The sequence below is a fragment of the Euleptes europaea genome, chromosome 14, assembly GCF_029931775.1.
Source record: "Euleptes europaea isolate rEulEur1 chromosome 14, rEulEur1.hap1, whole genome shotgun sequence".
Classification (NCBI taxonomy): Eukaryota; Metazoa; Chordata; class Lepidosauria; order Squamata; family Sphaerodactylidae; genus Euleptes; species Euleptes europaea.
The window spans coordinates 16,472,610-16,616,788 of NC_079325.1; the positions used below are offsets into that span (position 1 = coordinate 16,472,610).

The 144,179-nt window shown below is 45.9% G+C and overlaps 2 protein-coding genes across 4 annotated transcripts; both read right to left on the reverse strand.

The window, feature by feature from the left end:
* Positions 1 to 7,703: 7,703 nt before the first annotated feature.
* LOC130487389 (endothelial cell-selective adhesion molecule-like) lies at positions 7,704 to 81,732 on the reverse strand. Its single transcript, XM_056860881.1, has 7 exons — positions 81,690 to 81,732; positions 18,480 to 18,640; positions 12,526 to 12,739; positions 11,747 to 11,902; positions 10,879 to 11,001; positions 9,646 to 9,784; positions 7,704 to 8,228 (listed from the first exon to the last, which is right to left on the reverse strand). The coding sequence occupies exons 1-7, from the start codon at positions 81,730 to 81,732 to the stop codon at positions 7,766 to 7,768; spliced, it is 1,299 nt and encodes a 432-aa protein (XP_056716859.1). The 3' UTR covers positions 7,704 to 7,765.
* A 12,737-nt stretch (positions 81,733 to 94,469) lies between these two features.
* On the reverse strand, positions 94,470 to 113,722 carry MSANTD2 (Myb/SANT DNA binding domain containing 2). Of its 3 annotated transcripts, none has more exons than XM_056860423.1 (4): positions 113,198 to 113,722; positions 98,522 to 98,780; positions 96,301 to 96,361; positions 94,470 to 95,423 (listed from the first exon to the last, which is right to left on the reverse strand). In XM_056860423.1, exons 1-4 carry the CDS (start codon positions 113,711 to 113,713, stop codon positions 94,571 to 94,573), a joined length of 1,689 nt encoding a protein of 562 aa, XP_056716401.1. In that variant the 5' UTR covers positions 113,714 to 113,722; the 3' UTR covers positions 94,470 to 94,570. The 3 variants fall into 3 exon arrangements, with proteins under 3 accessions (XP_056716401.1, XP_056716402.1, XP_056716403.1); XM_056860424.1 differs by having other exon boundaries at positions 113,645 to 113,714; XM_056860425.1 differs by lacking the exons at positions 94,470 to 95,423; positions 96,301 to 96,361 and adding an exon at positions 99,867 to 99,910 and having other exon boundaries at positions 98,610 to 98,780; positions 113,198 to 113,714.
* Between the last annotated feature and the right edge of the window lie 30,457 nt (positions 113,723 to 144,179).

Here is a 144,179-nt window from a genome sequence, read left to right on the forward strand (position 1 = left end):
GCCAACTTCCAGGTACTAGCTTAGGGTTGCCAACTGCCAGGTAGTAGCAGGAGATCTCCTGCTAATTCAACTGATCTCCAGCCGATAGAGATCAGATCACCTGGAGAAAAATGGCTGCTTTGGCAATTGAACTCTATGGCATTGAAGTCCCTCCCAAACCCCGCCCTCCTCAGGCTCCGCCCCAAAAATCTCCTGCTGGTGGCGAAGAGGGACCTGGCAACCCTATACTAGCTGGAGATCTCCTGCTATTACAACTGATCTCCAGCCGACAGAGATCAGTTCCCTGGAGAAAATGGCCACTTTGGCAATTGGTCTGTATGGCATTGAAGCCCCTCCCCTCCCCAAACCCCACCCTCCTCAAGCTCCACCCCAAAAATCTCCCACGGGTGGCAAAGGAGGACCTGGCGACCCTATCTCCAGGTGATCTGATCTCTATCAGCTGGACATCCGTTATAACAGCAGGAGATCTCCAGCTAGTACCTGGAAGTTACAACCCTAACTAGATGGGCCTTTGGTCTGATCCAGCATGGCTCTTCCTTCCGATCAAGGGCAACATGCATATGTACCACATGGGTACAGCCTCAGTGTGCATGGAACACAACCCCTGAAAAATCCAGGGGTCCTTTTGCACTAACTGGAGCTGTGCATGTGTATGCATAGTAGATAACATGGCAACTACATGCATTAAGAGGACCTCCATGTTGTTAGAAGGACCCTAATATGTACTGCTGTAATGGCTGAAAAGAACCTTTGTGACAAAAGCATTGAGAGCCTTGGATGTATTGCACATGCGGAACTTAAATCTTCTTTGCATTTCTTTGTTGTTTTTTATGCAAATGTTGGATCCTTGTTAACAGAGGCATTTGTAGTGTAGATTATCTACATAGGTTTTATATTCACATTGCAAAATGCATTTAAACAAAGAAGGGGGGAACCCTTAAGTGTGTGCAAAAGCACTTTTATAGTACCTATATGGAATGAAAATTATTTGCATGACCACAGCTTTTAAAAAAGCGAGTCTGCAGGTCATAAGAACATCAGAGCTCTGCGGGATCAGTCCATATTGTCCTGCACCGGTTTCCCACAGGGATTAAACACTCTGGAAAGCCCATCGCCTCCCCCATCTTTAAGCAGTATCCGGTTTAGAGATATACTGCCTCTGGAGCTGATGGTTCTATTAAGCCATCATATCTAATAGCTGTTGCTGTGTTTCTCCTCCATGAATGTGTCTAATCCTCCCTGAAAGCCATCAGAGCTCTTGGCCATCACTACAACCTACAGCTGTGAGTTCCACAAATTAATTATGCATTACATGAATACATACATTCTTTTGCTTTGCTTGTTCTGAACCTATTGCTCATTAACTACAGTGGGTAACCTGAGTTCTGAGAGAGGGAGGAAACAGGTTCTCTCCATCCACTTTTCCCACTGTGCACTTAAATGTGAGCTCTAGAGTAGCCATGCACTAATATGATTTTTTAAAGCAAAGGTCTCCCTTCCACAAAGAAAATCAAAATCACCCTGGGCAATTAATCATTAACAAAGCTGCCAAATGAACCCAGCACCAACTACCCAGTCCCCACCAGAACAAACAGCTTTTCCCAGATAAGTTGAGAACAAGGGACACCTTTGCTAAACAGTTTTTGCATATCCCACAGTGTTTTTGCGCGCAGAGCACCATGCATGATGGCTCATTGTAAACCCGGGTGCAAGAAGGTAGCTGATACATTCATGCTGAAGTAACATCAGTGACTGGCTTGGGATAGTTATCTTGATCCTCTGGACCCTAAAATACCAGGAGTGAACTTCAACACAAGGAGTTCTCTAGTACTATCCTCAGTTAGCAATGGCTAACCCCAGCCAAGCTTCTCTGGGGCCAGACTCTTAGCAATAGCACCACCACCCAGAGCCGGCTGTTAAGATCAGAGAATCTAGGCACTAGAGCTGTACGGTTTGGGGCAACTAGCCAGCTTGCTCCCTGAGTTTTATGTGTCTCACTCACTCACATCTGCCAGGTAAGGAGCCATGCGTCACATGCACCATCTGGAGTGGGGCAAGTGCTGGGAAAAACAAAGACAAACGGCCACATACATCTCCTTTGTAGTTTCTAGTATTCGCCACCTCTGCAAAACTACGCAATTTGTTGTCTAAGCCTTACCTTTTCCTGATTTTAAATCTGTCTTCCTATCCTGAACGTGAGGCTTAGTATGGTGTTGGTAGTTAAGCGTACAGAACTAAGGGACTGAGATTCAAACCTCTGCTCTGCCATTTTGCTCACCAGGTGACTTTGGACCAGTCTACCTCTCTCTCCACCCAACCTACGTGCCATGTTTTTAAGAACAAAATCGAGCAAGGAAGAACAATGTACGTTGTCCTGATAAAGGCAGAAATTCTAGACTCACACCTACAATAGCACAGCAGTGTGAATTTCCTTTATTTTTTCTGCTTTTATCATAGGTTCAGGAGTATTTTTAGAATGAATATTATCAGTCTTTGTTTTTCTGGTTTTACTTTCAAAGACTTCCTGTTCTGTGGGGAAGGAGGGTGGATAGAATAGTTCCTACTGTTTTCTGGGGGATTTTCCATAAATAGGCGGACTTGCTATTGGAAACTGACTAGATGAAGCCATTGGCCTGACTCAGCAAGGCTGTTCCATTGTGCCGGTACGTAAGACCTTACAGAAGGGAGGGATTAGATCTGACACCTAGGGCTGTCAATTCGGTTCGGTCCGAACTGAAAATCAACCGAATTTCCCCTGATTCGGTGATTTTCAGTTCGGACGGATCCGAACTCAAATCTGGCGGGCAACCGGGGGGGCCGAATTCAGCGAGTTTGGGAGTTCGCGAATAAATTCGGCCAATTCGGCCCCCCCTTCAGGGGAGCCCGCTGAAAGGCGCGGGCTGCCCTTTAAACTGATCTGCGCCTCCCAGCTGGGAGGCTCAGATCAGTTTAAAGGGCAGCCCGCCTCCCTTCAGCGGGCTCCCCTGAAGGGAGGCGGGCTGTCATTCAAACTCATCTGTGCCTCCCGGCCGGGAGGCACAGATGAGTTTAAATGACAGCCCCCCCCTTCATGGGAGCCCGCTGAAGGGAGGCAGGCTGTCATTCAAACTCATCTGTGCCTCCCAGCCGGGAGGCACAGATGAGTTTAAATGACAGCCCGCCCCCCTTCACGGGAGCCCGCTGAAGGGAGGCGGGCTGTCATTCAAACTCATCTGTGCCTCCCTGCCGGGAGGCGCAGATGAGTTTAAAGGGCAGCCCGCCCCCCTTCACGGGAGCCCGCTGAAGGGGGGCGGGCTGCCCTTTAAACTCATCTGCGCCTCCCAGCTGGGAGGCTCAGATCAGTTTAAAGGGCCCCCGCGCGCCTTCAGGGAATCCCTGAAGGCGCGCTTCAGCCGAATTTTCCCCCGAACTCCGGATCCCCCCGAATTACCGGGGATCCGAAGCGGGGGAGTTCGGACTTCGGCACGTACCGACCCCACAAGGGTCAAATTCGGCCGAATCCGAACTGTACCGAATTTTTTTTTTTTGACAGCCCTACTGACACCTAAAGGAATTGTTAGCTGGAAGAACAGTCACAGAGAAAAAAAAGATTCAAGTGACAGAGCCTGAATTTCCAGTAAAACTTGGTCATGATTCTTTGTGTGTGCATAGTGGTGTTCTGTAAGCTTTGGCTTTCTATGGAAAAAATCCTCCATTGGAAGTCAGAATGAAAAACCAGCTGAGGTTGGAACTGGCGATACGGACTGCGGTAGTGGTGACTCTCTACTGCCTCCAGTGGCTGAATAGAGAAGTACATGTCAGGTATCACTGGTGTCAAATTCTCTCAGGCCTTACCAAATTAAGCATTTTACAGTGTAATGTGTGTGGAATAGAAGTAAAAAAAACCCCAGTTCATATCCTTATCAGCCATGATGGATACATAGAACCTCCATCTTCAGAGGAAGTGTACCTCTAAACAGCAGTGGGGATGGGGAAGAAGGGAAATTTTAGCTTCCATGCTCTGCTTGGAGTCTCACGGGGGCATTTAGTTGTTCAATGTTGAACAAAATGCTGGACTAGATCGACCTCCCGCCTGATCCAGCAGTTTTTTCCTCCTGTTCCGAAATACCAACGCCCAGCTTCTTCATTCCCAACCCCAGAAACAACATACACGTTATTTCCCAGGATCTGTTTCGTATAAAAACAAATACTTTTAATGATAGTTTATGAAAAATACATTTTGAAACTGTACATAAAAATATTTCAGTGTCTTCCTACCTCTTCACGCAACAGAAGGGTCTGGTTGCCATAGTTTGAAGGAAAAAAAAGCCAACATGATAATGGTTAGAGGACTGTAGTCCAGATTCACAGATTTGTTAATATCTATAAGTATAAATTAGGAACTATGTATATACATGTATATAAAAAAGAAGAAAAGATTGAAGGTGTCCATTGAGTAGACAAATGTTATAATTGCACAATACATATTAAATTGCTGAAGGCGCCCTTAAGAACCAGCTGTTAGGATATTTTGATGAAAGGTTACTCGATAATGTTACATACAGGTTGCTTGCACAAGCTGACTGACAGCCATCTCATTATGGAAAAAAAATGTAAAGATTGTGCAAATCCCCAAAGACGGAATCCAGCCTCATCTCTGCAGGGCCCTGGATGGAGTTCCAGCAACAACCACAGGGGGGCAGAATACACACAACATAAAAACAATTTCTTTTGCACTATATCATTAATATAAACATTGAAGAGGAAAGGTGCTAGCAGGCAGCCCCGTTTCCCTCCTTTTGTTAGGGGAATCGGTTCCGTTAAACTTCCAGTTCCTTCCACATTAACTCTAGCTGTGAGATCTGTATGCAATTCCCTTATCAATCTAAAAAGCCTCTGGTCAATAGAGGTATCCGCCAACTTCTGTCAGAGCCTATTTTGGTCAATTGACTCAAAAGACAGGTCGACAAAGGCTACAAAAAGTTGGCATTTTAATTTGACCGAGTATTTCTCAATCAGAGCTTTAAGAGCTAGACAATGATCAATTGTGCTATGTTCCTTACGAAATCCGGCTTGCTCCTGATTAAGGAGGTTTACCTGGTCTGCCCAATTACCAATTTATTAAACAGGTGGCGAGTATATAGCTTAGAAGCAACATGTAAGAGGCTGATAGGTTGATAATTGGCAGGGTCTGTGTTATCCCCCTTCTTAAAGATAAGGACAATGATGCTTTGTTTCCATCTGGCTGGTATCATGCATAGATTGTTAATTGTTGCAAATAGAGCTGCTAACACTGAAGCCCACCAATGGATATTTGATTTAAATAATTCTGGAGAGATATAATCTTCTCCCGGGGCTTTCCCCCCAATTAGCCCCTCGATCAACTGGGCACATGCCTCTGATGACACCGGATCCCATGTGGGCAATGAATTTTGTTCTTTAAACATAACTTCCACGGGAGAAATATCCCTGGGGGTGCCATAAAGAGAGAAGAAATTATTATGCCACCTATCCTATCCTGTCTTACAGAACAGGGACCTAAGCATTCAACAAGAATTGTAGCATAAAGGTCACTGTGAGATTTTGGGGAGTTGGGAAAAGCACAGAGACCAAAAGGTATTTAATGTTGGGGCCAGTATTTCCAGATATTACTTACAATAAGTCAGATAATGATGGACCACCCTGACTGCATTTTTCTAGCATCTCTCTGCAGCACACAGCATTTGCAAATCATAGTAAAAACAGCTTTTAAAATAAAGTCTTGGCAACTGCAATTTTTTTAAAATATCATGACAATGGGGAGCTTAACTGCAATTGCCAGCAAGCCCAGATCAATTTCCTGGATAACGAGGCATAAACTTCTAGACTGGGCATTAGAAAAGCTTAGGTCCAAATTTCTGCACAGTGATGAATTTCTTTGACACAAAAAATTGATATTATTTGGTAATGCGTAACATTTGTCCCAGGAGGTACCCATTCAATAGGTGGAGATTGGATTGAATAGAACAAGACATGCATCATCACACAGTCCATAGGAACAGAATCATGTTGACACTGTACACTCCTTCTGCACTCCGATGCAACCACACCAAACAGGAAATGATGTCAGGTAGGAGGATTCATTCTCAAATTGGTCAGGAAGAGCTGCTGCTTGATTGGCAAGGAGACCGAGCATGAACAAAGACAGGAACATTTTACCTGTTGGCTAGGAACCCTTTGGCAGCATTACTAAATCACCTAATTACATATTTCTAAAGGTGGGCTTCCATGCATGACAGAAAGAATTAAGTACACCAAACTTTCAGCATGGGAATGAGGCCCACGTGGCCCCAACGTGAGGACTAGCCACGTGATCAGTCCATACACAATCAGCAAATGTGGCCCCCATTGAAATGATGAAAGGTTTATGATGCACTAGGGTTGCCTGCTCCGGGTTGGGAAATACCTGGAGATTTTGGGGGGTGGAGCCTGAGGAGGCCGGGGTTTGGAGATGGGAGGGACTTCAATGCCATACAGTCCAATTGCCAAAGTGGCCATTTGCTCCAGGGGAACTGATTTCCATTGCCTGGAGATCAGTTGTCATAGCGGGAGATCTCCAGCCACCGCCTGGAGGTTGGCAACCCTACCGAGCACATACAATTCAGCTTTACATAACTTAAAAGGTTCATATGTTGAATCCAGATTCGGGACTCAGAAATGAAGGGGAAAATTGGGCTATCTAAAAATATCACTTTTTTAATAGCAAAGATTAATTTTCCCCACTAGAGTCCACTCTGCAACATCCCTTAGTGAAAATTCAAGATATTCACTCATATTTGGTTTTGCAGGATTTCCCCATTCCTATCTGACCCCCTTGTCCTTACAAAGTGTTGTGCATCAAACTACACAGATACGTCACCAACAAGGCTGACAGCAGGTAAATAGCACCTAGAGACACAAAGACACACAGTTTCCTCCTCAACCCCATCCTAAATAGTTCACATTTCATAACAGAAGTTGGACCACAAAATCTCTCTTGTTCACGGCTGTGTTTATCTTGTGCCCAGGGACTCTAAACTGAAGATGAGCTACCAGCATCATGCATTAGGAAGGAAATTTATTTCCCCCATTTGCATCATTCATTCTACCGGTCATGGGGAGAGGCAGTTAGCTGACACTGAAGCCCTGTCTCTAACTGACAAATCCTTCTGATCTCCATGCTGATTTGGGAGATTAATGATAAAATTTGGAGTCATAAGAAGCTTGCTTTCTTAATTCGCAGTGTGTAGTCAAGCTCTGCCCTTTGCCCTCTCCCTTTGAACGTCTGGAATCCTTCCATTCCTTGGGCTACTTCAGGGAAAAGGCAGCAACAGGGGACACTCTTGATCCACCTGCATGTTCAGGAACTACTCAACGCCCTCCCTTCCCAACCAAGACAGTCAATTCCTGCCCAGCTTTGCACCACAATACAAAGGGAAAGGATGAAATCCTAAAGAACTTTCAGTTCAACAGAGTCTCTGCTTTGACGGATTCCAAGCGCCTGGGATTTGAATCGAGAAGGAGAGCACGTTTGGAAAAGTAACAAGGAAAAGGTTTCCGACGCTTCTTGCAAGAAGCCCATCTCAGGAACCCTTATTCAAGTCCCACGTACAGCAATTGCTTGCACACTTGCTCCTCTGCAGGAGAGGTGTGCACAAATGCACACAGGAGTTCTGGAGGCAGGTAGGCAAGCAGGCACTGGCTGAGCGTTTCCAGGAACTGGTACAGCCGCTTGCCGTGCGAGAGGGCCGCACGAGCCACGGAGTCTTTATACCAAGGATCCCGCTTGGCTCTGGGCAGGCACCATAACGGGCACCGCCCCCATGCGGGTCAGGGTGGAGGACGTGAGCCCCGGGGGGAGGGTGTGCTCCTGGCGGGGGGCCTGGGGCTGAGCCCCGTTTGTCCTGTGCTGAGCGTTCCTGTGGACTGGCACATTGGCGTGGTGGCAGTGGATGCCGTTGACGGTCGGCGGGAAGTAGAGAGGCAAGGACTGGCTGGAGAGGCTGGGGGTCGGGGTGAGCGTCCCGCCTCGAGGGTTGTTGTACGGGGGCTTGTAGGCCACCATGCTGCCGGTGGCAGTGGTGACGGAGGCTGTGTCCGAAGGAGGTTTGGACGGATACAGTTTGTGGTCCTGAGCGGTGTTCATCGAGGACAAGGTGCCATTTTTGGAGACAACGTCCGAACCGGGACTTTTGGCCCAGGAAAGCGTCTTGGGAGCAACGGCATCTTCCCTGTAGAAGGGAAGAGGGAGAACAGTAAGGAAAGAAGCAAACAGGAGGGTGAAAAACAGTGTTCAGAAATTTTCTTTCTGGTACTTTTTCTTACTGACTTTTATGTATAGATTATTCATACTATCAGACAAATTGTAACAATTATTACAAAGAAGAGCAATTGTAAAGATCAATAGCCATGCCACTTTTTCGGTACCAAAAATAGGTTGCCAACATTTGAAGGCAAATGATCCTGTCTCTCTTCCAACGTACAAGTTCTGTTAACCTCACAGTGCCGTACTTTTTTAAACCAAGATTTAATTGTTAATGCTTCACTAGGATTTTTCTAGTTTGTAGCAGTGAACAATTTCGCAGCTATTTTCCTAACCCATTTTCCACTCCACATGCATAAGAATTTCCCTAAGGCAGGGGGGGGGGAGATTCTCTCAGGAATAATCAGATCTAGTTTTATATACCAAAATAGGTATAGGAAATGACCAGAGTGATCCTCGCACCAACACACACTATCTCACTCTGTCAATAGCATTCTCTCTCAGTCTGGCTAAGATACACCAAGGCCACATCTATCTGCATGAATAATCAAGATAAGGCAAATAATTTTCAGTAGGACTGCACATAGCATATTTGGAGTCGCTCTTTAGACTAATAGTGGTCAGATTCCCTTAATCTCAGATTATAACTGGCTCATTAACTGTCAAACACAAAAACAAAACAAAAAACCCAGCCTTTTCCAAAAAAAGACAGTGTGCTACACTGGCTTGTAATTTCCTTTCCTTTTATCTCATCTCATCTGAATGAAGCTCTTTGGATGAAATATCTTGAGCAGTCATGTTCCCTCCTGATAAATATAATCTTTTAGATTTTATGCTCAAACAATAATTTAAAAAAATTGTGACAGCGTGGGGAATATTAGGACATCTATCGGATAAAGGGAATGAGATTATTTTATAGAGAGGTAAAAAGGAAATAGTACACTGAAAATCGATTCAAATAGTACATTGACAATCGATTCCTAAGAGTCGCATACGAGGGAAATTCCAATAAAATATGCACCAACGTACCAACTTGCCCTAAAGAGCAGCCACACAAACGCTCTGAAAAGAGGCCCTCATTAATCTATCATTCATTACAAGGGTCACTGGCTTGTAATTTTCAGATACTTGGCTTATAGTCTGACCACTCATAATTCTGTTATATGTTTCAGAGCCAAGCCTTGGCCCAAATTATGCCCTGGAGATGGTCCATCCTTGCCAACTTAAAAAAAAACCCACCTACACCTGGCTACAGGAATAGCGAAAGACAGGAGCAAATTGCCCCCAACCAGAAGAGCTCCAACAGGCCAAAAATTGTTTTGGGCACCCTGGCTTAAGAGTCCCCCTTATCATGCCAGACATTCACAATGAACAAGGATCCTCACTTGATCTCATTGGCCATTTCCTCTTGCACATCCTTCTTCTTCCTTCTGTAAACGAACATCTGGAGAGCAAACAAGAGGATCAGGCCCAGTCCAATGAGGGCTCCCACGACTGCACCAGCCACCACCGCCGCATTGAAAGCTGCAAGGGGCACACAGCAAAGGGAAAGCTTGGTTGGTTGGTTTTCTTAAGAGAGGAAGGTGAGTATTTCCAAGCCCAGAGCAAACAGATAATCCAATCTGGTCCCAGAAGACTGGTCCCCGTTGGAACTTAAGAGGTCCATTCACACATGCATGCCTACCACTTGATGAGTCGCAATTGAATGTGTGGACTGGTTCCAGAGCAAAGCAATGTACATAACATTGACGCTGGAGGATACAGGGGGGAGGGACTTCCCTGATAACTGATCACAGCCCCTCCCTATGGTTCACTCATATGTACAAGTCGCTGCCTGAAGGAGATTGTGTGAACCAGCCATTAGAATCATAGGGGATTTTTATGATAACTCAACATGTCTCTTTGCTTGAACCCAAGAATGTCTGGCAGATGCTGTTAATGGAACAGAAGAAAGAAGAGAAAAATGCATTTGCTCTGGGCTTCTGCAAGGCTAATAAATAGTGGAGGGCAGGGGAGATCAGGGAACTAACATGGGAGGGCAGACAGAAAGTCTCAGGTTCAGTCCCTGGAAACTGACACTGAAGCTCTCAAACAGCAAGCGCTGCAAAAAGCCCATTTCTGCCCAAGACCCTGGAGAGCGACCCGCAGTCAAAATACTGAGCTTGCTGGGCGCTCTTCCTTCAAGGAGCTCAGGTTCTCCCCTCCTCCATATTATCCTAATGACAAACCAGTTCACTCCAGCGATGACGGCGCCAGATGAGGAAGACTCAGATTCAAAACCCAGTTCATAACAAAGCTCAGTAAATGACTTCTCTCAAAGCCTAACCTTCCTCATAGGGTTGTTGTGAGGATAAAACAGGAGAATGATGTGCACCACCCTAAACTACTTAGAGGAAAGAGGAGGATAAAAATGGGCTCATGTAAAATTCCCTGGCAATTTTTCCCTGCAACTTCATGAGCGTGCATCCAGGAACCACAGTTGGGGCAAGCAGCATCTGGGGGGAAGCAGGACACCAGGGAAGGCTTAAAGATGCTTTCCCCATCTCTTTTCACAAAGGCCTTCCCCCAGTTGCTGGCTAACTGTAGTGAAGCGGTGGAGCTCCAAGTGGGGCACTCACCTGGAGTCACCTCCAAGGTTATGGTGCAGTTGGAGTAGCCGGCCGAGTTGGAGGCGTTGCAGATGTACGTTCCGGACATGTCGGTGGTGAGATTTGTCAGCGTCAGTGTCCCCTTCGAGAGGTCTGTAAAAGGTTACAGAAGGACCTTGAAAGCCTCCTCCTCCTCCTTTGCATCAGTGATGCCCCAGGGCATGCCCAGACTGCAGGCAAACAGCTTACCAGTGAAGGCTCTGGACGAGCCATCTTGTCTCCCGTGCCCTTGCCCATGATAGCTGGTTTCATCCACCTTCCCCCAAACTGACAGATCTGCATGGTGTTCCTAGGCTAACAGGCCCATTTTTTCAGCTTCCTGCTAACACCATCTCACAGTGTTTTCACAGCAGTAGTTGTGGTTGTGACGAAATTATATAGGAGTCTGGTGGTGTCTCAAAAACTCATTTTGTCAGATGTACCTGATCAAGTGAGCTCTGACGCACGAAAGCTTACGCTTGTTAAGTCTTTACGGTGCAACTGGACTCCTCTTTAATTTCACAATGCTTTGGGACCCTGGAAACCGCTATTTTTGCACCTGTCCACAAAAATCTACCTAAGCCCTACTCAGAAACTGGCTCCTCAAAAAGCAGGTGGGAGTGGTTCTTTGTACCTGCTCTAGAAGGAAAGTTTTTCAGGTGCGAGAGGGTGCTTCAAATTTTAATTAAGAATTAACGTGGCTCAGCTGTCGTGTTTAGAGTTCAGGATACTCTAGAAATCCGGTTGCCACATCCATGGATTCAAACTCCTTTGTTCATATGTTTCAGCCCTCCTAGCCTTAGATCCAAGAATCCATCAGTGGACACTTGCAGTTACGTTGGGCGGATTAATTTCCTACCTTGCACGGGAGCAAAGAAGACCTGAAAAGAAGGGCCAGTGCGTCTCCAGTGGTACATCGGGCTGGGCTTGCCCGACAATGACTTGCAGCTCATGGTAACATTCCCTCCAACATGGGGAGTTCCCTGGATTTTACATGTTGGTGAAGACGGCGGGACTGCAAGACAAAGAGGAGGTGGGTTATCGAAGAATTTTTAGTTTGAGGGTGAAATGGTGTTAAATAACAGCAGCAGTGCCATCTAGTGGACACCAACACAACTGGAGCTTGTTCCACAAACCAAGAAAATTGGTAGAAAAGGGCAAGAGTCCAGTAGCACCTTAAAAACTAACAAAAATATTTTTGTTAGTCTTTAAGGTGCTACTGGACTCTTGCTCTTTTCTACTACTGCAGACAGACTAACACGGCTACCCACTGTGAATTATCTTCAAGAAAATTGGGAGAGCCGCTGTCAGGTCTGATTCAGTATAAGGCAGCTTCATCTGTTCCTGTGAACCCAATAATCTAGCTGAGCATCCCTGTGAGATCACAGGGGAAACCTTTTTACCTTTTCCCAGGTTTCATTCTGCACCTATTTGATAGGAATAAGTAATCTCCACTTGGCGAATGTCACCATCTTGTTGTGTTAAGGCTGACCTAAATCTCAAAAGTTCTCCTCCTGGCCTTTCTCCTTTCACGTCAAGAAAAGACACAAAAGTTAAGAAGAGTCAGTAATCACTAAAGCAGTTATCAGGGAATGCCCTAGATCTCCAAACCAAGTGACAGGCAACGGCTCAATTTACCCAGAACGGTAAGGTTGACGAGTCCGATGTTTCTCCCATCTGTCGAGCTTTCATCCCCAAGGTTAACTGTGCACATATATTGCCCAGAGTCATCTTCTTGGGTATTATTAATTGCAATGGAGACGTTAGGTGAAGGCATGGGGTATAGAAAGCCCACCCGATGCTTGAAATACTTCTCATCCACTTTTGACTTTCCGTCTATGTACGTCAGTACCTGAAAGACAGACAGGTGTGAAGTGAGTTGACCTCGCCCCAACAGTGATAAATCAAGTTGGCCTATCACAACCATATGCAAAAAAACCCAACAACAACTAAATGAAACTTCCGTGATGTAAAAACGTGGGCAAGGCTAGAAGGTGTGCTACTGACACAATCCCCTTGTAACTGGAGATATTTGAGAGCATGTCTATACCATAGAGTCTGGAATATCTATGAGGAGCAGTTATGCTTAGGGCTGTTTAGCTTGGAAAGAAGGCGGTTAAGGGGAGACACAATAGAGGTCTATAAAATCATGCATGGTATGGAAAGAGTGGACAGGGACAAGCTTTTCTCCCTCTCTCATAATACTAGAATGCAGGGTGATCTGCTGAAGCTGGAGGGTGAGAGATTCAAAACAGATAAAAGGAAGCATTTCTTCACACAACACATAGTTAAATTGTGGCACTCCCTGCCCAGAATGTGGTGATGGCTGCCAACTTGGAAGGCTTTAAGAGGGGAGTGGACATGTTAATGGAGGAAAGGGGTATTCATGGCTACTAGTTAAAATGGATACTAGTCATGATGCATACCTATTCTCTCCAGGATCAGAGGAGCAGGCCTGTTATATTAGGTCCTGTGGAGCACAGGCAGGATAATGCTGCGGCAGACTTGTTTGTGGACTTCCTAGAGGCGCCTGGTTGGCCACTGTGTAAACAGACTGCTGGACTTGATGGGCCTTGGTCTGATCCAGCATGGCTTTTCTTGTGTTCTTAGCTTCCAAGATGGGACTAGCCTGGGGTATCCACGTCAGGACCAAAGTACCACCTGCTTTTCCTGGAGACCAGGAAGATGCTGCAATTTGGAGCCTGGGTCCCATTAGCTTGGATCTCAGTCTTCTCTTCCCTTTGTGGGGAGCCAGAACAGAAGTACGTGATGCTTAGCTCTTTCTACACTTCAACAGCCCAGTTTGTCACTTGATGTGGTGATAAGTCTAGCACACCATACGGATGATGCTAGGTTGCCATGGCAACAGCAATAAACACTTTGGATTTTCACACGCCGGATGCAGGCAAGCTCTTTAGAGGCAAAGGTGTGTCTCGAGAAAGCCGAGCAGGCGTGTGGCTGAGGTCATTGCTTCAGCTGTTCATCTCAAATACAGATCTGCGGTTAGATCACCCAACATGCAACTGAGTTGAAAACACAGCCATAGAGGGGTTTGGGTGGGATACAGACTGGAATCATGGAGCTGGGGAACGGAGAGGGTGGCATCTCCCATGGCATTGCTCAGATTGGAAAGGTCCAAGGCTACTTTAAGCCCTACCTAGGGGGGGGGGGCAGAGACAAGCACCCATATCTAGGGCTGTCGATTCAGTTCCATCCGACATGAAAAACCACCGAATTTTCCCCGATTTGGCAGTTTCCAGTTTGGATAGAGCCGAAGTCAAAAAAGGCGGGAAACCGACGAGCCAAATTTGGCGAGTTCGGGTGGTCTACTGTGTGTGTGTGTGGGGAGCTAAAGGGGGGGTTACCTTACCTATCCTGGGGGGGGGCTTGATCTCCTCTTTGCGAGTGTGATTGTTGCTGTTTTCACTGGTTTCACACTGTGGGTTAGTGAGTCTCTCTCTGGCTGCCCCAGAAACAATGGGAGGTTTTGCCTTGGATTTGCAGCTCTCTAGATGCACATTAAGGATTGCCGGCTCCCATTCATTCCAATGGGCAGATGGGGGGACCCCTTCCAGACCCCATAACTCGGGACCCCCTGAACCAATCTTCACCAAACTTGGGGGTTCTTGCAAGTAGGGTCCCTCCAAGCTATCCTGAAAGTTTGGGACCTCTACCTCCAAAAATCCCCCCCGGAGCTGTGGAAAGCAGCAAATGTGCTTTAAATGGCTTTATTCGGCCGAATTAATTTGGGAACATCGAATTTCATGCCGAATTCCACGGATCCGTATAGGGGGAGTTCGGACTTCATCATTTCCCGAATAAAAACAGGCCAAATTTTGCCGAATCTGAATTTTACTGATTTTTTTTTTCAACAGCCCTATCCATATCGTATCCATCTTTTCTCCCTCCTGGAAACGAGCTTGGCTTAGGGTGACATTTCTGATCTGGGAAATGCCACGGGGGAGGAGAGAGAAAGCCAATCCTCCCCCTCCTCCAGTGCCATAGCCTTGATTTATATCAGGGCCTCTTGCTGCCGTTTTCCGCAGCTCGTTTCTACATCCGGAGACGCCTGTTTGGCCCCGAGAACCTGGGCACTGAGCGGAGAGGGCAAGGGGCTTGCAGAAGACACTAGACTCCTGCTGTGAGCTTCCAAGGTCTTTTCTCCAAATCCAGTTCTCCTTAGGGGCCACAGTCACTGCCTCCTGGCTTCTACTGGTAATGGAATAATCCACTGTTACCTTCCTAGCTAGATTTACACAGCTCACAGCTGAACCACTCTCTAACAGAAGCTACTCTGTAGGTGTGGGAGACTCCTTGGCACAGGGGAATCAAGAGAAGCAGGTGGCAAAACAGCAACAGGCTTTCGATTGCTCAACAACCCCAGTGTGGGGTGCCTTGAAGTTCTGTCCTGTCTTCCTTACACAAAGACTTAAGAAGCCAATGTGATGCAGAGGTTACAGTGTTTGATGAGGATCCCCACTCATTTAATGAAACTCATTTAATGAAGCTCACCAGGTGACCTTGGGTCAGTCATTCACTTTCTCTCTCAGCCTAAACTACCTCACAGGGTTGTTGTGAAGTAAAGTGGAAGAGAGGAGAACAATGCATACTGCCCTGAGCTCCTTTGAAGAAGTGCAGAATTTTTTTTTAATAAATATAGCATTTTACAACTTAGAGGCAACATCTCATATCCACTCGATGACTTGCAATCACCTCAGATCATGGTCTAACTAACAAGATGAAGATCACTGATCTCCCTAGTGTGGAAAAAGTTGCACATACGTGCAAGGACCCATTCAGACCAGGATCCACATGCAGGGAAGGGAATGGGAGAGGGGATTTAACCCCTCAACCTCTACGCAGGGTTAAAGCCCATTCCACATGGCCTTGATATGAATTGTGGCTATGCATCCAATTTGCCTTTTATAGACTAATAGAATTTTGGTCCAAACTGCCTCTGTTGGATAATATTGTGCTTGGGGTGATACAAGACGCTAGGAAAGCTTATCCTGTGAGGTTGTACAATGGTTGTTGTACACTGAACTGGAAATGCAGTGCAGTTATCAACATGGGGAAGGATCATAGCTCTGTGGCACAGCACATGTTTCGCAAGCAGAAAGTCCCAGGTTCAGTCCCTCCACTCAAAAGGACCTCGGGCAGCTGGGTGGGGCAACAACTTTGCCTGAGATCAAGGAGAGCTGAGTAGACAGTATAGTGTCAGACTAGGTCTGGAGAGCCTTGGGTTCAAATCCCCACTCAGCCATAAAGTTCACTGGGTGCCCTCTCCCATTCAGAATAACCTACCATACAGGGTTGTTGTGAGGGTACAATGCAGAATGGAGGGAATAAAAGCAACCTCTATGCTGCCCTGACACCCTTGGAGGAAGGGAAGGAGGGAATAAAAACATGATAGATCAACACTGAACTACTTTACAGGGCCATTGTGAGGATTGCCTACAAAGCTCTTTGAACACTCTCAAGCATTACATAAACATTCAGCGTTATAATATAGGAAATCTGTTTTTCTTCTGCAGATTAACTTTGCACATGGAAACAGAGCCTCCCCCAGAAGAATCCTTCCAACCATCCCAATTATATCTGCAGGGAAATGGTTTCTGTTAAACAGCTGACAGGCTCTTAAAATTTGTCTAAAATACTCTCATATTTTAGATTTTTTCCCTAAGAGCCTGTCAGCTGAAAATTCTCTAAACATGAGCACAAGCTTCCGGAACCTGCCAGTTAATTAAGGGAAGATGGCAGACAGAAAACAAGGTCTGGTCCTTTTGCTCAGAGCTGTTTATGAACAATCACAAATAATCACACACGTTAAAAAACTTCTTAAGCAATCTAAATGTTGCACCTAGAAACTAGCATTCCATATCAGCAAGACTCCAACCCAGTCTAAAACCATGCAGATTACTAGCATGCATGAGAAAGGAAGTCAGAGATCAGCCAAAATCCTTCTGGAGTGGCAAATGAGTCTTGGGAGGAAGAGCCCAACGTGCTTCCAGAGGATTTTCCGCTAATCCCTCAAAATATCCCACCAGCCACACAGTAGCCATTCTGCCACACACGCATCCCTCAATAAACGCTGCAGAACATCAAACGTTTACACACACGTTTGGGAGCCTGCAATGTCAATGAAGAAGAACGTGCTGTTGGGTTGCCACTGACTCATGGGTGTTCCAGGCAAGAGACGAGTTTGCTATTGCCTTCGCCTACATAGCAACCCCAATCTTCCTTGGTGGTTTCCCATTGTAGTACTAACCATGGCCAACCCCTGCTTAGATTCCAAGTTCTGACGAGTTCGGGCTATGTTGGGATATTCAGGTTACTGCAATGTCCGTAATTCACAAAATGGCACGACAGGTTTCAACAACTAATTTGAGAGGGGCAAGCAAAGAAGGAGGCCTTTGCTGCTTACTGCTAGAAAGCACAACCAACACCCAGCAGGGGTTTGCATCATGTGCACAAACGTCACCCACTTTATATTTGAAAAAAACAATGGATGAACAAAAATGGCACTTTGGCTCCCCATATGCTCTGGCTTCCTACTTGCTACTTGAAAAGGACAATGGAAGAATGAAAATCCTACTTTGGTTCCCTACATGCCAACTATATGCCGCAAACAGGAAACAGATGAGGAATTAGCACATTTTCCGTTCTGTTCCTTTTAGCATTCTGGAATCTTAATCCACTCTGCGTTCCACTCCTCTGTAACTCCCGTTCAGTTTTAATTAGGAGGACTTCTAAAATCCATTCCGGGTTTGGAACATGCACAATTTGCTGAATCTTTTCCCACTCGTGTTACCAATATGCACGGGCACACTGACACCACACTTTACAAAAGCAAATTTTGATGGGCTCATATCAAGGTTCTTTTTTGTACAGTATTCTACATGATGCGTGCATGTGCATTGGGAAGCACATCACACTCACACAGGATCTCGACGTGAACCTCATTAAGGTTGCTTTCAAAGGTTGCTTTTCATGTAGAGGGGGGAAAGATCCAGACCAGCTGATGAAACTGAAAGCTGCAAGACGATGCACATGCGCGACAAGTACTCTGTATAAAAATGTAATTTTTTTAAAAAAGTGCAACAATGGAGGGGGCCTAAGGCACTCATCCCACTTCAGACACAAGACCAAGAAATTTGAAACTGAGGCTCAGTGGTAGAGCATCTGCTTGGCATGCAGAAGGTCCCAGGTTCAATCCCCGGAATCTCCAGTTAAAGGGACTAGGCAAGTAGGTGATGTGAAAGACCCCTGCCTGAGACCCTGGAGAGCAGCTGCTGGTCTGAGTAGACAATACTGACTTCGATGGACTGAGGGTCTGATTCAGTATCAGGCAGCTTCATGTGTTCAAACTCCAAAATTCATGATTCAGCGCAGCCCTAAGACAATTACAGATTGGGAGGGGAGGAAAGACCCCTATCTTCAGCCTCTTTAAGGCTTCATTTCTTGTGAAGATTCATATAGAAAAGGACAGCATCTTTTTCCATGTCATGGCATGTCCAGAGTCATTCAGGGGAAACTTGGGGGCACAGGCTTAGCTTTCCAAAATACCAGCAAGACTCTTGTTGCGTCTTTACCTGTAAATGCTTTGTAGGGTCACGTCTTTCAAGAAGGCAGGAGACAAAAGGCCTGCTGTTAGAATAGGATGTATACCAGAGCGGCAGGATGGCCTGCTGCCCTTTGATGGAAACCACAGAGGTCTGTCCCACATGGACCTCCAATACTGCAGAAGAAAGACCTGCAGAAGCAGAAGGAGAGATCAGTTATCATAACCGCTGCACAAATGCCAGGGTCCACAACCTTTCCCGAGGACATCTAACAGGCAGGGGGCAACTCACATGGCACCATACATCATCACCACCACCACCAAGAATAAGCCCGGATTAACCATTCTGTTTAGGATGCTACAGAATGTGCCCACAGGTGAAGAATGAGGGCCTTCTCCAGACAAACCCTTTTGAGCAACACACACATACACAGAGCTGTTACTTATTTACTGCAGGCGATCCAGAAATTGTCCCTTGAAGAAACATTTCGGTCTTAGTTGCATCTCAAGAAACAGAATATAGAGGTATCTATTGGCAGGGAACCATGCCATTGACTACGACAAAACTTCTTCCACTCCATACAACACATGACCAGCTCACAAAACCTCCAAGTTCGTCGGTCTGCCTGTACCTTTGTCAGTCAAATGTGGCACACTGATGGTGTGACAACTAGAAGAACCAACACTCTAAGAATTCAATATAGAAGCTACTGCAGAACCACAGGTGGCATTGTCAAAGAGCCACATGTGGCTCCAAGTAGGGTTGCCAACCTCCAGGTACTAGCTGGAGATCTCCTGCCATTTACAACTGATCTCCAGCTGACAGAGATCAGTTCCCCTGGAGAAAATGGCTGCTTTGGCAATTGGACTCTATGGCATTGAAGTCCCTCCTGTCCCCAAACTCTGCCCTCCTCAGGCTCTGCCCCCAAAACCTCCTGCCGGTGGCAAAGAGGGACCTGGCAACCCTACTCCCAAGCCACTGAGTCAGTATCACTGCCTTACAATAATCCTTCAAGGTTATATGGCATTGTACCCTGCTGAGGTCTTTCTCTTTCCTAAACCCTGCCCTCCCCAGGCTCTCTGCCTCCAAATCTCCAGGAAATTCCCAACCCAGAGTTGGCAATCCTACTCACAGGGTTGTGGTGAGGATAAAATGGAGGAGAGGAGAGGAGCTACGGTATAAATGAAATAAATGAATAAATAGATGCGGTTTCAACAGGGAACGGCCAGCACATGGCTGTTCGAAAGCACCTTGGGTGGATCCATAAACAGGGTAATGTGTCATTCAGCCCTCAGTGTCTTTGGCCCAGTTGAAGCAGAAAAACTGTGCCTGGTTGTCTGGGATGATTATTACACATTACATATTACCAACCACATGGGGGAATTGTTTGAAAATCAATGTGTTGTTTTTTTAAGTTATATGCATTAACCCTGAAGGTTAAGACAAGGGTGCAATCTGGGGAGCAGAATGGATTTATAGGAAGAGGATGAACTTGAGGATCCTGCTCAGGGTGGGGGGGGGGGAACAGTCCAAAGCAGCCTTGCAGTACAAGACCCTCATGGCGACGATGCTGGCTATCTAGTGGCTTTGTTGCCTAGGGCTCCGGCATCATACTCTTCCCCCACCCCCACTGAAATGTCCTTTTACCGCACATCGACTCTCACCGCTCCTCACAATCTAAATTACTGCAGAATTTCTCTCAAGAAAACCATTTTGGGGAAGATTACCAGCAAATTTTTTGCCAGAGAGAATTTTTTACACATTTCGGATAAGGGAAAAGAACGCAACAGCTGGAGTGGGAACATTCTGCCTGCCTCCCGAACGGGTCGTGCGCACAAAGCTTCAAAACGGCAGGTGAAGCGTTTGATCTGTGAAATTATTCCACGTGCATCATGATCAGACACTCCGCGTCTGGAGAGAGACGGGCCTCATTAAAAAAAAAAAAAAAAACCAAACTCACGAAAGCTGCTACCCTCTCTCATTAGTATTTCTATTTCGGGACTGAGAAAGCTGATTAATTTAAAAAAAAACATGCCAGAAGAGGGCAACTGTTCTCTGAACTCTGAGCGCAAAACATTCTCGATGCCAAAGTGTTTTTACATCAGTTATTTCCAAAGCAAAGCCATTCCGATATCCTGTTGTCAGACAGCGGCAAGTTATCGACCCAAAAAAACCATACTGCTCACGATTGCTGGCAGGGGCTCTGTACAAACAGTCTCAAAACACACCACATGGTGCTCTGGCTCCACTCCCAGTGCTCCTTATGAGTAAAGGACAATGTTTAAGGGGCATCGCTTCAGATGCTGTATTACAAAGCATTTTACATATTTTTTTTCCCCTGCGCCTGAAAGGTTTGCAAGGGTCAAGCTGGAATGCAAGCATGAAAAAAAGAATTGTGCTCTGAACGTGTGTACCAGATTTCATAGAATCATAGAGTCGGGAGGGGCTATACAGGCCATCTAGTCCAACCCCCTGCTCAATGCAGGATCACCCTAGTCTGGAGACCAAGTCCTGTGACTTGGTTGAAGGAGCTGGGTATGTTTAGCCTGTAGAGGAGAAGACTGAGAGGGGACATGATAATCATCTTAAAGTACCTGAAGGGCTGTCATAGAGAGGATGGTGCCGAGTTGTTTTCTGTTGGCCCAGAAGGTCGGACCAGAACCAACGGGTTGAAATTAAATCAAAAGAGTTTCCATCTAGACTTTAGGAAGAATTTTCTAACAGTTAGAGCGGTTCCTCAGTGGAACAGGCTTCCTCGGGAGGTGGTAAGTGCTCCTTCCCTGGAGGTTTTTAAGACTAGATGGCCATCGGTCAGCAATGCTGAATCTGTGACCTTAGGCAGTTCATGAGAGGGAGGGCATCTTGGCCATCTTCTGGGCATGGAGTAGGGGTCACTGTGTGTGTGTGGGGGAGATAGTTGTGAAATTCCTGCATTGTGCAGGGGGTTGGACTAGATGACCCAGGTGGTCCCTTCCAACTCTATAGTCTATGATTCTATGATAGTCTCTCATACTGCTGGATCAAAATGGGGAGAGGGAGAGAACACTCCTTTTTCTGTCAAACATTTCAACCCTACTGTAAAAACAAAGTGATGAAAGCGTTCTTATCTCTAGCACAATGTGCAACAATTCTCCACCCTTTTGCCAAGAGATGGGTAGGACTGGGCTCACCATACCACACTAAGGAAAACAATCCACAGCCACTTCACATACAAACATGGGACGGTACCGAACAGTGGGTCAGAACAATGATTTTCCTAGTGGCTTTCTGGAGTCTCAGGCTGAGGAAGATCTTTCCTGTCCCCTGCTACCTGAGATTAGGGTTGCTCAAACACTCACCAGTCATAAACAGGGAGCTGATTTTTCAGTGGTCTATTTGTTGACCTATTCCCAGGCTGCAGCAACTATTCTTTCCTAACAGTACAGAACAGTGCAAGAGGTTTTCTGCGCATGCGCATTCCAATAAGCTCCTCTCCCCGACCATTGCTTCACCCACTGCTCTGCCCAGAAAACAATTAAATGAGTCACCAATGATATAAATCCATCATAAACGAATACCATTTTTAAAAATCCTACCATTCAGGCTTCGGCTAAGCAGCCCTTAGACGCTAATGGCCACTGATCTGTTTGGATCAGCAGGGATTTCGTGCATGTACAGTTTTAAAGAGAAAAAAAACCACACGATGCAAACCTGTTCAGCAAGTATTTGAGCTGTTTGGTGACAGAAACACCAAGTGACTTGTTCGTATTTCATAAGCACAGTTGAACACCCTAGCACATTTGCTGCAAAACTTGCAGTGTCCCTACCGGGAGATCGCCAGGCAGCCCTGCTTCAAGTGGAGGGGGCCTGGGTCAGTGTGGTGACCAAATATGGCTCCCACTGTTTTAAAGCTTACAGGAATAGTCTTTCTGATATGGGGGGGGGGGGGAAGCTACAGGGCAGGCTGATGTCTGTGGGTTTAAAACTTCAATGGCGGTTTTAAATAGGTTAGGGAATGTGAGGGAAACTTGGCAGATGTGTCATTCAGAAAGCATTCTGGCCCTTCCTGGCTCACTCTCCACATTGAAACAGGCCTTCTAAGCAAACTGTATTTCCATGTTTTGCGAACTTTCACGACATACCCCTCCCCGCCTTCCGTGTTCAGCATCATACTGGAAGTGAGCGTGGTCTCAGTTTCGCCTTCTGTTGCTACGGGGCATGGAACATGTTGCCTTTGACTTGGAGGACTATCCCCCCAACCCCCAAGGCTAGGCTTTGTTTGTGGCAAGCATTTACTGATCCACTGATGAATCCATTATCTCTCTCTTCAGTGGGTACAGTCAACCGCAGCGGTCCTTCTTTCTGACATCCTCTTCAATGTTTTGATGAGGATCAACGTGTATCCCCTTCTGGGAACAGAAGTTTATTAAACCTAACGGCTTACAGTGATCATGCATGTTGCAGAGAAAATGGAAGATGGCCCCTCCCACCCCTTCTCCCTCACCCACATCACTAGGACTTGAGATCATCCCATGAAACTGAGGAGCAGGAGATTCAGTACAAAGCACAGAATTATATCTTCGCACAACATCTGCAATTCAGAGCCATAGGATGTGGTGATGGTTAATGGCTTCGATTAGCTTTAAACCTGGAATCAGTCAAATTTACTGCGGACAAGTCTATCAATGATTGATCAGTTGGGATGGCTAAAAGGGAGCCTTCGTGTTCAGAGGCAGTGTATCTGAATGCGAGTTGGTAGAAAGCAAAGGAGAAGAAGGTTACTGGCATTTATACTCTCTTTGTGGTCTCCCCAGAAATGTCTGGCTAGCCATTGACTATAAGAAACAGGATGCTGGATAAAGACAAGGTAGACCTTTGGTGTGACTGTGATCCAACTTTTCTTCAATTACACTTTGTACATTTCCCCAGAAGGGCTGACCAGTGTTCTTCTCAAAAGGGAGGGCCATGCTATGACCCTCTTCCCAGGCAGGAAACAGCCAAAGCTTCTCTGTAATGAACTCTTAATGATTTAATTGCAATGGCCCCAACCGGCATTTCAGATGGAAGCTAACTGCTCTTGAAAGTGACGGGCTCGATTCTTACTGATCCGAACGGGATGCGGAAGCTGCAGGGCAAAACATCAGCCAAGATTGGACACACTGGGAACATCCTGCATCTTCCTGACATTGTGATACCACTGAATATGGCAGAAGGAAGAGAGAATTGCCCACGAGGTTAGGAGAATTTCCATACATCCTTCAGACTTTGCCCAATACGCGCTCCTTGCCTAAATCCCATAAATAATATGACAGCAGCATTGGTTAGCATCAGAAATGTAGTCTATTAAATGTGAGGCCCTGTGTACAGGAGCTAGTGACCAGAAACCAGTTGTCTAATGAATTTTAATGCACCAGTTCCCTTGGATTCTCTGCACAAATCTCCGTTGGGGGGGGTTACTGTTGTACCACCACTAATGAAGGGAGAGACAGGTAGGCTTCTATTCTCTTCTGAGAGAAGCTTTTCCTTTGAATAGTTATGCATGCTCATGTGCGTGTCTTTAATCCACAGTCGTGACTGGCAGCTGGATAAGGCCAAATTCAGTGCTTGAGGTGACCCATGGTAGCTGGTTCCTTTTTCAAACAACATCTGTGCACAGAATGCAGCCATGGGTTCTTTGTGAATGAAAGCCAAGCCCTTCGTTAGGGGGAAGGAATTGCCCCAGGCGTCACAGATGGAGCGATCCACATCCCCACAACATAATGTGGCAGTGTGTGAAATAATCAGTGGTCAGTGGAAATGTAACCCCGGGACTGGGAATTATTTCAGAACTTCTAGGGATGCCTCATACTCCACTTATTGGGTCACTGATTTGGGGGGGGGGCATGGAATTCAGTAAAGGGTTCTGTTCCAATTGTTCTGCAAGTTTAACCCACATTTAGCTATTCCTTGCCTCCTCCTCTTTTCACTCAAACCTCCAGACGAAGGTTGTTTCCACATGGGGACGTGAAAAAACACCCCCTGCCATGGATGCAGCAGCAAGCGACAGACAGACACAGGCATAGTGTCCACACACCCAATCCTGCTCCACTCAGTGCTTCCCCACCCCCATCCCTGCTCCTTTGAGGGTTCCCAATCTCCAGGTGGGGCCTGGAGATCTCCTGGAATTACAACTTATCTCCAGACAAAAGAAATTAGTTCCCCTGGAGAAAATGGCTGCTTTGGAAGGTAGACTCTATGGCATTATACCCTGCTGAGGTCTCTCCCCTCTCCAAACTCTGCCTTCCCCAGGCTCCACCCACAAATCTCCAAGAATTTCCCAACTCAGAGTTGGCAACCTTAGCTTCTTCCCTTCCATCATGACAGCAATCATGCCACTCCTCCCCCCCCCCCATAGCCCTGAACTTCCTTCCCTTTTCCCTACTGAGCTGCAGGAAAACGGGGCAGGGGAATCCCTTTAAAAGGGTAAGAAATGTGGAGGGGAGGGGCAGGCTTCTTCCTTCCATTTTGAAAGCAAAATTTAACTCCGTCCCCCATAGAGGTAATGCCCTTAGGCAACCTGCAGGACTCCCCCCCTTTAAACCAGAGAAGAACAGGTTTATTTTTTCTCTTGGCAAAGGCAGAAGAAGAAGAGTCGGTTTTCATATGCCTACTTTCTCTCCCACTTAAGGAAGAATCAAACCGGCTTACAATCACCTTCCCTTCTCCTCTCCACAACAGACACCCTATGTGGTAGGTGGGGCAGAGAGAGCTCTAAGAGGTATGACTAGCCCAAGTTCACCCAGGTGGCTTCATGTGGAGGAGTGGGGAAACAAATCCAGTTTACCAGATTAGACTCCGCCGCTCATGTGGATGAGTGGGGAATCAAACCTAGTTCTCCAGATCAGAGTCCACCACTCCAAACCACCGCTCTTAACCACTACACCATGCTGGTGTCAGACAATGATGTATTTTATCTCCCTGTATGTTCAATCTGTATGCAAAACATATCCTAAGTAAAGCTGGATTAGATTTAGATGAAGGTGGAGTAAAAATTGGTGGAAGGAACACTGACAATTTCAGATGTGCAGATGATACCACATTACTGGCAGAAAATAACAAAGACTTGAAACAACTACTGATGAAGGTAGAAACAGAAAGTGCCAAAGCAGGATTACAGCTGAACATCAAGAAGATGAAAGTAATGACTACAGGGGAATTACACAACTTTAAGGTTGACGATGAAATTGATCAAGATTTATTCATTTATTTTTCAAATTGTTAACCCACCCTCCCCGGCCAAGGCTCTATCATTAACCAAAAGGGAGACTGCAAGCAAGAAATCAGAAGGAGATTGAGGCTGGGAAGGGCAGCCATGAAGGAACTAGAAAAGATTCTTAAGTGTAAGGACGTGTCACTGGTGACCAAGATCAAGTTAATTCATGCCATCATATTCCCTCCTACTATGTATGGGTGTGAAAGTTGGACAATGAAGAAAGCTAATAGGAAGAAAGATGATTCCTTTAAATGTGGTGTTGAAGGAGAGGTTTACGGACACCGTGGAATGCAAAAAAAGACAGATCAGTGGGTTCTAGATCAAATCAAGCCTGAACTTTCCTTAGAAGCAAAAATGACTATACTGAGGCTAACGGTCACATGAAGAGAAGACAAGACTCACTGGAAAAAACGATAATGCTAGGAAAAATGGAAGGCAGCAGGAAAAGAGACCCAACATGAGGTGAGTTGACTTTATAAAGGAAGCCATGGCCCTCAGTCTGCAAAAGCTGAGCAAGGCTATTAAGGCTGAGCAAGGACATTTCGGAGGACTAATTCATAGGGTTGCCGTAAGTTGGAAGTGACTTGACAGCACTTCACACACACACACACACACTCACCTGGGAACAGAGTGATCATGACATCATGTTTTATCCACGAGCTTCCTGCTTTCCATGCAGGGAAAAATCCCTGTTTGTAAGCAGCTGAAGAGTTCAAACTGGAGGACAGGAGGCAGTGGGGCCAGCCCCCAACCCACGAGCAGCAAGACAAGAGCTGCTCAGCTCCAGGAAAGGAAAGAAAGGGGCTCAAGTGGAGGCTCAACTCCCTTCCCTGCAACCTCTTGATGCTCAGCATGCAAGTGTTTTAATCCTCCTTAGCCCTTTTTGAGAACAGTTTTAAGGTCACTGGATCCGGATTTGAAAAACCTCTTCAAAAGCCAGTTCCACATGGGATGCATTCTGAAACTTATTTCTTCTCCATTTCCCTTTCTAAAGTAATGGAAAATTCAGATGCCTTTACGGAAACAGTGTCTTTGGAGAAGAGAATATTTACTTCCATATATAACCCATTCTGTCATAAGTCCATGTTCAATCCAAACATACTTTTCCTCTCCAGGGGACAAGCCTCAAAATGGTTCCTCAAGTCGGCTTTTAATAGCCAGCTGCTCACAGCACTGATTGGTTGTTTTTCCCATCATGCCATTTAAAAATATATATTCCTCCTGGCACTCCCAGGATCAGGTCGCAGGTGATGTGGAAAACCTCCATTTGAGACCCTGGAGAGCAACAGCCAGAACAGAAAAAAATGAATCTTGATAGATCAAGGGTCTAACTCAGTGGTTCCCAAAGATGGCAGTACCACCCCCTAGGGGGCCGTGGGATCACCTAGGGGGGCATTAAGAGGCAAGGGGGCAGCAGGGGGTGCCAGAGGTGGGCCCCTTCAATTGTGTTGTTGGATAGGATACAGGGCTCTGGGGCTGAGTTTGTGGAACCAAGGGGATGGTGGCCTGAAACGTTTGGGAACCACTGGTCTAACTCAGTAGAAGGCAATTTCATTTGTTCACTAGAACTAAATCTCCTCAAAATAGATGCTATCCTCTATGTGTTTTACTTAAGTCGCTGTACTAGGCATCTTTGGGGGAGGGAGGGCAGGGAATTCTGCTGTGCAATAAGAGTAGCAAAAAAGATCCAGTCACCCAGATGTAGAGACTTGCCCTGCTCCCCTAGTAAAGGTAAAGGTAGTCCCCTGTGCAAGCACAGGGTCATTACTGACCCATGGGGTGACGTCACATCCCGACATTTACTAGGCAGACTATGTTTACAGGGTGGTTTGCCATTGCCTCCTCCAGTCATCTACACTTTACCCCTAGCAAGCTGGGTCCTCATTTCACCGACCTCGGAAGGATGGAAGGCTGAGTCAACCTTGAACGGGCTACCTTGAAACCAACTTCTGTCGGGATCAAACTCAGGTCGTGTGCAGAGCTTTTGACTGCAGTACTGCAGCTTACCACTCTGTGTCACGGGGCTCTGCTCCCCTAGTAGAGGCTGACCAAAAGGAATAAAAACCAAAGTCGTGAGTCATGCAGCTTCCTATGCTGGCAGGTACTTTGGGTCCTCGGATGCCTTTATTATTCACAGCACACTGGTTTTGGCAACTAGAGATGTAGTGGCAGATATTACCCTTCAAAGGCTCATCCATGCAAGACCCGGATCACATCATTGAACTCCTGTATCCAAGTTCTCAACTATAGAGAAAAGTTACCCCTCAAGCAAGCAGTATGGATGAGCAACTGCAGGCCACCTCTGCAAACACAACCACAGGACTGTAGCTACGGATGTGGCTTCTGACACAGTACTGAAGAAGACGGACCCTAAGCCTGGCCCCATATAAGGCAGTTCCCCCCTTATATCCTTAAGGCAGTTCCCCCCTTATATCCTTAACTGGGAATGTTCCCCAAGTACTAGACTAGGTGAGCCACATTCTCTTGCACCCCCCTGGGCTTCTTGGAAGTGCCAGAAGGATGCGCCATCTGCCTTCAGAGGGAAGGGATTTCCTGCCCTCCCAAGGCCAAGAGTTTTAAGGGCGGAAGCGAGACAATGGCATTAAGACGGCCCCCCTCCCGCCCCACAGGAACAACTCTCCGACATCAGGTCCAGCCATTTCCACCCAATGCTTTGGTCGAACAAAACCCTGGAAATGGCTGAGACAACAACAGGAAGCAGCTCTTAAACGTCTTGCTTGATAAGGAGTCTCCGTTTGTTTGAAAAGCCTGGCCCCTTCCTATCAGCTCCCTGCAGATTCAAAAGGGGGGGGGGGATCACAACTGCAAAGCTTTGCACTAGCCTTTCCCACCCTGCAACATAAGTCCCACTGGTAGGCTTGCCAACCTCCAGGTAGGAGCTGGAGATCGCCTGCTGTTACAATTGGTCTCCAGCCGATAAGAGATCAATTCACCTGGAGAAAAATTGCCGCTTTGGCAATTGGGCTCTATGGCACTGAAGTCCCTCCCCTCCCTAAACCCCACCCTGCTCAGGCTCTGCTCCAAAAATCTCCCACCGGTGGCGAAGAGGGACCTGGCAACCCTAGGTTGCCAACCTCCAGGTGGTACCTGGAGTTTTCCCATAATATCAACTGATCTCCATACTATTACAGAGATCCATTCCCCAGATGTGTTACAATCACTATCCACTTGGTATCCACTATAAGTGGGTTTTTTAACGGCACAACGTTGCTTTTTCAGCAAAAAGTAGCAATGCATCCAGAACCAGACAGCTATACAACGCACCATACAACAATTACGGGAGGAACAGACGCACTAGCTGGCAGAAGAGTCACATTTCCTGATCTTCAAAAATGTGTGTGTGTGTGTGGGGGGGAAATTATATATTCACACAGCAGAAATGCCAGTGGTAGGAAAGTCCCCTGGATGTCTTATTTATTGCAAGTGAACACCTGGAAAGGTGCAAAGAGGGTAATAGCCTTAGAAAGGTGGATTTCTCTCAACAGAATGCCCTCGAATGAGTCTGTCGGAAGATCAGGCAAAGCCTCTATACCCTATGTTACAGATATGGAAAGGAGACACCATAAGAGACATGCACAAGGTGATGTGAGGAGTCTGTGGATTTGGAGAAGCGCAAGTAAAAATTAAGAAGAGTTGGTTTTTATATGCCGACTTTCCCTACCACTTAGGGAATAATCAAACTAGCTTACAATCACCTTCCCTTCCCCTCACCAGACACCCTGTGAGGTAGGTGGGGCTGAAAGAGCTGTGACTAGCCCAAGGTCACCCAGCTGGCTTCATGTGTAGGAGTGGGGAAACCAACCTGGTTCACCAGATTAGAGTCCGCTGCTCTTAACCACTACACTGGCCACATTCCCCTTCTTGTCCTTTTTTAAACCTCTAAACAACAGTTAGCGGGTCTTTATAGGACGATCTGCAAGAGGGCTTCTTCGTACACATCTTATCCCATTCTAAATGGTATTTTAACTCTGATGGGTAGAAAGATCTGCACGTGTTTCCTTGGAGATAGCCCAAAGCAAAAAGGCCACCTGTCACTGCGTTGTTCATGGCAACAGCAAATGCGGGCGCTGCCGCCACCACTCCCGGCAAATCTGATTACACCAACCATAAGCAAAGTGTCAGGAAATATTAACAGGTTCGAACAAGGAATGATGGAGTCACCGGCCGTGAACTTCCAACTGTGTCTTGGGGAGAACGCAGTTCTGCAGCCGGCAGGGGCAAACTGGTTTAATTGCCGAAGTTACACAGCTAAAGAGATTATTCTGGGGCAGCGCAAGAGAAGGATCAGTGGTGGAATTATCTACCGGAGAGAGGTCAATGGGGCATTGTCAGAAAGGAGAGGCAGAGAGGGCCTTGCTTGGGAAACTGCCACTTTCTCCAGGCACATGCGTGGACGAGAAAGCCTGGCTCTTTGTGGCAACTGCATACGAGAGAGAGGCAGAGAGGCTGCTCACAGATCTGATTGCCAAGAAGTGTGTGTTGGTCCAGCCAAGCAACGTGTGAGCCCATAAATTCTCTATGATGCAGGGGCTACAATGAAGGACTCAAAGTCAAATCACAAACCAGCATGGTGCAGTGATTAAGAGCGATGGTTTGGAGCAGTGGACTCTGATCTGGAGAATCGGGTTTGATTCCCCACTCCTACACACGAAGCCAGCTGGGTGACCTTGGGCTAGTCACACTCTCTCAGACCCACCTACCTCACAGGGAGGTTGTAGGGAGGGGAAGGGAAGGTGATTGTAAGCCGGTTTGATTCTTTCTTAAGTGGTAGAGAAAGTCTGCATATAAAAACCAACTCTTCCTCTTCTTCTTCTTAGGAGGATGCAAGAAAAAAAAATGCAACTCTGGGGGAAGTTTAAAAAAACATAAGTTTGACTCTGCTTTTCAAAGGTTGTTTTTTTTTTAACTTATCCTGTATAACTCTATGCCCATCTCCATCTGTAACACTCATGTCTGAATCAGTGACACTAAGGGACCTTCACATGCTGCAGAGGACATTTCTGACAGCAGCTGACTACCGTGGCAGTCCTGAAGTGACTGCCAAAACACCTATCACTGTAACGGGCGGTCGGGCTTCTACCTTCTAAAAGAGACAACAGGGTTCGGCACACAGTGGTGCAAATTCTCTGCCCTGTCCCCCACCTGATGGAATCGTCTCCCCAGTGGGATCAGGGCCCTGCGGGATCTTCAAGAATTCCGCAGGGCCTGCAAGACTGAACTACTCTGCCGAGCTTATGGTTGAGGCCAGCTACGGTTCTCCCTATAAATATTGGCCTCCCTAACACACCCACACCCCGGTGATATTCCCTTCTTGTTTTAGACCATCCTGGGGTTTGTCCACCTGCTCGCCCGGCTGCAGCCGGATATTCGCTTTTTGGGCGCCACTGGGCATCTTTGCCCTCACTTATCAGAACTGTATTGGGATACTTTAACTATAGTTTTAATGTTTTCATTCTGTTTTTTATCATAGGTGGTATTCTTGTGAGCCGCACTGAGCCCAGCCTTTGGCTGGGGGAGGGAGGGGTAGAAGTGCAATAAAGTAAAGTAAGTAAGTAAGTAAATAAGACTGTGCATCCTGCAGGATCCCTGTCTATGAGAACCAGATTACCCAGTGGCCAGAAGTGCAGCACAGAGGAAGTGGGCATAGCTCAGTGCATTCAATGCAAAAGGTGCCAAATCCAGTCCATGAGCATCTCCAACTTAAAAAGGGGGGGGGGCAAGATAGCAACCTGCAACCTGCCCAGCACCTTGGATAGCCACTATCAGCATAAACAGCATAAAATGGTACCCATCATACTGTATACGAATACCTACTTTTAATATGATTTCTATATATACTTTTTTTTTGCAAATAGCAATGGGTTGTTGATTTTAGCAGCAGTGTATAACATAGTGTAAAGTGATGTAAATACAGAGGATATTTCTACCAATCAGTCATATAGTCTTTAGTCTATTATAAATACAAACAGGAATACAGGTAATAATTCATTAGGCAAATATTTCAAAGAAGGGACAACAGTATTGAATTCTTAGGTGTTCATTTTGCTAACAAGCCGAAGCTATATTGATGTTTTCTTGTCAAATTGAAAACTACTGGGCATATAGAATTGTATTAAAAAACAGGTATTCATATACAGTATGATGGGTACCCTTTTATGTTGTTTCGTCTAGAACAGTGGTTCCCAAACATTTCGGGCCACCGCCCCCTTGGTTCCACAAACTCAACCCCAGCACTCCCTACCCTATCTTATACAAAGCATTATCCAAAATAGGGGTTTGCATGACTCGCTAAAGCAGATAATAACTATATAATTCCAAAACAGTAACAATTAATTGCACATCTATTCAAAATCAAATTAAAACTTTTTAGTCGAAATGCATTCAACAAAACTGACGAACTTGATCCAATGGTACCAGCTTTTCAAAGTCTGGGGTGGGGGTGGGGAATCTGATAGTTTCCACCAAATTTGCCAGCATGGTGCCATAGCTTGATCTATTGTAAATTAGTGAACAACACAGTTGAAGGGGCCCACCTCTAGTGCCCCCCTGCTGCCCCCTTGCCTCTTAGTGCCCCCCTAGGTAATACCACCGCCCCACAGGGTCCTGCCCACTTTGGGAACCACTGGTCTAGAGTATTGCACAGGATTCCTCAGTGTAATTTACACACAGCTGGAAAAGTCCAAATCCTAGCCTTCTAAATGCAACTATTGATTACCTGGCCCTGCTCCAAGTTAACATTCATAGGGATGGCAGTGACAGCTCCATTATTTCTTAGATCAAAGCACAAGGCATCCTTGCTGCCACTGGCTAAGTTACGCCTGCTCATTAACGAGCATCCCCACCTCCACAACCATTATCTGCGCATGCCATCTTGGTGCCCTAAGGAGTTAAGCAGCCCGGTCTTCGGCTGCCTGCATCAGCCTCCCACGAGTCTGACAGCTTAAACTTTTAAGCATAAATCAAAGCAAAATAACGCCCCCCCCTCCAGCTCCACCCTGTAGAATTCTTTTCCTTCCTACTAGAGGCCATTTGTCACAGGAGGTGGGGAAATTGACATGATGGGAACTCAGCACCTGAGCACACTGTCCAGCCAAACGGGGGCTTTTGAGGCCACCATAATACAACTTCAGTTACCACCGCAGACTGTAGCCCTAGGGCTCACAGGACCAGAGATGGCATTTCGTTTGAAAGCAGGGAACAAAGGCAGAGTCTAAGATCAAGCAATACCAGACTGGATCCTTCCACGGAGGAAGAGTTTGTAAGCAACCTTCATTGTTCGGCATGTAACCTCGGCCGCGCAGAATATCATGCTATCTGCAACCGCAGAGAATTTTGTCCTTAAGGTCAAAGGGTACGACAGTAGATGGGCTGCTTTTGTCACAGAACACAGCATACTTTATAGACTGCTATCCTTGAACATCCCTGAAGTATACTAAAATAGAGTGGACAGTAGTTGTGACTCAGTGGTAAAGTAGACGCTTAGCTTGCAGAAGGCTCCAGCTTCAAGAGCCGGCAGGGTGTAGTGGTTAAGAGCGGCAGACTCTAATCTGGAGAGCCGAATTTGATTCACACTCCTCCACATGAGCGGTGGGGACTCTAATCGTGAGAAACAGGTTTGATTCCCTGCTCCTCCACACGCAGCCTGCTGGGTGACCTTGGGCTAGTCACAGATCACTCAGAACTCTCTCAGCCCCACCCACCTCACAGGATGTCTGTTGTGGAAGGGGAAGGGAAGGTGATTGTAAGCGCCTTGAGACTCCTCAAAGATTGAGAAAAAGTAGAGTATAAAAACCAACTCTTCTTCTTCAATGCCCCGCATCTCTAGTTCAAGTCACCAGGCACTGGGAAAGACCTTTCACTACCTAAAACCCTGGAGAGCCATTGCCAGTCAGTGGACAGCGCTGACTTGATATGACTCTTTATAGGGCAATTTCATGCATGATCTGATGAAGACACTTCCTCTTAAAGTGCAGGAGTGCATCCACAGACACACCAAAGAATCCTTTCAGTCTGGAACTCACTTGTAACCGAAAAATTTACATTTGTAAAACTACCAGATCCTTCTGATGAGTTGAAGGTACAGATCTTCATGGCCTGGGGGGTTCTCAGGAAGTTATCTACTACTGGACAAACCCAGAGGGAATAGTAGATCCTTAGAAGTTACCACCAGCTACCAACAAATGCCTATCACATCAAAGGCCTCTATATTGTTTTCAAGAAGTGAGCTGTGTATCTGAAGAAGTGAGCTGTGACTCACAGAAGCTCATAACCCTGCCAGAAATTTTGTTAGTATTTAAGGCGCTACTGGACTCTAGCCATTTTTCTATCGTTTTCATCTCTAAAGCTGGTGGCTGTGAAGGATATCATCCTTTTCAGTGGTGGCCCCTCCAGTTGTGGAATTCCCCCCACCCACCCACCCTCTCCCTGCACCTGGTACCATCACTATTTTATGATACCAGGTTTCTTCATTCTAACAGGTTTTTACTTGACTGGTGTTTCAAATTTGTTGAAGGCTGTCCTCATGAACTTACATATGCAGCCTCAAATGCCACACTGCAACACTGACATTATTTATATATATATATCCAAAGTGAATATTGGTAGTGGCAGGAAAGTTGTCTTTCAGGAAAGACTGACCAGGCTTTTAAACCCTTATTCAAGGCATGTACATGGTACCATCTACATGAGTCAAAAGGAAATGCACATACCACTCCACCCCATACACAGTGTCAGCTTCACACCAACATTAAGCCAATGTGCAAACACACTAAGTACACAATTAGGAATGTAGAAGGTTCATGACAGGCTGGTGAATTGGGCTAAAAAATCAATAAAATACATTTCAATGGCGATAAATGTAAAGTTCTGCATTTAGGTAGGAAAAATCAAATGCACGTGAAGTGATGGTATCACCTTACTCTGCTCTGGTTAGACCTCACCTAGAATACGGTGTTCAGTTTTGGACACCACCATTTAAGAAAGATGTAGACAATCTGGAAGGTGTCCAGAGGAGGGCAACGAAGATGGTGAGGGGTCTGGAGACCAAGTCCTATGAGGAAAGGTTGAAGGAGCTGGGTATGTTTAGCCTGAAGAGGAGAAGACTGAGAGGGACTATGATAACCATCTTCAAGTACTTGAAGGGCTGTCATATGGTGCCGAGTTGTTTTCTGTTGCCCCAGAAGGTTGGACCAGAACCAACAGGTTGAAATTAAATTAAAAGAGTTTCCATCTAGACATTAGAAAACAATTTCTAACAGTTAGAGCCGTTCCTCAATGGAACAGGCTTCCCCGGGAGGTGGTAAGCGCTCCTTCCCTGGAGGTTTTTAAGACTAGATGGCCATCTGTCAGCAATGCTGATTCTATGACAGGAAGATGAGAGGGAGGGCATCTTGGCCATCTTCTGGACATGGAGTAGGGGTCACTGGGGGTGTGTGGGGGAGGTAGTTGTGAGTTTCCTGCATTGTGCAGGGGGCTAGACTAGATGACCCTGGTGGTCCCTTCCAACTCTATGATTCTATGAGCAAGCAGACAGACTCTACATGAATGCACATAGATGGAGGTGTGGAATCAGATGATGCAATCCTGTTTCTCATTCTATTTGTGATGCCTACACACACATGCAAATGTGTACGAGACAGTTATCTGTTTTAATATACATTGGATGGGGTGTCCCAGGGCTCCCGAATCAGAGCTTAAATTCAAAACAACACAACAAAAAACGAACTTGCGCCTCCTTTACGCACCATTGTGCAACTAGCATCCGGCAACAACCTGTGTGTTAACGACGCAAGACATTTGTTTTACACATTCGAGGAGGGCATTAACCTTTCAGAGAGACTCAGATATTTTTAAACTTCTTATGCGATAGATGGGTTTGTTCTTTCTACCCGCAGATGTTAAAGTAACATTTCCTGACAGCATCTTACAAACTTCTGGGCAGGAAGCTCTGCTCTTTGGCGATAACGGCGGTTTTCAGGAAAGCACCCGGTTCCAAGAGCCCAGCAAGGCAGCCTTGAACAATGCCGAGGAACCGCTTGAGCAGCGCACGGCATTAAAATGTTTAGCAGTTCCAGTTTCCTGAAGCTCTTGTTAATTACAGGAAGCAGAGGTAGGATTCACCCTGTTTTCTGCCTGCAAACACAAGGCATTAGATTACCCTCAGTGGACACCCACTAGGGTGACTGGTTGCCTAATAATAGCTAACTCCATCATAAGAACATAAGAACTTAAGAAATCCACGCCAGAAGGGAAAGCTACTGGGCTAACTAGTCCAGAGACTGAGAAGGCAGGGGAATCAGGGAAGGGAAGGAAAAGAACGTCCAGGGCCCACGTATCTGAGGGGAACGGACACATATTTGAAGTTTCCTAAAACCAATCATCCTGGCAGGAACCACAAGTGGTCTCCCCCCCCCCCGCCGCCCACCACCACAGCCTTTTCCTTCCTTTTGCAAAGCCTCAGAAAAGCAAAGGGGAGCCAATTCAGACTTGGCGATAAGGGAACGGAGCTCAGGGCAGAGGGTTTTATAGAGAGTTGGAGCCCTCTGGCTTTATGTTGGCCATTCTCCCAAAGGGTCTGACCAGAGCCTGATTCTCAGTAACAGTGCATTCCTAGGGTTGCCAACCTCCAGATACTAGCTGGCGATCTCCTGCTATTACAACTGATCTCCAGCCGACAGAGATCAGTTCTCCTGGAGAAAAATGGCTGCTTTGGCAATTGGATTCTACGGCATTGAAGTCCCTCCCCTCCCCAAACCCCGCCCTCCTCAGGCTCCGTCCCGAGAAAACTCCCGCCAGTGGTGAAGAGGGACCTGGCAACTCTATGCATTCCTAAGGAGAGTTACTCCAGTCTAAGCCCAATGGGCTTAGACTGGAGTAACTCTCCTTAGGAATGCACTGTAAGGGTGACAACCTGCTTCTGGGCTTTACCAATTCCAGCAGCTGGTGAGGAACCAGATGAGGAAAGGCTCCAGTATTATAACAAATAAAGACATAATTCCCAGCACACAGATTGTCCAGGAGAAGGACTCTGGCATAGCCTTCTCCCCAACATGCTAACTTTGTGGGCATGAAAAAAGGTGTGTGTGGGTGAAGGCAGGATTTTATCCTGGGGCTCCAAGCCTGCAGTCTGAAGCCCACATTCTAATAAAAGCAAATTAGCATTATTCATTGGTCAGGTGGAGAAACCATATTGGATGCAGCTTATTGACTGAAATCTCCAGTCTGAGAGTCTAACAGTTAGCTCAGTGGTACTCATTCCACAGCTCCCAGAGAGCCACATTTGCAATTATCAGGAACCAATAGAAGAAGAAGAGTTGGTTTTTATAGGCCCTCTTTCTCTGCCACTTAAGGAAGAATCAAACCGACTTACAATCACCTTCCCCTCCCCACAACAGACACCTAGTGAGGTAGGTGGGGCTGAGAGAGTTCCGAGCAAACTGTGACTAGCCCAAGGTCACCCAGTTGGCTTCGTGTGTTGGAGTGGGGAAACCAACCTGGTTCACCAGATTAGCGTCTGCCGCTCATTTGGAGTGGGGAATCAAACCCGATTCTCCAGATTACAGTCCACCGCTCCAAACCACTGCTCTTAACCACTACACCACGCTGGCTCTCCAGCCACATTTACTTTCATGAGACCCGCACCTCATGGGAGTTCCTCTGTTTCAAGGTGGGAACCACCTGCCTACCAGAAGCCCCACCAGGTAAGGGCCTTGCTCACTTTCTGGAAACACAAGGCAGTTGCCACATTGGGGAGCAGCGCTCAGAGGACCCACAGGTAGCATGTGAAAGAGCCACATGAGGCTCCCAAGCCACTCAGTATCACTGGGTTAGCTGTATTACTTATAAAAAAGCTCTCCGAGGCAGCTGTGCTGGTAAATTTAAGCTCCAGAGCTCGCCAGTGTGCCTAGCCACCTTCAGAAAGACCAAAATACCATCAAGAAGAACTATTTGAATACGGTCAATAAAGGGTTAACATGGATTAAATTTCCCGGCCATATTTATTTTAATGATCTGTATTTGCATTTTGAAAAATAAAGGCCAAGAAGCAACAACAAAAACTTAACTAAAAACAAACACTACAATAAATCTTTGGTTACCTATGGATACTTTTACACTTGTGCATACGGCAACGGCTGTTTAATGCCGACTGCAGCTTTTTATTGACGGGGTTTTATCATAAGCTGCCTTAAACACATTATGGAAAAGCAAGATATAAATGAATTTTTAATAAATAAATAAATAATAAATATGGGCCATAATGCGGGATTAAATAAAACAAAAGTTCCTGGAACATAAAGAGCCCTGAAGAATCAAAGATTCATGCAATTCAACACCCTGTTGGCCATCCCAGAAGCCCACAAGCAAGTAATGAAGGCAGCAGAATGCCCTGGGCATTCCCCCCCCCAACAACGGGTATTCAGGAGTATAACAAATGACCACTGAGCCGCCATTTACCTAGCCCTTGCCTGAAATAACTTCGGCCTCCCCCTCTGATTAAAACAGCACATCTATCATGGTGAGGCTCCTAAACGCTTTCGTGAGACCGACATGTTTCTGAACGGGCATGAAACCCAGAACGCCACATCTCCAGGCAACGTGGACAGATTGAGCGGGAGCTCTGAGCGTCCGACTTCATGGGGTCACCTTTGAGCAAGTTGCATGATGGTTTGCACAGGGAGGCTTCACTGGCACGGATATGGTCCCTCTTTGGGGCTCCTGCCCTGCAGAAGGGTGAATGTGTGAAACTCAAGCGCTCTTGCGTCATCATTGTGCTATATGTTTTTTTCTTTTTTATGGTGCCATGCATAAAAGCACCCGGATTCCTGTGAAATATTTCCATGTGCAGATATTCATTCTCAACGACACTCCATAAATGCAACACTAACCTGACATATCATGCACGCTCACAGCTGCAGTCAGAGAAAACAGAGAGAGGGAGAATGAGAACGTGAGCTCCAAAGAGGAATCTTAAGAGAAAGCTCATCAATGCAAACCGGGCTCAGCCACTCTGTAGCCTGGGAAGAGAGGCTTTTCCCGTTATCGTTCCCAGCCTCTTTTTATTTATTTGTTCCCTCAGGAACCAAAGGAAAGCAGCTTACAGTTTACTGGCTGGGTTTCAAGTTAAATACTGAAACTCTCCAGCAGCTTGAGGCTGAAGTGACAGATCACTATGTGCAGGGAGACAGCAAAACCCATCAGCTTCTGAAGCAGCTCCTTTGGGGAACAGGCACTGACTGTGTGCTACAGGGTCCACAGGGAGATCCCCGCCTACTTGAGGCAGCCTCGATCTGCAGGCTTTAGGAAAAACTCCCCTGGAAAGAAGTCACCTACATGCACAGGCAAGACAGGGCCACACATGCAAGCCTTTGATTTACTGAGAACATTCTGCATGGCCAACCTGACCTGGATGGCCCAGGCTAGCCTGATCTCATCAGATCTCAGAAGCTACGCAGGGTTGGTCCTGGGAGACCACCAGGGAATACCAGGGTTGGTATGCAGAGGACAGCAATGGGAAACCACCTCTGTTAGTCTCTTGCCTTGAGAAGAATAAGAAGAGTTGTTTTTTTATATATCTATTTTCTCTACCTTTTAAGGAGAATCAAACCGGCTTACAATCTCCTCCCTGTCCTCTCCCCACAACAGACACCTTGTGAGATAGGTGGGTCTGAGAGAGTTCAAAGAGAACTGTGACTAGCCCATGGTCACCCAGCAGGCTTCATGTGTAGGAGTGGGGAATCAAACCTGGTTCTCCAGATTAGAGTCCACCATTCTTAACCACTACTCCACACCGGCTCTTCCTACTGGGTTGCCATGTGTCGGCTGTGGATTGACAGTATTTCACACATATACAGCCTGGTTCACCACCGAGTGTATACTCAATGGGGAACAGCAGCCAACCCTGGCTCCCTGGTGAACATGCGCATTTGCCATGCTGTGGCTCAAACTGCATGCTAGGAAGAGTTAAGTGGGCTCTGTCAACCTAGATTTTCTTAATAATGAGTCACTAGAAAACACAAACACACACACAACACATGATGTCATTGCATTAGAGTTTCCCTGCCCAAATCATTGGCTGCCACTCGCAGGGGGCAGGGAATTATTAATACTGCATCACTTTCTTCTAACAGTCTGTGGCATCTGCAGTAGAGTGATACAGATAAAGAAGTGATACAAGGAGACACTATCATGAAAAGGGGAAGCAACAAATCAGAGCAGGAGATGGGGGAAATGCTAACAAATTACTTAACTCCCCTTCATCAAGTGCACGCTACTTGTGAGGCCATAGGTTGGAGATGCCCATATATCTTTGGGTAATGTGTAGGATATGCATTCAATGCATAGTTAAATTGTGGAACTCCTCTGCTCCAGGATATGGTGATGGCTGCCAACTTGGAAGGCTTTAAGAGGGGAGTGGACATGTTCATGGAGGAGAGGGCTATCCATGGCTACTAGTCAAAATGAATTCTAGTAATGATGCATCCCTATTCTCTCCAGGATCAGAGGACCATGCCTATTCTATTAGATGCTTTGGACCACAGGCAGGATAATGCTGCTGCAGTCGTCTTGTCTGTGGGTTTCCTAGAGGCACCTGGTTGGCCACTGTCTGAACAGACTGCTGGACTTGATGGGGCCTTGGTCTGATCCAGCATGGCTTTTCTTACGTTCTTATGTAATGTGTAAAGAACTATAGGGTAGAGAAGGAGTGTAAGCGGTATTGTATCCCCCCACATTCATGCATTCAACCGAACATGTCCTCGGAGCTCTGTCCATTAAACGGGGAAAAGGCAGGATCCCTGAATGCCACATATTCAGCAAAACACATGGAAATTGGTGGGGGGGGGGGACGGAAACTACCACCATAGTCCTGCTCTTCCCTCCAATGAGCATGCGATTTCCATACATCTCTCACTGAGCAATGTACATTTTGAGGGGAACAAGGAACCCAAGAGCATTGCACAACAAGCTGATATGAGTTGAACCACTGTGATTCCCAAAAACTATGAACTGCCTGTCAAAGTTGCGTATGTGTGTGTGTGTGTGTGTTAAGAGCCGTCAAGTCGCTTCCAACTCATGCGACCCTATGAATGAAAGTCCTCCAAAATGTCCTATCTTTGACAGCCTTGCTCAGATCTTACAAATTGAGGGCTGTGGCTTCCTTTATTGAGTCAATCTTGTTGGCTCTTCCTCTTTTCCTGTTTCCCTCAACATTTCCTAGCATGATGGTCTTTTCCAGTGACTGTTGTTGTCTCATAATGCGACCAAAGTACAACAGCCTCAGTTTAGTCATTTTAGCTTCTAGGGTCAGTTCAGGCTTGATTTGATCTATAACCCACTGATTTGTTTTTTTGGTAGTCCATGGTATCCGTAACACTCTCCTCCAACACCACATTTCAAAGGAATCTATTTTCTTCCTATCAGCTTTCTTCAATGTCCAGCTTTCACACCCATATGTAGTAATCAGGAATACGATGGCATGAATTAATCTAATCTTGGTGGCCAGTGACACATCCTTACACTTCAGAATCTTTTCTAGCTCCTTCATGGCTGCCCTCCCCAGTCTCAGTCAAAGTTGTGTAAGGAGCCAATTTAAGCAACGTTAGACTAATGGACCATCTATCCTGGTACTATCAACACAGACCGGCGGCAGAACTACAACCAACCTCTCCACGGCTTCAGACAACTCCTTTCCTCAACTGTCATCTTCTGAGGACTTAACTAGACCTATGAAGGGACTGGACCTGGGAATTCAGGAAAGCCAAGTAACACACTGTACCACTGCATGAGAGGGTTTAGGTCGTGGCTGATTCCTTAGCAGAAACTACAGCTCCCACAGTTCCTTGAGGGCAAGTTAACCATCCTTAAAATAGCCTCTAAGTTTGCAACAGTTGTGCGCGTTTCCATGGAAATTGTTCTATGGAAATCATTCCAGGATTGCAAACACTGCACACCTTCATTGGTCAAATCAGGCCTAGCGTTCCATCAACACGTCTGCTAATATCGTTCAGAAGACCAAAAAAAACAGATCAAAATTCTGGTACAAGCTGGAAAAGCTTCTGTTGTGTGAGTGGAAAAATGTTCCTCTTCTGCACAAAGACCTACAAAATCCGTGGTGAAGCACATACTTTGCAGACAAGTTCCCACCATCTCTTGGGTAACAGGACTGGGAAAGTCCTCTGTCCAAGAACCCAGGAAAGCAGCTTTCAGTCAGGGTCAACATCTTATTGCTATAAGTAGGCATAAGGCAGACCTTTGTAGAGATGTACTACCACTTTGTGAAGGCCAAACTAGACGATACCACATCCCCAAGACCGCTAAAGGGGTGCCAACCAGCCCTGCTGCCGCCCTGCCTGGCTGGTTGGGGTATACCACATTTTAGAACTTTTTTTAAAAAACTTTTGAAAACGTCATTGGGCCCGATTAGGCTTGCCAACCTCCAGGTACTAGCTGGAGATCTGCCACTGCAGTACAGCCCAACCCGGCACCACTGTGGCGCTTTAAACGGATGCCCGGCAAACCTTGGAAAGGGTTTTGAGGTCTCCTGCTGCTGATGGACTGCTTTCTCCCCAAACAGCAGTTACCTGAAGAGGTTAAGAGGGAGCGCCTGTACTGGCCAGGGCTGTTGCTGTTGAATACATGAAGCTGCCTCATGCTGAAACAGATCATTGGTCCAGAATCAGCATTGTCTACTCAGACCAGCAGTGGCTCTCCAGGGTCTCAGTTAGTGGTCTTTCACCTTCTAATGAAATCCTTTCAACTGGAGATGGCAGGGATTGAACCTGGGACTTCCTGCATCCCAGGCAGAAGCCCTACCATAGAGCCATGGCACCATGGGTCAGTTTCTCCAGGGCAACCAGCACCTGAGCCATGGGCGGGATTCATTCATTCATTCATTCATTCATTCATTCATTCATTCATTCATTCATTCCAGTTCCCTTTCATCCTGTGCTTTCCCGAGGGCTTGGAGAGGGTAACAAATGGTTCAATCCAAAACCAACAACTCAAATGAATTACATTACTGGTCTCCTAGTGGTTAAATGCTAGCTGAAACAATAAGTTTCACAGCTCCCATGGAAAGTATAATAAACTCAGACTTCGATGGGAGAGGGGAGGGGAGTTCCAAGACAGTCCTCGCGTTTGAGATGCACCTGCGATGTTCAAATCTGGCAGATGTGGCCAAGAAGGCGCTCTAACTTGGTCTTCGTAGTTGTGAAGGTACCTGGGCAGCGTGGTGTAGTGGTTAAGAGTAGTGGACTCTAATCTGGTGAACCGGGTTGGTTTTCCCGCTCCTCCACATGAGTGGCGGACTCTAATCTGGTGAACCAGGTTGGATTCCCCACTCCTACACACGAAGCCAGCTGGGTGACCTTGGAGTAGTCACAGCTCTCTTAGAGCTCTCTCAGTCCCACCTACCTTACAGGGTGTCTGTTGTGGGGAGAGGAAGAGAAGGAGATATAAACCAGTTTGAGTCTCCTTTAAGTGGTAGAGAAAGTCGGCATATAAAAAACCAACTCTTCTCCTTCGCCTTCCCTGTTATCAGGGCAAGCCCCCTTCTTCCCTCCCTCTCCTGCCCTCCTCCCCAAGGAATGGGGGTGAGGAGGCCATGCAGAGGTTTCCCCACCCTAGCCTAAGGTGCCCAAAATCATTGTGTTAGCCTTGTATGTATACTATCATGCCAATGAGGCCCAACTGGTCCAGCCAGCACTCCACCCATCCTCAGGCACAGAGAGACTTAATAAACAGAGCTCAAAGCAAGACTGTCAGGTCAAGGGAGCGGCTGTGACTCAGTGGCAGAGCATCTGCTTGGCACGCAGAATGTCCCTGGTTCATCCCCTGGCATCACTAGTTAAAAGATTCTGGTAGCCAGTGATGTGAAAGACTTCTACCAGAAACCCTGGAGAGTTGCTGCCCGTCAGAACAGACAAAACTGACCATGATAAACAGAGCTTCTGACTCAGTATAAGGCAGCTTCATGCATCCAGCTGATGTGATAACTTGGTCTTTGCAAATTTATTGACAGGTGTGCGTCAAAGGCTGGCTCGGTTGTCCGACCTCTTCTTCCCAAACAATGCTTCACAGGGAGATTGTTCACCTTTCATGGTTTTAAACACATCACACAATAATCATTTGTGTGTTTTTCTGTTGTAGCCTTATAAAATAGGAGCCTATTTTAAAAGAAGAATTAGAGCAGGGTTCGGGGAGGTACTTTCTCGGAAGACCTCATTGCAAGAGGCCAGCCAGTCAGTGGCATGTATATATTGCTCCCACAGAAAATGCACCGACCCATTTTTTTAACTCTTAGGTTCACATACCTAGAGAAAAAAAGTACGTTTGGATTTAACAAAGGGAGAGAGAGCTTCCTGGCTGCTCTAAAAACAGAGTTACATGTGCCCCCCCCCATTACACATCCATATTCTGTAAACCACAGGGGTTGTGCTATACTCAGGCAGGGGGTCCACAGCAGATCTGTGGAAAAACTCTAACAGAAGATGTGAGGTTGAACGGGGAGTTGCCACTGGAAAGTGCAACACTGCATATGGGCATCATCATGTAATGCATTACCCCATGTTATTGACTGCTGGTGGTAGGTGCATATGAGGTCACATCCTGCATGTCCATAAATTACACAGTACAAGAGAGAGGAGGAGAAACTCAAACACGAGGTTGCCATTTTCAGCAGCAGCTCTGTGTATATTCTCACATCTAGTCCCAGCCATAAATTTTGTAAGTATGAGCGGTATTCTACGTTTAGTATAGTACCTATTACCCTAATAGAAGACAACAGAGGTTCCCTCCACCCAAGCAACACAAATAATGTGTAGAGCTGCAAGGTGGCAGCTCTACACAGCGAAGACTCTGAGTAAGTGAAGTGTCTGAGGATGCTGAATTTGTCACTCAGCTCTGTGTTTTCTGTGGAACGCCCCGCCCCAGGATGTGGTGATGACTGCCAACTTGGAAGGCTTTAAGAGGGGAGTGGACATGTTCATGGAGGAGAGGGCTATCCATGGCTACTAGTCAAAATGAATACTAGTCTTGATGCATACCTATTCTCTCCAGGATCAGAGGAGCATGCCTATTGTATTAGGTGCTGTGGAACACAGGCAGGATAATGCTGCTGCAGCCGCCTTGCTTGTGGGCTTCCTAGAGGCACCTGGTTGGCCATTGTGTGAACAGACTGCTGGACTTGATGGGCCTTGGTGTGATCCAGCAGGGCTTTTCTTATGTTCTTACGTTGGAGATCTGTTGTAATTCCAGGAGATCTCCACCCCAACCAGGAGACTGGGAACCCTATCTCTGACGAATATGGTAACGGTACTGCTTTTTCCTGAGGTGTGAAGCATCTTAAGGAGCTGTCGGCGATCAGCTGCAGCTTGTATTTACCCCCCCCCCTTGCCTTGGAGCCCTTCAAGGGAGTGGACATGTTCATGGAGAAGAGGGCTATCCATGGCTATTAGTCAAAATGGATACTAGTCATGATGCATACCTATTATCTCCATGATCAGAGTAGCATGCCTATTATATTAGGGGCCTGGGAACACAGGCAGGATGGTGCTGCTGCAGTCGTCTTGTTTGTGGGCTTCCTAGAGGCACCTGGTTGGCCACTGTGTGAGCAGACTGCTGGACTTGATGGACCTTGGTCTGAAACAGCAGGGCTTTTCTTATATCCTTATGCTTTGCATTTGTACCATATCATGGAATATACACATTCCTAAGGATTTGAAGGAATTGCTGCGGAGTGCACCATGGAGTCAGTTCAAAAATGTAAGTAAGTTGATTGTGAGACAGCAGAGAGAATGATGGATGTTACCATTCCCCAAACACGCTGTGCATTTCTTTTCCAGGCAAATTTTGTTTTGCAAGCAGCACAAAGCCAACCTCCCTTCCTAAAGCCATAGATGGTAACAAGCATTATGGGGGCTGAGAGGATAGAACGCCAGGCAAACTCTTATCCCATTTCCTTCTGTTGGTGCAAGGAGACGAAATCTGATGTTTCTCACAACAAACGCCGGCCAAAAACAACTCTTAAATTTTTTTTAAAAAGAGTTGGCACTGAGGCTGTGGCAGGCTCCGGCAGCCCGGCCTAGAAATATTCTTCGAACACAGACGCTGATATGCACTGGCCTAGATAACGGCACTTTGCACATGATTTATTGATTTGCAACTCATCATGGGATGATAGGCCATCAGCTAGAGTTATTAAAAATGCCCTACTTGGTTGCCTTTCGATAGAAAGGAATGCAAAGGGAAGGACGGCTCCCAGGTGAGGCTCAGCAACCGGAATGTCATTCTCACTCCCCTGCCCGCCTCCCCTCGTCCAAAACATGTATCAGGCGCTCGGAAAGGTCAGAACATTTCCACAGAGTGAGAATTCTGGCTGGTGGATTTTATTCAGGTCTGTGTTGATGCCACGCTTTAAAAGGGCGCGGTGACAAAGTCAATACCCAGGCCCTCCACACAACGCATAACTAACTTAGGAAGTGGATACGGTGCCGGCCACTGGCTCAATTGCTTTAAAGGGGAAATCAGACACTGTCACGGGAGGGATGCCAGCCTCCAGGTGGGACCTGGGGATCCCCTGGAATTACTGCTCATCTCCAGACTACAGAGATCAGTTCCCCTGGAGAAAATGGATCCTTTGGAGGGGTGGGTTCCATGGCTTTACACTCTGCCGAGGTCCCACCCCTCCCCTCCCCAAACCCTGCCCTCCCCAGCCTCCACCACTAAATCTCCAAGAATTTCCCAACCCAGAGTTGGCAACCCTAGAAACCCTGCTTCTTCGGGGTTTCTGCTAGTGCAAAGAAGGCCCTGCAAACAGGGACCTTACAAATGTTATATTCTGACTTGAAAATGAATCCACAGATTCTGGGATTGGGGGCAGCTTATGCCCCCTCCATACATTTACAGATATGCCTACAGCCTAACTCAGTAAATCACATTCAGACAGTAACAGCTGTTGTTGAGGAAGGAGAAAAAGCTGAAACGCCTACAATGGTGCAGTTAAAGATCCATAACCTCCTCTAACTCAGCCACTTGGTTCAACAGCAGTCAGCATAAGGGTAATTCCTGTTTAATTACTATGTATAAACACCCAGATTTCTTTTTAATGATGGGGTGATTGGTTGTAAGGTTTGTGCGGAAGAATTAGGAACCACCGCACCCAAGTATGGCAGTAACTAGCCTTGCAACGGGAGTTCTTTTTCCACTTTTTTAAAATAAAAAGGCTCTCTTCACAATTAGCAAGGGGAAAAAAGCCTCACGAATAGAAAATTCCCATTTCTGCAACACTCTCCCTATTCTTGGCAACGTTTTACGCGCAATCAGAAATGCCAGGACTTTGTGACTGTTGTAACAGCAACGTTCTAGGGTAACATCCCCCCCCCCGATTCAGAGGAGACTTGTTCAATTACTAAGTATTTAAAACCGGCCACTTCCTTGTATCACCCACACATTCATGAAGAATGCAGAGCAAAGAAATCAACATTTTAAAATGTATACTGGGAGGAGATTTAAAATGAATGCTTTGTAACATTTCAGAGCCACGGACAGGAAATGCCCCAGCTGAGAAAAGCCACCAACAAAACCAAGTAAAACAGGTTTTAGGGCTCAGTCATCAGAAGAGCCACACTTTGAGCACACATGAATATATACGAAACTGCTTTCTACTGAGTCAGACCTGGTCCATCAAGGCCCGTTTTGTCTTCTCTGACTGGCAGCAGCTCTTCAGGGTCTCAAGCAGAAGTCTTTCGCTTCACTTAGTACCTGATCATTGTAACTGGAGATTCTGGGGGCTGTTGTACCTGGGACCTGGCAACCATAGAGGCAGCCCAGAAGGGATCTCTGTTCAGAGGTCCATGGTAGCTCTTGGACATCTACGCAGTTCCTACTTCCATTCCAAAAATGCTGAGAAGATGCATTCATACATCTCCTAGCGTCTCAGCTCATCTGACCCCATTTCTAGCCGAGGGGTGAAATCCAGCTTCCCATTGGCGTTTCTCCCCCTTAGGACTTCCAAGTCACAATGTTTCAGGTGGAACGGCTGGTGGAATTCTCTCTTCCACGCAACTCATGCAAAAGGAAGATTCGGACTGTGTGAAGCAGCTGCCAATTTCTACCTAATTCTGGGGTCTCCAACCTTTTTGAGCCTGTGGGCACATTTGGAATTCTGACATGGCACGGTGGGCGCAGCAACCAAATGGCTGCCACAGAAGGTGGAGCCAGCCGCAAAATGACTGCCACAGCTTAACTTCAGTAACAGTGTAGATTCTTGGGCTGTGGTGGCAGCTGCTGCCACAGTGACATTTTTTTTTAAAATCTGCACAGTCAATCGAATCTCTAAGTGTCAATCAGAAGCCTTGCTGGTCAAAAGCCCTACCTGGCCCCACCCACTTCCTAAAAACACTTGCAAGTGCCAGAAAAGGTTTGGCGGGCCCCATGGGGCCCACAGGCATCACATTGGCAACCCCTGACCGAAATTCATGCCATTATACAAAAAGCATGATCCAGAAAATCCTCTTGAATTTATCCTGGAACACAATGTTGGAGCATGTGCAGAGTGCTCATCTCTTATTACCGCTTGGATGCAAATATGAGTTCTAACAAAAATAAACATGAGGTTCAAAGAAAATTGAACGTAACTTATTTGAGTTAAAATTGGGATTTGTGTATGGGGGACAAGAAGGCTGGTACAGAGTATGAACATCACCTTAAAGGCCCATAGCTGGGGACACTGCTTGTCCCCCCATTAAAAAGACTGGCTATTCCCGTGTTGCCGCATAAGGGGATGGGCCAACAACAGTACAAGGCAATTGCCTGGGCTCTCTGCCCTCCCTACCTTTACAAGGATGTCTTCAGCCATCCGAACACTCTAGGCAGTTAACAGTCTAGCCAATAATGATTCGTTCCTCATCCCAATACAGAGGGGCTGGAACGATATCATCCCTGGCTAGGGTTGCCAGGTCCCTCTTCGCCACGGGAGGTGTTTGGGACGGAGCCTGAGGAGGGCAGGGTTTGGAGAGGGGAGGAACTTCAATGCCATAGAGTCCAGCGTGGTGTAGGGTTAAGAGCAGTGGAGTCTGATCTGGAGAACGGGGTTTGATTCTCCACTCCTCCGCCTGAGCGGTGGAGGCTAATCTGGTGAACTAGATTTGTTTCCCCACTCCTCCACGTGAAACCAGCTGGGTGATCTTGGGCAAGTTACAGTTCTGTTAGAGTCCTCTCAGTCCCACCTACCTCACAGGGCGTCTGTTGTGGGGAGGGGAAGGCAAGGTGATTGTAAGCCGGTTTGAGTCTCCCTGAAGTGGTAAGAGAAAGTCGGCATATAAAAACCAACTCATCTTCTTCTTCCAATTGCCAAGGTAGCCATTTTCTCCAGGTGAACTGATCTCTATCTGCTGGAGATCAGTTGTAATAGCAGGAGATCTCCAGCTACTACCTGGAAGCTGGCAACCCTATCCCTGGCCATAACAGCCATGAATGAACTTGTGCCCAGTTTAGACATGGAAAATTCCCCGGTTCTGTCTGTGGAGAATATCCCTTGCCCTCCCTCGATTTAATCAAATAGACCTAATGAACCAAAAAAAAATTGAATAATCCCAACAGGATCAGGTGCAGAAGATTAAATCAAACTCCTTAGCTCCCTGGAAGCTTGTCTGCATTCTCTTCCATCCTCTTCTGAACATGCTTTTGATGCATGGTAACCCCGCACTGGACACAGCATTGCAGGGCTCAACTATATCATCTGAACTGAATGAACTACAAATGGTAGGGTGTGGGGGACAAGGAGGCCCTATCTGGTAGGCTTTTGCATAGGAGGGCTAAAGCTTGCATAGATGCTATCAAGCTGCAACTCAATACCTACAAACGCCAAGTTTGGATTTCAACACAAGGGCCCTTGGGGCAGCACGAGGGAGGAAAGATCTGAGTAAACAGAGTCTGGCCGTGATCCACCTGGCATGTCGGGGCAGGGGGAATCAGGTCAGGGATTTGATGGGTAAAGCCTGCCAGAGCTTTTACCTGCTGACTTTTCAGGGTCACGCTAGTAAAATACTGATTGGTTGACCTCGGTCCAAACCCACTCTACATATAGTCTACCTACCTAGTATCTGTCTGTCTCACCCACCCTCGAGCAACTCAGACAAGCATAAGACTGTATGATCGTTTTGCAGTATGATATCAATGCACACAGTCATATGGGGAAGGGGGGAAGACTGTTCGCTGCCAAAGGGCTCTTAGCTTAGGGCTGGGTGGAAGAGCAGCTAGCAGAAAGATTCGTTTCACACTTGGAAACCTTTCCCCTTCCTTTCTTCCTTTCTGGGGTTTTTCTCTCTCTGCACTGTTAGCAGCTTTGGGTTTCCATGGGGGAGAAAATAGGGATATAAACACACACCAAAAGCTATGCATAAATTCACACTGATGCATACTCAATTCAGAGATTAAAATATGGAGGCTTCCTAATTCATCAATGGAAACAAGCCTCCTCCAGAGAGTCGACCCTGGACTGAACCCAAGCGGCAATGGCTGGAACGGGAGGAGGTCCCCCCGCCCATTTTTTGCAATCCTTCTGAGATCCAGAGCACGTTCCTAAGGTACTATCTTTAGAACTTGAGTATCTCGTCAGATCTCAGAAGCTAAGCAGGGTCAGCCCTGGTTAGTATTTGGATGGGAGACCACCAAGGAATACCAGGGTTGCTGCGCAGAGGAAGGCACTGGCAAACCACCTCGGCTAGTCTCTTGCCATTAAAACCCCAAAAAGGGGTCATCAGAAGTCGGCTGCGACTTGAAGGTACTTTACACACACACATATAGTCATTAACTGATAGATTGTTAATATTTAAGAAATACGCCATCGAATATGCAATTATAATATTCAAAGAAGGAATAACAGAATCGAAGTTATAAAGTTCCATTATAATGTAAGAATTTGATGTGGATGTTTATATGTTTGTGTGTGTGTATGTTTTGTTATACTTGCCCTCTTTTTTTCCACTGATGCTCAGCTGCTCTCAATATTCCTGCCCTCCCAGTCCTCCTCACGTCTCTAGCTTGGGGTTATTTTACAAATCTGTTTTTTCCCTGTATAAAAGGGGACAGCCCCACCACTCAGCATGTAGAAAGACTCCTACCATGCCTGTGGGGGGTGGGGGTGGGGGGTGCCACTGGATGGCTTCCATCATCTGCCCAGGGGCCATCCAGTTTACTATTAGATGTAACTATGATTGGAAAGTGGTGGTGGAAAGCACCATCAAGTTGTAGCCAACTTATGGTGACCCCATAGGGTTTTCACAGCAGAGATGAACAGATATAGATGATTACCATCAACAGAATGTTTACGCTTATGTGGAGATGGGAATATCGAGTCTCTTGAGCATATCTTTTTGATTGTAAGATCTATAGTCATATTAGGGAAACTATGATTACCCTATAATTTTGTGCCAGCCCAGTAAAAATAGAAGGATTCTTCCCTCAGTTATGCTAGCAGATAAGGATAAAGAGATCACTTTCAAAGTCGCCAAATTTGGATGGATAGCCCATAAGACTAGGAAAACTTGGGCAAGCCATATATAGGCTTTTTAGCTATAATTTTTAGCCTATACGACTAGGACAAGTTGAGTTAGTCATATATAGGCTTTTTAGCTATAATTTTCATAAAGATATTGTATAATTCCATGAATTTATAATTTTAAAATATTTTCTCAAAAGTTATTTGATACTGGAAGGGTGGATTATTATATGGATTTTATTTTGCTGGTCTTGGCCTGTATTAAATAAATTTATTTATTTATGAACAGAGGTGGTTTGCCATTGCCTGCCTCCGTGGAGCAACCCTGGATTTCCTTGGTGGTCTCCCATCCAAGTATTAACCAGGGCTCGACTTCCAAGATCTGATGAGATTGGGCTAGCCTGGGCCATCCAGTAGCTGGCACTGATTGGAAGGGGGAAGGCATGTACTTGCTAAAGCAGAAAGCCAGTTAGGTGGGTGTTATCCGCAGCATACAGGAGTGCCAACTGTACAACAGCTCCCATCTCAGCAAGACAAGCCAGCCCAGCCACCTGAGACAAGAGCCATATTCCATCCTGTCTCATCCTTGAAGTTACTGCCTGGTCTTGTGCATGACAGCCCGCTGCTGAGATTTAATGCTCCTCTCCAGAGGGGAGATTACGATTAACATTATCTAATAGTTTAAATGTGCAACTTGATTCAATGTGATTAACTGAAGCCCATGCTGATGTGCACTGCGAATTACTTTCCTGTGGGTACTTTCCCCAAGGCTCAGTAGTTCACTAGAGTTTCGGGCATTATTGTTTTTGGAAACACGGATCCAAGAATGGCAGGGTTAGGTAAAAGCAAGTCAAAAGCACTTGTGTGCGTCTGGTTCACATTGTAATAATCCCAGAAGGATGGCCATGGTATTCTTTAAGGTACCACAAGACTCCTCTTTATTGCTGCTGCTCCTGCAGAAGAAGACGTTATTCTAGCACAAGCTTTTATGAGCTAGAGCCCATTTCTTCAGATGCAATTAAAAAAAAAAAAACCACATACTTTCCATACAAGATGCTGGCAATAGCAAGGATCGAACCATGGTATCCCCAAAAAAGTGAGCTCTAATCTGCAAAAGTTTACGCTGGAACAAAATAACTCATCTATGTAACGTAAAGCTCCTGTTTGGTTTTTCTTGTTTCAATTTCTGACTTGTTGATCGCTTACATTCACACATTGCGCAGCCATTAAAAAAGTGTCTTTTGTGTTTGTTGATTACTGAGAAGCTCATTCTATAATTACAGCTCTCCCACAGAAAACTTTATCTGCTACTGGACTCATCCATTCGAGAAATAATGACTCAGAGAGGAGACACTAACAACTGTATTTTAATAATTATTTTGGGACACCTTTTATCATGTTTTGAATTGGGTCTACATAGCAGTGCTGATTATGTTCCTTACGCTGCTTGCTAAAGCTATAATTAAACTGAAATAATTTGGGGGTTTGGTGGCAGCACAGTGGTAGAGCGTTTGAACATAAGAAAGGCCTGCTGGATCAGACCAAGGTCCATCAAGTCAAGCAGCCTGTTTACACAGTGGCCAACCAGGTGCCTCTAGGAAGCCCACAGTGGCCAACCAGGGGCCAACCAGGTGCCTCTAGGAAGCCCAGTGGCCAACCAGGTGCCCCTAGGAAGCCCAGTGGCCAACCAGGTGCCTCTAGGAAGCCCAGTGGCCAACCAGGTGCCTCTAGGAAGCCCACAAACAAGATGACTGCAGTGACATTGTCCTGCCTGTGTTCCACAGCACCTAATCTAATAGGCATGCTCGTCTGATCCTGGAGAGAATAGGTGTGCATCATGACTAGTATCTATTTTGACTAGTAGCCATGAATGCCCCGCTCCTCCATGAACATGTCCACTCCCCTCTTAAAGCCTTCCAAGTTGGCAGCCATCACCACATCCTGGGGCAGGGAGTTCCACAATTTAACTATGCGTTGTGTGAAAAAATACTTCCTCTTATCTGTTTTGAATCTCTCGCCCTCCAGCTTCAGCAGATGACCCCGCGTTCTAGTATTATGAGAGAGGGAGAAAAGCTTCTCCTGGTCCACTCTCTCCATACAATGCATAATTTTATAGACCTCTATCATGTCTCTCCTCAACTGCCTTCTTTCCATGTTTCTCATGGAGAAGGTCCCAGGTTCAATCCCTGGCACCTCCAGTTAAAAGGATCAGGTAGTAGGAGATATGAAAGGCCCCTGCCTGAGACCCTGGAACGCTAATGCCAAACAGCTCTCACTGACCTTGATAGATCAAGGGTCTGTGCTTGGCCTATGGCAGCTTCAGGGGTCCCTTTGCATGTGCGCATTGTGTGGAAGACAAAAGAGAACACCACCACCAGGAGAAGAGTTCCTTCCTATCAGGAATCGTATATACAATTTCAAAGAATAACATCAAGAAAAAAAAACATGCCTCTGCCTCTACAGGAGAGCCAGCATGGTGTAGTGGTTAAGAGCGGCGGACTCTAATCTGGAGAACTGAGTTTGATTCCCCACTCCTCCACATGAAGCCTGCTGGGTAGGGTTGCCAGGTCCCTCTTCATCACCAGCAGGAGGTTTTGGGGGCAGAGTCTGAGGAGGGGAGGGTTTGGGGAGAGGAGGGACTTCAATGCCATAGAGGCCAATTGCCAAAGCGGCCATTTTTTCCAGGTGACCTGATCTCTATTGGCTGGAGATCAGTTGTAATAGCAGGAGATCTCCCGGTAGTACCTGGAGGTTGGCAACCCCACAGCTGGGTGACCTTGGGCCAGTCACAGTCCTTTCAGAACTCTCTCATCCCACGCAGAGGCAGGCAATGGCAAACCACCTCCCAGCGTCTCTTGCCTTGAAAACCCTGTGGGGTTACCATAATTCAGCGGTGACTTGACAGCACACCCACACACTGCCTCTACAGACTCAGTGTCCAGTTTCTGCAAATATTTAGGGGGAAGGAACATCCCTCAGTCCAGTTTTGGAGATCAGCTGAACTGGGATGAATCTTGCCCACTAGCCTAGAGTTAACCACCTAATCCCATTTACAACCTCAGGTGTGATTGGGGTTTGTTCATTTATTTTCCAAGCCCAAGAATGGGAGTGGAGGCAGGGGAGAGAAAGGTGTGTATTGCCTGGGTGTGCTGAGAGGGAAGCCCTCGGATTCTGTGTTCAGTTAAACCTAGGTAGCTTCTCGGCATGCCTTTGGGAGGCCTGGCAAAGGATGCCAGATGCATATCCCAAGCAAACGCAAGCACCTGCCGCTCTTGTCCAAATGCATCGTTGCTTAGACTCACACAGCCCTGGTTCTCCGCGGGCACAGATGACATCTTGCAACAATTGTGCCTGAAGCAATCCCCATCACTAAAATCACAGACACAGTTGGCAGGCATTTCATTCGGCTGCAGAAAGAAGGAAGGGGGATACTATAGGGTTGCCAACTCTAACTTGGGGAAATTCCTGGAGATCTGAAGGGGAGGGAACTCAGCAAGGATGTGGTGTCACTCTAAGACTTCCGTTTCTCCTCTGCCATTTCTCCTATGCCACAGAGCCCAACCTCCTGGGGAAATGATCTAGTGTTGCCAGGTCCTTCCCGGCCACCAGCGAGGGGGGGGGGCTAGGGTTGCCAGTTCCAGGTTGGGAAACTCCTGGAGATCTGTGAGGTTGAGCCTGGGGAGGACTGGGACCTCAGTGGGGTACAACGTCATGGAGTCCACCCTCCAAAGCATCCATTTTCTCCAAGGGAACTGATCTCTGTAGTCGGGATACCAGTTGTAATTCTGGGGGATCCCCAGGTACCACTTGGAGGCTCGCATCCCTGAAATGATCTCTGAAGTCTGGAAATCCGCTGCAATTCCAGAAGATCTCCAGGCTCCACATGGCAGCTGGCAACCCTAGTTCACTGTGCGGCCAGCACAATTAACACAAATCCACATGGGGCAAAGTTGCGTAAAGGCTCAATTCCTAGAATCATAGAGTTGGCAGGGACCACCAGGGTCATCTAGTCCAACCCCCTGCACAATGCAGGAAATTCCCAACTACCTCCCCCCCACACCCCCAGTGACCCATACTTCATGCCCAGAAGATGGCCAAGGTGCCCTCTGCCTAAGGTCATAGAATCAGCACTGCTGACAGATGGCCATCTAACCTCTTCTTTAAAACCTCCAAGGAAGGAGAGCTTACCACCTCCTGAGGAAGCCTGCTCCACTGAGGAACCGCTCCAACTGTTAGAAAATTCTTCCTAATTCAACACTGTATATTCCTTTCTCCCTCACACATAAATATACACACACCCTTCTCTGCCTTATTCTCACACTGAGGTCCAAAACTAGAAGAACAGGACATTCTCATGATGACACGCTTGCAGCTGCTGTTCTGCCCCATGGTGTCACAGGAAATGATGGGAACAGCCAGTTCAGCCCCCACCCCACCCTGATGATGTCCCTGGTGAGGTTATTTTCACTTCCGGGTTTTGTCAAACTGAAGTAAGGCCATTTTCACACACAATACTCAAACGGATGGTCAAAGTTGGCTCTGCTGTCCATTTATGCAAACTTTAGGCAAGTCGCCTGCAAAACTGGCATCGCTCAACATTCCCATAAAGGCTTTTTGAACTCCAGAAGCTGCCCATCCACTCCTAAAACATCAGATGGACTACATTATCTAAGACTACAGCACAAAGTAAAGGTTGCTGCTATTAGAAGAGTACCACTCTAGTAAGTAGAGAAAACAAGGGAGCCTTATTCACACAACCATCAGATACCTTTGACAACAACAAAGACTACCAGCAGGGGATGCGGGGTAGGGTTGCCAGATCCAGGTTGGCAAACTCCTGGAGATTTGGGAATGAAGCCTGGGGAGTAGGGTTGCCAGGTCCCTCTTCACCACCGGCAGGAGGTTTTTGGGCTGAACCTTGAGGAGGGTGGGGTTTGGAAAGGGGAGGAACTTCAACGCCATAGAGTCCAATTGCCAAATCAGGAATTTTCTCCAAGTGAACTGATCCCCATTGGGGATCAGCTGCAATAGAAGGAGATCTCCAGCTAGTACCCAGAGGTTAGCAACCTTACTGGGGAGGACAAGGACCTAAGTGGGTTATAATGCCATAAAGTTCACCCTCCAAAGCATCCATTTTCTCCAGGGGGACTGATCTCTGTGTTCTGGAGATGAGGGGTAATATCAGGAGATGCCTAGGTCCCAACTGGAGGTTAGCATCCCTAAGAAAGGCCCCTCTGCTAAATAATTGCTTTTAATTAAACTGAAAGGGGATGGAAAATGCCTTCTCAGCTCTGGCCACTGAAGCCACCGGCAAAAACGACCGGGACAGCTTTCCTGGAAAATACCCACCCACTGAAACATCCACAGCAGTTTTGGTCAGGGAGAGGGCTTGACTAGTTTGTTTAATTCAGTTTAGCCTCTCCTGCCCCACTGGCCACACTGCGAGCGTACTCAGCATTTAGTCAAGTAGTCCTGGTAGGACTCTGTCGAGCCCCTACAGTAACTGCAGACGTGATCAGACTGTATGCGGGAAAGGATGAGAAGGAGGCAGGACAAGGAGTAAAAATTGTAATTTTGTCCCTCTAGGGCAGGAAAAGTTGAGGGAAGCAGAAAAAGAGGAAGAGCCAACAAGAGATGGATGGACTCAATAAAGGAAGCCACAGCCCTCAATGCGCAAGATCTGAGCAAGGCTGTCAAAGATAGGACGTTTGGAAGGACTTTGGTTCATAGGGTCGCCAGGAGTCGGAAGCGACTTGACAGCACTTCACACACAACCAGGGCAGCGATTTCCAAACTTTGAGTCATGGAGCACTTTTCAAAAGAGAAATTTGTCGTGGAGCACTGATTTTCACCAAGCACCTATACACTAAACCGAATGACAGCAGTATTTTTCTTTCCAATCTCTTCATGGAGCACTAGGAGATGTTTCGCGGAGCACCAAGTGCTCCATGGAGCAGTTTGGGAACCGCTGCTCGAGGGGATAGATTCAATGACCTCAATTCAGGGATTTTCACCCCTCCCCTCCCAGGCAAATGATGGGTTTGATCTGTCCAGCGGGATTAAGTGGACTTCATTCTGGGATTCAATCGCTGCCATTTCCACAGCCTCTCACGATCACTGTTCGCTTCCGCCATCTCAAGGGCACTGCTTACGATCAGCATCTAAACACACACGTCGCTTTCTGGTAGTATTTGAGCTCCGAGAACATTTCAGTGGGATAAACTCCTCAGGGGCATTTTTCGTGACTAAACAGGTATAAAAACGTATGGCCAACGAGCAGATCTAGGCTGAGTCCAAAAAGGGAGGTTGTACAGTCATGTGAATGCTTCACAAGGAGGGAGGGAGGAGTAATTCCTTTCACCTTCCTGTCTCTCGGCGTTTCAGTCTGGATGGACAGCTCACTCGTTCTACACACTGAGTAACTATTGCTCACAGCAATTAAGTGAGCATGTGAGTTATTGTTATATATACACACACGAAAGGCACACTTTTCCCTCTCCCCCCCTTTTCATCAAAGAAGAACTTAACTGACCATCCAGTGTCAATTTTGCCATGGGTGTCATCAGATAGATAGTAGCATTATTGTGTGGGGTGTTTGACAGAGTACAAGTAAGGTTCCTGCCCCCAAAGCAGACTTTCAATCTAAAAAAGTTTTACAAGTTATTCTTTTGGCAACTGAATCTTATACGTATAAGAACATACCTCTTGGTCCCCAAAACAAATAAGGAGAAGTTCAAAAAAAGGTGCCAGAAAAACTGTTTTCTATTAATTTGCAGAAGCAATTCAAATTACATCATCATGGGATGTCAGTCACCCTCTTTCATTTGCCTGCTAGGTTGAGTTTATGTTCTGCTTAAGTGTTCTGTCAAAAAGAAATGCCTTGTCCAGGAGTAACTATGATCCCTGACAAGTATGCTGTACCAAGCTGAAACACCATGACTGTGACAGTGACCCAGCATGCTTTGGGAGGGTGGTGGTGGAAATCAGTCATTATTTCCTTGCACCTTCTAAGGTTTGCTTCTCTGCTGGTAGATCAAGATTGCTACTGTAATACACTCTGTTACATAAGTGCTGCCTTTGTAGAGCATTTAGAAACTGCCACCAGTCCAAAATTCTATGACCAGTTGCTCTTTGGGGCAACCCCCTGGGAACACGCAAACAGAGTTTTCTTTCATCTGTGCTGAACTGGAGTCCAGAAACTAACTAGAAACCAGACTGGTAATTGTGATCTTGAAAACTCTAACAGTCCAGACCCAGGGTTCTCCCAAGCATTAGCTTCTCTCCCACAGACCTGTCTGGACACTGGGGTCCTCTTCAGAGGTCCTCATCCATTTAACCCACCCCTCATCTGAAGTACGGTGTCTGGCTATAACAGATGCCTTTTCAACAGCAGCATCACAACTGTGGAATGTCCTGCAAGGGAAGTGTTACGGCTCCATCCCCACTGGGTTTTCTGTCAAATGCTGAAGACAGTCGTCTCAGAGATGGACATTGATTGGTAGGTAGTTTTTAGCAGGAGTTCCAAAAACCTGGGACCTGGTTGATGCTCCAAAGTGATTTATGATGAGCTAATTGTGGTTTGTTAGCAGCTAGTTTGCAGTGTTACATATTTATACTGGCTTTTTAGTCTGTTCTAAGAACCCACTCTTAAGGTTCCATATCAGGATACAAACAAGCTGGGACCCCACAAGGAATCACAGGAGTGATAAGCAATTTGAAAATCCTACTGCCTCTGGGAGCCTCTCAAGGGGTTGGAACAAGCTGATCTCTTCTTCTTTCATCCTCCCCCCCCCCACCCCAACTGATGCTCCATTCCATCCCTTCTGGAGCATATTTATTCCTCATCAGTCTGGTTTTTGAGGGTTTTCCTTTGATTATTTGACAGTTGTTTTTCTGTATACCAGGGAATTCCCAGGAGAAGGTCAAAATTCCTATCTCGTCTGCGGATGGCACGGTTCTGAGACATTTTTTGTCCACAGCCAGTTGATGCTTTAATAAACAGTATAAAGATGGATGCTGCCCTGCTCCTCCTGAACCTTGGACTCATTGGAACCTTGTTGTGTTGACCATTTCCAAAATCTGATAAGGTACTGCTGGCTTCTCTGTAAATCCAAGCTAGCCCCCCCACTCAAGAACAGGAGCATAGCGGGGTAGCTGGAAACCAGATGTACAAGGCAGGTAATTTTACCATATTGCAAATGTTTTTAAAAGTAATATGACCTTATCAGATGATTGTTGGGCAGAGCTGCTTTCTTTCACATACATTCCCCAGAGCAATTACTACGCCCTCCTAAAAAAAACCTGTTTACCAAAGTCAGCCCCCCTCTCCAGAATTACCTACGACAGCCCTCCTGACCATTGGCATTTGCTCACGGTTTAGCGGATTTTAAACGGTTAGGTGGCTAATGCTCTAATCGGCTCTAAAAATTAATCCATTACAGACACGCTTATGCAAAAACATGGCACGCCTTCAAGTCAGCCGACTAATAAACACAGGATGGTGCGAGAATTACAACCTGTTAATTGTAGATGGCATTAAAGACAAGGGGGGGCGTTACTGACGCAAGAAAGCACAGAAACCTTTGGTGCTCCTTTGTTTCGCTAAAAACATTCTGCCTTCCTCCCTTTGTTTGACATCTGCTTCAGGTGCTCTGGCTATTGTGACCAGTTCTGCACATTCCACCCACCCTCACCCACCCAATACCCCCGAGAGGTCATGAGGAAAGGGGGACATTCTTCTCTCTCTGTCATCACACTAGAATTAGGGGAGGGGCAGTGGCTCAGTTGTAGAGCATCTGCTTGACACCCAGAAGGCCTCAGGTTCAATCCCTGGCATCTCCAGTTAAAGGGACTAGGCGAGTGGGTGATGTGAAAGACTTCTGCCTGAGACCCTGGAGAGCCACTGCTGGTCTGGGTAGACAATGCTGATGGACCAAGGGTCTGATTCAGTATAAGGCAGCTTCATGTGTTCATTTTAGGGGAAAGGCTGTGCCTCAGTGGGAGAGCATCTGCTTGGCATGCGGAAGGTCCCAGGTTCAATCCCTGGCATCTCCAGTGAAAGGGACTAGGCAGGTAGGTGATGTGAAAGACCTCAGCCTGAGACCCTAAAGAGCTGCTGCAGGTCTGAGTAGAGAATACTGACTTTGATGGACCAAGGGTCTGATTCAGTATAAGGTAGTTTCATGTGGTTTTTTCTTTTTTAGAATTCAGGGACATCAAATGAAGGTGTACTTTGCATAATTAACTTAGATTTGTAGCCACAAGCTTTTTTTTTTTAAATTTAAAGAAAGAGAGCTAGACATATTCAGAAGAGATAGGTCTATCAAGGCTATCAAGTGGAAGTTCCATGTTCAGAGGTCGTATACCTCTTCCTACTGGATGCTGGCAGTGGAAGGTAGGCAGACCCCTTCATGTCCTGCACAAGAGTAACACGAGGCAGCTGTCTGATTGTCATTTTTTTAATGCAATGCTACAATAGATAAGCCCAGGGGTAGCCATGAGACAGCTAGGTACCCTGGAGACATAAGGAGATCGGGAGATCCTCAGTCGACCCATGCTAAAATTGGAAGACTTTGCCTTCAGCAGCTAACATCTTTGCATCTTGATGATTTAATTACTGCAAGGTGAAAACTGCTACTGCATATGATATAAAGGCACGGAATGAGATGTAAAGGCTCTCAGCCAGGCATCAGGGCAAATACAGAGGTTTTGAAAAGGGTTAATGCCAGGATTGGACCTCTGCATACGTGAAGCAGCATGTGTACGAGAGCCAGTGTGGTGCAGTGGTTAAGAGCAGTGGTTTGGAGTGTTGGAGCATGATCTGGAGAACCGGGTTTGATTCCCCACTTCTCCACATGAGCGGCAGACGCTAATCTGGTGTACTGGATTTGTTTCCCCACACCTACACATAAAGCCAGCTGGGTGACCTTGGGTCAGTCACAGCTCTCTTAGAGCTCTCTCAGCCTCACCTACCTCACAGGGTGTCTGTTGTGGGGAGGAGAAGGGAAGGTGATTGTAAGCCACTTTGATTCTTCCTTAAGTGGTAGAGGAAGTTGGCATATAAAAACCAACTCTTCTTCTTCAAAAATGACATCTTACTGCTCTGCCACAGAAATGGAAACTGGGGTAAGATAGTGCTGCTTTCCCACACTCTGGACCCAGAGCCCTGAAAGTGTGTACTGAATACATATCCAAGAACCTACAAAGCTGCCTTGTACAGAGTCAAATAATTGGTCTATCCAGCTCAGTACTGTCTGCATCTTGCAGGTCAAGTGCCTGCCCAAGATCCTAGCAGAAAGGTTATTTTCCTACTGCTCCCCAGATCCCAGGGGCATGAAAAGCATACGTTGTGTCACTGAACCCCTTCCCTTCCCCAGAGGGGCTTGTACAGTATTGATTCCCACACAATCAGCCACTGCCTGTGCAGTATAAAAGGGATGCTCCGAAGATGAAGTTCTGCCCTGCAGACATCAGCATAAGCATGCACTGTTGATGCGGAGAACGAGAGAAAAGAATAAGTAAATCAATAAAGGGACACATTTCCCATACCTTTGGCACAGCCCTTAGATGACTGAACTTGTCTCTGCACGGTCAACACCAGTATCAATATACAAAACGTATATGGTATTCATAAGCCACAAAAAAACCCCATAACACTCTTATGGTCCTCACAAGTCAATTACTAATGTGCTACCGCAGTAGCTCTCAACATGAACACATGAAGCTGCCTTATACTGAACGAGACCCTTGGTCCATCAAAGTCAGAATTGTTTACTCAGACCGGCAGCGGCTCTCCAGGGTCTCAGGCAGAGGTCTTTCACATCACCTACTTGCCTAATCCCTTTAACTGGAGATGCCGGGGATTGAACCTGGAACCTTCTGCATGCCAAGCAGATGCTCTACCACTGAGCCACAACCCCTCCCGACATGGTGCCCACTGGTATGTTTCCTGATGCCCATTTGTTCCTTCCCTAAAGCTGAGCGAGTCCTAACTTTTCTCCAGGTGCTTCACAAGAGCCCGGGAGGCATCCCCTCTGTGTCTGCAGGTAAAACCACTGTGGAATCTTCCAATCTGTGATTGAACCCCCCCCCAGGTGGCAGCCATTTTTCTGTGGCATCCAATACCTGATCTCAATATTCCAAAAATTCCAAAACGTTTAGCAAGGTTGGGGAAACCTGTTGCTAGTGGCTACGAGACTGGGCTACAAAGCAACAAGCCCCTGCTTTGAATCTCATCTCCATGAACACGCTTGGGGTCATATCAGGGAGAATGGTACTACCCTAGCTCCAGCACCCTACAGGAAGTCTAAAGGGAGGGGGCAGGAAAAAATGTGTGTCCCCAGTCTGCAGTTTTCAGGGAAATGGCCCCTTCCATCATCGCTGAATATCGCAATCACCCCAGGGCGTGTGTAGACCAAGCTGGAACACCATCAAGTGTCATGGAAATTCTCTGTGACCTGAGTAATGGTCTTTTCCGCATATGCAAGCAAACCCATCACATAACAGACACACCTGTGTGAACCAGCCCTAGTCTGAGCAATGAAACACCTTTTGCCATTAGTATACCTTGTCCCACCTGCATCAGATCTGTATCCCTGGGAGAACTGGAGCAGTGTATGGAACGCAGGAACTAGGAAAGATCAAATCACAGAAAAGTCTGTCCTATCTGAGATTTATTAATAAAGCCACACAAAGATTCTCTGGCTCTCTCACATGAAAGCTGTATAGTTTGTCCAGGGTTGCTTTAAGGCACTTTTGCGGCGACTCAGTGCAAGGTCATGCAGAAGGTTACATGTTCAACATCCTAACTGTTGGATGGAAGACATTTTTGAGATGACGCCCATCCCTATAACCCATAGTCCAACCGTATTTGTAACAGGGCTGCAAAATAAAGGGAACACATGCAGAATCCCTCTACAGTGATTAATTCAAATTAATATATTCTGGGGGAAATAGCCAGAGACAGCTATACGGGGTGAGGGCTAAGAAGCTGGTAATGCTAGAAGAGACTTCAGGGCAAGGAAGACATCAGTGCACTCAAGAGCAGACGTCTTTAAGGGATTCAGAGAAGAGCATCGAAGGGAATACGAAGTTGGCTGGATTAAATCTTGAACTGGCTTATGGGAAACAATACAAAAGAAGAAGAGTTGATTTTATACCCAGGTTTTCTCTATCTTTAAGGAGCCTCAAACAGGCTTACAATCCCCTTCCCTTCCTCTCCCCTTAACGGACATCTTGTGAGGTAGGGTGGGGCTGAGAGAGTTCTGAGAGAACTGTGACTAGCCCAAGGTCACCCAGCAGGCTTCATGTGGAGGAGTGGGGAAACAAGCCTGGTTCACCAGATTACAGTCTGCCGCTCATGTGGAGGAGTGGGGAATCAAACTACGTTCTCCAGATTAGAGTCTACCGCTCTTAACCAATACGCCATGCTGGAAAGAACCACAACTTAGAGCTACTTCTGTCCTTACTTAAATTCCTTGATAAGATATGGGGGGGGGGGGGAAAGCCAGCTGCACATCTCAGAACACATTTGGCACAAAACATTTAGCACACATTTTCAAGATGTGTATTTTCTACCTCCCCATCAAACTTTGAAGCAAGAACATTTTTAATTCTGCCCAACTACATTCCACAATGTTTCTCAACTCTAGGGTTGCCACGTCCCTCTTTTGCAACCGGCGGGAGGTTTTGGGGGCAGAGCCTGGAGAGAGTGGTGTTTGGAGAGGGGAGGGACTTCAATGCCATAGAGTCTAATTGCATGTACACTTTATTTTTTATGCCAATAAAGGCTTTGTTGTTGTTGTTGAATCTAATTGCCAAAGTGGCAATTTTCTCCAGGTGAACTGATCTCTATCAGCTGGAGATCAGTAGTAATAGCAGGAGATCTCCAGCTACTACCTGGAGGTTGGCAACCCCACCCACTACCTTTCCTCAAAATTCCAGTAGTACCCACAGGCTCAGTTAGACTGGGAACCCCTGCTCCGACCACGTACTTTATCACAATTTCAAAGGCCCTGGAGACATCGTCTCCTGCCAAACATCCTGCGCGATTCTGAACAGTTCTTTTTTGCCAGTGAAGGTCGAGATGACACACAGGTTTTATCGGATGCCTGACATATATAGGGCATCCCTCTAGCTGGCCCCAGGCACTCTCTGACCAGAGGTCGGCCCTGCCAGAGACGATTGTTGTGCCTAGAATCCGATGCTCCAGTGCAGCGATTTGCGAGACGGAAGCACAGAAGTAGCCAAAAGTGAAACAGCTTTGAGTAGCTTAGATTTTGGCCAAGGGGAACTGCATGATTGGCCCTGACCAACCTTGGAACGGCAGAGGGCAATGGGAAGAATTTAAGTGTAAGGGGCTCTCAAATCCTACTTGTGTTCTTAGAAGATTGGTGTCGAGGCTTTAAGCTCTCAAACTGAGGTCTGCAGGATCCAGTGGAAGGGTATGAAGAACAGAGACACCAAAAGGTCTGGCTTTTGGAAGGCAAGTTCTCAGCCCTGCTCCGGCAGCTCAGGAAGAGGAAAAGGAGGAGGAAGAGGAGGAGGAAGAGTTGGTTTTTATATGCCAACTTTCTCTACCACTTAAGGGAGACTCAAACCGGCTTACAATCACCTTCCCTCCCCCTCCCCACAACAGACACCCTGTGAGGTAGGTGGGGCTGAGAGAGCTCTAACAGTGCTGTGACTCGCCCAAGGTCACCCAGCTGGCTTCATATGTAGGAGTGGGGAAACCAACCCAGGCCACCAAATTAGCCTCCGCCCCTCCTGTGAAGGAGTGGGGAATCAAACCCGGTTCTCCAGATCAGAGTCCACCACTCCAAACCACCACTCTTAACCACCACACCATGCTGGCTCTCAAAAGGCCCAAATGCAGCCATGCACCTTCTGATGGGCACATGCAGCATTCAACTTCGGCTAAACCCATTGACAGTTTGCTGTACACATGGAGGCACACAAAGCTGCCTTAGACTGAATCAGACCATTGGTCCATCAAAGTCAGAACAGTCCATTCAGACTGGCAGAACCCAGTCTGAGATCTTTCATATCACCTACAACCTGGTCCTTACTGAAGATGCTGGGAAATGAACCTGAGACCTTCTGCATGCCAAGCAGATGCTCTACCACTGAGCCACAGCCCTTGCCCTCCACGGCAAGCAGATGCATCCGAACAGCCTTGACAAGCTACTGGAGAGTTAATGCAAGCCAGGTTTTCCTGCAGTCCCCGCGCACTGGAACCGTTATGAGAGCGGGCTCTCACTAAGGCACTCGTTAGCAATGCTCCCATCCAACGTAAAGAAACAAAATATATCTTGCACAAATTGATGCCATGACACGCAAACAGCATGCTACCCGGCAGTAATGATAAAAACCTACTCATTAAAAAAAATCCTACCAGCTATCCAGACATGAGTTCAAGAAACCATAAAGGTCATCCACACAAATCTATTTGCAGATCCTCGCTGGATGTGGCTGGTTTTCATAAATGAACAGTTCACAGGTGAAAGGAACCAAGACCTGGCCCCTCTCCCTCCTCATCGCACCAGTGTCTGGAGCAATTTTGCTTCAGCTGTTTCATGGCCAGGGCAAATTTGGGCAAAGTCAAGAAAGAAGAAGAAAGAAAAGTTGGTTTTTATATGCCAACTTTCTCTACCACTTAAGAGAGAATCAAACAGGCTTACAATCACCTTCCCTTCCCCTCCCCACAACAGACACCTTGTCAGGTAGGTGGGGCTGAGAGAGCTGTGACTAGCCCAGGGTCACCCAGCCAGATGCATGTGTAGGAGTGGGAAAACCAACTCAGTTCCCCAGATTAGCATCTGCCGCTCATGTGGAGGAGTGGGGAATCAAACCCAGTTCTCCAGATTAGAGTCTACCACTCCAAACCACCACTCTTAACCACTACACCACTCTGGCTCTCCACGCTGGTGACATTTAATTTTCGAAGCTATCTTGGCTTTGGTACCTTGCACTGGAGGGGGAGGAATGAAAGCAGATTAAACGTGGCCTCGCTTTCCAGCAGCAAATGGGAGCTTTTTATGACAAGCTTTTTTTAAAATGACAAGTTCCAAAGTTTTAATCAATTCATGTGACTGCGATGTCAACTTCAAACGACAAGTTCCCTCACTGTCATAAAAGGTACCCATACACAACCAAAAGCAAAACGTTTAATCACATTTTGAAATATCTTGGTTGTTTCCACCAGTCAGTGAGATCTCCTGTCTGAATATTTTTCAAAACAAAGACTCTAAATGCAGCCCCCACGAAATTCCTCCTTCCCCATTCCCCAAGAACTGGAGGCGGAGGGGTGGTGTGCTGATGTTGCAGAGAATAACACAGCCTTATCCAGATGTGTGGGTTTTAAGCACCTGGCTCAGATATGGTGGAATCTGATCAGCTGTGCCCCATCTGTCATCAAAAAGAGAGAACGTGCAGCTGGTTTTTAACTATTCCCATGTGGTTCTTTTTTATTATTTTTAAAACATTTTCTGCAGCTTTGGGATTAGACTTAATTGCCTAACCTTGACACCCAACATGGCTAGCAAATCAGAAAGGAAAGCAGGTATGCAAGATTAAGCAGCAGCTGCTGAGCAGGTCACATGCACACACACACACACCCCAAGCAGCATGTTGTGTGGTTTTGATCTCGGGGGGTTTAAAGCCCGCTTAAAGAATCTCCAAATTTAAAAAAAATTAAACACCCCCGCTCATTCACTCCAGCCTTCACAACAATAGCATGCCAGGAACAGAAGAAGAAGAGTTGGTTTTTATATGCCAACTTTCTCTACCACTTAAGGAAGAATCAAACCGGCTTATAATCACCTTCCCCTCTCCACAACAGACACCCTGTGAGGTAGGTGGGGGATGAGAGAGTGTGACTAGCCCAATGTCACCCAGCTGGTTTCACGTGGAGGAGTGGGGAAACAAATCCAGTTCACCAGATTGGCCTCCGCCGCTCATGTGGAGGAGTGGGGAATCAAACCCGGTTCTCTAGATCAGAGTCCAACCTGACAACACCCAGAACATGTCTCTCCAGTTTCTGTCTTTCCTTTCTGAAGATATTCTGGCAATGTCCGTGTTACAAACACATCACTTCCCAGGAAGAGGTTGTTGCCCTGCCCCTGCGCCTGGCCGGACCCCATAAGAACACATTAGCCTAGCATTAGCCTCAGTTAACCACCCTGATCTGACTGTGTCTTTCCTAGTGACAGGTGAAGCCCAGATGGACACTTGATCCTCGGGAAGGAAACAGGCCAGAGAGCCTTGTGAAACAGCCCTCTAAGCCCCCAGACTGATTATACTTGAATGGGGCAACCTAAGCTGATCGTGCTTGCTTCTCCCAATCCAGTGATAATTCTATAACCCGCACTGTTTCCGGGACTTTCTCAGATCTTTTCCTGCTACTTAAGTTAAGGTTTCACACCAAGGGGGAATACCAGAAGAATTGTATTTGTTTGGAAAACCTTCCACGGCCAGTCTTGACCTCAACAAAACCCTCCTTAGGGGCCTTTCACATTCAACATAACAGCAACCCCAGATTTGCCACCCAGTGGGACGCATCCAGACAAATGTTTCCAAATGTTCTAGGAATTCCACCCATGCAGTGCAATTTTCCTGCCTCTCCCCTCCTACATCAGCATGAAACGCTCCCTGAAATCCTGTTCCTAGGGGTCCCCCTTCCTCCAAGACCCAGGATTTCAGGGGGCAAACGATGCAAAGCTGAGTTTTTCAGGAGGGCTTTTTTGCACAGGTAATAGGGCAGTACTGTAATTAAATGGTTCATAACAGGTAAAGAGACAGGGGCCGGGAACTATACTACTATGATCTGTTACCGTAAGTACACTCTTACTGTGTAATTTCTGCATCATTTAACATGTCATGTTTAAATGCTTATGCTCTGTTAGCAGGTTTGTTTCAGCTCTGTTTCAGATTTCTGGTCGGTTCCAGACTTCTACAACTCAAATCCTACTGCACTGTCTCTTGGATTGTCCGTCCTGTTGACTGTACTTGACTTCCACAATGTAATCTGCCTTGAGAATCAGTGAGAAAGGTAAACTATAAATAACATCATTAAATAAACAAAGATGTGTGCTCCCATTGTAGACACCTTCCCTTTGTAAGAAGTTCTCAAATATCCTCAGAAGTCTCTAGGGCACAGGGTGGTGTAATGGTTAAGACCAGTGATTAGGAGCTGTAGACTCCAATCTGGAAAACCGGATTGGATTCCCCACTCCTCCACTTGAGAGGTGGATGCTAATCTGGTGAACCGGGTTGATTTCCCCACTCCTACACCTGAAGCCAGCTGGGTGACCTTGGGCTAGTCACAGTTCTCTTAGAGCTCTCTCAGCCCCACCTGCCTCACAGGGTGTCTGTTGTGGAGAGGGGAAGGTGATTGTAAGCCGGTTTGATTCTTCCTTAAGTGGCAGAGAAAGTCGGCATATAAAAACCAACTCTTCTTCTTCTTCAAAGGAGTTTCCATAAGACCAACCTGACACAAAGACAAAGGACCAGGGCACCTCACAGTTTGTCTGAACTCATCCCCACCCAATAGTTTGGAGAATCGTAGGTGAACCACCTACTCATAGGTTCTCTGCTGCCCTCTCCCACCTTGTGGATTGCTTCCTCCTTCATTTCCTGCTTAGGTATAACCATGGTTTATGATGATATCTGAGTCAGAAACCCATGGGTAATGATTGCCTTCCCAACCAGACTCAGTGACCCTGAGTCCTAACCAGGGTTCATGACACCAGCTCTACTCACACTATAACAATGAATTATAACACTGTGAATTATAACAATGAACATACATTATGCTGCCTTACACCAAGTCAGCCCATTGGCCCATCTATTCCAGTAATGTATGAAGCAGAGAAAGGTATTTCCTAGTTCCTGCCACAAGAGATTTCTTAAATGGAGATATTGGGAAACAGAACGTGAGACTTTCTACGTGTGAAGAATGTGCTCTACCACCGAGCCACCGCCCCTTTCCTCCCCACTTAAAACCTGCTGTATTATTCTTGCTAATATCTTTAGGATTTCATCTTCAGTTGCAGCACATTCTCTAGGGAGGGCCTGGATCTTGGACCACGTCTCCGAGCAGAAAGTCTACTCATGTAAGCCACTTTGGATCCTTCCTGGGTGAGAGAGGGGTTATAAATGAAGTAAATAAAATACTGTTTTCTGGTAGCCACAGAGGGATGTAAGCACCAACATACCCAACTGCCCTATGAGGAGTGGTAAAAATGCTAAGTATTTTTTCACACAATACATAGTTAAATCAAGGAACTCCCTGCCCCAGGATGTGGTGATGGCTGCCAACTTGGAAGGCTTTAAGAGGGGAGTGGACATGTTCATGGAGGAGAGGGCTATCCATGGCTACTAGTCAAAATCAATACTAACCATGATGCATACCTATTCTCTCCAGGATCAGAGAAGCATGCCGAATATATTAGGTGCTGTGGAGCACAGGCAGGATGGTGCTGCTGCTGTCATCTTGTTTGTGGGCTTCCTAGAGGCACCTGTTTGGCCACAGTGCGAACAAACTGCTGGACTTGATGGGCTTTGGTCTGATCCAACATGGCCTTTCTTATGTTCTTATGCCTCCCCTGCCCCCCGTTTACAAGGCCTCTCCTGGCCTCTGGCCTCATAAGCCAGTATTCACGGCCCAATCAGATGCCTCCTTGTTCCTGTGTATTTAAACAGTGAGATGGTGGTCCAGGTGAGAAGTCACTTTTCATGTCCCAGACCAAAAAACTCTGGTTGCCAAACAGAACCTGCAGGGACACATCCAAACACAAGGGCACTGCTAAACCAGAGACAATGGTGTTGCCAATGGGAGGGCAGAGGCTGTAGCTCAGTGGTAGAGCATCCGCTAGGCAAACAGAAGGTCCCAGGTTCAATCCCTGGCTTCGCCAGTTGAAAGAATCAGGTACTAGATGGTGCAAAAGACCTCTGCCTGAGACCCTGGACAGCGGCTGTCGGTCTGAGCAGACAATATTGACCTTGATGGTCCGACGGTCTGTTTCACTATCAGGCAGCTTTATGTGTTCATGTGTATTCCATCAGTGAAAAGGATCTGTCAACCCTGCCTCTGTAGAAAGAGCCCGAAGGCAGCTGCTCGGGGCTTCCCACTGGCAACAGAACTCCTTGTGTCGGTCACAGCATCAGGATTTCAGTTCTTCAAGCTTTCTACAGTGGCGTAAACTGAAGAAAATTTTATCCCATATGACCTGCTCCAATCCCAGTCCAGCCAGGATACAGATGGGATTTGGGAGCACTGGGGAAAGGCAAATTTGTTGGGCTCCCTTCCGCCCCCACCCAGCTTTTCACACATTGGTTGCCAACTCCCATTTGGGAAATTCCTGGCAGTTCCTGGGGAAGCTGGAGCTTGGGGAGGGGAGGGATCTCAGCAGCGATACTATGCCATAGAGCAGGGGAGTTGAACTCATTTGTTACAAGGGCAGGATATGACATAAATGTAGGGCTGCCAGCTCCGGGTTGAGAAATACCTGGAGATTTTCAGGGTGGAGCCTTAGAAGGGCGGGGTTTGGGTAGTGGAAGGATTGATGGTACCAGCAGCAGTGGACAGTAAAAGCCTCCAGAGGGTACTACACTAGAACAATCACCCCGCCTTGCCTAAGAACAGTTTCAACAGAATCAATACTGCATAATTTTTATATATGCAAGAATTTGAGAAAAGATTATGTGAGAGAAAAGGCAAAATAACCAATGACTGGTAACAGCTGCTGTTCTGAACTTTAACTGGCACAAGCATGCATTTTGCTGATTGGATTTCTACAAACGTCTCTCAAAGTTTCATATTTAATGCATTCAATAAATCTAATTTTTTTTAAAGTGCAACTGAACTCAAACCATCAAACCCCAAAAGCCTCAAAAACACGACAGTTAGCATGTTGCCGCTCGACCGTAATTCCTGACCGTAGTCCTCCAATCAGATTTCCACCCTATAAGCTATTAAACATTTGGGAATTAAAGGATGAAGGCGGATTTCATTTGATGACCTCTCTCTATGAGATCGACGTGATTACGCCATGTGAAACCGAGACAGAAATTAAACTGAGGGGCAAGCGCTCTGCTCCCGGTATCAGCATTAGCGTGATGGACCTTGGCTGGTATTGATTGGAAGGTTCGCTACCAAATGAGCACACGGGGAAAGCCACCCAGCCTTTGGGGAAAGGGTGCTTTTCTTTGGTTCCCTGGAGCTGATACGTGCATTATTAGCTTTTCTAGCAAGAATAGCAGTTTCTTGTTCTTGACTAAGGGCGGGGGGAGTTTGTCTGTTTGTGAGCGGGGAGGACTATTTATAAAATTAACAGATATGAGCTGGCCTTAAGCACAATGCTTGGTTGAGAAAGTCCCCAGCTGCATTTCTCACGACCCCAGGGCAAGAGGAACTTTAAGACTCAAGAGAGTCAAACTCATGAAAAATTTGACTTCTGTATCATGCATCGTGGAAACGGGCAGGCTGGCTTTTAACTCTACCCATGCTGCGAGGGTCATCTGTTTTAAAGTAAAGCGTTCTTCTTTGGGGTAATTTAAACGCAAATCAGAATGGGACACAGAATGCTTTGGGTAGTTTAGCTCCCTTCTACTCACGTGCTTGCTCTGGACTTTTCAGAAAGTCCCCAATAGCTTAGGAGAATTTCATCCCCCCACCTCCCCGTTTTACAGATGGTTGAAGTTATGTGCTTGATTTAACCCCCAGGAAGATTTTTTTTCCTACTCCTGAATTTTTGCCGCAGATCAGACTGACAAAAATCTACAGATACGGCATGCCTCAAAGGAAAGTGCACCCATAAAGTGTTGGATACTGTTCTAAACTGATCTCTTTTTAACATCTCCTGTGCCCCCACTCCGCAAAAGAGCTTCCTATTTTCTGCAGCTTTGAGTATAAATGTATCTGCCTAATGGCTGAACATTTCATTCTTCTGATGACGTGACACACACCCCAACTCACAAAAGCTTATGCCTGAATAAATGTTGTTAGCCTTTAAGGTGCCCCTGGACTCCTCTTTTATTCTGCTGCTACAGACTAACACGGCTACCCCTCTGGATGGAATTTAGAGCCCTGAACAAGTGAACACGTGAACACATGAAGCTGCCTTATACTGAACCAGACCCTTGGTCCATCAAAGTCAGTATTGTCTACTCAGACCGGCAGCGGCTCTCCAGGGTCTCAGGCAGAGGTCTTTCACATCACCTCCCTCCCTCGTCCCTTTAACTGGAGATGCCGGGGGTTGAACCTGGAACCTTCTGCATGCCAAGCAGAAGCTCTACCACTGAGCCACAGCCCCTCCCCTAAGTGATGCGTTATCATCAGTTTGGACATTGCAGCCTCTCTCAAAATAAACTGAGGTGAGAAGCAACTAGCAATGAATGGCGATTCGTAGAAGTTAAAGACTTTGGCAGTGGAGGAAAGGTAGGTCCAAGCTGATCGACATTAGGCATGTTTTGTACTTAAAGTAAAAAAAAAACACAGGAAAAAAATCATTAATTAGCTTTGCCTGTGTCTTCTATAAAGTTTGTATCAAGACTGTTAAGTAAAATACTGTAAGAGTGTTATTGTTCTAAGCATGTTTTATACTTAAAGTTATTTTAAAAAGTAAAAAATAATATCATTAATTGGCTTTGCCTGTGTCTTCTATAAAGTTTGTGTCTCCGGTACCTGGCATTGAATTTTATGGTACGCATGGCCCGGCCAAGTGATGTTTATGTCATATCCGGCTAGGGTTGCCAACCTCCAAGTACTAGCTGGAGATCTCCTGCTATTACAACAGATCTCCAGTCAATAGAGATCAGTTCCCCTGGAGAAATGGCCGCTTTGGCAAGTGGACTCTATGGCACTGAAGTCCCTCCCCTCCTCAAGCCTGTCCCTCCTCAGTCTCCTCCCCAAAAACCTCCCGCTGGTGGCAACCATATATCCGGCCCTCGTAACAAACGGGTTCGACACCCCTAAACTAGATGGTCAACTTACTGGGAAAGTTCCTGTTGGGCCTCTGTTCTGGAGGGTCAATGGGAACCCAGGAGCAAGCTGAATCAAGTGCCCCCCCCCCCACACACACACACTCATTGGGTGCTGGGGCAACTTTGCTCAGCTTGTTCCGGGGCTGTCCTAGTCTGCTTCTGCTTAAGCTACACTCCAGCATTCTAGCCCAGTTCAAATTAAGCTTCGTTCCTTTCTGATGCTATTTACACTGCAGGGAGGGGGAGAGCGAGATCCATTGGAAGATCTATTGTACCTTCAAGGGCAGTGAAATTTACAAGTAAACTTGCCAAAAAAGGCATCCAGGAGGTGGAAACGGAGTGTGAACAGGATCCGAGGTGGTGGAATATTGGAGGATTGCCAACTTCCAGGTAGTAGCTGGAGATCTCCTGCTATTACAACCTCCAGGTAGTAGCTGGAGATCTCCTGCTATTACAATGGACCTCCAGCCGATAGAGATCAGTTCACCTGGAGAAAATGGCTGCTTTGGCAATTGGATCTAGGGCATTGAAGTCCCTCCCCTCCCCGAACTCCACCCTGATCAGGATCTGCCCCAAAAACATCCCGCCGGTAACGTAGAGGGACCTAGTAACCCTAAGGAGGGCACATGGGAACTGACCCATTCCCTCAGTCCCATGGCTAAGTGGACTGCTCGCAAACCTACAGTGCAATCCTAAGGACACTTTTCTGTGAGTAAACCCCAGTGAATAGAACTGAGTTGGATTTGGAATAGATGGGTTTAGGATTGCTCTGCTACAAGGGACTAAAAATGCCTTCCCCCCACCCCAATCAAGAGATGTCATATTGCTATTTAAACTAAAACTGGGCAGAAATTAAGGTAGGAGATGACAGAAATTTAGCAACAGTAGGCTGCTTGCAAAAGTATGCCAAAGGGAGAGGGGAATCTAGATGCCTGCCTTTTCAAATCTCTGGCTGGAGGGAGGGGGGGGAGGCCCTCCAAATAAACATGTATTTAGGACTTGTCAACATGGAATTTTCCTGCATTGATCTCCCTCCCTTCTGCTCAATAGCTCTGGGCCCAGCACAAAATGTTTCCACGGGATCCTGGAAATCAGGGCTAGAAATAAAACACAGACCCACCCAGCACATTCCCCTGGGAGGAACACACACACACACACACAAAACTGTTCCCAACATCATGTTTTACAGTCATCGTTTCCATCTCCTTTTAAAGCTATTGGGCAAATGCCACTTCCTTTATGGAGAACCAATTCCACAGACTTCCCCGAGCTCACGCTTCCAACGTCCTCTGTCACGTAACTCTAAAGGCTGGGGAAAGGATGGCCAAAGTTAAGGCAGCAGAAATATACTGCTGGTGGGGATGCGCTTTAGCTCTCCCCTGCCTTTCGAGGTCAGCCCCTCCATATATGTCGCCCCCATTAATTTTTCACAACAGGGGCACAGCTATGTGCTCAATCCACAATTTGACTGCCCTTTGTATGCAGCACTCACAAGCAAATTTTAATAATGTTCACTTTTACTTGGTGTTAGGGTTGCCAGGTTCCTCTTCGCCAATAGTGGGAGGTTTTTGGGGTGGAGCCGGAGGAGGGTGAAGTTTGGGGAGGGGAAGGACTTCAACGCCATAGAGTCCAGTTGCCAAAGCGCCCATTTTCTCCCGGTGAACTGATCTCTATCGGCTGGAGATCAATTGTAATAGCAGGAGATCTCCAGCTAGTACCTGGAGGTTGGCAACCCTAATTGGTGTCGTGGTTGCAGTGCCAGACTAGGATCTGGGAGACCCAGGCTGGAATCTGCACCCTGCCATGGAAGCTCTCTGGGTGACCTTGGGCCAGTCGCACACTCTCAGCCTGACCTACCTCACAAGATTGTAGGGAGGATAACATGGAGAACAAAACTGCATATCGCTTTGGGTCTGCACTGGGGAGAAAAGCAAGGTATAAAATACCTAAAAAAATAATAAATTGTGCACATATGTTCACGTGCTGCCTCACTGGGAACTGTAGCTTATGAACAGGCTTGCACCACCTCAAGAGTGCCACATGAACCCATGAAGCTGCCTTATACTGAATCAGACCCTCGGTCCATCAAAATCAGTATCATCTACTCAGACTGGCAGCAGCTCTCCAAGGTCTCAGGCAGAGGTCTTTCACATAACCCACTTGCCTAGTCCCTTTAACGGGAGATGCTGGGGATTGAACCTGGGACCTTCTGCATGCCAAGCAGACGATCTACCACTGAGCCATGGCCCCTCTCCCCTCTACCATGTGCAGGTACAAGAAAGCAGCACCTGTAACTCCAAGCTGTGCTCATTTTCAAATGGCATGTGACCCAAGCATGATTCTAAGGCACAGGTGACTCTGCCAATGATCCAGTAAATTTTGGGCATGCTGCCAGCTGCCTAGCGCAACACTGGATGTGCCCAGTCACCCATACACTAAAGCTGCCAGCATCATAGAAATGCCACTTATTTTAAATCACAGATACAACCACCATCCTTGCTAAAGTACTCCGACTTTGCAAACTACACCAAGAGACAATGGATCTTTGAGGACAACCCAGATGAGCATCGCCACTCTTAGAATTTATGAAAAAGGCAAGGTTTGCATTCCTCTGGCACAGCTGTTGCATTGTGAGAGAGCCCAAAAAGCATTCAGCTCAAGCAGCCCCCTTAGAGACAATGGGACCCAACCACCCTCTCTGGCCCGGGAGGGCTTGCACAGTAGCCGTAACAGACTGAAAAGCGGCCGACATTGCCAAAGATTAGTACTGTCACTGACTTGACATAAATCATTTGTGGGAATATTTGCAGAAGGCCCTGGACATTTACAAAGTGTTTTTACAGATGAATTATCAACTGCCCTCTGGTCCAACTTTTTCTGCAAGTTCTCCATCAAAGAGAAACAAACAAGAGAGTGGTTTGGCAAAGGGCGTAGGATGGAAATACCGACGCCGATAAAGCACGTGCCTTCGCCTGACTCTTGTACACCAAGAAGAGAGTCCAGCACAGTAATGTGGATATACAGGGAGCTCATGATAGCCCTTGTGAGCCCCCCCCCCCCATCCCTGTGTGATCCAACCTGTGGAAGTGATACACATAACACAGATTTGCTTTACAATGGCTTACTTTGCATAATTTATCCTGCTAAACAAAGTTTCTGCAGGGTTCTAGAAACCCACCTTTGATCAATGGAAATTTGGATCAGTGATTTCACACAGCAGGACAATACCTTCACAAATGCACATTTGCGGCTTTTAGAACTAGAACCATGCTTTTTTTTAAAAAGGCAGAGTTTGCTCTTTTTTTAAAGGTAGAGTTTGAAGCAATTGGGTGCTTGAAGCAATTGGGGTTTGGCTCAACTTGAAATACATCCTGGCAATATCAGATGGTAGAACTCAGCTACTGCCAACTTAAATACACACACACACACATATACATACACACATAGCCATCAAATCACAACTGACCCATAGGGTTTTCAAGGCAAGAGACATTCAGAGGTGGTTTGCCATTGTCTGCCTCCGCCTCATGCCCCTGGTATTCCTTGGAGGTCTCCCATCCAAATACTTGCCGGGGTTGAGGCTGAGAGTATGTGACGGGCTCAAGGTCACCTGATAAGTTTCCCTGGCAGAGTGGGGATTCGAACCTGGGTTTCCCAGATCCTAGTCCAACACCTTAACCACTGCACCATGATGGCTCTCTTGGTGTGATATAGTGGGTTAGACTGTTGGACTACAACTTGGAAAACCCAGGCTCAGATCCCCGTTTGCCGTGAAAGTCACTGGGTGGTCATGGTCCAGTCATTCTCCCTCAACTTAACCAACCTGTCAGCGTTGTTGTGGGGAAGGAAAAAGGGACAACCATGCAAGGCTGTCTGACGCTCCTGGGAGGAAGGACAGGACAAAAAATGTTTATATTATTATTGTATTATGATTATCTTTAAATCAGTTCAAGTTTCAGATCTTCAAAGACGAACCTAAACAATGGTTTTGGGAACATTTCTAAAAGCCGCACAGACATCAAACCAAATTCAACAGTTACAGATGCTACACAGATCATTCTATAAATATTTTCGAATAAATAAATTATACTTTGGCTACGGGAGGGTATTCTTGGCACAGGTTCCTCCTGTCACTCCAACACATTCTCTGGACCACTTAAGGCTACACAAAGAACTCTCCTGTCTACTTAACCATTCAGCATAACCACAGAACTGCCCAACAAAAGGAAGGTTAAACCATTCCTGACTAGATGTATTAGGGCAGGGGAATAATAAAATGTTAAAGGGACAAAACAGGTGCTTGAGCTAAAGTACATCCCCACCAGCAGTATACTTCTGGTTCCAAGAACATCAAGTTCTAGATATGCCACAAAAGAGTATCCCAGTCCCAAGGATGTATCCTTTAAATCCTCATGGGGAAGGGGCTGTGGCTCAGTGATAGAGCATCTGCTTGACACGCAGAAGGTCCCAGGTCCAATCCCCGGCATTTCCAGTTAAAGGGACTAGGCAAGTAGGCAATGTGAAAGACTTCTATCTGAGACCCTGGAGAGCCGCTGCCGGTCTGAGTAGACGATACTGACTTTGATGGACCAAGGGTCTGTTTCAGTAGAAGGCAGCTTCATGTGTTCATGGTATTAGCTACCCACCAGACCATGACCTGGATGCCCCAAGCTAGCTCATCAGATCTCAGAAGCCAAGCAGGGTCGGCCCTGGTTAGTATTTGGACGGGAGACCACCAAGAAGTCCAGGGTTGCTATGCAGAGGCAGGCAATGGCAAACCACCTCTGAACACCTCTTGCCTTGAAAACTCTATGGGCTGCGATAAATTGGCAGCATTTTGACAGTACTTTCCACTCTACTAGTATGTAAGACTATTCAGAAATAGTGACTTCGCGGGGGGAAGGAGATTTACATGATTATTAGAAATGTGCCACGTATGCATTTTAGCCATTGTACAAAAGCCTTGAAATTGCAAATACCCAGGCACACACAAAGCAACCTTGTGTGGAAAGGCCTTCAACGCTGCTTGCTGAAAGACCTAATCTGGGACAAAGACAGATGATCGCTGCCTCCTCGAATCCAGAAACAGAGGGCTTGTGTCTCTGACATCATTAGCTATCTTCAATGTTTGGACACTTTTAACACCATCTTCCTACCCCCAGACCTTAACAAGGACTGTGGACTCCTCAGTCATTAGATATGCTAATATATCTAGCACCACCTACCCCTTGCAGACGTTGGTTATTTCAGCTATACCTCTATAACTTTCTAATTGGACTAAGTTTCATGATTTCACCCTGTGCCTTCCTCGATCACATTGTAGGTTTACCCACACTTTACCTGATCTATCAGCAACTGGGAGTGGTCCTCACCTACTCTGAGTGGATTCTTTTTTTTTTTTTTTTTTTACTGGATCTTATTTTTAAACTGGCCTCTCTTTGGCCATTTATGCAGGGACGTTTCCCTCGCAGTCACCCCTGCCGACTGCTCCGGTGCTTCGTTTTGATTATGCGTGCCTTTCCCGACCATCAGAGGTCCCTGTGCAATTTGCCTGCATTTTCCAAATTCTCGCTAAAGCTGCATCCGGGAAACAAGGGCAAAATGTGTGGAAATGTGCAGGGAGAGCGAGGCAACCTCTAACCGTCAGGAAAGGCATGCATAATCAAAGCGAAGCACAGGAGCAGTCGAAGGGGTGGCCGCGAGGGAAACAGCCCTGCATAAATGGCCTTTGTAACAACCCCCCTTCTATTAGTTGCAGCTATTATTTGCATCTGCCTAGCTAGCCTGATCTCGTCAGATCTCAGAAGCTAAGCAGGGTCAGTCCTGGTTAGTATTTGGATGGGAGACCACCAAGGAATACCAGGGTTGCTGTGCAGAGGAAGGCAATGGCAAACTACCTTTGTTAGTCTCTTGCCATGAAAACCCCCAAAAGGGGTCGCCATAAGTCGGCTGCGACTTGACTGCACTTTACACACACACAGACACACACACACACGATGTACACTCCAGTGCATCTTATGAAGTGAGCTCTGGATCACAAAAACTTAATGCTGGAATATATTTTGCTCAAGTACCACTGGACCCTTGTTCATATTTTGCTGCTGAAGACTAACCCATCCGGAATTAACTCTTTAGAGTCTCTTTGAGCCCAACTCTACAACAGAGGATCTTCTACGACATTTTTACCATATCTATTTTTCCTCCCTTTCGCCTCACACCTCCCGTTAAAACAAACAAATAATTAAATAATTGGTGGCAATGATGATGGAGCACCCCCCAGTTTGAATGCAAAGCTTACCACTTGAAACCAGCGTCCTCATATGTTCCTGATGCATCCTGCAGGCAGGATCCCATGAATGATTAATGGATAATGAACTGCGAAGGAACCCACTGGGTCAACAGGCAGTTTATAACAGTTTCTCTGGTTCTGACGGATCTGATCCCCAACACCACAAGCTGGCCTATCTTCCAGAGTGAGCTCTGGTACTACTCTGTTAAACCCTCAGAATCCACAGGAGAATCTCATTAGACTGGAGCAGATCCCAGTTATGACTGGAGCAGATCCCTTTTCCCCTCAGTAAGGTCACCAGATCGATCACTCTAGTATGGTTTAGCTATGCTGAGGAGTTCTTAAAAGACCAGTAATTTTTGCTTTCAATTATTAAACCAATGGGCAGGTTTACGTTGCTCCAAGGAGCTGCAAAGGTGGCCGCTAAATGTAGTGAATTAGGGATTAAAGATGCAGTCCCTCTCCTTTGGGTTGGATTAGGGAACCCGTGGGGAGGCGAACTCCATGGGAGAGATTAGTGCAAAGGCTCACCGTAGCCAGGCAGCCAGAGAGAAGGGGGGGGGGCTTCCAAACCAGCGGAGAGAGCGGTTTTTAAACACCAGAGTAGCCTTCATTTGTTTTCATTATTAGACAGGGAGAGCCTCTAATGGGCAGAACTCTCCTTCTCTCGCACAACGACCCTGTGAAGTTGACCGTTGCCGTTATTCATTTGGGGTGGGGGCAGGGGGCTCAGCAAATTCACCACACTGCACAACAACTCTGTGACAAACTAGACATTTTAAGCCCCCACCCCACCCCGTGATTTTGCCTTCAAATACCAATTCACTGCAACATCACGGGCAGGACCATGAAATAAAGGTGTGTGAAGCATTGTGACAGCTGCAGGTTCTCCTCCCCCCAAAAACAAACCCGGGAACCCCCGCTCCCCGAGGTGTTATTATAGCCCATGTCCACAGGATCCCAGCTTTACACACCACATTCATCTGGAATAACTAACCCAGGACGATTCTTCCCGTGTTGACACCTCCATTTGAGAAACACAATCTCTATCTCACCCAGAAACGGTGGAGTAGAGTTGTGGGGGGGGGATTTCCCTGGGGTCCAAACCCCCCATTGCCGCGTGGTAACTAATCCGCATTAGCCTCATTCTGAAGCAGCCGGCTCGCCAGGGCTCTTTTCTGCAAGGGAGGTCTGGCCTTGGATTTGCCCCTCTCTAGATGTACACTCGCCCATCTGAACTCTCCAAACTCCCCACAGGGGCTTCTGGTTGAGTTCTGAGGATTCGGATGGGGGAAAGGGGCACCTGGAGAGGGGCGAACCCCGGGGCCAGGCCTCCCGGGCAGAAAAAGGTCGAAAGCGCGCGGTCGCTTTGTCCTCCTTCAATCCCCGTCTCAGCCAGGATTCAGCCCGGATCGAACGCACGCGTTCCGCCTAACGCGCGTTCGATCCTGGCTAAAACAGGGACTGAAGGAGGACAAAAAAAACGCCTGGTCACTTTATCCTCCTTTAATCCCTGTTTCATCCAGGATTCAGCCTGGATCGAAAGCATGCGTATAGCCTAATGTGCGTTCGATCCTGGCTAAAACAGGGATTAAAGGAGGATAAAGCGACCGGGCGTTTTCGCCCAGGCGCTTTCGACCAAAAACTTGCGCAGGGTCCCAACCCCGTTCGTCTTTCCAGCGCCGCCCCGGACTCCCGGGCGAAAACGCACGGCCGCTTGAGCCTCCTTTCTTCCCTGTTCCAGCCAGGATCCAGCCAGGATCGAACGCACGGACGTTCTTGGAACGTTCCAAGAACGTTCGTGCGTTCGATCCTGGCTGAATCCTGGCTGGAACAGGGAAGAACGTCCGTGCGTTCGATCCTGGCTGAACGTTCTTCGAAGGTTCGTGCGTTCGATCCTGGCTGGAACAGGGAAGAAAGGAGGCTCAAGCGGCCGCGCGTTTTCGCCCTCCCGTCTCCTTTAAAGCCCGCATCCAACCCCCGAACCCACCCCGGGCTGGCCGAAGAGCGAAGTGCCCCACGGCCTTGCTGGTCACCTGCCGCGGGGAGGGCCGGGGGGAAGGCAGCGGGCTGTGGTGGGGTTGGGGCGTCTCTCCCCGGCTGCAAGTTGCGCAGAGCCCACCCGCCAGCCCGGCCCCCCGGGGAGCCCCGCAGCCGGCGGAGACGAGCCCCTTCCCGCCGGCTGCCCCCTGGCCAAGCCGCCCCGCTCGCCCGCTCGCTCACCCAGCAGCGCCGCCAGCCCCACCGCCAGCGGCACAGGCTCCATCCCGCCCGGCGCGCCGCGCTCCGCTCCAGCTCCGCAGAAGCCCGAGCCGCAGGTGCAGCGGCCAAGCCCGCCGGGCGGGGGGAGGAGCCGCGCGGGGAGGGGCGGGGCCAGAAGGCGGGGGGGCGGCGCCCCGGGGAAGGGACCTACCAGGTGCGAGGTGGGCGGGGCGCGCAGGTGGAGGGCGGGGCGGGGGAGGCGCAAAGGGGCCGAGGAGGAGGGCTGGGGTTCATATGCCCCCTTTCTCTCCCACTGAAGGCAGAATCAATCCGGCTTCCAATCCCCTCCCCGCAACGGACACCCTGTGAGAGAGGTGGGGCTGAGAGAGCTGTGACTAGCCCAAGGTCCCCCAGCTGGCTTCGGGTGTAGGAGCGGGGAAACCAACCCGGTTCGCCAGATTAGCGTCCACCTCTCACGTGGAGGAGTGGGGAATCCAACCCGGTTTTCCAGATTGGAGTCCACAGCTCCTAATCACTGGTCTTAACCGTTACACCACCCTGTGCCCTATCTGAGGATATTTGAGAACTTTCTTACAAAGGGAAGGTGTCTACAATGGGACACCTTTGTTCAATGTCTACAATAATCTGTTCACCAGATTAGCCTCCACTGCTCGTGTGGAAAAGTGGGGACTCAAACCCGGTTCTCCAGATCAGACTCCCCTGCTCCAGACCACCCCTCTTAACCACTACACCGCACCGGCTCTCTTAGCAAGGAGGAAGGCCGGCGGTGGGGTTCGCGAGGCCCGTCCTCCACGTGTTTGCTCAGAGCCAGACCCACCGAGCACGCTCAAGGATGCATGTGTAGCATGCAGATTTAATTCTTGGTGAGGCTGGTGTGATAGCCGTCGCCGTGTTGCCCCGAAAGCCAGGGCGACGCCGATGGTTGTTGTCGTGATGAAGAACGGAATATTTACTATGTAATTCTGTATAGACCTTGACCTGGATGGCCCAGGCTAGCCTGATCTCGTCAGATCTCAGAAGCTAAGCAGGGGCGGTCCTGGTTAGTATCTGGATGGGAGACCACTGAGGAATACCAGGGTTGCTGTGCAGAGGCAGGCAATGGCAAACCAAACCCCATCATTATATTGCCCTGAAAATCCAACTAGGCTTGCCATAAGTCAGCTGTGACTTGACGGCACTTTACACACAAGCCTATACAAGCACACCTTGCTTTATTGCGCTTCGCAAATATTGTGTTTTTGAGCCAGTCTTATCAGTGCCATTTTTCTGACAGCATGTCTCTGTGTCACATTTTGGTAATTCTCGCAATATTTCAAACTTTTTCATTATTATGACACTACATTTGTTAGACATAATGCTGTTGTACACTTAATAGACTACAATAGAGTGTAAAAAACTTTTATATGCATTGGGAAATCAAAAAATTAATGTGACTCGCTTTATTGCAATATTTACTTTGGTCGTTTATGCATGGGTACTTTCATTCATGTTTTAGCAAGAAAAAGAGAAACTTCTTCCCTATTTCCCTGCTTTAGCATTCTGCTCCCATCCACCCTTCTCTCTTTCCAATCGCTGGCTGTCTTTTTCCAGTTAGGCAGAAGAATCAGCTGAACCTTCCTTTCAGATTTGTGTCCTGTTAAAACAACTCTATGCTTCCAAGCATGGATCGAATGATGTGATCTCCCTTTATTGACGGTGATTGTGAGCATGTTTGGGATGCTTGAAGAAGTGACTTCAGGAAAATGAAGTCGCTTCTTTATGCACCACTGAAGAAGAAGGAACTGTGTTTTCTTGTTCCTGTCTCCTGGCTTGAAGAGGCAGCAAGGCACTGCTAAATGGTAAGCCAGTGAGCATGGAGGAGGAAGAGGGGGAAAAGGAAGAGTTGGTTTTTTATACCCTGCTTTTCTCTACCTTTAAAGAGTCTCAAAGCAGCTTACAATCACCTTCCCTTCCCCTCCCCACAACAGACCCCTTGTGGCGTAGGTGGGGCTGAGAGAGTTCTGAGAGAACTGTGACTAGCCCAAGGTCACTCAGCTGGCTTCAGATTAGAGTCTGCCGCTCATGTTGAGGAGTGGGGAATCAAACCCGGTTCTCCAGATTAGAGTTCGCTGCTCTTTAACCACTACACCAAGCCGACTGTAGTTGTATGCAGAGGGACAGTTGCTCCAGGTTGCTGTAGCAGCAGTCAGAATCAACGGCTGCTACAGTCACTTGATGGCTTTGTTAAATAAAGGCTTTGGTGTGGGATCTTATCTGTGGTACCAGAGTGGTGATGCTTCGTTCACATAGGCATGCCATCCCCTGAAGTGCGCTTACCGAGGGATGACTACACATGTGTGAACTGGCTCCCTGGAGCTTAAAAAGAAAGGTCCATGTTAAGTCTGCGTGGGGGAGGACACACGAGGTCAGAGACGGAGTTCCAACAACAATCGCTTTATTGGGAACAAGAACAGAACTGCAATACAGTGGACGGACCCCCGCTTATATGCCCCTCTGGCCGCCTGCGGCCACTCCCCCTGGTCCGTGTTTGGGGGGGAAACTACCCCTAGTGACCAATGGCGCATACAGTTTTAGGAGCCTCAGAGAACCCCAAGCTCGGCGGGGTTTCTGCCTACTGTCAACATACATACATAACACCCCCTCCCCCCTAAGTTCGAAAGACCCGCCTAACATATAAAGTCTTTAAGATGGCTCGGCTGCGATCGTGGCCACTGGGAGCAGCACGACATTGGGACGGGGGTTGCCGGTCATACTGCGAGTGCTGGGCCAGATTCGCTCATGGCAGCAGGTTCTCCCTCCGTACGGGCTCCAGGGAAGTCCGCCTCGCAAGTCGGTGGCAGATCCTCCGGTTGCTCTGGCTCCGATGTCTCGACTTGTTCCTGCTCCGTGGCAATGGAGAGCGGTGGTGCCTCCGGAGTGGCGACAAGGTCGGGCAAGTTGATTGATGTGCCGCCGCAAGACTCGCCCCTCCGGGGTGGTGACTTTGTAGGACACCAGGCCTGTTGCTTCCTGGACTGTGGCCGGGATCCAGGCTGGGCCCGCCCCGTAGTTGTGGGCGTAGACCGGGTCTTCCTGTTCCACGACTCTTGGGGCAGCAGTAGAGTCCTTGCTGGTGGATCTCTGACGCACGGTCAGGGTGTAGCCGGTCAAGCAGTGTTTTCGGCCGGCAGCCCATTAGGAGTTCTGCGGGACTCCTGCCCATCGTGGAGTTGGGCGTGATGTGTTGTGTTAGCAGGAAGTCTGCCAGCCGTGCGTCCCAGTCTCCGTGGACTATGCGCCGTAACGCATCTTTGGTCGTCCGGACCATTCGCTCTGCCTGGCTGTTGGTGGAGGGGTGGAATGGCGCTGAGGTCACGTGGCAGATTAAGTTCTTTGCCATGAAGTCCTGGAACTCGGCGGACGTAAATTGAGCTCCGTTGTCGGAGACCACTGTGTCCGGCAGGCCGTGGGTTGCAAAGATCCGGCGCAGCTCCCAGACGAGTAGTCACAAGGTCATGGAAGCGACGGCTACTACTTCCAGCCACTACTTCCAGCCACAACGACTAGGAACATTTTACCCAGGAAAGGCCCCGCAAAGTCGATGTGAATGCGGGATCAGGGGGCGTGTGTCAATTCCCATCGTTGGGTCGCGGCGCGCGACATCTCGAGTTGTGACTCCTGGCAGGGTTGGCATTGTTTGACCCATTCTTCTACAGCAGCGTCAATGTCCAGCCACCAGACATAGCTTCGTGCTAGCGCCTTCATGCGGACGATTCCCAGGTGACTCGTCGCCACTGTTAAGTCCGCGAAGGGGAGGACACACGAGGTCGGAGACAAGAGTTCCAACAACAACCACTTTATTGGGAACGAGAACAGAACTGCAATACAGTGGACGGACCCCCACTTATATGCCCCTCTGGCTGCCTGTGGCCACTCCCCCGGGTCCATGATTGGGGGGGAAACAACCCCTAGTGACCAATGGGGCATACAGTTTTAGGAGCTCAGCGGGGTTTCTTCTGCCTACTGTCAACATACATACATAACAGTCCATAGAGTTGATCTCTTTGAGTATGGTGCCCATGTGGTCTCCTGCCCACTCTTCTCCTGTTGTTGTCTGCAGAGCTGGTGTTTTGAAGCAGTGTTCTCAGTCTGACAAGTTCGGTCCTAAAATAAAGAGGGAAGAAAGAAGGGGGGGAGGAGAGGAAGTGTCTCTCCAGTAAGAGATGCACAGAAGTTCACGAGTTTGAACGCGAAGCCCAAATTAACCCTATGTCGTGGAGCCATTCCATTTGTGTCCAAGAACTAACAATATCCAAGTGCTAACTAGGTATGTTGGCCCTTGATTGTTCTTCAAAATAACCCAAAATAGCTAAAGCAGAGGTTCCCAAACTGTGCTCCGTGGAGTAGTTGATGTACACATGAACAACATGAACACATGAAGCTGCCTTCTACTGAATCAGACCCTTGGTCCATCAAAGTCAGTATTGTCTTCTCAGACCAGCAGCGGCTCTCCAGGGTCTCAGGCTGAGGTCTTTCACATCACCTACTTGCCTAGTCCCTTTAACTGGAGATGCCGGGGATTGAACCTGGGACCTTCTGCATGCCAAGCAGATGCTCTAACACTGAGCCACAGCCCCTCCCCTCCCTCAGTTTGCAAGACCTGAGCAAGGCTGTTAACGATAGGGCATTTTGGGTGCTCTGCGAAACATCTAGTGCTCCTCGAAGAGATCGGAAAGAAAAATAGTTCTGCCATTTGGTTTAGTATATAGGTGCTAGGTGAAAATTAGTGCTCCGTGACGAATTTCTCTCCTGAAAAGTGCTCCGTGGCTCTAAAAGTTTGGGAACCTCTGAGCTAAAGGGTTGTGCTGAGGGGCAGTATAAGGCAGCTTCATGTGTTTTCTGAAACGGTGACCCAGTGCTGCAGGGCCATGACCTGACTTTGGGAAACGCAGAATTGTAGCATTCTGCCCTAACTGTGGCTTTTGAGTAGTCTTCAAGGGCAGATCTACATAACGTACAATAGAACAACCAAGACTTGAGTGTACTGGCGCAAGGATCAGCGAGGCTGAGCTTACCCGACTCCGGAGAGCGGGGAAAGCTTATGACCTATTTGTGGACAATGTTTTGGAGTAAGCCACCCAAACAAAGAAGAGCAAACTGAGGCGAGACACACAAGGGAAACCTCACTAAGCCTCGATTTCTCTCCGATGCACAGTGGCACAGGGGAGATTACAGGACACTTCCTTTAGCCATTCGTCCTCACTGCGGAGAGCAGTAATAGATTCACTCGTCCCACAGTTACTAGCTAGGGAAATGAACTTTCAAATGAACATGAACAATGCTGGCTTGATGCTTCAATCAGATTAGGAGGCAAGAGTAACAACTTTAACATGTTCTTCAATTTAATCAAATCGCTGAATATGGGCAGATTAGATCCAGGTGGCCCAGCTGCATGTTAATCTATTTTTGTACTCCTGGAGAAATTTATTTTCCGTCCTTGTGAAACGATCTCTGTCGGAGCTCCCCAGACTAATGTGATGATTCCGAATAAAAACGAGGAAGCCGGTTAGACTCCTGATGTTATTCAGTTAGTCTTTGCTTGCTATAGAAGGTTGGTTTTTATATGCTGTCTTTCTCAACCACTTAAGGGAGGCTCAAACCGGTTTACAATTACCTTCCCTTCCCCTCCCCACCACAGACACCCTGTGAGGTAGGTGGGGCTGAGAGTGACTAGCCCAAGGTTACCCAGCTGGCTTCATGTGTAGGAGTGGGGAAACAAATCCAGTTCATCAGATTAGCCTCTGCTGCTCATGTGGAGGAATGGGGAATCAAAGCCAGTTCTCCAGATCAGACTCCACCGCTCCAAACCACTGCTCTTAACCACTACACCACACTACACCAGAAGAGCTGCCCCTTTGGGTTTGCCAGGTCTCCCCTAGCCACCAGCAGGGAATGAGGGTTTGGGTTGCCAGATCCAGGTTGGGAAACTCCTGGATGGAAGACAGGGACCTCATTGGGGTACAATGCCATAGTGTCCACCCTCCAAAGCATCCATTTTCTCCAGGGGAATGGATCGCTGTAGTCTGGAGAGGAGCTGCAATTCAGGGGGATGCCTAGGTCCCACCTGGAGGCTGGCATCCCTATGAGCAAAGCTGTCATGGTGGAGCACAAAAAAAGTATAGGTAGTGATGGGAGGGCAGGATTTGTTGAGAATTATTTGGATTATAGGTGCTCAAATAAGAGATTCTGCTCCAAACTCAATTCCACGGGATCTCCAAGTCTCACCTGGCGGCTGGCATCCCTATGCCCCTTTGCATTCCTGTATGAAATGTGATACTCAGGGGGGAAACTCTCCCCCCCAAAAAAAATTTGGTGTAGTGGTTAGAGTGTCGGGTTAGGATCTGGGAGATCCAAATTCGAATCCCCACTCTTCCATGGAAGCTGGCTGGGTGACTCTGGGCCAGTCACAAACTCTTAGGCTAATCTACTTCACAGGGTTGTTGTGAGAATTAAATGGAGTGGATAATGGTGTAAGATGCTTTGAGTCCCCATTGAAGAGAAAGGTGGTGTATAAACGAAGTAAGTAAATAGAATTGTGAAAAAGGACTATAGCTCATGGGAAAAGCATATGCTTTTCATGCAGAAGGTCCCAGGTTCAATCCTCAGTATCTCCAGTTCACAGAGATGTGTGAATCATTTTAGATACGCAAGCTCTATATGAATGCTGAATAGTATCATAGGCTACCACTGAACCATGACCCCCTCCCCAAATGTATGTATCTTTTGGCTCTTCCCAGGAAATTCCAAAACGAAGACTTTTGCCAAGTAAGCCACTGGCCTGAACAGCGATTATTAATTACCTGCATAGCATTTGGTTTGTTCACAGCAGAAGCTGTCTCTACAGCTGCTCCAGAGAGACTGTAGCTCATTGGAAGAGTCTCTGCTTTGCATGCAAAAGGTCCCAGGTTCAATCCCCGGCATCTCCGGTTAAAAGGACCAGGCAGTAGGTGATGTGAAAGACCTCTGCCTGAGACCTCAGACAGCCACTGCTAGTGTGAGTAGACAATACTGACATTGGTGGACCGATGGTCTGATTCAGTTTAAGGCAGCTTCATGTGTATTCTTCTGCAGTTAGCTGAGTTGGGTACCAGTGTGGTGTAGCAGTTAAATTAGGACTGAGCAGATGCAAGTTCGAACCCTCACTCAACCCTGAAGTTCACTTGGTGATTTTAAGCCAGTCACTTTTAGCATACCCTGCCTCAAAGGGCTGTTGTGAAGATAAGCTAGAGGGAGATCTATGTGAGTGGTCATTAGCTCCTTGAAGGAAGGATAGAGGTAAAAACATGGCTGACAGATAAGGTGCATGAGAGGGAATAGCACAGCTCCGATAGTGTTAAAGTAAGCCGAGCATTTACCATCTGGGGAAAGTTACGGTAACTGAAATTATCTCAGTTCAGCTGTTTCATATGATCCTCCAAGGGTTGGAACACAGCCACATTTTTTACTCAGGGCCCCCTCTGCTGGCCAAAGTGGGGAAATATCAAGAGTCTTCTGAAACCTCTCACAAGTCATAGCCAGCCCCCAGAACAATAATTTTTGGAGAGTTGAAGGTGTGATTGAAAAAACATGCATTCTACTATACCCATCAAATAACATGTTATAGAATGTGTTTATGGAATGATTGATTGCTTGATATTTAGAAGTGTATTTTTTTTACTATTGTTCACAAAAAAGCACATTTTTCTTACGATCCATTGGTGTTCTTGGTTGAGGTTTCCCAGTTTGGGCCTCTCCTTCCTGTCCAAGGCCAAGTGGCAGAGAAGGTCACAGCTGGCTCAAATCTTCAAGAGGAGGTTCCTTGGAAGAAAAAAAAAAACACCAATCCCTGGCACTACAACTGGATGAGTGGCAAGAGATACCAGCCTTTTACCATCAGGCCAGGGACTTGAGTGGCTACCCTTCACACCTCCTTGGCAGCACAGCTTAGGACCAGCTACTGTGCCCTTGTTCTGCCCCATATTGCAGAGCTGAGCACCTGATAATTGATCACGTAATAATAGATACTGCATTCATATACCCTGCATGTATCTGAAGCTGCCTCATACAGTCAGGATTGCTGGTCTGTCTAGCTTTTTCCTAGCACCTGACATCCTTTCACTTAAGATGTGTGTAAAGTGCCGTCAAGTCGCAGCCGACTTATGGCGACCCCTGGTGGGGTTTTCATGGCAAGAGACTAACAGAGGTGGTTTGCCAGTGCCTTCATCTGCACAGCAACCCTGGTATTCCTCGGTGGTCTCCCATCCAAATACTAACCAGGGCTGACCCTGCTTAGCTTCTGAGATCTGACAAGATCAGGCTAGCCTGGGCCATCCAGGTCAGGGCTTCACTTAAGATACCATGAATTAAACCTAGGACCTTCTAGACTCTAAGCAATGTACTCTACCACTGAACAATAATCCCCACTAATACTTAGCATTCACATAGACCTCGAGCATTTGAAATTATTCACATTTCCAGAACACATCCACACTGTAATAGTAGAAGAAAAAGAAGGGTTGGTTTTTATATGCCGACTTTCTCTACCACTTAAGGGAGACTCAAACGGCTTACAATCATCTTCCCTCCCCCTTCCCACAACAGACACCCTGTGAGGTAGGTGGAGTTGAGAGAATGTGACTTGCCCAAGGTCACCCAGCTGGCTTCGTGTGGGGAAACAAATCCAGTTCACCAGATTAGTGTCCACCGCTCATGTGGAGGAGTGGGGAATCAAACCCGGTTCTCCAGATCAGATTCCACCACTCCAGACCACCGCTCTTAACCACTACACCAAGCTGGGTAATATGGGTCAGTATCGTAGTATTGTGTGGGAAGAGGCCATGGCTCAGTGGTAGAGCATCTCCTTGGCATGCAGAAGGACCCAGGTTCAACGCCTGGGATCACACATGAAGCTGCCTTATACTGAATCAGATCCTTGGTCCATCAAAGTCTGGCAGTGGCTTTTCAGAGTCTCAGGCAGAGAGAGGTCTTTCATGTCACCTGGTCCCTTTAAAGTGGAGATGCCGGGGATTGGACCTGGGACTTTCTGCATGCCAAGCAGATGCTCTACCACTGAGCCATAGTCCCTCCAGTTAAAACAGTAGGTGATGTAAAAAGACCCACTTAAGACCTTTAGAGTTGCTGCCAGTCTGGTTAGACAGTACTGATTCAGTATAAGGCAGTTTCATGTGTTTATTTCCAAACTCCAGATTGGGGGAAAAGAGAACCAGAATTAGGCCACCTAGCAGATGCCATGACATCTGATTGTTTTGATGTGCAACAGTTAGAACAGAATATGGAGAAACAGAATGGTTTCCAATTGGCAAAGGTGTTAGACAAGGATGCATTATATCTCCCTATCTCTTCAATCTATATGCAGAACATATAATTAGGAAAACTGGATTAGATTTAGATGAAAGTGGAGTGAAAATTGGAGGTAGGAACATTAAAAATTTGAGATATGCCGATGATACATTAATGGCAGAAAATAGCGAGGATTTGAAACGACTACTGCTGAAAGTTAAAAGAGGAAGTGCCAAAACAGGACTACAGCTGAACTTCAAGACAAAAGTAATGACTACAGGAGAATTACACAACTGTACGGTTGACAATGAGGAAATTGAAATTGTTGAAGACTTTCTATTCCTTGGCTCCATCATCAACCAAAAGGGAGACTGTAGCCAAGAAATCAGAAGGAGATTGAGACTGGGAGCTAGAAAAGATTCTGAAGTGTAAGGATGTGTCACTGGCCACCAAGATTAGGTTAATTCATGCCATCATATTCCCTATTACTATGTATGGGTGTGAAAGCTGCCCAGTGAAGAAAGCTGACAGGAAGAAAGTAGACTCCTTTGAAATGTGGTGTTGGAGGAGAGTGTGATGGATACCATGGACTGCCAAAAAAACAAATCAGTGGGTTATAGATCAAATCAAGCCTGAACTGACCCTAAAAGCTAAAAATGACTAAACTGAGGCTATCGTATTTTGGTCACATTATGAGAAGACAAGAGTCACTAGAAAAGACAGTAATGCTAGGAAAAGTTGAGGGCAGCAGGAAAAGAGGAAGACCAAACTTGCAAGACCTGAGCAAGGCTGTCAAAGATAGGACATTTTGGAGGACATTGATTCATAGGGTCGCCATGAGTCGGAAGCGACTTGACGGCACTTAACACACACACACACACACACACAGCAGATGCAAGTTTTAGGTGAGAGTTTCTTCAAAGACTTCCTAGCTCAAAGCGCATGTTCTTAACTAGAGTACCTCAGCTCTCTTGCCTAACTGCAGTAGAGTATGTTTGCCCTAAAACTATGTGATCCAATATACAGGGGGCTTTAAGGCCTGGACAAAAATTATGAAAGTCTGGTACTTGCTTTCATATCATACTCAAACTTGCAAGTTTGCTAATATATGTAAACCTCGTGGATAGAGACAACACTGATCTTATTAGCTAAAATGAACAATTCAAGTCTGGTTTGCAATCTAACATTTCAGTAATACTTCACCGTTCAGAAACAGATAGGAAGTCAATTCCAGTATGCGAAGTGCATTAAAAATTGCACTGGGGAAGAACAATTATTTTTTAAAAACTAATAAAATATCAATTCTAAAAATGAAAGGGGTTCTGCAGGTATGCCCTTTCTTAGAATAGCAAGAAACTTGCTGCTTTTTATTGTTTGAAATAAAACGTGGAAAACATTTCCTCAAAGAAACTGTAGACATCCTTAATATTCTGTTAACTTACCTCTAGTAGCTAGCTTTGAGTCAGCTTAATGAAAGCCTCTGCAGACTGGACCCCCATCCCCCAGTGTGGGAAATAAGTTCTTCATTACATGCATTCTTTCATTTGGTACCCAGTATATCGGGGGGGGGGGGGGAAGGTGGTGGTGGGAGAACAGCTTTTCTTTCTGTTGGCAGAGATAATGCATCCCCGCCTTCTTTCATTTTGACCGTCTACACCAGCAATGCTCACTCAGCAGCTCCAGCATGGTACATGTCCCCTTTAAGGAAAGTAGGCAAGTCCCTCTCCTGCTTAAATGGCTAGTTTTATAAATTATTGGTTGCCTTTATTCGGTTTTTCACCTTTGCAGCTTTGTTTTTGAGTTGGGTTTTATGATGTCTAATCTTTTTTATTATGTTACAAGGTGCCTCAAGAATCAGTTTTCTGGTGGAGACGGTGTGATACAAATGCTTAAAATAAAACACACACAAGCTTCAGCGAGTTCTCTACTGGCAACCTCTACTGAAGGTATAGTGCCAAGTAACTGTTATAATTTCAGCTGACATCTAGCGATTGCAGGGGCTGCATTTCATTCAACACATACCCCCTCCAAACAATCAACCAAAGATGTACATACCCTTTTCTTGCAACATATGCATCACATCTTTCCTCTGCCACACAACAGCAAAAGCAAAAATCATGGGTGCAGAGATTCTCAGGAAAGATCTTCTGACGGTTGGACCTCTTTGTGTGTTAAGATCATCAGGTGCCTGCTTCAATTGGCAACATTGACCAAAGTCGGCCTGATTGTACATGCTTGCGGAACTGACAGGCCTGTTGTGTTATAAACTTCACGGAATTACAGCAAACATATAGCGCCATTCCCTAATAAGAATTACAAACTTCTGTTTAGGATTGTACTATGATGGTAGGAAGCATGTGGGAACTATTTTTCAATCCAGAATTTATTGCCGCTTCATTAGCCAAATGTTATATTTTTATTAAGATAATGTGAATTTTTTAAAAAACCCTCTATGTTCTAATTCACCCTAAGGTTTTTCGAAAGCACTGTTGGGAAGATACACATTTCAAAATAAAAACAAGCTTATTAAAAATGCCACGGAAGATCAATCCAGTGAAGATGGTTATCATTGAGCAAGCAACACATCTCTGAAAATCCACATTTGTTTTTATTTGGATCGACACATTCATTGTATGCCACAACTTCCACTGATCAAATGAGGTGTTTTTTTTTTTAAATGAAATTAAAAAAAGCCAGCACTTGCCAGCAGCGAAATGGGGCTTATAGTAACATTTTTGATGAGGCATTTAAAAACGTTTAGTATCCCCCTGGTCCGTAGCTTCCCCCTCCCCTCCCCACCCGGCCCCACCCCTTCTCACAGCTTTGATTGTATTTGATAAAGCATGGTCTGCCAAAAATGCTTCCCAGCAGTTGAGTTACTTTCACTGCCACACAAAAGAAGCCAACTTAAAATAAAATTAAAAAAGGCTGGAGATTACTTTAACATAAAAAAAAATGCTGATATGGCAATACTACTAGTTAAGTGGGATACATCACAGAAACAGAAATTTTTTTGCAGGCAACACTGGTTGGAATAGTAAAACACATGATGGGTGAAAAAACATGAAAATGCTAAATTATATACAAGAGGCGCTAAGAGTGGCACTGAAAAACAGTCTTGTGTGACTCCAAGTTTAAACTCGCCATTATCTATTGCTTATTTATTACATAACTGTAATAACACTTATATAGACAGATGTGTAAAAATGAGACATTGTGGAAAACAGCTTTTTTTTCATATGAAACGCAAAGTGTACGTTTTGTCCAATGTGGAATGTACCAACAGTCAATTTTATTTACAGGGGCTCCCTTTCAGAGTCTCCTCTTTACAAAACCAGCTGAATGACCCAAGCAAGTAAGTTGTATATTTTACTCATTTGGGTTACACTTTTTGTGAACCACACTTGCATGTGCGTGTGTGCGCTTATGTGCCCCCTCCCTTTGAGTTCAGTTTCACACACAAAAAGGCTTACTTCACCCAGACGCGTCCTGCAAGATTCCATAAAGTGTCCAAATGCCACGCAAGAGACAAAGCCCAGATGATCCTTATGAAGGATGAGATTTCAGTTGTTAAATTTCAACGGGTATCCAATGGCTTTTTCCAGGCACTCTACCAAAGACCCCGCGGAAAGGAAGTCCCTCTCCACTTCCACAAATTTGATGTAGATGGATTTGGGCGAAACCCCTGGATCCACAATGCAGTTCTGAGATAAAAAACCATTGATTCCAACCCACTCTTTGCTGAAGGTTTTGGTGTTTGCCTGAAAATGCAAGAACAGACACTGCTGGAGAGTTCTGACCTCAGCGATACCAAGGTAACAATATATGATTCGGGCGGACGACATCTCCACTTTGAGAGAGGCTTGAGATAAAGGCATGTCTGCGTCCCCCAGAGTCTCGTTCTCGGGGTCTTGGCAGCTGCCCTCGTGATCAGGAGACTGTGGTTTCCTGTGACAATCTTCATAACCAATGGCATACAGACCGGGACTCTTAGGAATCCCCCCCGGTAATAAATACTGGACGATATTCCCACCAGTCGGTTTGGAGTGAGCAATAGGTATCCAGTCAATCTCCATGTGCAGCTCCAGGCACCTTGCTTCACTAATTGTGATCTCTAGGAATTTGTAGTAAACGTTCTTCCAGTTCATTTTCTGTACCCTGGTCATGATGATCCTGCCCTCTGGCTTCTCTGAGTTGAAGTACTCCCGGAGCCGCTTGCCAAGGGGAACCTGGGAACTGATCTCGGCATAGTGGTAACGGATATCCTCCTTCCACCGCGTGTTATAGCCAATGCCAAAAATGGCCAGTTTGTTCGAAAGGTGGAGCCTAGAGAAGTCTGTCCAGCTCTGAAACAGCTCCCATTTTAACTGGACGGATTCCAAGATCTGTACAATATTCTGCATCATGTCACGTTTCCTTAAAAAAGTGAAAACAAAAGCATGATGTTAGGTTTGTAAGACCACCAGAACACCAATATTCATAAGCAGGAACTTCTGACACACTATAGGAACGAGAGAGATTGTAAATTATTGTAGCAAAAGGATGTTTTGGACTATAAGCTTGGTTTTAAGGAATGAATCCTAGCGAATGAATCCTAGAGACCTGCTCCAGAGACTACTTCTTGTTCTACCACACTACAAATAGCAGGATCTCTCTAACTTATCAATACGGAGACAACACACACACAACAACACCTTCTACTGAGTCAGAGCCTTGGTCGGTTAAAGTCATCTTTGTCTACTCATACTGGCAGTGGCTCTCAAGGAGGGTCTCAAACAAGAGATCTTTCACATCAACGACTGCCTGTTAACTGGAGATGTCAGGGACTGAATCTGGGACCTTTGGCATGCTAAGCAAATGCTCTACTACTGAGTCACAGCACTGCCACCGGGTAACTGAAACGACATCTGTGATGGACTGCTGATGCAATATTCCAGTCTGGGAACCTTGACTAAGAGGGGGGTTCAAACAGAACTCTACTGTTGACCTGGGAGAGCAGAAGTTGAGTGTGGCAGTTGAAGGTTGGCAGCTAGAGTGGAAGGAGGAGTCTTTAAAGGGAAATGGGATGAGAGATTAACCCTAAATTAAAATGATAAAACAGTGCCAAAATTTGACTTTGCAAATAACATCTGATAGTAGGCATGCATTAGAGGTTAAAGCTCAGTTGTACTAGAGCAAGTTTTCCTGTGATTGAGGACAGTCTAAAGGATTCTTAGGAGCTTCAAATATCTTGCTCCTGTAGGCTACATCTAAAAACCTCAATTCAAAGGCAAGGCACTCATGAGCTACTTACTGTGATTCTTCAGATGATTCCTGCTTTATCTTCAACGATTTCTTGGTTGCTGGCATTTCGTCTAAAAAGGTAAGGCATAAATAGTTTTAAACAAGCCAAAGCCTTGTGACTTTAACATGCAACTGTAACCTATTTAGAAAAATTCCCAAATCCAACCTGAATGATTACTCCACCCCACAATTTTTCTTTAGCTAATTTCTTTAGATTAGTGCATAGTTCGCTCAATTAGAGCCACATTCCTCTTGAGCAACTTTGCTAAAAGCCAATGTAACTGAAAAAGTCACTTTCTGAATGACTTTTTGTTCATAGATGTTATTGTGTCTTCAATATATTTGAAGAACACTCTCATAACAAATGTCTTCATATGAGATTTAGATCCCCCATGCACCAAACCTTATTCCACCTAATACTGAACCCAAAACCCATCCACCCAGAAGCAGCTGCTGTTACAGTCACTGTGATAATATCATAAGAAGCCCCAATCAATTTTATTGTATATTTAGCAGAATTCTTAAGTGTCGAATCCAATCCTCTGAAACCTTCCAATGTCGTAATTTCAGTTTTCCACACCAGGGCTATTTTACTTTACTCTAGTTACTTCCTCTCTGAATTTGAGCTGGTACAGTCACAAGGAGAGAATTTTACCATCTCAAAAAAATGTTTACACTGGCCCTTAGAAATGCCCACATGAAGCTTTGGAAACCTTCCAATTGATTCCCGACAGCTTATAGAAGATCAGGCAATGGGGAAAACAGAGCACAGAGGTTAAACATGCATATGTGTACCGAGAGCCAAATCGACAAACTTCAGGAATTATTCTCTGTGCTGTCACACTGTGCTATTTTCAAGATACCTAAATGTCATCATCAAGGTACACAGTACCCCTGTTCACAAGTTACAGTGAATGCACCTACAATCATAGAATCATAGAGTTGGAAGGGACCACCAGGGTCATCTAGTCCAACCCTCTGCACAATGCAGGAAATTCCAAACTACCTACCTCCCAACCCCAGTGACCCCTACTCCATGCCCAGAAGATGGCCGAGATGCCCTCCCTCTCATGATCTGCCTAAGGACATATAATCAGCATTGCTAACAGATGGCCATCTAGCCTCTGCTTAAAAACCTCCAGGGAAGGAGCCCTTACCACCTCCTGAGGAAGCCTGTTCCACTGAGGAACCGCTCTAACTGTTAGAAAATTCTTCCTAATATCTAGATGGAATACCTCAAAACAGGCCAAGGAAAAACAGCTGCATTAGGACCCAGAAGTCACTGAGTCACAGAAGGTATAGTGCCAAGTAACTGTTATAATTTCAGCTGACATATAGCGATTGAAGGGCTGCATTTCATTCAACACATACCCCCTCCAAACAATCAACCTAAGATGTACATACTCTTTTCTCGCAACATATGGACATACCACCGCCTGAAGAAGCCTGTTCCACTAGGAACCACTCTAACTTTTAGAAAATTCTTCCTAATGTCTAGATGGAAACTCTTTTGATTTAATTTTAACCCGTTGGTTCTGGTCCAACCTTCTGGGGCAACAGAAAACAACTCGGCACCATCTTCTATATGACAGCCCTTCAAGTACTTGAAGATGGTTATCATATCCCCTCTCAGTCTTCTCTTCTTCAGGCTAAACATATCCAGCTCCTTCAACCTTTCCTCATAGTATAATGTACTATATTAAAGTGTACATTTGCTTTTCCTTCATACATGCGTTTTCACGCTACATTCAACGCATGTGCAGCTGAACATGTGATTTAAAACCCACATTTATCTGGGTACTGGTCCCTGGTTTCATTTGTAAAATGAATGTTCGTTGTCTCTTTCTTACGCATAGGTGTACATGCATTCACTGCAACGTGTGAACAGGACTAGCAGCAGCATGCAAAGAACAGGATGCTTATTGCACATCTGCATACAGAAGAAGAAAAATAGTTGGTTTTTATGTGCCAACTTTCTCCACCACTTAAGGAAGACTCAAACCAGCTTACAATCACCTTCCCTTCCCCTCCCCACAACAGACACCCTGTGAGGTAGGTGGGGCTGAGAGCTGTGACTAGCCCAAGGTCACCCTTCATGTGGAGGAGTGGGGAAACCAACCAGCTTTGTGTGCTACAAGTAGCCGTGGCATTACGGTACTAGCAATGACACACATAGAGATGGACAAGCAAGTAAGAGCGCCAGTGTTTGGAGAAGGCTCAATGCTTCTTACCCAAGTCGGGATCTCCCGACTGGTAGCAATGGAGATCCTGACTGTGGTTCCCCCATTCGTCTTGTGAGTAATCCTCCATGGTGCTGCCGTCCGACTCCAGCTCTTGATACAGGCCGCTACTGTTTATAAGCACAGGCTGGCAGGGTTGAGAGTCCCATCCTCCTTGGCCAAACACCTGCTCCAACTGTTCAAAAGTGTAGCTGCTTTTCCTTTTGCCCACTCCGTGCTCTTTCACCCGGCTGTAACACCTGCGCAGGGTCTAAGACACAAAAGGCGTGCATGCGTTACGTTTATACCATTGCAGTGTCTGTTAAATGTCCTATGCTGAATGAAAAATCAGCAACTATGTCCAAAAGCTGTTAAAGAATAATACCCATATACGTTATAAGTGTGTATGTATTAAATTAGAAAATAAGAAAAACACCTGGTTGAGCATAAGTATCTGAGCACGTATGTCTTCAACATGCAATATAACAACCTGAAGGTTCCCAGCATCAAATGTAAAGGCTTGTGTTTTAAAAAAAGTAATTGCCACAATAAAGTTCTTGTGATAACAATAACGACTGATGAAGTGAACCAGGTGTTTCTTATTTTCTAATTTAATACATACACACTTATAACGTATATGGGTATTATTCTTTAATAGCTTTTGGCCATAGTTGCTGTGATTTATTGTGTAACAAAGATTTGCAGCACAAGTTGTTTCTTTAATTACCTATACTGTATGAATGCATTTTCTTGTCTGCACTCTGTAATCCGCCTTGAGTCTCAGTGAAAGGCGGGCTATAAATAAGCTCTAAATAAAATACTCTGTTACCAAGACTGCTCAATATGATATGCATTCATTTCACCTGAGCAATGGCTTCATCGCACATACTTGGACCGTTTTAGCTCCAAAATACGATACTACCAGGCAGCCTTAAAGCCAGGCTGAACTTTCACAGTCATTTACGGTTTGCGACATACAGCGCCTTCACTTGCGTATTTACCACAAGAGGACAAGACATGGATGAGCGCATCGATTTAAAACAGTGATTTCATTTGTTGTTCTTTACAGCCAAGGCCCTTCGCAACCCCCCAAACTAGCTGTAAAAGAGGCAGAACTAAATCCCAGTCAGATCCCATCAAGCCCATAAGACGGACACCTTTAACAAAGGGAGGAGTGAAAATAGCTACTGTTTTGCCCATAGTTTGGAGAAGTTTAGGGGAAGGAGGGGGACAGAGACAGAAACAGGAAGTCACCAAAAGCAGACAGTTGGATCATCCCTTGCTCCAGTAAGAAAACATAAGAAGTTTTTTTTAATTGTTTGCCTAAACTCTTGAGCTAGTAAAATATATTACTTACATATTTTGCATCCTTACTAACTCACTCTGTCTCTTGGGAAGCTGCTGAAATTTAAAAAAGGTGAAATCAATAATGCTCCGAATTCCCACGCTCAAATATTAACACACAGTACTAAGATGGTCAGGACTAATAATCAAACGTTAAACCTTCATGTCCAGGCTCTAGCTTAGGGTCTGCAGCGGTGTTGGCATCCTAAATTGGAGTTTCAGCCACTTTCATCCTTGTTCTGATATCTCGTGTGGTCGCTAGGACCATATATTTATGCAGAACAAGTGTAAAGCTTTGTAAATGCTTTGGCTGGGCTGCTGCAAGACCTATGCTACCCCCCCACCCCCACCCCTTCAGTAGCATGGAATTTGATTTTGACAAAAGAAGCCCTGAAGGTTACTCTTGACCATCTTCCCCACCTGCCCCCAAGACGCTGCTGATGCTCATATGTTGTCCCCACCCTGCATGATAAGAATCAACTAGTGCCCTTCCTGGTAGTTGGAATCCCAAGAGTTGGGGAGAAAGATATTAATTATAGTTAATTTCATTATGCTGCTTTGGAGAAGTGAAGAGAGCAAAAAAGGGAAGAACAAGAAATCATTTGCTGGCTAGAAGTAAATTACGTTTGGCCGGGCCTGCAAATTCTGGGAGGCGGATGTAAATCGCTGCTCCCTAAGTTCACTATCACTGAAACAACAGGCCTGGGAGTGACTAAACTACTGTAACTACCAAAAATGCCAGCTCTAAGACAGAACTTTGGAAAACAGCACAGAGGAATGGAGTCTCCCCCCTCCCATTTCTAGAGAGCTCAGCCAAGTAGGTTATGAGGTTGAAGTTTTTTCACCTTCCTAACTCCAGTTCATCCTATTCAACAAAATTACTTTTGACGATGTTTTGCAAACATCCAGTGGGCCTTATAGCAAACTACTGATGCAATACCATGTTCTGCATTGTTTAACATGTCATGTTGAATACTTAGTGCTTCATTCAGATGACAGCTCCACCTCAAAATACTGCCATTCTCACATTGTTTATTAGATGTACCATCCTATTGGCTGTATCACGTTGTGTAATCTGCCTTGACGGGTAGACTGTAAATAACGTAAATTAAATTAAATTAAAAAAACAAAAGGGTACTAAACTATCAACCCCAACCAGCTCCTTCAAGGATCCCAATTCTCTGGAAGAAGAAGAAGAAAGAAAAAAAGGAATGCATTGAAGTCCATCTCAAATAGAAGGGCCGAAATCAGGTCACCCTTTATTATGTTCTGAATCAAACAGTCTCATTTGGCGCTTTCTCTCACATTGGACCTCAAACATTTCAATTAGATGATTAAAATTTTAAGATATGCGCACACACTTGTGATAAGCACATTCAAAATGTTTAAGTAAAAATTGATTTTATGCCTCTCCACTCTTTCTGATAAGTTCCAGCATGGGACACAATCAACTTACTGCAAAGACTTAGACTACATGAATAGTAGTGGGACGCATGCCTTGTTGGGAGGTCAGCAGAACTAAATCCCCTAAATTTCAAATACTTTTGCTTGGCTGTCTTAGTGAGAGTTGAACCTAATAATATCTCAGCCATTAATGCAGATTCATTAGCAAGGATAAACGGTTTTATTAACAGCTAAGCTAAAACAAACAATGTCTCTATCATAATTAGCCAACAAATCTTAATACACGCTGATGACAGTCTCCTGGGAGCGTCAATGCTTGCAAATACCTCTCCAAATGTTTGGGAGTCAATTTAGTATTTGAAGGTGTCTCTTCTCGCTTCCTGCTACAGTGATACAGTAGAAATATGACTAAATGAAATCGTATTGAGGATTCACAATTTTTTAACCCAAGCACAGAGATCTCCTCTCCAGGAAAAAAACAAAAAACAAAAAAAACACCCCAAAACTCATGGGGTTCAAGGACTAATAGCCACAATGGTCAGAGGGCTGAACTAAGGACAGGGAAGATGGCAAAAATCACTCTCCTCTTGTGTCAGCAGAGCTGATGCTTGCAGAAGAGGAAGGAAAGGGTGATTAGGTGGCACCTAGTCCACGTGGAACTCCAGGGTTGCTACAGGCTGGCACCTCTGGACACCTCTTGCCTTGAAAACCCTATGGGGTTACATAGATAAGTCAGCTGTGACTTGACGGCACTTTCCACCACCAGTCCACGTGGGTCTCCAGCCCTGGGACTCAACTTTCCTGGGTCTGGAAGGAGCTGCAGGGAGGAAGGGTAATGAGGGAAAGATCCCTGCATGAGCAGACCACAGGATTGAACCCCCTATAACTTACTGCTGACAAAATACACCTCCCTGAAGGTAAGAACAAGCTTTTCCCCAGCTGCTGCAAAGTATTTCTCTCCTCCCCCCATCAAGTCACAGCTGACATATGGCTATCTTGTAGGGTTTTCTAAGCAAGAGTCATTCAGAGATAGTTTACCTTTGCCTGGCTCCGCATCACAACCCTGGTATTCCTTGGTGGTCTCTCTTCCAAACACTAGCCAGGGCCAACCCTGTTTAGCTTCCGAGATCTAATGAGATTGGGCTAGCCTGGGCTATCCAGGTCAGGGCTGAGTGTAGAGGTTTACAAACAAACTAAAGTTATTATCAGCACATGCTTCTCCACAGGAACACATCTGCAGGATTCCCCATAGGTACCCTGTGAGAGAGAGCCAGAGTGCTGTAGTGGCTAAAAGTAGCGGAGTATAACCTGGTAGAACCGGGTTCGACTCCTCACTTCTCCACATGAAGCCTGCTGAACTCTCTCAGCCCACGCAGAGGCAGGCAATGGCAAACCACCTCCCAACGTCTCTTGCCTTGAAAACCGTATGGGGTCACCATAAGTCAGGTGTGACTTGACGGCACACACACACCCTATTATAAGTAGGGCTAGGTAAGTTCAAGACACTCAGTCATCTTGAAATCTGAAAATTTTCAAGCAATCGTTGTAAGATTGGCCAAATTACATCCAACCAGCAGCACCCCTGTTTTACTCTGTCTTCAGTTCTGAATGTTTCAAGGAAAGACTACAACAGCATAGGCCAAACACTGTTTACCTTGGGGACTAAAACCATACCTAATTTAAGAAAAGTGTTTAAACGTCCCTGGAGGAGTCACAGCTCAGTGATAGAGCTTAGCATGCACAAAGCCCCAGGTGCTGCCGCTGATACCTCCACTTAAAAGGATCTCAGATAGCAAGGCACCTGCCTGAGAGCTACTGCCAGTCACAGCAGGCAATACTACACTGGGCTAGACAAACCCACCTATAAGAAAACTTCATATGTTCAATTTGTAAACAGAACTGACATAAAGTCGGTTTGCTTGCCACCAGTCACTCTCGTCCTTGGCTGAGGTGATGGGGGAAAAGGAGAGTACAAGGCCACTTGAGTCAACCAACCTGATTCCTTAAGGCAGGGGTGGGGAACGTCAGGCCTGGGGGCCGTTTAAGGCCCGCAAAATCATTTGGTCTGGTCCTCTGTGGGTCCTGGCATATCTCTAGGTCAGAAGGATCTAAGACTAGTGATCAGCCTCCTCCCGCGGACAGGAATAGCCTCTATTCAAGGCAGATGTGAGTTTGTTTTGCTGAGAAAAGGAACCTTTTCCCCCCTTGCGGAAGAGTCGTTAGCTGCTAGGGCCACCCAAGAAACTGTGTTAACCCTTTCCCACCCAGGCCATGGAGAAACATATTCCCTCTGTACTACAAGAGGGCTGGGGGCGGAAGTGGCAACAATGGAGGGGTTAAAGGAGGCAGGGCCAGAATGCGCGTGGGGGCGGGGCGTGAGTTCTTAGTCAGTGTGTCCTTATTTCATCTCTGCAGGCGGAGGTAGCAGGAGCTGGCTGTAGAATCTAGCCCCGACCATGCAGAGCAGGAGCAACTCCAGCATGCGTCTGGATGGCTACGGCCAGCTGGTGCAACGCCCGGCTGGTGCAACAGAGTGCTCCACCAGTTGGATGCCTGCCTGCCAGCCACGCGGGAGGGGGGTCATCTGGGGCAGCTGCCTGCTTGGGGCTTGGTCGGCTAATTTTTAAGTTGATAATTTTGTACGGCCAGTGAATGATGTTATAAACATCCAAATGGCCCTTGGCGGAAAAAAGGTTCCCCACCCCTGCCTTAAGGCATTGTTTCTCAAACTCTTCACTTACCCCCTGAGCCTACTTGACCCCTTCTTGCCCTTAAGGTTCTCTTAACAGTGTTCTGGGCTCCACAGGTGAATATGCCCATATGCAGTTTTGTGCAGCCTGAAGCTGCATGTAAGGGGGGGGTACTAATCCAGCACTGTCATTAGAAGAGGCATAGAACAGCATCCCTATGACACTCTCCTAAATCACACAATGGGAAATCTTCCTTAGATCAAAGCAGCAGCTTTTGCTGGGGTTTTTCTCCAGCTCAGGTTGAGGTGATAGGGCAGCTGCAATACAATCCAACAAACCCAGTGAGGATCACTGAAGGGATCTGCCCACTTCAGGATCCTCTTTTCCCTGTAATCAATCAATCAATCAATCTCTCTCTCTCTCACACACACACACACACTCTCACTCTCTCTCACACACACACACACTTCAGCAGTCTTCCCATGCTCCACTAAGAGCAGGCCTCTCCCACAGTTTGAGAATCACTGCCCTCAGGTGATTGAGAAGTTGATCCTAAGGAAGCACAAAGGCTGCAAATGACAGACATTCCCCATTCCAATGACTCCACTCCCAAACACTGATAAGCAAATACACAGCAGTGACAATATAGGTTCTGCTACACTTACAGGGTGGGAGAAAGGGTTGACATACAGACTCCCAGGCCAATGAAAACACATACAAGTGCTAGAGGTCTCCTCTTTCATTCTTTCCTAGAAATTATCTAGAGAGACTCATCTCACATGCTTAGATTCCCTGGCACTGAGAACAAAAGACACAGTAACCTCTGGTGTTGAGCTTCTGACTGTCTAGGTACAGCCTCATCTACTTAATATCTGCTGATCCAAACATGGCATTTTTAAAAGAGTTTATTGCTGACCAGTGGTCATCATTATATCCAAACCTTCCAAATTAAATAATGGAAGGCTTAATATTCCTTTCAGTGTCTGCTGGAAATAAGATTAGCATTTATTCTCCCCCTCACTGCTTTGCTCTTTCCTAAGCAGCTCTAGTAGCTGCAAGTATACTCAACTTCCTAACCAGAAAATATTTTCTGTTTTTCTATTTCTGTGATTTTTTAGCCCAAACCTCAGAACATTTACATTGAAGTCCCTCTGAGTTCCGTGGAACTTACTTCAAAATATCTTTACAGCCTAAAGTCCGCTAGAGACTTGGTTAGTGACACTCTGACCTCCAAGACACAGCCAATACACTGAAAGCAATTATCTGGACGGTCCAAAGGGCTCTGTAATTTCCTTTGTATTTTCTACGCAGAGGCTACATAGCAAATAAAAGGGAGTAACCTGCAGTCTCGTTACTAATCCTTCAAAAACCTCCCTAAAAACATGGGCACAAAATAGGAAATTGGAGTCTTTGTGAGCAACCACGTTTGATACCTGCTGAAGAACTCATGTGATTATCTGCTTACCCAAGAGTAATTTAAGACAGGGATCTAGCAGTTCCAGAGCAGTGATTCAGCATATGCTTGTTTCAGAGGGTAGCTGTGTTGGTCTCCAGTAGAACAGCTAAGGTGCTGTTGGACTCGTATCTAGCTGCATATGCTCAAAAGCATGGCAAACCAAAATGAAATCAAATATCCCAAGGCAGACAGCTGTATGCAAACAAGCCCAGGGTCCCTAATTTGTGTTAGCTAAGTAACTACTGGTTCCTTTGAAAATTAATCACTTTAATTCTCCCAGGCAAAAGAAAAGGAAGTTACATCCAGGAAGGCAAATGGTGAACGTTAATTAAATTATCTGCACTAAATCAAGTATCAGATAAGATCAACATGTTAGCATTGCGCAGAGCGGCAAGCAGCATATTTTCATATTCTGTAAAACAGGCAGAGCAAAGGCTTATCACGGATGCTGCCTTAAACCTAGATTAATGCTGAATGTGTGTCAGATAATCGCTGTTCAATATAAGGGGAAATGATTCTGTTAAGATAATGTTTTCTTCAAAGGAACAAGATGCTCGCAGGCTCCGAATACATACATTTTAAGGAAGGACAGACCTGACCATTGCTTTGACTTTGTGCATCTTGGATTTCTCTCTCGTTATTACTCAAGGTGCCCTGACCTGGATGGCCCAGGCTAGCCTGATCTCGTCAGATCTCAGAAGCTAAGCGGGGTCAGCCTTGGTTAGTATTTGGATGGGAGACCACCAAGGAATGCCAGGGTTGCTGTGCAGAGGAAGGCACTGGCAAACCACCTTGGTTAGTCTCTTGCCATGAAAACCCCAAAAGGGGTTGCTATAAGTCGGCTGCGACTTGAAGGCACTTTACACACACACACATTACTCAAGGTGTTGCTTGATTAAAGCATAGTTTTTGAAAATATAACTGCTTTGAAGAGTGCAAATGATATAGCAAAATCAAAGTTAGATGCTGAATCATCGTTGTTTGTTTGTTTATTTGGAATATTTCTATGCTGCCTCTTCCTGCTTGAGGCTGCTTACAACTAAAAACCACAGTAAAAATGCCATTAAAAAACAAGAACACCACAATCTTACTTTTCCCTTGAAAGTGTGCATACTTGTCTCCTTGATCTTAGTCTGGCCAAAGCTTTTTCAAGCTCCTTCAACCATGAGGGCTGAATTCTCATGCAAGTGTTTCAGAGCCACATAATACATCCTAGGGGGTTACCGCCATTATGTATTCCCAGCGATGTATTAAGAGTTTGAAAATGTTATAAAAAACATTGCTTTAAAAGGGTTTTTGGATACCACGACTTATAAATGGTTGGAAGACGTCTTCACAGCTAAAGGGGCCAAACAAAGTGTGAAATGTACTTTTTATAACGTTTTCAAACTCTTAATACATCGGTGGGAATACATAGAAAGTGCGAACAGTATTTTTAAAAACATTTTCAAACTCTTAATACATCGCTGGGAATACAAGTGCGGAACCCCCCTAAAGGAGACTGTCAATATACGATATAATCCTGTGCCCATTTACACAGAAGCCAGACCCTCTGTGTTTAACAAAGCTCACTCAGAGGTAAGCCCATACCACACTTGCGCTAAAGGAAATCACGGGATCCACAGAAAAATCCAAAGCCAAAAAATTGTTCAATGTATTTTATTAAGATGAGCTGAAATATACCGGTAGTAACACAGTATGCAAGCTTCTTGGGTCTCTAACATTAGGAGGGAAAAAAAGGATGGGGGTGGAAAAAGAGGAAAGTCAGATGTCCCGGGCCATAACATCAAGGCCTCTACCATATCTTTTGCAAGATGTGTTGCACATCAAATTAGGTTGGGTGGTGCTGCTTGCACGTGTGCTTTTCTGTGAAGAAACAGAAGGGGAAATGGTGTCTTCCACTGAAGAATACAAAAGCCAGCAGCTAATCAAATTCTTTCCGACACCAATGGAATGCACGGGTCCCTTAAAAGGCTGAAGGGGAAACATGGTAGTCCCTACACTGACAAAACTGGAAAGAAAGTAAAAGAGCCAGCCAAACTGAGCAATTTTACCTCATGAGTGGAGGACAACAAATCCCCACAAGCAAAGCCTCATCCCAGATCATCGTCCTACAAAGGAAGAATCCCTATGATAGCTAAATGAAGACCTTTTAGTTAGAGTCTCCTGATTTTTTCTGTTATTAAAGTGTATGCACTGTGTTCTTTGAGCCCACGTACAAGTCATGAAAGAGGTTTTAAAAAATGCCCATGACTGAGAAGCAAAATATGCATTTTCCTCTCTAAAGTTGCATGTGGAAGCAATAAAATACTGTTGGAGTTAACCAGTTGAGGGTCAACAGCCCTTCAGATGGAGAACTTGAAAATGGTGAAAATTAAGAGTGATACCCTCCTAAAGCCACTTCCATGGACTTGGAAGGATCTTAGTCTGCTTAGGATGGCACTGTGTGTCAATAAAGTTTATCAATCTCTACCTACCGGTATGTCACAACTAATACTAAAGATACAGTAAATGAAGATTATACAGCATTCCCTTCAGCTGCTGGCATTATTTGACCTCAAACCAAGGCACAAACACAGCATTTAAATCCACTTGAGAGATGTTAAGAGTAAGTTGCTATACCATGCACTTTCACAAGATTTCTCTACGAAATGAATCCGGAAGCACCTCACACAAAGTCCACAAAATCTACACTGTTAGAAAGGGCACCACTGACATGCCAAGCAACACAATTACAGTGCATTCCTAGGGAGAGTTACTCTAGTCTAAGCCCATTCATTTCAAAGGGCTTAGACTGGAGTAAGTCTTCTTAGGAATGCACTATTAGTATAGCAACGGGGCCTTCCAGAAGTTGCCACACGTCCTCCTAAGCATCACGAGGGAGTTGCTTACCCATCATCTGTAGCATATCTATGTCTGAGCTTACCCATCAGCTGTAGCATATCTATGTCTGAGCTTGGATCTCAGACTGGGCCTTTCCAAGTCCAGTGTTCTACTGTATATACCTGTTACTTCCATACATCTACCCAGTGGTAAATGGCTTGCTATACCATTCTCAGTATCTGGCAGCAAACTGGATTCACCTTATGAACCAAATCTCTTAATGACAGCTTTGGAATCCAGCAAAGATACTAAGAACTTGGAAGCGACAGTGTAAGGATAGATTAAACTGCGTTTATTACAGTATTAATAGAATTATAAAACAAACGTGATGGAGCAAGTCCAGCTGTAAGAACAGTTAAGCTGAAAATTAAATCAAAAACTTTCATCTAAAGATATATTGGTAAAAGATGCAGTGTGGACACTCACATGTAGTGATGATACTAAAACTGAGACAGAACACTACCAGTTTTTTTAAAGCTCTGTTTGTCCTCCAAGTTATACCTCATCACCACCGTAAGCTTGAGCAAAAACTCACATCATTAGATGTTCTATTTAGATCCATCTTCATACCAAGTTTGAGGATAGGAGCCCTTGTCCATCTGCAATGATGCTACTGAGACGCTTGGCACACAGAGTTGTAGCTAAAATGACATCTATCCACAATTCCTCAGACCTCTTTCAATCCCCATGGTTGTATCTCACAGTAGTAATAACTTACTGTATTTACTCTGGGGGAAAAACACTTCTGTCTGTAAGCACTGTCTCTCTGAAAGACTGGGAATATATACTCCAATGGCTTTATGTTTCAATAATGAAGGTTTGACTGAAACAGTGAAACTAATAAAAAGCACCTGTGTGTTAAACAAGAGGATACCCAACTTGGAATAACTGCACCCCAACTGAAATCAGGCTTCAAGTAAACTCTGAAGACAATGGGTCTCAAACTTTCTGAAATGGTACCCGTTTCTAAACTGACTGCATCTCCTGGAGATGTAACTCCATGCTACTTAAACTGCAAGAAATTTACATCCATTAATACTGAACAAGTTTAAAATGTAATCAATATACAGTATACCACCATTGAGACAAAGGCTGTATTTCATGGCTGTTTCACACTTTATGCAGAGGCAAATTCAAATGTGCCACTGAGCCTCTTAGAAGTTCTTCCAGCTTACCCTGTTCCTTTTAGTCCCACAATTTATGTACAAAATACAGTAATCCACTGTTCGTCTTAACCCACAGTTTGAAAACCATTGCCTTAAAGGGAAAGCTGACCAGGACTAGAGATGTGAAGGCTTGGGGGGGGGGTTGAGGGGGGGAAATATAGGCCTGAGGCTTCTTCTCTTCTTCCAATGGAAAAATTGGAAACTTTGGGGAGCACTTTATAAACTCCATGACCTGGATAGCCCAGACTAGCCATATCTCAAAAGCTAAGCAGGGTCCGACCGGATTAGTATTTGAATGGGAGACTACCAAGGAATTCCAGGGTTGTTATGCTGAGGAAGGCAATGGCAAACCACCTCTGTTATTCTCTCGCCTTGAAAACTCTATGGGGTCACCTGAAGTCAGATGCGACTTGATGGCACTTGACATCCGCACACAGAAAATATTCCTGTGAAATACTTTGTCTTTTAGAATGAGTGAAGTGCTTTTAAAGACAAGGTGGGCATGATGTAGACATATACAGCTCTTAAATACAAGATGCACTCCTACACATAGAAGGATACCTGATCTTCATGAGGGCAGCATGCAGGGCTTTCATTTGTTCTGTGGCCCTTTTGACCTGACCCTTCTTTTGTGGCTCACCTTTTCACATCTCCCTCAAACCACTCTGGTACATATACCCACAGATTGGGTGTCCAAGTAACTTATTGCCCTACCTTGATAGAAAGATGAGAAGGAGATGGGTCAGAAACTGCTCCAAAGCCTCAGAGGAAAACTGAAAGTTTCATTGAGAGCTGAGGTCTCTCTAACCCATAGCTACAGAAGAAAGTGGACAGCATCAAGCTAGAACTACATCTAGCTGTACAGATATTACTACAGACCCTTTGTGTGACCTTTTTTTCCTGACCAAACATATATATCTTACTTAACACAAAGCTTGTGTTTTCTGTTTAACTCCTATTTTTTTTACTTTTCGGATAGCAAACATTAAGGTACATGGGCTAAAGTAGCATAGGGTACATCAGCTTGCGGTTTCCTCTTAAGCATTGGGTATATTTGCAGTTTTGCTTGTAGAAAAATAAGGCATTTATAGCTTTCCATACATGCTAAGTTATAAATATGAATTTTCAGTTATTAAAGCAGTAAAATTGGTTTATGTTTGATAGGACATCAAGTATTGCATGGGTTTCAATTTTTTCCCAATTTTTCTGTTTTTTCCAAGGGAAATTTACATCTCTATCCAGAATACATGGGAGGGAAGGTGGCATGGTATAGCCCAGTCTTGTCAGATCTCAGAAGCTAAGAAGGGTTGCTACTTGGAAGGGAGACCACCATGGAAGACTGCAGAGGAAAGCAATATCAAATCATCTCTTCTTCTCACTTGCCTTGAAAGCCCCTTGCTAGGGTCGCCATAAGTTGGCTGCGACTTGACAACACTTTACACACATACACACAGAGAACACGTAACAAAAGACTGATCAAAAGAAGCCAATCTGCTTCTACCTATGGATCAGATCAACTGCTAGAAGCTGCTAGAGAGGAGGAGCCCTCTTTAAGCAGAGTCTGGACAAACACTTGTCAGGGATGCTCTAGGCCAGAGTTTCCCAAACGTTTTGAGTCATGGAGCACTTTTCAGGAGAGAAATTCGTCACGGAGCACTAATTTTCACCTAGCACCTATATACTAAACCGAATGACAGTAGTATTTTTCTTTCCAATCTCTTCATGGAGCCCTGGAGATGTTTCGCAGGCACCAAGTGCTCCTTGGAGCACAGTTTGGGAACCTCTGCTCTAGGCTGATCCTGCATTGAGCAGGGGGTTGGACCTGGATGAGTTGCTGATACTTCTGCACCACTCCAACTAATAGACAAGCGACCTGTTGTGTCAGCAATCTGATGAGCTAGAGGGAGAAAGCACATGCTAGATTCCATCCAAGTGCGCCCTTTCCCTACCTGTTTTCATTAATTATATAAAAAGAATTTACCCTTACTGGCAATGACTCAGTAAGCAAATACAGAAACAGTACCGCATGTAGAGAGGATGGTGGAAGAATAAAGAGGAACGTAAGGCATACACATCACCTTGCCCACATGGAGGCAGGCAATGGCAAACCACCCGAACGTCTCTTGCCTTGAAAACCCTACCAGGTTGCCATAAGTCAGGTGTGAGTTTAACACACTTTCCTCCACCACCACACATTGCCTCCACAATTTCCCATTTGATAAAGAAAACTATCAGCTAAAAAAGTGACAGATCTCCCCCCAGCGCCTAATCTCGCTCAGAAACAACAATCCCCAATGGAAAAATAAGGAAAGCTGTTTCCACTGTGATTTTTAACACTGCTTTATCAGTCGTGATCAGCATGGAGACTACAACCCTTAACCAACAGATTTACATTGATGCCATAAAGCATTTTTACCTTAATGAGGAAATTAATTCATGTTGCAATTAACAACCATTTAGCATTTGCGTTCTGTTCAACTTAGAATTAAAGACATGATCTGTGACTTTCCAGAACTATTCAGTGTTCCTGTAATTTGGCAGAAAACCCAATCAGATGACTGACACAAGATCCTTCATTATCTGGAAGTTTAGGACATTGGCAGATGCTTCCAAAAGCTCTGAAGTCAACCCCACAAACAGCATGCTCACTATTGGGAACTGCTTAAGTCAACTACTTGGGCTACATTTACCATCGTATGTTAGACGAACTTGTTGCTCATTATTTTAAGATCACAGCTGTGTACAGAACTTCTTGATATTGCCCCCCCACACACACACACACAAACACACCTTCTGGGGCTACAAAAAGCAAAGGCAGCTTCCAATCTGAAACCTCTGCTCAACAAGCTGTGCTTTGTTACATACCTACATCGCATGGCCGACCAAGTTTAAATTAGTAGAAAAGGGCAAGAGTCCAGTAGCACCTTAAAGACTAACAAAAATATTTTCTGGTAGGGTATGAGCTTTCTGAAGAAGTGAGCTGTAGCTCACGAAAGCTCATACCCTACCAGAAAATATTTTTGTTAGTCTTTAAGGTGCTACTGGACTCCTGCCCTTTTCTACTACTGCAGACAGACTAACACGGCTACCCACTGCGAATTACCTTCAAGTTTAAATTGTAAGCTACCACTCTTTTGCAAAAGCAACAGATCGGGTCACAGAGAAAACCAAAGCACGCACACCCATTTCTTCCACAGCAAAACTTACAAGGTCTCTCTGAACGAGTGCTGGATTTTCTTCCTGTTACGAAGACTATTAAATTTATGGCCCGATGCTTTTTTTTTTTTTTTTAAAGAAATCATCACCACGTCAACCAAAACCAGGATGTACACAAACGGCAAGTTGCCTGCAAGGGACCACGCAAGACTTGCAAAGAGACATTAAAGAACACAAGGAGATGGTCGAAGGCTTTCACGGTCAGAGTTCATTGGTTCTTGTCGGTTATCCGCGCTGTGTAACCGTGGTTACACCACGGTTACACAGCCCGGATAACCTACACGAACCAACGAGGAGATGGGTTTGCCAGCAAGCGCAAGCCCCTTGCGGCAGCACCGCAGGGCGTGGACAGAGATCCTGGCGAGAGAAGGGCAATGTTTTGAACCACCGGGAAGGCGCGCGGGCCCGGCCCGGCGGGACGTCCCGGCAGCCTCCCCCAGGCCACGCCTGACAAGCCCGGCGGCCGCCAGCCTGGCCCGGGCAGCGCCTCTCCTCCGCCTGCGGAGCCTCCCCTGTGGGGACAGCGTACCTTGATGCGCTCCCGGCACTGGGACGGCGTCCGCTCGTAGCCCAGCTCGGCCAGGGCGCGGGAGACGCGCTCGTACATGGCGGGCCCGGGGGCCTTGCTGCCGAAGACGGTGCCGGCGCCCTCCAGCTGCTGGTAGCGCGCCTCCACGAGCCGCTCGTTGCCCCACACGGCGATCAGCGCGTTGGTCTCGGCCGGCGTCCACGACATGCCCCGGCAGGCGGCGGCCGTGGCGGTGCCGCCGGGCGAGAAGGAGACGGACGGCGAGGCTCCGCCGCGGCCCCCGCCGCCGCCGCCTCCCCCCGAGCCGGCCCCGGCCCCCGTCGAGGTCGCCGCGGCCACGGAGCCCGGGCCGGCGGGGCCTAGCGGGGAGGCGCCGCTGGGCGTGGAGGGGTCGGAGAGGCTCGGGTTGCCGTCGCTGAGCGCCCCGGGCGAGCCGGGAGACAGCACCTCCATCTTGGGGATCTTCAGCGGCGACGCGGCGGCGGGGAGCTGTGAGGAGCCACAGGGCGCCGCCATATTGGAGGGGCCGAGCGGGCGGAAGTGACGGGCCGAGCCCCGAGCGGGCGGGGCTTCCGCCAGGAGTGAAGCGGGAGAATAGGAAAAGGGGGCGACGCGGCGGGAGGCGCGTGCCGCGGTCAGCGGTCGAACCGGGCGGCGTGACGTCAGCGCCGGGACGTCAGCCGTTGACGGCGTTGGTCGTGGGAGCGGGATTGACGGTGGCCAACCTCCAGGTACTTTAGAAGTAATCAACAGCACCACAGCTCAATCTTACAGAATCAAATTTAAATAATTTAAATAAATCTTATATCCACTAAGTGTAAGGCAAAGAAATCTCAAATAATACAATGCAGAGGTAAAAATCACTATATTTTACAGTCAAGTAAATAGCTTACTACTAGACAGTGAAAGCTACCGGTGTCCCTGGACGTTCTGATTTGTTCAGCCGTTTGTTAGGCTTTGCAAGCTGTTTGCTATTTACTTGATTTATTTAAATTTATTTAAAGATTTAAATTTATTTAAAGATTTTAAGATTTATTTAAATTTATTTAAATTTGTATCTGTAAGATTGAGCTGTGGTGCTGTTGATCATTTCTAAGCTAACGTTGGTCAGCACACGTATCAATTATTTAGTATAACCTCCAGGTACTAGCTGGAGATCTCCCGCTATTACAACTGATCTCCAGCCGACAGAGATCCGTTCACCTGGAGAAAACGGCCGCTTTGGCAATTGGACTCTACGGCATTGAAGTCCCTCACCTCACCAAACCCCGCCCTCCTCAGGCTCCGCCCCAAAACCTCCCGCCGGTGGCGAAGAGGGACCGGGCAACAATAGCGGGACTGGTTGAGGCGAACCGTTTCTCACACAGGTTCGTTACCGGGGGGCGGGGTGTTCCCGAGCTTCTCTGGGTCTGCCCCGTTGTCTCCTCGAGACGTCGGGTCCCCACCCCCGGCAGAAATGAAATGGGTGACGATGGGGGGGGAAGCCACGTGAAAGAGCAGCAAAACATCTGTTATTTGCCTCAGTGTCCCCCCCAGCTCGGGTTGAAAGAACATAGTTAATTAATGTGACAGTACCCCAGAGATCTCCCGGTAACAATTGGCTTCCAGACTGCCAGGGAAGGAATTTCTGCCTAGCTACAAGCCTGCTCTGTGCACTGGGTCACTGGGCTAAGAGTCATGGAGTGTCAGAGTGAACGATAAACAATGATAGGAGAAACTGGATGAAACTGCAACTGAACTGAGTCGCCTTTCTGTCTGTAATACAATCAGATATGCATAACTTGTTGATGTATCGTCATAACTTGAATTTGGATAAATATCTTTTACCCAGTATCTCTTCCCCAGTGTAATCGGGACTCAGAGGTTCTTCAGCTGCCCTCAGCAATCCCAAAAAGTCACTTGCTCAGACAGGTAGATCTTAAGCAGGTAAACGTTTATTCAGGAGCATGCAGGTACAGCATGAGCAATCCACAAGTTCAAAGCTGCTAATGACCACTCAACCTACAAAGCATAACTTTAAGCACAAAGCACGCAAGCGGCCTGGGAATCGGGAGATAACAGAGCCTGGTGAGAAACAGGGAGTAGAGGGAGGGAAGGGAAGCAGGGAATGAGCTCAGCCATAATACTGGAGTTGCCCGTTGAAAGCTCAAGGACGCGCAGGGGGGTGAACGGGGACCATCTGGGCAGCGTAAGAAAACGAAACACTGATACAGACCTGGGCCTAACTCATGTCAAGAGCCTGCCTGAACAGCACAGCTCCTGACAATTAGGGCCTCTGAGTCAGCAGCTGCAAATAAACTGTTTTCTTGATAACGATCTTGGGTCTCCCTCTCCCCCACGAACCCGTTTTACTGCAACATTAATTAATGTTGCTTTCGTTTGTTTTGGTGTGGCTCGTGCGGTGTTATAAAGAGTGACAGGTTGTGTGTGTGTGTTAAGTGCCGTCAAGTCGCTTCCGACTCATGGCAACCCTATGAATGAAAGTCCTCCCAAATGTCCTGTCTTTGACAGCCTTGCTCAGGTCTTGCAAACTGAGGGCTGTGGCTTCCTTTATTGAGTCCATCCATCTCCTGTTGGGTCTTCCTCTTTTCCTGCTGCCCTCAACTTGAAAGGTTGAAAGTGGTTAATTATGTGGGCGAGGTTGGGGCGTTTTATGTGCCTTCTGAATATGTAATTTATATGGTGTGAGTATGTAATTTATACGGGGGAGTTGTGCCTGTTGAATAGCTGCCTGAGTGCATCCGTCTGTGAAATTTAAAGCGACAGGCTTCTGAAGAAGCAACAGTGAAACAAGGAAGAATTGTGAAACCCTGTCATTTTTGTTATCTGATTAATGTTGCTTGTATATACGTTCATGATTTATGTTACAATTTCTATATAAAAGTTCATGAAAGGAATGGTATACCATTAATGTGTGTGAAGTGCGGTGAAGTCGCTTCCGACTCCTGGTGACCCTATGAATCAATGTCCTCCCAAACGTCCTACCTTTAACAGCCTTGCTCTGGTCTTGCAAACTGAGGGTTGTGGCTTCCTTTATAGCAGTGGTGGCAAACCTATGGCATGTGCCAGAGGGGGCACTCAGAGCCCTCTCTGTGGGCACACGTCGCCCCAGCACAGAGTTCGCCTGAGTTCATTACTAGAAAGCCAGAGGGACGTGGGGCTGGGCTGCTCCCCTCTCCATCTCCATGCGCGCCTGAGGGCATTTCTTACATCACCCGCTCCTCTGCCCAGCAGCCCAATGGGAGCACTTCCTCCCTCCCCTGTCACATACGGCAGGGCGGCTCACATGCCGGGCGGCTCACATGCGGCATGAGGGTGCGGCGCGGGCGGCAGCCTGTTGAGTCTGTGGCAAAGGTGATTCCCATGGTGGGGTTCGAGAGGAGCTAGGTTGGAGGGGAGCATAGCTCACAGCATGGCATAGCTGGAGGGGAGCAGAGCGCTCCCACCTTTCAGTGAAATCTCCTACTAAAAGATTGCTTTCCTTACTTTGTTTGGCTCATCTTATGCTTGTGAGCAGCTGTTTTCAGCTTTGAATTTATCAAATCTGACACCAGAAACAGACTAACAGATGACCTGAGTGCTGCATGTGTTGCTCTCAGACTTACAAAGTATGAGCCAAGGTTAGACAAATTATCAGCATGCATACAACAGCAAAAATCACATTAATTGTTCAAAAGCATGCCAAATGCAAACTTTTACCTTTCAATAAAAAGATTTTTGTATCATTGAAAGCTCTGTTATTGTGTTTCTCTTTTAAGACAAAAGATGTTAATGTATGAGTTGTTTTTTTCTAAACTAAAACCTCAGTATTCAGGTTAAATTGCTGTGTTGGCACTTTGCAATAAATACCAGTAAGTGGGTTTTGGGTTGCAGTTTGGGCACTCGATCTCTAAAAGGTTCGCCATCACTGCTTTATAGAGTCAATCCATCTCTTGTTGGGTCTTTCTCTTTTTCTGCTGCCTTCAACTTTTCCTATTAATTCCTATTCCATTAATGAATACATATAAAACAGTTTCATGCTTGCATAGCGGTACTTTTTTTCTAGTTGTTTAGTTCTCGGTACTGCTTCCCTCTGTATATTGGTAGGTGTATCCATAAGCACAGTGGCTAGCTGAAAGACCAAGGCAAAACTTGTCTGCATTAGTAAGGTTTAATAGGCTGTCATAATATGCCAGACAGTCTACAGTGGTTTTTTTGTTTTTGTTTTGAACACATGAAGCTTCCTTATAATGAGAGCCCATTGGTGTGTTGGGTTCAGTCTTGCCTATTCTGACAGGTAGCAGCTCTCCAGGGCTTCAGGTGGATGTTTCTCTCATCACTTTTTACCTGTTCATTTTTAAAACTGGAAATGTCAGGGACTGAACCTAGGACCTTTTTACTCACAAAGGAAACCCTCTGTCACCGAGCCACTGTTTCTCCCTGTAAAAGTTCAGCTGTAGATTGTGTGTGTAAAGTGCCGTAAAGTCGCAGCCGACTTATGGCGACCCCTTTTTGGGGGGGGGTTACCTGGCAAGAGACTATAACAGAGGTGGTTTGCCAGTGCCTTCCTCTGCACAGCAACCCTGGCATTCCTTGGTGGTCTCCCATCCAAATACTAACCAGGGCTGACCCTGCTTAGCTTCTGAGATCTGACGAGATCAGGCTAGCCTGGGCCATCCAGGTCAGGGCCAGCTGTAGATTAGCCTGCATTAATTCCCGTGCTTTTTGTGGTATCCAGGATGAGTTTGTGAAGTTGCTTAACTCTTAAGTGTTTTCAATCCTTAAATATAAATAGATATAATTTATAGATATAATTTTTGACTCGGGACAATAGTTGAGTAATGATGTAGCACCACACAGGAAGGGTTTTTGCTCCTTACAGGTTTATGTCCAGTTTCATCTTATTTTGCTATTTAGGTAATTATTGGGAGTGAGTTGCATCCAATCTGAGAAGATAATTTTCTCATTATTGAGTGGATCCACGGAGCAGAACACTGACATAACTGGATCTTGTAGTTTTCAAAGTAAAGTAACACAAATTACCCTGAGAAGCTGGACTTTCTCTCTTTGTAGTATCACCCCCTTCTGCTGTTTGAGGTTGTGTGTCTACACATATACACAAATGTACAATCTTTATGACAACTGAATGTAATACTTTGTGTAGCCAACAAAGGACTGTCTCTCTTCCTGTATGACCCGATGTACCAGCTATGGTCTTGAACTTGTTACTTTCTGGATATTCCTTCACGAAAGTTGGCCCACCTGATGTCAGTGAGGTCCTGTCCCTGTCCTTTCCCCCACATTATATGACAGGCTCCCCAAAGAAGTGAAGAAGTGCCGAGGGAGCTGTAAGGCTATTTTAGTCTCCAGTTTTTAATGTAAACCACAGGCATTTTGTTAGCTAGGGGTGGAATTGGACTTTTGCTATGTGATGTTTTTAATAATGCAGAGGAAAGCAATGGCAAACCACCTGTTAGTCTCTTGTCTTGAAAACTCTAGGGTTGCCATAAGTCAACTTAAATTTGATGGCGCTTTACTCCTGCATGCACACACAAGCTGACTCTGTCATTTTAACACAACAATATACCCCTTTTATAAAAAGAGGCAAACTAACTGCTTTATTGCCAAAAGAATCAGCTTGGCAAAAACGTGTTGACGGGGATGTGTGGAAAAGACCAACTCCATATTTATTGCTTCAGCTCTTTGGGATTTTTGTTTGTTTTTAAATTTTGTAAACGTTTGTAAGCCACCTTGACTGTTAATATTAGTAGAAAGGCCAGGTATAAATACTTTAAGTGAAAAAATCCAGCCATTAATGCGTGGTTGTGCAAAATTGAGCAGTAGGTTTAGGAGAGCTCTGGTGAGGGGTCTGAGTTTACTGATGGCCATGTAGGAAGGTGGGTTTGCAGCTGCATTTCAAGTTTCAAACGGTTTACAATGCATGTGCGGCTTCAGTCATCAGTTTCTGTTTTAAAAGGCCAAGAAAATCAAACCTGGCAAATACTTGTTGGAGTTAGAGGCAGGGCTTAGGATGGACTCTTGTCTTTTCTCTGATATTCAGTGTGACATCCCCTGAAGTGAGAACAAAATCTAGATACAGATGATTTTAAGGCTTGTTTGAAACAACAGTGAAGAACGGCATTTGGTAGTATCTTTATCTAGTATCATAAGCACCAGAACTTGTTTGGATGATGGAGTCTTTGCAGTTCAGTTATGACTTCATATCATGCATAAGGTGGCACATTCAATTTGCTCCCCCCTTCTCTCCCTCCCCCTTTTGCATTCGTATCTTAACTTTGCCATTGTTTTAAATTTTAAGGAGCCTTGAGTGCTTTGGCAAAAGACAATATATAAATGTACTAAATGAAAAATAAAACATGTCTATACAACCTGTTTTTAAAAGGCAGCTGACTTTGCAATGTTTAGCTTGATTTATCTTCAGTCTGTATTCTTTATTTATAAAGCCTAGATCCTGCAACTTCCTTCAGTTATGTGCATATGTCCACTGGAACAAGGCTCCTCATCTAGCAGAAGGGAGCTGAAGAATCCAGTCCAGTGTTTTTGCAATAAATCTCTTCAGCCAAGATTCTAAACCCACTGAAGTCAGTTTGCTCAGAAGGATATAACTTGGCTTTAGCTGGCACCCTCAGACATAATGGTTTTACACTGCATAAGCAACCCTGAGGGGTCCTTGGGTTCGTGAATTCCCCCCCCCCCCCGCATGCAATGATATAGTTATTTGCAGTTTTGTGGTAAACTGTGGTTAGTGCTTACCCTTCATAGCATAGCAGAATTCCAAGCAGTGATTCTTGTTTGCAATGTTGGTTGAAGGGATAGTGCTTAAATGTATTTTGCTGGTTAGGATGTAGTGGCAAACTCTGGCTTGACAAAGACCTAGAGGTAACTAATTATCTAGATGAGTTGTAAGGGGAGGAGACAGCACAGAAGAGCCTGACAATTACAAGGCTAGTTCATGTAATGCTAACATTGTAAAGATCCTAGTCCATCTCACTCTGCACCATCTTCTTTTAAAATGCATTTTATTGACAGAAAGGGTGTTTCAGGACCTGAAGATGAAGATTCGTTTACCTTCTGGGAAGAGCCCTAGAGACTGTCACACTGTTCTTGTCACACTTGAAGTAGAACTCTGGTCCCCTGCTGTATATTACATTATTATAAATGGTAAGTTGTAAACTGTTTAGATTGTGAGTCCTTGGGGAACAGAAATACATTTGGAAAAACCTTGGTAGGTCACTCCAAACCTATGTGATGGAGTGGAATATAAAAAATAATAATGTTAGAAAACATCTTTCCAGCTGCTGTTCAGGAAAAAAACACAATAACTTTATGCCTACTGCTGCTTTTCATTAAAGTGCTGTTATGGTATTTGATACCATATTGGAGCATATCTTGAAGATATGCTATAGAAAGATGTTAGCTAGGGAGGGAATCTCACAGATGGTTCTTCAGATATATTTGATCTCCAACTTTGTAGGGAATGCAAGCATTTTTCAATACAGTCATATGCAGTTATTCTAGTCCCTCCAGATTGGAGTAACTCTGCATGAGATTGTATTATAGGTTTCCTACATCTTGAACTGTGCCCGTTTCCTTGGAAATAACTCCCACTATAGAACTTATTCCTAAATAGATGTTCAGAGGATTATAGCCCTAATTTGGCAAATTCAGGGGTTTATTGAAGATTTGCCATGCTTTTCTTCATAAGAGCAGAGGGTACAGAACGTTCTTCACTTCTCAGATGCACTCTACAAAAAGTAAGGAAAAGAATTAAGGTAGAGCGAAGAGAGAGTATCTGGTAGGCAGAGTGATGGTAACTAGTCACACAGAAAAGGAAAGTCCAGTAGTACTAAATGTGGTATAACATGCTACACTGGCACTTGTTTCAACCATGGGAGATGTGTAATTTAGTCTAATGGCTTAGTTCCAGGTTTCAAGCTGCTGGACCTCACAGAGGAGTTCACCTCTCCATTTTTATTACACCCCTCGCCAGGTGAAGCCAGTTACATCATTAAGCCCTGCCTGGGGGAGAGAGCAACCTAGGAGGCGGCTGCAGCTAATTCAGGACTCCAGGACAGTTTTGGTTGGGTGAAAGGATAGAGGAGAGGAGCCAGCCCTGGCCAGGGATTGGAAGGGCAGCCTGTTTAAGGAGGATCTGCAGCAGGTTGGAGAGGATGAGGTATCCCTGCTTAGGCAGTGTGTAAGAGCAGAGGGAACAGAAAGGGGGAGGAAGAAAAAGGTGATGTAACCCCCTTTATTCTACCGTCTGAGGCCTTGTGGGCTTTCCACTATGGATAAGGGCATGGCTGAGCAAGGACAGTACAGCTTTGACCAGGGAGAACAGCATGCCACATCTCTTGTTCAGATCTTTTTACCATTGCCCATCCTCTTGTAGGCCTTACCCTTTTGACTCTCTGCTGTCATCTCATCTTTTGTGTGTCTATGTCACAAAGAACAGAGGTTTTCTATAATGCCAATGGAACACTCATTCCACAGCTACCGAGTGGAAAATTACCAGCTAAGAAAGGCTAGAAAGATCTTGTTACTGCCATTGATGATGTGCTGCTTACTCAAGTAATGCAAACCTCTACCGCAGGGGTCCTCAAACTTTTTAAACAGGGGGCCAGTTCACTGTCCCTCAAACACTGTTGGGGCCGGACTATAGTTTGAAAAAAATATGAACAAATTCCTATTCACACTGATTCTAAGAATGTTCTTCTAAGCTCCTTGAAGGAAGGGTACCATTTAATCCCAAAAAAGTTCGTAAAACAATTAACGTAAGAAAGGCCATGCTGGATCAGACCAAGGTCCATCAAGTCCACCAGTCCATTCACACAGTGGCCAACCAGGCCAACACAAACAACTGTATTGGAATTCGTCTTATGTCTTGTTTGTGGAAGCCCACAAACAAGATGACTGCAGCAGCATTATCCTGCCTGAGTTCCACAGCACCTAATATAAAAGGCCTGCTCCTTTGATCCTGGGGAGAACAGGTATGCATCATGACTCGCATCCGTTTTTACTAATAGCCATGAACAGCCCTCTCTTCCATGAACATGTCCACTCCCCTCTTAAAGCCTTCCAAGTTGGCAGCCCTCACCACATCCTGGGGCAGGGAGTCCCACAGTTTAACTATGTGTGGTGTGAAAGTCGGCTTTATGCGTCTTCATCCTCCACGGCAAGGGGAAGCGTCACCTGTCACATTTCTGCCTGTCGCAGCCAGCTAGGGAAAGAGGAGGAGGCGGGGGGAGAGGCCACCCAGCCCCACTCCCTTCCACCCAAGCCAGGCTTGAGCGGGGGTGGGCGGGCGGCTCCCCGCCACTCCCTTACTTGGAAGTGCCGGGTGGCTTTCGCCTTGTCCTCCAGGTCGGTGCGGTCCGGGTGCACCCGCAGGGAGGCCTTGTGGTAGCCGCGGCGGATCTCCTCGGCCGAAGCGCCGCGCGGCATGCCCAGCACCTGGTACAAGTCTCCGGCGCCGAAAGCCTCGCGGCACTGCTCCAGCAGCCCCATCCCGCCCACCGCCGCCACGCGCCTTCCCCTTCCCAGCCTTGGCGGCCCACGGTTTTCCTGCCAACCACGCCCCCCTGCTTTACGGCCGCGCGCCTGTAAACGTTGCGATAGGCAGAAAGGTGAGGGGCGGAAAGGGAGGCTCACCATAGAGAGGGGAAGGGCTAGAGTGACACGCAGCTTCCTCCCAGCATTACCTTGCGGCTGCAATTTTTTAAAGGGGCCGGGTTCAGAACCCTGACGGGCCGGATCCGGCCCGCGGGCCGTAGTTTGAGGACCCCTGCTCTACCGTTTTCTGGACTACATCTGTTAACATATGAGCTGAAGTCCTGCCAATTTTTGCAGACTGGAATATGGAAAGAAAAAATGGTTCCTCATCCTTTTGACTGAGTAGAAAGGTAGTTTTAGCTTAGCCTCTGAGCAGTCACCTTATAGGTATACATTTTTACAAAGATAGCTGGGGTGAAGTGTCATCCTATTCCCCCCCCCCCCCCGAAGGTGTTAGAATATTCAGGAGCAGCAAGATTGAAAACTGATAGGGAATCAGAAGGCAGCTGGACCCATACATTGCACTTACGACTCCTTTTGAAATCAAGGAAACATTTTATAGCACTTTTCGCTCTTGTTATAACTCCACCCATTGGTGAATGGACCAGGTTTTCTCATACACCAACTTATTGGGTACCTATGTATCTTTTAGGAGAACTCACCTAGCAGTCAAGCATTCATGTTATCTTTTGGGGGCGGTTTCAACTAGGTCTGCCTTGTAGCCAGTTGAGTTCCTGGACCGGGGACAAGATCTGTGGCTCGTTGAGGAAAATTAAATGTTGATTGCGGCGACTAGTGCTGAAAGAGAGTGTGTTTTTTTGGAGAGCCCAACTTTCTGGAGGATTGAAACCATTCTGTGTCTCTGGGGCTGACTGCTTCCTGGATTCTGATCTTGATTGGTGCCTTGAAGAGAGATATAAAAGTTGTCCAATGAGAGCTCAAGCAGGCATACAGAAAGATATTTGCAATGAAGAAGGTAATGAGAGGAAAGCAGTGCTCGGTTCCTCTTAGCTTGGCTTTCAGGATGTTAAGGTTCTCTTCACCGGGAAGGAAAAGACTACAGCACTTACTGAGCAGTGGGGACTGATATATTGGAGAGGGGGAAGGAATAGTTAAGAATGTCTTTTTTAAATGTGAGCTGCTTTGAAGATTTTATAGTTGAAAAGTGAGATTAATAAATTATTGTCTACAAATTAGCAGTGGTAAACTGGAAATTGGAAAGCAGTTTTAAATTATTATAACTGAAGTTCATTAACAGTCTCTCGGTGAGACCAAAGAACCTCACTAGAATGCCTGTCTTGTTGCTTATTATGTTCAAGAAGCTTTTAGACCTATTATTAAATGTTTTAATTTTCTTATATGACTCAAGACTCTTGCCTTAGCTCTACCCTGCTGCAACTGTAGTTGGCTTCACCCAGTCAAATTGTTTCCAGTTTTTCTTTGGCTACCAGGCAGGGCTGCAGGGAGTTCTTGGAAAAAATTACCACAGAAATTCATTCCCACTTCTGGGGACCAATCCTAAGCAGGTCTACTTTGGAGTGTCCCATTTTATTTAATGGGGCTTTCTCCCAGGAAGGATCTGCAGTCTTGATCTGACTTTTGCATGTACCTACCCTTCTACATGCTGGCTATCCTGGATTTTCCCCTTGTTGGGCATTGTCTATTTCCCAATGGTGTCATTTCTTCTATCAGAGACCTATTTTGCAAATATTATATACCAGGGGTCCCAAACGTGGTGCCCGCCAACACCATTCCTGGTGCCCACCAAATGTTTCTAGAAAGTAGTTGGGGTTTTTGTCCAGCAAGGCTTGTAAGTGGTTGTGCAGATTAAAAAAAAAATGGCAGCAGCTGCGACCACAGCACAAAGATCATCGCTGTGTGACTGAAACTAAGCTGCGGCAGTCATTTTGTGGCTGGGCCCACCATGCTGTTTCAGAATTCAGAGATGCCTGCAGGCTGGAAAAGGGTGGGGTCCCCTTGCTCTATAGGAACAGTTTTTGGGAGTCTACTCATGTCTTTGGTCTTCTGTCCTGATGTGTCACAGAACGTACGTTCGTGCAATTGCATTTAAAATGCTTTCATTTTAAATTTTTTCCTATACCTTCCCTTACAGTTTTTTTACCAGAATGTGGGGAACTCATGTTGCTGTACTTAACAATCATAATGAGACTAGATGTGTCAAGCACTTTCCTAATCAAGTTAGTACTTAGCTTGGTCTTGAAGAGCTATCTCATTTCAGAACAGCAGAGAGAGCTCTTGCTCCCTATAAATCCAGCAGCTTTAGTAACTTGCTTTGTGGAACTGGACTGTCAGCAATATCCTGAAGGGAGGCTTCAGGGCTGTCTTGTGAATTGCAAAAACAAAGCCTTTTGGCACAATGGTTTCTGTTAAGCCTTTATGCTAAAATGACTGTGTCAGGCTTATGTTCCCATTCACAATCAAGCATATCTCTCAACGAAAATGTGATCTCCTAACCACAGCTGCATCAGGATTTGATTATCCATATACAGGGTCTGTAAGTAGAACCCCAAATCTTTGTTGAGTTGGGCCCCGTAGATGGATTTATCAAAGTTATATGGATATTTGTTCTGGAATGACTTTTATTTGTTTAATTAATTTATATCCCACCTTTCTCCCCAGTGGAGACCTAAAACAGCTTGCATCATTCGCCTCTCCTCCATTTTATCCTCACAACAATCCTGTGAGGTAGGTTAGCCTGAGAGAGTGTGCCTGGCCCAAGGTCACCCAATGAGCTTCCATGGAACGAGTGGGGATTAAAATTTGGGTCTCCTGGATACTAGTCCAACACTTTGAATCACTACACCACATGGGGGGCGGTGTTTGCATGTGTGTTCACAATTTTTTAAAAAAATAGCTCCATGGACTCAAAATAACATGTTTGGAGTCACCTTTAGTTCCGGCTGTAATGGCAGAAGTCTGTGTGATAACATTAGAGGGCGACACTGATCAGCAATCATGACTAATGGCTCATTCCACTTATCTGCCAAAGTTTATGTCCAACCCCTTTGAACTTGCTCCTTATTTTTCTGGGTGATATAGGTACTTGTGCTTGGTCTAGGGTGACATAACTCTTATTTTAATAATTTATTGCTTTTTGTTGGTATTTTTTTTTTGTATGTACAGCCTGAGTAAGTGCATAGGGCATGTCTTTCGGTCCGTGTCCCCTCCCATCCTATTTCACATCTTAAACATTTCATCACTGCAGCCAAGCACAGAATAGTCTCTTGTCCCAGCAATTTAAATTTCATTTTAATATCTTGCAGCTAATTCACACTTAACCAATTCTTACCTTGGACTTGAAGTGCTTAGGTGAGGTAGTTCCTCTCTGCACTGCAGTGGTTTGAATGATTCCATTTAAATGAAAGGTTACTGAATAGTCCCGGCGCTCAGTGTTGCAGCATAGTTGAGCACAGTTTTGCCGCAGGACCTGCAGGGTTTGCTGCACATAATCTATGTTTAATGTGTGCTGCATTTACAAGGTGCCCTGACTTCAGATTAAATTATGGCCTTCCAGACCTGCCTTGTAAATTTCCTTAGAGTTATTTTATACAGGAAGAATTCTAAGGCTGCACTAGGAAACATGTGCCTGTATGTGAAAGCGGCACACAAGTCTAGGCCCTTCAGACATCCCTGAACTGGACAGTGTTTCCTCTTGCTGTGTTGTTTAATATTTTATGGCAGACAGAACATTATTTGAGGACATCACAGTGTTAAAGAGGAACTGCACAAAATATAAATTCATAGAATTGTAATAGTCTTTATCTCCATGTCTGTCCTTTCTATAATTCCATATACTGTGGCATCAATCTTCAAGTAAATCTTACACATGGTTTAGCAAATGTGTAACAGATAAGGGTGTGCCTTAGAGTAGCAGCAAGGATGACATGCCTGAAAATACCTGGAAGGCAAAGAGAACTGATGAGGCAGCAGTAATTTGAAAGAATGGAGGAGAAGGCAGAGGTTGCCGCTTGATAGTAACTGACAATCTGTATCTTATTGAGGGTTGCTGCCTGTTCATGATACACTATAAGAGTGGAGTTGGCTGGTCAAGTGGTAGAAGCCAGTTCTCTGCTTTCTATGGTAGATGCTGATGACAGTCTGTTGCAAACATTTTGACAAAAAGGCTAGTTGTCAGGGGTAGTGAAATAGCTTCTTGGTTATGAATAGAGGTTATAAAAGAGGGACTATACATATCATACTCAATAATTTTCCCTCTCCCACCCCCCTTGGCAGCACCTGCAACTTCTCCCACCATCTTCAATCTTCCCCAGATGGCTGCTCCCATTTCCTTCTCTCCCACCATCCACCTTCCTTTTTCTATAGTTCTTTGACTTCAGTTTTCCTTTTTTATCTTTTCTGACCCTCCCTTCTCCAGCTTTACCTCTCTCCCCTTTTTTAGTCTGTCCCTCCCCCCATGCTGACAATGTAGGTTGGAATCCTTGGCAATGCTGGTTGTCGGTTGCCTAGCTACCCCCAAAACGGTTACCGAGATCTCACAACCTAGTCTCGCAAGATCTTATTGGCATACTCAAAGAAGCAGACATTGGTGGTGGTAGAAAGTGCCATCAAGTCACAGCCGACTTATAGCAATCTCATGACGTTTTCAAGGTAAGAGACATTCAGAGGTGTTTTACCATTGCCTGCCTCTGCATAGAGATCCTTTTCCTTGATGGTCTTCCATCCAATACTAACCAGGGCCGGCCCTGCTTAGACATTGCTTCTATGATTTTGGGGTGTTTTTACCCCAATGTATTTTTTAGATTTGCATTTCATATATTTCAGCTAATCTGGGGCTTCCCTCAGGCTCATTAAAAAAAATCCACCCCATATATCCCTGGCCTCGCTGCGTGGATTTTTTGATCCACACTCTTTGGCTGTAGAGTCACTGTGGTAGGAACTGCAGATTTCAAGAAATGGCGGCTTTTGCATATACTTGCATCTTCCATTAGCCAAGTCTGCTAATACATTCTGTAATTCCTAGAGGCTTTTCCTCTTTCCCTTACTTTCCTTTATTGCTTACTTTGTTTTAAATCTTCCATTAATACTTTTTTCTTCCTGCCAAATTTGTTCAGCATTATCTTCACAGTCTGTCTTTTCATCATCTCTCATATCTTATTCTCCTCCAAGGCAAGGGCATCTTCATGAGTGGGTGTTTACCCGCTCTTTCCAGGAGGCAGGACCAAACTTTATTTCCTGTCGTCTTGGTGGGAAGACCACCCCTGCTCCCCAGTTTCCGTCCTGCCTTTAACAGGAGAGCAGTGACTTCGTCAGCTCCAGCTTCAGCCTGTTGTGTACTTGTTTTATCCGTGTGTCCACCGTTTATCGTGGTTCCTTGTCTTTGTTGTAAGCGTTTTCCCGGTATGTCTAAGTCTCCCGGTATGTCTTATTCAAGTCTCCCCCCCTCACCCCCCCTTCCCATTAGCCGATTCGGCCTGGTGGAAAGCAAGATGGCCGATGCTGTGACTGAGAGGGAAGACGATTTCCTCTCGGTAGAGGACTTCCAGAGTGACGGTCTGGTCCATTCCGCCCCGGGAGGGACCCCTTCCAATGGCCGCTCGAGCGGAGCCTTGGGGAAGGGAAAGGAAGCGGTGGTGGTGGCAGTTGCGAAGGCGGCGGAGCACCCGCTCCCGGCGCAAAGAAAAAAGCCACAAAAGGCTCCGAAAGCCGCGCCGCTTCCAGCGATCAGGAGGAAGAGGCACAGCAAGCCGCCAAGAGCCGGTTCCTCGCGAGCTGTGTCCTCGGAATCTGACGACCGGACGGTCTCCGCTCAGCCTGCGACGCTTGCGCAGCCTTTGATCACCGCGGGGTTACCGGTAGGATTCCCCCGGCTGGGAGGTGGCGACCAGCCCCCTCCTAATTTGGCGCCAAGTGGGAGGGTTTATTCCACTGGCGAGGCCAACAACTTAGTGAATATGGCCCTCCAGAGGCAGTGGCAGGCATTTCAGGCGATTCAGATGAGGGTTCCCCCCCCCAATATGGGCAATGCAGGAGCCTTCACCATCTTCCTCCTCTTCCCAACCTATACGTATGGGGCGGGAGGATCCACTGTCACCTGTGGCCCAAGCAGTTTGGCCCACAAAGGCAGCCAAAAAGTGTCATCAGCCCTCCTCCTTACAATTTGATCCAAATTCCTCTGACCAGGACTCTGATCCTGAGGAACGTGAGGAGAGCGAATTTGATTCCGATGAGGAGGTTGCCCACTCAGACGAACAACAACCCAGGCTGTTCTCTGGGGATGATTTCCAGGGATTATTAGCCAAGGCCTTATTGGCCCTGGACCTTAATGAGGAACAAGAGTCTGAAGAACCCACTCCTAAAAGGAAGCAGGGAGTTAAGGAATGCTTCCCTAGGAAGCAATCTCATACCAATTCTGTTCCCTTCCCTGAATTTTTTCTCAGAGCAGTTAAGGAGGAGTGGGATAACCCAGCTTCTAGCAGGCAAACACCAGCCAACATAAGGAAACTATATACATTAGCCCCTCAGGCTATGAACCTGCTCAAGGTGCCTGTGGTAGAAGCACCCATAATAGACATCCAGGCCCCTGGGCTGGTTCCCGAGGATGGAGCCGGTTCCATCAGGGACCAGCTTGATAGAAAGGCGGAGGCCTTAACCAGAAGGGCTCACGAGGCGGCTGCTCTGGCTATACAATCTAGTGCCACTGTCTCCATTTTTGCCAGAGCATCCTACTTCTGGATCAAGAAACTCATACAGTTAGTTCCAGAGGAGAACCAGAGGGTGTCAGCAGGCCTAGAAAGAGTCTTAAAAGCTACCACCCTGATGGCTGCTGCCTCATTGGACTCTATTTCCTTCTCGGCCAGATCCATGGCCTCCATCACTTCCACCAGAAGGGCATTCTGGCTGAGGGCCTGGCCTGCCGATTTTAAGGCCAAAACAACTCTGATGGCATATCCCATTCAGGAGGGTCGCTTGTTTGGGGAAAATTGGACAGGATCCTTATTGAGACCAGGGACAAAAAGCACGTTATGCCCAGGCAGCTCAGGAAGGAGATTCGCACGTCATCTTATCAGTCCTTTCGTCCCTCCAAAACACCTTTTCGTTACAGAGCAGACTTCAGAAAGGGCAACTGGCCTAGTAACAACAAGCTCTTTCACAAAGGCTTCAACAGGCAGAACCAGCACCCCCATTCGGACAAACCCGACAAGTTTCCAAAAACTAACTCTCAGTGACTCCAGGTCACTACAGCTGGGGGGACATCTGCAAGTATTCTCAGACAGGTGGATGGAGTCCAACCTGGACAGCTGGGTATCTCAGATAATTTCCAAGGGATACCTCTTGGAGTTCGTTTCCCCACCTTTGGATCGTTTCCTCCCTTCTCCAATCTCGTCAAAAAAGACAAAACACTCCAGAACTCAATGTGCCATCAACCACCTTCTTCAATTGGCGGCTATAGAACCAGTTCCTCGGCTACCACGTTCCCAGGGGACTCCACCTTCTTCACCGTTCCCAAAAGGAACGGGGACTGGACAGCCATCCTCAATTTAAGATATGTAAACCGGAGGATGCAAAAGAAACGTTTCCGCATGGAGACATCAAGATCCATAGTGGAATCTCTTCTTCCTGGAACGTTCATGACCTCAGTGGACCTCAAAGAAGCCTACCTTCACATTCCGCCCTAAAGTGAATTCAACCTTTCACAGAACCCAAGAGATTTCCTTGCCTTCTTTCTGCCCGAATCCTTCATGCCAGACAGAAAAAACTTGGCACTCTCTAGACCTCCGTAGAGCCATACGTGTATTCATAAAAAGAACAGCAGAGTTCCATAAAACAGACTCTATGTTTGTTAACCTTACCAATCCAAAAAAGGGATGTCCAATGTCTACTGCAGCCATTAGCTCAACACTGAGGCAATGTATTGTTGAGGCATACAAGGCATCCAAGGTGCCAGTTCCAGATGGCATCACAGCTCACTCCATCCGTAGCTCAGCTACTATGGCAGCATTTAACAGACAGGCTCCATTAGATGAGATCTGTCGCGCTGCCACCTGGTCCTCCGTCAATACCTTCGTCAAACACTATAAAATTAACACATGGTCATCCGCACAGGCAGCCTTCGGACAAAGGGTCCTCCAACATGTGGTAGATGAAGGGAACTGACCCACCCATGTGGGGAGCTCTTGGAGGTCCCACTCATGAAGATGCCCTTGCCTTGAAGGAGAATGGAGCCTTGGATACTCACCGTGAAGGCTCTTTCTCTCCCAAGGCGAAGGGCATCTTGCCCACCCAGGCTAGAACGGAAGGACCAGGATGACAACACATTCACTTACATGTCCAACACACATTCACTTACATGCATACCTACCCATCCCTGGGATGAATCAGGTTCAGTCAGTTTATCAGAACAGTTAGTGTTCCAATTTACCCATTTGCCTTTAGAGCCAACAATGGTCAATGTTTAATGTTTTGAGTTCCTGTTTCCTAACAGTACCTTGTACTGTTCCCAGTTGGTGTTTTTTATAACTCTCAGTAGCTAGGCAAGCCAGTAACTGGGGAGCAGGGGCGGTCTTCCTGCCAAGGCGACAGGAAATAAAGTTTGGTCCTGCCTCCTGGAAAGAGCGGGAAAACACCCACTCATGAAGATGCCCTTCGCCTTGGGAGAGAAGGAGCCTTCACGATATCCAAGGCTCCATTCTTATGCTTCCTTCTTAGTCAATATATTTCCATTCTTACATTCCTTCTTCTCTTTTACTCTTCACAGTGGAGCACCACTGGCACAGTGGTGACCAAATATTAACCCATAATTATACTTACAACGTTGCTGTTGCCAGATCAGACTCATCAGTTTCTGACAATATTCACTCTGCTCCTTATCTTTTCAAGCACCCTTTGCCTATGAATGAATCTAGGATGGAATGATCCTGGATATTGTTTGGACTTCCAAATATAAAGAATAGAGTGACTGTTTCCTGGATCTGATGCTTCTTTTTTGGATGCATGGGTATCTGGGACAGCAGTTGGAAAGGGAAGAATGTCTCTGTTCCTGATTTTTTTTTTTTTAAGTCATAGGTCCATTATATTTTATAGCAAGATACAGGGCCAACAAATGGGGTCCTAATGGGGTCTTTTATTCATTGAATGTGGCAGTAAAACTTCATAACAAAAGGCCTATTGGATTGGCTGATAAATTATGCTCAGCAGTGCTGCAATTCATCATCTTCCTTTCCATACACACAGTGGCCTTTCCTATTGTAATTGCTGTGGTGTATAAAGAGGATATGTAGGGAGCTCTACTGCATCTAACATGAATGTTAAACTCCTATGAAACTTGGGCAGATTCTCAAAGCCTTCCTTTTGGCAGAGCCCAGACAAAGCTGAGTCTCTCAGTGGTCACTTTGCTGGCAGGCAGCTCATTTGAAGAGCATCTGTTTCAAATTTATCGTTCTCTGTTGTCATGCTTCAGTGTAACAGATTCTGGTTCTTGCTTCTCCTCTCTGCAGACCCTTTTACCAACTGCAGCCCCAGCTGAGCCTTCTCCCAGGGGCCTCAGTAACACCTTAGGCCAGCCTGCCCCAAAGGAGCAGAAGAGCAGGTGCTGAGCGGGATATAGGCAGTGAAGTAATTCTCTACCGCATCCCAGAACACACACATGGGCATGCAGGGTGCCACACGCGGCTTTCCCATTTCACAGGCTCTCATTAGTTTGATGTCTGTGGGGTGATTGTAATGAGGGCTTTATGGTGTCTACAAGGAAAGATCTTTGCACTAATAACATCAATATTAGAAAAGGGGGGAAGGAACTGTCATAAGCCAGTTCATATACCCACCATTGCTACGATCAAAGTGTTTGAAAGAGGAATGATGGCAAATCTGAACAATTCAGATAATTGCTCTATCATATACAGCGCTTATACCTTTTTTATTTTACCTCTAACAACTACTTGTATAAGACAAATGCTTGTCAAATTTTACTACATATTTGCTCCATAAACAAATAATGATTTTTCATCCTCTTGAGAGCAGGACATTGCATATAGAGGTTTACCAGCATTGGGCTACAATTTTTTTTCTTAAATGGGAGTAACTGGGGCTCAAACTCCCCTCCCTGATTTAGGAAGGTTCACTAACACTTTGAGAACCTCTGATTAATATATACCTCTTAGAGCAAACAGTGACTCTGTATCATACAAGCATATTATGATATCGGAGTGAAATATTGAGCTATGATATACATCAAATTTCACTGATGAAAATTTCCAGCTATACCCTTATTCTTTGTCACTATCTCATCTTACTCTCTCCTATCTACTGCCTCTCTCCGCCAGCCCATGTTAACTATCTCTGCTCTTTTTTCTGGTGTTTCTATTTAGCACCCACTTCAGGTCCTGTAATCTTCCAACTGAGTTCTGCAAAGCTGTGCTTCTCATGAGATAAGGAATGCTTTCCTCATACAAAATGCAGCTCCAAGCTCTCTAGCTTAGCCATGTGCTTGAACTGTTTTATGTTCCTTCTGGTTCCCATCATTATTGTTCCAGAAGGAGTGGTCACAAGACTCATGTGCTGCTTGTGGAAACAGATATCACGGGAGACGTGGAATCTGCTGGTTTCAGCACCTTGTGGCAGGTTCACTGACTGCCAAATGCACACCAGCATAATCCAATACTTTTAAAAACTTTGAACCTAGTCAGGGCCTGTCACCATGCTCCCTTAAAAGGGAGTGCCTGTGACAACAATGAAAAAAGTAGCATTGTGCCATCCAATGATTTGGTGATATCCAATTTACCGGCTATTAATTATGACCCTTGCTTGCATGATCCCCTTTTAGGCACGTTCTTCATAGTACTCAGGAGCTGAATGGAGGTATTGTGGCATGGTTTAGAAATTTTGAAATTTAGGATACTATTTCAAAAGAAAACTATGAGCTTATGTGTGAGAGAATTGGCCCTGTTCGATACAATTCTATTTCCTTATAGAAATTGAGAGTTTGTAGTAACTAGAACCACTGCTCCACAATGTCAGTTCAGAAATGTTGATCTTAGTATCAAGCTTGTTCTGACTTAAGGCTGGTGGAGACATAATGGTAGTGACCCTTTACTCACAGTTAAGTGATTGTGAGTGGGATAAAGGTGTGGTCTCTCCTCTTTCCTGTGAGAAATCCTCCTTCACTGTCTTTAAGACTGGCATGGGCAAGGTTCTGTCTTGAATAGGATTTGAAGCTGGTTTCAGAACCTTAGTAATAGCGTACTCCCATTACCATGGTTAATGTCAGGGCCATCATAGCTTTCCACCGCGTATAGCTGGTGGTAGTGGAATTCACAGTTTAGATTGTGAGGTGGAGACTATGCAAGTGAAAATCTTGCTAAGGTTCCTTAAACATGATGATCCCTGCTGTGTTTTTTGATATCTGCTGTTATTTCCCCCCACCCTTAAATATTCCCCCTCTCTCCAGCAGAACTGGTTTCCTGAGTCACTTCACGTGCAGGGTGAAGGCTACCCATTAGCTGTGCCAGAAACAGGTGCTGATGGGCGTGCCACCTGATAGGTGATGTCAGCCTTTGGTAGAGGCTTAATGTGTGGAAATGGGCAGTTGAAGCTTTTCACGGAATGGAAGGAAATGGCATCCTGTTAAAACACCTTGCAGTGAATGCTCCCAAGGGGAGGAAACTTTGTCAAAGGCCTAGCACCATAACTCATGGCTGAGATACAGAACTCCAAGTGGGACAGTCGAGAGCCAGGCATCAGTTACCCCAGCAACCAAGAAGCGCCTTCCACAACAACATATGAGGAAAAAACCCATGGGAGGCAGAGGACTTGGAGTAGCCTTGGGACATCCATCCCATGACCCGACAGGAGGGAAACAGAGGAAGAGATTTTATGAAGAAAGAATGTCATTTGGGCACAGAATCAGGATGATCAGAGATGGGAGATGCTGGCATATCAGCAAAGAAAAGTGTGGGGCCAGCAAATATTGTAAAAATTTAAAGAATGCGACTCAATGGTGATAATATCAAAGGAGGAGGGAAAGAATTCATGGAAATGTGCATAGTTTTAATAGAAATATGTATGTTGACAGATGGTAAGGCATCATTACTTTAGAGGCTGTATTATAAAAATTGTATTTTTGAAGTTGTATCTTGCTTGTGTTGTTTGTTCCTGTTGATGATTTGTTTTATCCTGTTGAAAACTGCCGAGAGCCCTGCTTCGGCAAAGAGAGGTCAGAATATAAATAAAACATTATTGTTGTTGTTGTTGTTGTTGTTGTTGTTGTTATCATCATCATCCCTCTATTAAAGGAGCATGAAATTTTTTCTATAGGCTCTTGGCAGTCCTCTGCTGTCCTAATTTCATAAAATGATAAATTATAATAGCTTAACTTGTAGTACCAGTGTGTCTGTGGCATTTTAAAGAGGTTCCCCAGATCTCTGCCTAGAGGAGAGTGTTCTGAATTGGGTAGAGGTGTTGGCTTTGCTTTTTTTTGGTGCCCCTTATCTAAAACATCTAAGCACACCTCTCCATTAAGCGTTCATTATGTAAGGTAAACTGCATTGCTATTAATACAGAAGTTGCCATTAATGGTGGATGTTGTCTGCAGTTGTCAAATACGAATTTGCTGCTGCTTGCTCTATTACGTTGCTGTTGAGTCCAGTCTGCTGTTTTGTTTTCTGAAGTGAGCCCCCCCCCATGCACTTGAGTAGATGAGAAGATAGGAGTAGAGATGAAATAACGAATTGACTTTCTCTCATCTGTCTATTTGAGTACTCTAGTGCTGTGAAAAGGCACATGTACTTGTCAAGTGGACACAAAAAAGAGGTCAAGATGTCTATTTTACTATGGCCAGGTCATGACCTCGGCTTCTGTGGCCACTATCTTCAAATCCCCACAAGGCAATGGGCCTGTGGTGTGCCTGCCTGTGTGTATGAGAGAGAGAAACCCTCCCACTGAGAATGTAATTAAAGCAGCTTGGAAACAGAGGGGGAAACTGTGCATTCTCTGGGGCTCATTTTATTCTAGCTTTGATTAATGAGGTTGGGTGGAGTTAATGAACGGAGAGTTTAAAAGAGTGTGCAGCCCAAGCTGAGAGATCTCCCTTCTCTTGGGAACTTGCTATGGGTTATGGGCAGCAACAATGATCCAGCAATGGGGGTTTTAGGGGATCAGGTGCTGTCCTTATCTGCTTAGATCATTTATGCAGAGAATTATCTCCAATGGTATTTCTCCTCTTTCTCTGGGCTGGGACACAACGGACTTAACCTCCTTGGGCTTGTAGCTAGAATAGCCAGTGGGAGCTCCTTGACCAAACCAGGCCATGTGAAACACTTACCTTTGTTCTTGGTTCTCCAAGGGGTTTCATTGTGTGTAGCTATAAAACTGCTCTTTCACTTGTATAGATAATGTCAGAAGCCCTTTTTAGCTTGAGCCATCAAAGAGCAGCCCAAGGGAGGACCTGCTGGATCTGTCACTGCAGGTCTAACCTCTAATAGCAAAAGAAAAGAGAAACTGGCCAGAGCTCATGAACATCATCATAGGTCTAGGAAGCAAACATAATCCTTCAACAAAATGTGTGAAGCAGACTGAGTCTATAATATCCCGAATAAGTGGTTAAAATATTGCTGTGAACCTTTTGGTTTAGTTTGGGGTGGCTTTCAGCAAATTACAAATCCCTTTTTCCTTATTTATGTACTCTATTTTTGCTGATTATGGTCTCCTGCTAGGATCTCAAGTGTCTTACATGCTATTAATTTGTTCCTGAAAATGTGGTCTTAACATGTGCTGTTGTTTCTCAAGAGTCTTTAGGAGTACATTATGGTTTTCTGTAGATTTCTGAAATATTTGTATGTTAAGATTTATATCTTTCATGTACCTAAATTGTAGGGGGGGGGGGGTTAAGACTAATAGATTCTACCCAAGAAAGTTTTTTTTTCTGTTTCTGTATATGTGTGAATCTTACTGCCTAGTGTTCTGTCTCCTTTTTGTGTTCTAGGCTGTTTGTGTTTGTTTACTCCCTTACCTAGCACATCTAAAAAGATGCATTCATTGTAATGCAGTCACTGGCTGTGCTGTCTAATCTAGTGCCTTCCAAATAATTTCAGTTTTAGATTTGAAATCTGAGAGCTGCTGTTAGGGGTGGAAAACCTTTGAACTCAATGCAGTTCTTAGTCCTTCTCCATGTCCTTCATTTTCTTTGACTGTTAGTGTTATTTTTATGATCACTTGTGACTATAATAAATAGGGGACAGGAAATTACACAACATATGAACGAGGCAGTGTCAATGAAACAACAGGGAACTATATAGGGTTTCCAACTCTGGGTTGGGAAATATCTCATGGATTTTGGGGGTACAACCTGGGAAGGGACAGGTTTAGGAAGGAGAAGGACCTCCGTGGGTTATAATGCCGTGGAGTCCACCCTCCAAAGTGCCCATTCTTCAGGGGGTCTCTGTCACCTGGAGATCAGTTTTAATTCCAGATATCTAGGCCCCACCTGGAAGTTGTCAACTGTTTGTCTTGTATTGGGCAAGAACTGCATGAGCTTCCTCTAACCCACACCTGTGAAGAAAGAGAAGCACAGAAACTGCACAATGAGAAAAGAGTAGGGATGGAGTGAGGAACTGGCTGTACAGGAAAAGGACACAAGTGGGTGGAAGTCAACCCTGTCTCCTCCATTTGACAATCAATGGATGAGAGGCCTGGTGAAGGGGGGAAAGGAAGTTGTTCAAGAGAGGAATTGGCTTGTTCAAAATTGTCACATTAGCTGAAGATCTGCAAGTGGCCAGCGACAGTTTAACAATAGCCTCAGTTCCATCCATGCAAAAGCTGAGTAGCTGATACCGTTAGCAAAGAGATAGCAATTGGGCTGGCTTATAATCATTCAGAGTTCTTTTTTTAATAATCAAAGTTCTAATCTCCTTCTAGTAGCTAAAATTCCTCTGAGGAGCTAGATTAACAAAAGGACTCTCAGAGTAAATGAAGAAGCAAATCTTGTGGTTGTTCAATCAGCGCAAGGGACTCCTTCCGAGTAGGAAAACACGCAAGAAGAGGGATGCTTGCAGGTCCAAGGTGAGTGGGGGCAGCCTGTCTTGAGGTGCCATCTAGAAGCAGCAGGTGCACATAGGACCAGTAGGGTCTATTAAATGAGATTAAAGTGAGTCACAGCAAATTTAAAGTTACTGATACCAGGGAGAATTGTGCTCTTGTATCTCATTCAGATTTGAAGCTCTTGTGCTCTTGTATCTCATTCCTACTTTTTAATATGGAAATAGCAACCATTGTATCTTTTCAAAGGTTTGGACTTTTATGGTAGAGGTGACACATGCTGATTAAGGATTACTAAGAATGCTGCATCACATATTCGTGCATATAACTCCATGGTGAAAGGATGTACCTTTCGAAGTTTTTTCTCCTGCTGTTTTGTTTCTCTGTTCTCTAGCACCATTTGCCTCACCTGCCTGTCTTCTATGAGTCATCCCAGCTAGTCAGTGGTCATGTAATAAACGCTCTTATGCCATTTATCCAGTTGGATGTGATTACATGTTGACACTACAACACCAATTGGATTTGATTACATGTTTATACCACAACACCAATTCATACTGAGGGCATTAAGCACTGCCTTCTCTTTGAATGGGTTCACAGACAGAGCCATGATACAAAAACTCTTTTATTCCTGTTTGTAACCCCTATTCCACATTGCCAAACCTGGCAGGGGAATATTTATAACCCCCCCCCCCATTTTAGCTCCTCCCAAAGGACATTACACAACATTTTTTTTCTCCATGGATAGCAAGTTCAGTTGATTTCAATCAGTGATTTATATCACCGAGCAAACGTTTCCATCATTTTGATACTTCTGAACTAAAGTGCATGCTAAGTTATAATCTTAAACATGTATTGACTTAAAACTGAACAGAGCTTTTACTCAGATGATACACTTTGTTTCTTAAATATTTGTTATCACTGTACTTAATAGGAAAGGGCTGACCCCTGCACCATAGATAGTCTGTTCCGCACAATGGGGGTTAGCCACAACTGGGATTCAAGCCTCTGTGAACCTAACATTTTGCCCAAACCAAGGCTTCTGAACAATCTTCTAAGGCATCCCCACACAAAATCCAATTTAGCTGTAATCCAATTTAGCTGTAATCAGAGCATGGGCAGATGTGGCCAGACCGTGTTTCTCTGAGAGACTACTCTACTGCAGGGGTCCCCAACCTTGTTAAGCCTGTGAGGACATTGAGTGGGTGCCACCAATGGCTGCCATGGGGTCTGGGTCCTATTACCAAATATTGGTCAGTTCCAATTAAGTGTCCTGTGTTAAAAATAGCTGTTTCTGTTTGGGTGGCTCCCTGCAGACAGAAATCTAATGCTCCTAGACTCTTCTGAATCTCCCACTGCTTCAAAGATATGGAGGAAAGTTCGGACTTCTCTTTGCTTTGAGGAAGGAAGTGGGCACCAGAAAACACATCAGTGGGAACCATGAGTGGCCACTAGGCTGGGGATCACTTCTCTACACAGCTGCCCATTTATCTGTAGACTCGGATCTAAAATCACCCCCAAACTGTGAACTTGCACCTTTAAGAGGAGGGCAGGCCCATCAAGAATAGGCTAACTCAATCCCTGATTGGCTGCTTTATTAACCAACACCACCTCCGTTTTAGCTATCTTAGCTGTACTTTGGCACTCATTAAGCCCATTACGACTTCTTGTCAGTGGTTAAGAACATGTATTACCACACCATATTGTGATGAAAAATAAATTGGGAATTGTCTGCACATGGCTGACACTTCACCCAAACGTTTCTTGTGGCTTAGGGGATCAAATGGAGCTCTGTGGGAACCTAGAGTACAAACGCCATTGGCTCAAGCAGTTGTTCAACAGTACTGCATTCTGATACTAGTTGGTCAGATAGCAGGCGACTATCAGGAGTGGCACCCTAATCACCATCTCAGCCAACAGGTCTGGAAAGATTCCATGGTCAATAGTGTCAAAGGTTGGTGAGAGATCCAGCAGATCCAACAGAATTGTATTCTCCTCCCCCATTTCCTCCAGCAAACATTGTCCATCATTTCTCTACCAAACTAGTTATGAAGCCAGATTGAAATGGACTGATAATGTGTATAATTCATTACATTTTAAAAGTAAGTGAAGATCTCACTTAAGTGTATAACTCATTGCATTTTAAAGGTAAGTAAGCTGAGATCTCAATTAGTTGTCAGTCATACTGAGCATATCCTAAGACCCACCATAGTTACAATTCCTATTAAAATACTAAATAACTTGTGAAATATGCCCTGCCATAGACCCCAGTAGTGCTGCAGTATGTGATGTGTGTGGATTTTTATGTAAAAAATAGTTACAACTGCTCTGCTTTTGATCAATTCCCATTGTAATCCTTTGTAACAAACAAGATGTCCAGCCTTTAACACAACTTCCCTTAACTTGTGCATGTCCTCTTATGAAGTTTTAGTACAAAATGGAAAAGCAGCTGTGTTATGTCAGTCCCTAATTTTTAAGTGGGACTATGCTGCGTGAATATGTGAATAATGCTGCACTGATTGCTCAGTTTTATTGGAATTAATGTATTTGTAAAGGAAGAGCTGATGTGAAATGTGACTGATTGTTAGCCCCTGGTAATTGTGCTTCATGGTTGGGGAAGCCCTGTGTTTGTTCTTGCCTGCTTAATTCCAGTTGCCTTTGTTAGGAGTATTCCATTTTTCACATTAGCCAAAATGCTTTAATTACAGAGCCATTTGTACGAATGTTGGTTAAACAAATCAGTGTTTGGAGAAAGCAGAAGTCTTCCCGCAGAACTAATTTCCTCAGCTGGGTGGGAAGGGCTGGAGGAAAAAAATCCTCCCAAAAAGTAATATGGAGTCTAAGCAATCGCAGCTGTCAGGACTCCAGGAAGGGAGCAATCAGATACGTAATTATACAATTCTAATTACAGGGATTACTGAGATCGTGGCATTACAAATTACATGAGCTGGGGGCATTAGAATACATTAAATGCTTACTTGCAAGCAAAACAAAGCAGGTGACTAAGCCAAGGATGCTTTGATCTTTATAAAAAATGGTATGTAAGACTATTTATATTCCTCAGTTCTGCAGTCTTACAGCACAGAGGCCCCCAGACTTTATTTTAAAAGAGGCGGAGGCCAAGTTGGAATCCTGTAAAGACAGACTTGAAAATCTGGGGGCAGTATGGGTTGACATCTCAGAAGCCAGAGAATGAACTGAACAGGCATTTCAAAGGTTAGAGCGTTGAGCTTCAGAGCCCTGCATAGTCCTTGACTCTTCCTATGACTTTCAAAAGCAAATAAATAGATTCTGCATTTGGGTTTTATTTAATTTTGTTTCTATTGGAATAGAGTGTTTTGCATAGAATATATTCAGTGTTGAGACTGATGTAGAGACGAACAAAGGAAGCCATACAAATGCCACCTTGTTTTCCAGGGGTTAATATTTCCCTTTTTAAAAATCTTTATTGCTATTCTTGCATTTAGAGTGATTGGTATCTTTGTTTTGTAAATAAGGAAATCACAGCGAAGTCAAACATGGTTGGGACTTGAAGTTGTTTAAAGCAGAAGCCTTACTTTGTGGTATGGTTGCTTCCAGTGCACACTGTTTTGTGTCATTTTGGTTGGTCCTAATAAAAGTTATTATGTGGATGGTGCTTTGTTTTCGGATTTGGATTTCAAGGGATAAATGCCAATGTATTGGGGTTTGCCACGGCCAAACGGAATTCAGCTATATAAAATACTAATTACAGGTCTCTGGTCATGAGAAGTGTTTATATGCCATGACAATGCTTACCTTACGTATGTATCCACAAGGCTTCCATATTGTCTATGAAGTTGGAAGTCCTTGGTTCAAAGCCCTTGCTAACTATACAGCCCCTAGGATCTGCCCAAATACATCTCCGCTGCAGCTAATTTGGGACCAGTACTGGAAAATCCAATATGCCAGATTATTTAGGTGTTTCAGAATGTGACCATTCCATCAGAGGATATTGTACGTTTTTGACACCCCTTTGCAGAGCTGACATATAATATAATAATTTGATGCTGGCTTTTATGAATCTGAAATCCCTGCAGTCATGCGTGATTGGTACTGGTTGATGCTAGATTCTGGTAATTCACACTGCCAAGTATTCAGGTTACTGGCTCTGCTCCTTCAGCAAAGTGGCTATACTCCAAGCATGGTGGAGCAGCAGGAGTGCCCATTTCTTCAGGATGAAAACATCTGGAGCTACTTCACCCTTGTTGTTAGATATCATACTTCTGGAAGAAAGGCTGCTCCCCTGTGGCCACCGTGGAAACTCCAAGTACAGCAAATGGAGTAGCATCTATAACACCTAAGGACCAGGGAGAGGAGAGTCCACATCAGGGGTCCCCAGCCTTTTTGAGCCTGCAGGCACCATTGGAATTCTGACACAGCGTGGTGGGTGCAGCCATAAAATGGTTGCCACAAAATGGCTACTGCAGGAGGTGGAGCCATCACGAAGTCATTGTTTTAAAATATCTGCACAGCCAATCAGAAGCCTTGCTGGGGAAAAGCCCCACCTGGCCCTGCCCACTTTCTGAAAGCACTTGGTGGGCACCAGGACAATTGTCAGCAGGCACCATGGAGCTCACGAGCACCATGTTGGGGATCTACATCATTGTCTTCTCAAGGACTTCATCAGTCACCACTGGCTGCTTTTAAAACAAGATTTTTATTATGCTTATTGTGTTATTGTGAGCTTGTTTTGGAGGCCTTTTGTCAGGCACAAAAGTGGCATATGAATATTCTGAATGAATTAATAAAGGTGTGCTGCCAGTGTGTGGATATAAAACAGGTGTTTCTGTAGCATTTGGCTTCACATCTGTTCCCACAATCCCCAAATTCCCTTTCACTATTGCAAATGGTAGCAGGGTTGTGGCGAAAGACTGAATAAGTTTCCACCTTTCAGATGGAAGTTCTTCAAGACCGGTTCATGAAGACAGGAACTGGAACAGGAAGAACAGCCCAGGAATTGGCTCATATCTCTTTGTGGGTAGCCCAGGACACATTCTGTCTCAGATCTAAAGAAACTGCCAGTTGTATTCTCCAGGGAGTGTTAAGTCACAGGAATCTCAGGTATTTTGTGTAATCACAGTTCAGATATAAATGTGATTATTCTTTAAAATGGGCTTCCTAGAGAGTTAGATTTGATTGACAATAGTACAAAATCTAAACTTGCTGTCTACAGGTAACTCTAAAGGCAGTTGCATATAAATTGGAAGTGTCCAGAACTTTACACATGAATTATTATGGTATTGTGGGGCTAATTATAAAACTGAAACTATGTGTGTATGCACAGGAGATCAAGAATAACCGCATGGCCAATGCTCACACCTATTTAAATTTATTTAAAATTTAAATTTAATTAAGCTACTAAAATTTACTATGGGAGGAGGCAGTCCTCCAGGTACCCTGGCATCAAACCTTGGAAGTCATGGTATGGCCCTGGTGATACATGTTCTGATAACATCAAACTTCTTTCCAAACTATTGTTTTTAATGCTGTCCTTTCCTTAAAGCTAATAAATATTTATGTGAAAGAGTATGTTTGGGTATTGAGAGTCCCATGGTGTCCTTAATGCACTAAGCTGAATAGGTGCCCCAGCAAAATGCATTTAACCCTGGAAGGTTTCTGAAAACCGCCTCTCCTCCCATTTGCAATGAGTGCTTGTTTGCCTCTTGCACTTGTCAGTTCCCCGAGCAGCCCTAGAGATGATGAGTACCAAACTCATTACCCCAAAATACAATTTGCAATTCTAATACAGATGTTATCCAAAGGTGCCTCTTGTGCTTTTATAGATTTCGCCACTGTAACCCACAGCAGGAAACATTATTTGCTTTACACTGGAATTCCATCCTCCTGCTGTACTAGTCTTGGCTTATCTGATATGACATAAAGTTTATCTCCAATGTATGAAAGATGCAGATGTCAGGCATTGAACTGTGGACCATTAATCTGTGGACTACGTGAGTTTTGTACTTGTTAAAAATCTGAAGTATCTGAAGGCATATCATTCCTGACCCAACTGTCCATTTTAAACCCCAAGGCTACCCTTAACTTGTAATGCTTGCTGATCTGAAACTGAGAAATGTCAGTTCAGGAAAGAGTTGAAAGATGTGGTTGGGCACCATTACTACACAGGAAAATGAAAAGCGGAACAGGTTCCACTGGAACCTGCCCCAGACCTTCTACATCGGGTCCCTCTCAGACATCAGCAGGTCTCCAAACTTTGACTGACATGATGGCTTCTGAACCATCCAACATGAGATTCTTACCTGGGGTTAAGGAGGTGTTGTTACATGCTGGGAAACTCTCTACACACATGTCCTATGCTCACAAATGGTAGGGGTTTACAACCTGGGTTAGGGGCAAGTGGTGGGCCCCTTCCTTGTGCCCTTTACCCTTGGTCCTCCAA

Bases quoted from the DNA above. Each gene is read 5' to 3' on its own strand.
- LOC130487389 (XM_056860881.1), bottom strand. From the start codon at position 81,732: ATGGAGCCTGTGCCGCTGGCGGTGGGGCTGGCGGCGCTGCTGG. The intron at 11,903-12,525 runs GTAAATTGAGCC...TTTGTCTTGCAG, and splicing joins CGTCAACCTTACCGTTCTGG to TCCCGCCGTCTTCACCAACA. The intron at 11,002-11,746 runs GTAGGAAATTAA...AACCTTTTACAG, and splicing joins CTTCTTTGCTCCCGTGCAAG to ACCTCTCGAAGGGGACACTG.
- MSANTD2 (XM_056860423.1), bottom strand. From the start codon at position 113,713: ATGGCGGCGCCCTGTGGCTCCTCACAGCTCCCCGCCGCCGCGTCGCCG. The intron at 96,362-98,521 runs GTAAGAAGCATT...TTACCTTTTTAG, and splicing joins GTCGGGAGATCCCGACTTGG to ACGAAATGCCAGCAACCAAG. The intron at 95,424-96,300 runs GTAAGTAGCTCA...CACTTTTTTAAG, and splicing joins GAATCATCTGAAGAATCACA to GAAACGTGACATGATGCAGA.